The sequence below is a fragment of the Mobula hypostoma genome, chromosome 8 (assembly GCF_963921235.1).
Source record: "Mobula hypostoma chromosome 8, sMobHyp1.1, whole genome shotgun sequence".
Lineage (NCBI taxonomy): Eukaryota > Metazoa > Chordata > Chondrichthyes > Myliobatiformes > Myliobatidae > Mobula > Mobula hypostoma.
In genome coordinates this window covers 107,825,926-107,970,104 of record NC_086104.1, presented here as the reverse complement: position 1 = coordinate 107,970,104, position 144,179 = coordinate 107,825,926, and the positions used below count along the sequence as shown (strand labels likewise).

At 44.3% G+C, this 144,179-nt stretch overlaps 2 protein-coding genes across 2 annotated transcripts; both read right to left on the bottom strand.

Annotated features, from left to right (window-relative positions):
* Window positions 1-51,791: 51,791 nt before the first annotated feature.
* On the bottom strand, window positions 51,792-104,842 carry rsph3 (radial spoke head 3). Its single transcript, XM_063055182.1, has 8 exons — window positions 104,529-104,842; window positions 95,154-95,238; window positions 80,376-80,517; window positions 71,453-71,598; window positions 68,656-68,859; window positions 67,105-67,267; window positions 62,538-62,624; window positions 51,792-54,759 (listed from the first exon to the last, which is right to left on the bottom strand). Exons 1-8 carry the CDS (start codon window positions 104,627-104,629, stop codon window positions 54,656-54,658), a joined length of 1,032 nt encoding a protein of 343 aa, XP_062911252.1. The 5' UTR covers window positions 104,630-104,842; the 3' UTR covers window positions 51,792-54,655.
* Window positions 104,843-111,768: 6,926 nt separating this feature from the next.
* Window positions 111,769-120,305, bottom strand: tagapb (T cell activation RhoGTPase activating protein b). The gene is made up of 11 exons (XM_063055181.1): window positions 120,193-120,305; window positions 119,574-119,656; window positions 118,435-118,512; window positions 118,024-118,084; window positions 117,039-117,176; window positions 116,722-116,882; window positions 115,974-116,135; window positions 115,736-115,845; window positions 114,830-115,019; window positions 114,546-114,660; window positions 111,769-113,377 (listed from the first exon to the last, which is right to left on the bottom strand). Exons 2-11 carry the CDS (start codon window positions 119,598-119,600, stop codon window positions 112,023-112,025), a joined length of 2,397 nt encoding a protein of 798 aa, XP_062911251.1. The 5' UTR covers window positions 119,601-119,656; window positions 120,193-120,305; the 3' UTR covers window positions 111,769-112,022.
* Between the last annotated feature and the right edge of the window lie 23,874 nt (window positions 120,306-144,179).

Here is a 144,179-nt window from a genome sequence, read left to right as displayed (position 1 = left end):
GTGATCTCATCATTACACTAAATAATGCATGCAAACCCCTACCTTTTAGAATTCAATTGCCCGAACCACAAAAGAGTTCCATTAGGGTTTCTTAATTATCAGAGTATACTTTGTTTTATTTTTCCTCTCCAAGTGGATAATTATAAATTTCCCTGTGTTATCTACGAATGCCTCCTTCACCTCTCTACCTGCCTTTCTGTCATCGCTATACCTGGCCTTCATCGCCTCGATCCATTTTTCATCTCACTGTAGAGTTTCTCTGTTTTCAGCGGAGACTCGGCCTACATGCCTACATGCCAATGGCTGTACTGGCTGAAGTGCCTTGGGAAGTGACTTGGAGGGAAGGAATCCACAAGGTTTCAGGCAAAGATCAGGGAGATGAGATTTGTTAGATCACGGTACTCATAGCGGTCCGGTACCCCACAAGATTCACATTTAATGCTTCAAACCTTTGAGAGGTACTTAAACAGAATATTGTGACTCAGTCAGGAGTGTATCACTTGTATTGGGTTGTTTCCTAAGATGAAGTTTGAATATAAAAGGGATTTTATCTTTATGATTCATGGAAATGTGATTACACCTTAAAATATGAGAAGGTCCTCTGGCCAAAGCGTCGACTGTTTGTTCATTTCCATAGGTGCTACCTGATCTGCTGAGTTCCTCCATAAGTTTGTGTGTGTTGCTTTGAATTTCCAGCATCTGCAGGATTTCTTGTGTTTACCTTAAAATATAACTGCTATAGAGAAAGAGGGAATATTTTAGATTAATAATTTTTCTTCTTCCACTAACACTACCTGACTTACTGAATCTTTTCAGCATTTCCTGCCTTCCCAGCATCTGCAGTGGTTTATATAATATACAGTAGATAGTTAAGTGTTGGAGACACAGCAGGGATGGTGGGGAACAGTACTGCAGCCCACTGGGTTAGTACATTCAGTGATCCCTCATCCCACCAACCAGTAGCCCAGACCCTCAGCTCCAAAGACAAGCAGCCTCTCTCTCTCTCTTTCTCTCTCTCTCTCTCTCTCTCTCACACACACACACACACACACACACACACACACACACACACAAACACACACACACACACACACACACACACACACACACACACACACACACATACATGCTTTGGTGCTTTGAAGAAGGCAGAAGCAGGAGCAGAACAGTATTTCAATGTTCTGAATGCAGTCACTGCCTCTCCTTTTGTCAAGGGATCCGGATATCTCGCCACCAGATGCTGCTACCTGTGTTTATGTACGAATGGTTCTGTCATCAAAGCCTAAGGCAGCCATTAATCTATGGCAATCTTTCTTTCAGCTTCTTCATCAGAGACACTGAAATCTCCCCAGTAAATAACAACACCCAGCTTCTGTGTGAATTGAGACAACAGCACCTGGAGTGAAATCCTCTGGTGATTGTTTCCTGGAAAAGTTCTCAACGGGGAGGAAATATTAGCAGTTCCTTTAAAACAATCCATGAATAGAAGCTATAAACAGTTGAGGCTTATTTTTAAACGAGTGTAGCTCCTATCTGACAAATGGGCTCAATACTTGATACTTGTCAGTAGACCATGCTTTATGAAATAAATCAACTTCTTTTCCTAACATCCCTGCCTGGAACAGTGTTAACTTATCCAACAATATGCAAAAAGTAATTATTTAATCCACTTCAATGTTCAAAGTCCAAAGTAAAGTTTGAACATTGATCATGTGGATAGTCAGAGGCTTTCTCCCAGGGCTGAAATGGCTAGCACGAGAGGACACAGGTTTAAGGTGCTGGGGAGTAGGTACAGAGGAGATGTCGGGAAAGTTTTTTACACAAAGAGTGGTGAGTGCGTGGAAGGGGCTGCCGGCGACGGTGGTGGAGGTGGATACGATAAGGTCTTTTAAGAGACTCCTGGATAGGTTCATGGAATTTAGAAAAATAGAGGGCTATGGGTAACCCTAGGTAATTTCTAAAATAAGTACATATTCGGCACAGCACTGTGGGCCAAAGAGCCTGTACTGTGCTGTAGGTTTCCTCTGTTTCTAAGGTCGTTTCAAAGTGTGTGTATGTTGCCATACCACTGCCTTGAGATTCATTTTCTTGCAGGTATTTACAGGTGAGACACACTGGTTGTGTCGGCTGCATAAATCTAGGGAATACAATCTCTGGCCCCGCCAAACGTGTGAGATTGAGGTGTGAGCCCACGCTCAACCCGCTGTGTGTGTGGGTGCGGAGTGGTTTGTTACCCTGTTACAAACCAGTACCACGAAATAACAGGCAGGACACCACATACAAATAAACCATTTTGCTTTATAGCTCTTAATTTGACTAAAAGGTTAGTAAAGAAAAAGCAGAAAAAAGAAAAGGGCCCACTTTAATGACTCAGTCTAATGTGCACAAGTTGGAGCTCACGGTTTCCCCTTCACCGATCCTCCTTCGATCTCCTCGGGCTTTGTCGAACCATGGCCCCGCTCCGGGTTGAGTCCTACAACCTCTTCTCTCCAGCGTCTTCTTCCTTCATCTCCCACCGAAGCGAAGACCCCGCTCACAAGCTGGTGTCAGGCACACAACACGAAAAACACACTTCCTTCATTGGTCGGCTCACATTCCAAAACACCTGTTATCTCTAACCATAACCCAAACACTGGTCTACAGAAAGATCATGATGTTAGCAGCAAAGCCTTTCCCAGCGTGTTTAAAGAAATACAATAGAATTTGTACAAGAAAATATACATAAAGACTGACAACAACCAATGTACAAAAGGAGACAAACTGTGCAATTAAAAATTAATACTGAGAACATGAGCTGTAAAGAGCCCTTGAACGTGAGTCTGTAGGTTGTGGAATCAGTGAGTGAAATTGATGATCGAAGGGTAATAACTGTTCCTGACCTTGGTGCTATGGGACCTAAGGCTTCTGTACCTCCTTCCCGACGGCAGCAGTGAGAAGAGAACATGGCCTGGATGGGGGTGGTGGGGATCTTTGATGATAGATGTTGCTTTCTTGTGCTTCATAGAAACATAGAAACACAGAAACATAGAAACCCTACAGCATGATACAGGCCCTTCGGCCCACAAAGCTGTGCCGAACATGTCCCTACATTAGAACTACCTAGACTTTTTCCATAGCCCTCTATTTTAATAAGCTCCATGTGGCCATCCAGGAGTCTCTTAAAAGACCCTATTGTATCCACCTCCACCACCGTCGCCGGCAACCCATTCCACGCACTCACCACTCTCTGCGTGAAATACTTACCCCTGACATCTCCTCTGTACCTACTTCCAAGCACCTTAAAACTGTGCCCTCTCGTGCTAGCCATTTCAGCCCTGGGGAAAAGCCTCTGACTATCCACACGATCAATGTCTCTCATTATCTTATAAACCTTTATCAAGTCACCTCTCATCCTCCGTCGCTAAAAGGGGAAAAGGCCGAGCTCACTCAACCTATTCTCAGAAGGCATGCTCCCCAATCCAGGCAACATCCTTGTAAATCTCCTCTGCACCCTTTCTATAGTTTCCACATCCTTCCTATAGTGAGGTGACCAGATCTGAGCACAGTACTCGAAGTGGGGTCTGAGTAGGGTCCTATATAGCTGCAACATTACCTCTCAGCTCGTAAACTCAATCCCACGGTTGATGAAGGCCAATGCACTGTATGCCATCTTAACCACAGAGTCAACCTGCGCAGCAGCTTTGAGTGTCCTATGGACTCGGACCCCAAGATCCCTCTGATCCTCCACACTGCCAAGAGTCTTACCATTGATGCTATATTCTGCCATCATATTTGACCTACCAAAATGAACCAGCTCACACTTATCTGGGTTGAACTCCATCTGCCACTTCTCAGCCCAGTTTTGCATCCTATCAATGTCCAGCTGTAACCTCTGACAGCCCTCCACACTATCCACAACACCCCCAACCTTTGTGTCATCAGCAAATTTACTAACTCATCCCTCTACTTCCTCATCCAGGTATATTTATAAAAATCACAAAGAGTAGGCGTCTCAGGACAGATCCCTGAGGCACACCACTGGTCACTGGCCTCCATGCAGAATATGACTCCTCTACTACCACTCTTTGCCTTCTGTGGGCAAGCCAGTTCTGGATCCACAAAGCAATGTCCCCTTGGATTCCATGCCTCCTTACTTTCTTAATAAGCCTTGCATGGGGTACCTTGTAAAATGCCTTGCTGAAATCCATCTACACTACATCTACTGCTCTACCTTCATCAATGTATTTAGTCACATCCTCAAAAAATTCAATCAGGCTCGTAAGGCACGACCTGCCTTTGACAAAGCCATGCTGACTATTCCTACTCATATTATGCCTCTCCAAATATTCATAAATCCTGCCTCTCAGGATCTTCTCCATCAACTTACCAACCACTGAAGTAAGACTCACTAGCCTAAAGCTTCCTGGGCTATCTCTACTCCCTTTCTTGAATAAGGGAACAACATCCGCAACCCTCTAATCCTCCAGAACCTCTCCCTTCCTCATTGATGATGCAAATATCATTGCCAGAGGCTCAGCAATCTCCTCCCTTGCTTCCCACAGTAGCCTGGGGTAAATCCCATCCGGTCCCGGTGACTTATCCAACTTGATGCTTTCCAAAAGGTCCAGCACATCCTTTTTCTTAATATCTACATTCTCAAGATTTTCAGTCCACTGCAAGCCATCCCTACAATCACCAAGATCCTTTTCCGTAGTGAATACTGAAGCAAAGTATTCCTTAAGTACCTCTGCTATTTCCTCCGGTTCCATACACACTTTTCTATTGTTACACTTGATTGGTCCTATTCTCTCATGTCTTATCCTCTTGCTCTTCACATACTTGTAGAATGCCTTGGGGTTTTCCTTAATCCTGTCTGCCAAGACCTTCTTATGGCCCCTTCTGACTCTCCTAATTTTATTCTTAAGCTCCTTCCTGCTAGCCTTATAATTTTCTAGATTCATATCATTACCTAGTTTTTTGAACCTTTCGTAAGCTCTTCTTTTCTTCTTGATTAGATTTACAACAGCCTTTGTGCACCACAGATCTTGTACCCTACCATCATTTCCCTGTCTCATTGGAACATACGTACTCAGAACCCCACACAACATTTCTTCTGTACGTTTCCCTGAGAACATCTCTTTCTAATTTATGCTTCCAAGTTCCTGCCTGATAGCCTCGTAGTTCCCCTTACTCCAATTAAATGTTTCCCTAACTTGTCTGTTCCTATCTTTCTCCAATGCTATGGTAAAGGAGATAGAATTGTGATCACTATTTCCAAAATGCTCTCCTACTGAGAAACCTGACACCTGATCAGTTTCATTTCCCAGTACCAAATCAAGTACAGCCTCTCCTCTTTTAAGCTTATCTACATATTGTATTAAGAAACCTACCTGAACACACCTAACAAACTCCACCCCATCTAAACCCCTCACTGTAGGGAGATGCCAATCAATATTTGCGAAATTAAAATCTCCCACTACAACAATCCTGCTATTATTACATCCTTCCAGAATCTGTCTCCCTATCTGCTCCTTGATGTCCCTGTTACTATTTATTTGGCCTCTGCCTTGCTGGAATTGAAATGGTCTTTCCCCTCTACACCCAGCTATTAGAATACACAGTTGTCTCTGCCAGATCAATATTCTTTGCAGATATTACATCTGCTAGGCCACTTTGATCATTGGCCAACACTTCTGTATCAAATGGACTGTAAGTGTGGGACTGGACACATAACTCACTTCCTGACACCCAGGGGCCTTTCTCACAATCTAGGAGGCACCAGTCAAGAATCTGAAGGATTACTCTCCACTTCCCCGCAGGAGTGCAGCTCGTACCACGCACAAAAAAATCAGCACCATCCAGGAGAAAGCAGCTTACTCCATTGGCACCTCATTTAGACCTTCACTCTCTGCACTGCCAGCGCACAGTGGCTGGAGTGTGTACCCTGTACAAAGATGGTGCATTTACTGGCCTGCATCTCCCAAACACATCTCCTCAAATAGCAAGCAGGTGCAGGGGGACAGCACCGTGTTCAGCTTCCCTTCCAGCTCAGTGGAACCCTCCCCTACAGCCCTGTGGGGGCACCTGCACCAGAAGGACCATAGTGGTTAAAGAAGGAGGTTAGACGCAATCTTCTTGAGGACAGTGAGGACTGGCTTTACTAGTGACATTCAGATCATGAAAATGAATTACCTTCTTACCTCATCCAATGACCCTATCATGTTGCTCAGGCACCATCTACCTTTAACCAACTCTCCTTCGAAAGTGCAAGGATCTTAATGTCAATGATACTGTCCGATATGCCCCTTCCACCGATGTCCAGCTGTACCCAACGGATCACTTGATGAAGGGCCCAGGTGTTCCCCCGCTGTCTTGTTCAAAGTTTCTCTCTTAGCATTCACCAATCAATAAGAACACATGTGGGTTCCGCCTACATGCATAACTTGAGTTCTCAGGTAGAAACATATACCAAATAACACCATAAAAAAAATTTGCCTAACTGGCTGCATCACCACCTGGTATGGAGGGAGGGAGAGGGGAGGGAAATAAGCTGCAGAGACTTGGAAACTGTCAGTTCCATCATGGCCGCTAGCCTCCGGAGTATCCGGAACCTCTTCAAGGAGCGATGCATCAAAAAGGCGGTATCCATCATTCAGGACCCCCATCACCCGGGACATGCCCTCTTGCCATTGCTACTGTCAGGGAGAAGGTACAGAAGCCTGAAGCCACACACTCAGTGGTCAGGAACAGCTTCCTCCCCTCTGCCATCAGATTTCTGAATGGACACTGAACCCGTGAGCACTACTTGCCTTCCTCTTTTTGCACCACTTGTTCAATTTAACTTTTTTAATGTATATACTTCTCCTGTTATTTAAATGCTTTTAATTATTATGTATAGCAATGCTGCGTAACAACAAATTTCATGACATATGCCAGTGATATTCAGCCTGATGTTGATTCATTGAAAACAGAGCTCTTAGGGCTACCCCTAGATCAGGAGTTCCCAATGCTTTTTATGCCGAGGACTAATACCATTAGGCAAAGGATCTGTGGACCCCACATTGGGATTCCTTGCCATAGGTCATCAGTTTATAAACTTTACCAAAAAGAAAACCAACACATTGATTTTTAAGTGAAGGTGTAATCTTCCTGAGGCTCTTTGAAACAATTCATCTGTGTTTCCTACATTCAAAGCAATTTGAAATTGCTGTTTCTTTTTAATAGGGTACACAGTGGCCTTACAGCTATAAAAACTGGATTTTTCATTGGGAAGAGAGGTGGCAGATTAAGTGACGATGGTAAATTGTTGATTGGCCCAGTTACAGGGAGGAACCAGTTAATCAGGTCGGGTATGGATCTTTCGACGTACAGCGTAAGGGCAGAAGGCACTTTCTCACACTTCCAACTCCCAGTCCAGGCATCTTTCAAAGGCAAGGACTCTGCACGAGCCTGATCTTTCCTCAGGGCATATGGCGACCTCCTGACCACAGATTGATAGAATTCATGTGGAAGTGCGCAGCTCACAACTGGAAAACGTTTGCAGCTGCTAAGCCAGAGCAATGACCGTACAACACTATACGATTTAAGGACTGAAAGAACATATGATCCACTACATGTAGAACTAAAGCCCAGAGTTGCTGCAGATTGACACTACATGCTTAGTAATATTTAGATCACTAAATTCTCAACACCAATCACTCACTCACTTACAGATGTAGGATATTCCAGTTTAAGTCGTCTTCCCTATTTCACACAAACCCAAAAAGGAACTTGAGGACTTGATTATTATTAAAATAATAATTAAAAACTATTATTCAAAGTAAACTAGATACCAAAACATCTCCTATCCAACTTTGCCATATTGTGTTTTGTTTTGCTGTCTATGGAAAATTAGAAATAAAAGTGCTATAACGTTAAGAGTCCAGCCCTGTAGCTCAGAAGGGTAGGGAAAGGAAGAGGAGGGCAGTAGTAATAGGGGACTCGATAGTAAGGGTGTCAGATAGGCGATTCTGTGGACGCAGTCGAGAGATCCGGATGGTAACTTGCCTCCCTGGTGCCAGGGTCTGGTCCTGCTTGTGGCCATCGAACGTGCAGCCCCTCCCGTGGAGGGTCAGACACCCTGAGCCAAATAGACTGGTCCTGGACTTATTTTCCATCTGGCATAGTTTGCATTTTGTTGGGGTTTTTTTGTATTGCTATATTTACGCTCTATTCTTGGTTGGTGCGGCTGTAACGAAACCAAATTTCCCTCAGGATTAATAAAGTATATCTATCTATCTATCTATCTATTTCTGATCGCGTCCAAGATATCCTGAAGTGGGAGGGTGAGGAGCCAGAGGTCGTGGTACATATAGGTACCAATGACATAGGTAGGAAAAGGGAAGAGGTCCTGAAAGGAGAATATAGGGAGTTAGGAAGGGAGTTGAGAAAAAAGACTGCGAAGGTAGTAATCTCAGGATTACTGCCTGTGCCACGCGACAGTGAGAGTAGGAATGCGATGAGGTGGAGGATAAATGCGTGGCTGAGGGATTGGAGCAGGGAGCAGGGATTCAAGCTTTTGGATCATTGGGACCTCTTTTGGCGCGGGTGACCTGTACAAAAAGGACGGGTTACACTTGAATCCTAGGGGGACCAATATCCTGGCGGGGAGATTTGCAAGGGCTACTGAGGTGACTTTAAACTAGAATGGTTGCGGGGGTGGGAATCAAATTAATGAGACTAGGAGAGAGGAGGTTAGTTCACAACAGGGGGATGGGAACAAGTGCAGAGAGACAGAGGGGTGTAAAGTGAGCGTAGAAGCAAAAAGTAGTAAGGTGAAAAGTAAAAGTGGCAGGCCGACAAATCCAGGGCAAGCATTAAAAAGGGCCACTTTTCAACATAATTGTATAAGGGCTAAGAGTGTTGTAAAAGAGCGCCTGAAGGCTTTGTGTGTCAATGCAAGGAGCATTCGTAACAAGGTGGATGAATTGAAAGTGCAGATTGTTATTAATGAATATGATATAGTTGGGATCACAGAGACATGGCTCCAGGGTGACCAGGGATGGGAGCTCAGCATTCAGGGATATTCAATATTCAGGAGGAATAGACATGAAAGAAAAGGAGGTGGGGTAGCATTGCTGGTTAGAGAGGAGATTAACGCAATAGAAAGGAAGGACATTAGCCGGGAGGATGTGGAATTGATATGGGTAGAGCTGCATAATACTAAGGGGCAGAAAACGCTGGTGGGAGTTGTGTACAGGCCACCTAACAGTAGTAGTGAGGTTGGGGATGGCATTAAACAGGAAATTAGAAATGCGTGCAGTAAAGGAACAGCAGTTATAATGGGTGACTTCAATCTACATATAGATTGGGTGAACCAAATTGGTAAGGGTGCTGAGGAAGAGGATTTCTTGGAATGTATGCGGGATGGTTTTTTGAACCAACATGTCGAGGAACCAACTAGAGAGCAGGCCATTCTAGACTGGGTATTGAGCAATGAGGAAGGGTTAATTAGCAATCTTGTCGTGAGAGGCCTCTTGGGTAAGAGTGACCAAATATGGTGGAATTCTTCATTAAGATGGAGAGTGATATAGTTAATTCAGAAACAAAGGTTCTGAACTTAAAGAAAGGTAACTTTGAAGGTATGAGACGTGAATTAGCTAAGATAGACTGGCAAAGGATACTTAAAGGGTTGACGGTGGATATGCAATGGCAAGCATTTAAAGATCGCATGGATGAACTACAACAATTGTTCATCCCAGTTTGGCAAATGAATAAACCAGGGAAGGTAGTGCACCCGTGACTGACAAGGGAAATTAGGGATAGTATCAATTCCAAAGAAGAAACATAAAAATTAGCCAGAAAAAGTGGCTCACCTGAGGACTGGGAGAAATTCAGAGTCCAGCAGAGGAGGACAGAGGGCTTAATTAGGAAAGGGAAAAAAGATTATGAGAGAAAACCAGCAGGGAACATAAAAACTGACTGTAAAAGTTTTTATACATATAGAAACATAGAAACATAGAAAATAGGTGCAGGAGTAGGCCATTCGGCCCTTCGAGCCTGCACCGCCATTTATTATGATCATGGCTGATCCTCCAACTCAGAACCCTGCCCCAGCCTTCCCTCCATACCCCCTGACCCCTGTAGCCACAAGGGCCATATCTAACTCCCTATTAAATATAGCCAATGAACTGGCCTCAACTGTTTCCTGTGGCAGAGAATTCCACAGATTCACCACTCTCTGTGTGAAGAAGTTTTTCCTAATCTCGGTCCTAAAAGGCTTCCCCTCTATCCTCAAACTGTGGCCACTCATTCTGGACTTCCCCAACATCGGGAACAATCTTCCTGCATCTAGCCTGTCCAATCCCTTTAGGATCTTATATGTTTCAATCAGATCCCCCCTCAATCTTCTAAATTCCAACGAGTACAAGCCCAGTTCATCCAGTCTTTCTTCATATGAAAGTCCTGCCATCCCAGGAATCAATCTGGTGAACCTTTTTTGTACTCCCTCTATGGCAAGGGTGTCTTTCCTCAGATTAGGGGACCAAAACTGCACACAATACTCCAGGTGTGGTCTCACCAAGGCCTTGTACAACTGCAGTAGTACCTCCCTGCTCCTGTACTGAAATCCTCTCGCTATAAATGCCAGCATACCATTCGCCTTTTTCACCGCCTGCTGTACCTGCATGCCCACTTTCAAGGACTGGTGTATAATGACACCCAAGTCTCGTTGCATCTCCCCTTTTCCTAATCGGCCACCATTCAGATAATAATCTGTTTTCCTATTTTTGCCACCAAAGTGGATAACTTCACATTTATCCACATTAAATTGCATCTGCCATGAATTTGCCCACTCACCCAACCTATCCAAGTCACGCTGCATCCTCTTAGCATCCTCCTCACAGCTAACACTGCCACCCAGCTTCGTGTCATCCGCAAACTTGGAGATGCTGCATATAATTCCCTCATCCAAGTCATTAATATATATTGTAAACAACTGGGGTCCCAGCACTGAGCCTTGCGGTACCCCACTAGTCACTGCCTGCCATTCTGAAAAGGTCCCGTTTATTCCCACTCTTTGCTTCCTGTCTGCTAACCAATTCTCCACCCACACCAATACCTTACCCCCAATACCGTGTGCTTTAAGTTTGCACACTAATCTCCTGTGTGGGACCTTGTCAAAACCCTTTTGAAAATCCAAATATACCACATCCACTGGTTCTTCCCTATCCACTCTACTAGTTACATCCTCAAAAAATTCTATGAGATTCGTCAGACATGATTTTCCTTTCACAAATCCATGCTGACTTTGTCCGATCATTTCACCGCTTTCCAAATGTGCTGTTATCACATCCTTGATAACTGACTCTAGCAGTTTCCCCACCACCGACGTTAGGCTAACCGGTCTATAATTCCCCGGTTTCTCTCTCCCTCCTTTTTTAAAAAGTGGAGTTACATTAGCCACCCTCCAATCCTCAGGAACTAGTCCAGAATCTAACGAGTTTTGAAAAATTATCACTAATGCATCCACCATTTCTTGGGCTACTTCCTTAAGCACTCTAGGATGCAGACCATCTGGCCCTGGGGATTTATCTGCCTTTAATTCCTTCAATTTACCTAACACCACTTCCCTACTAACATGTATTTCGCTCAGTTCCTCCATCCCACTGGACCCTCTGACCCCTACTATTTCTGGAAGATTATTTATGTCCTCCTTAGTGAGGACAGAACCAAAGTAATTATTCAATTGGTCTGCCATGTCCTTGCTCCCCATAATCAATTCACCTGTTTCTGTCTGCAGGGGACCTACATTTGTCTTTACCAGTCTTTTCCTTTTTACATATCTATAAAAGCTTTTACAGTCCGTTTTTATGTTCCCTGCCAGTTTTCTCTCATAATCTTTTTTTCCCTTCCTAATTAAGCCCTTTGTCCTCCTCTGCTGAACTCTGAATTTCTCCCAGTCCTCAGGTGAGCCACTTTCTCTGGCTAATTTGTATGCTTCTTCTTTGGAATTGATACTATCCCTAATTTCTCTTGTCAGCCACGGGTGCACCACCTTCCTTGATTTATTCTTTTGCCAAACTGGGATGAACAATTGTTGTAGTTCATCCATGCAACCTTTAAATGCTTACCATTGCATATCCACCGTCAATCCTTTAAGTGTCATTTGCCAGTCTATCTTAGCTGATTCACGTCTCATACCTTCAAAGTTACCCCTCTTCAAGTTCAGAACCTTTGTTTCTGAATTAACTATGTCACTCTCCATCTTAATGAAGAATTCCACCATATTATGGTCACTCTTACCCAAGGGGCCTCTCATGACAAGATCGCTAATTAACCCTTCCTCATTGCTCAAAACCCAGTCCAGAATAGCCTGCTCTCTAGTTGGTTCCTCGACATGTTGGTTCAAAAAACCATCCCGCATACATTCCAAGAAATTCTCTTCCTCAGCACCTTTACCAATTTGGTTCACCCAATCTACATGTAGATTGAAGTCACCCATTATAACTGCTGTTCCTTTATTGCACACATTTCTAATTTCCTGTTTAATACCATCTCCGACCTCAGTACTACTGTTAGGTGGCCTGTACACAACTCCCACCAGCGTCTTCTGCCCCTTAGTGTTACGCAGCTCTACCCATATCGATTCCACATCTTCCGGGCTTATGTCCTTCCTTTCTGTTGCGTTAATCTCTCCTTTAACCAGCAACGCCACCCCACCTCCCCTTCCTTCATGTCTATCCCTCCTGAATATTGAATATCCCTGAACGTTGAGCTCCCATCCCTGGTCACCCTGGAGCCATGTCTCTGTGATCCCAACTATATCGTAATCATTAATAACAATCTGCACTTTCAATTCATCCACCTTATTACGAATGCTCCTTGCATTGACACACAAAGCCTTCAGGCGCTCTTTTACAACTCTCTTAGCCCTTATACAATTATGCTGAAAAGTGGCCCTTTTTATTGCTTGCCCTGGATTTGTCGGCCTTCCACTTTTACTTTTCTCCTTTGTACTTTTTGCTTCTACCCTCACTTTACACCCCTCTGTCTCTCTGCACTGGTTCCCATCCTCCTGTTGTGAACTAACCTCCTCACGCCTAGCCTCTTTAATTTGATTCCCACCCCCCAACCATTCTAGTTTAAAGTCACCTCAGTGGCCCCCGCTAATCTCCCTGCCAGGATATTGGTCCCCCTAGGATTGAAGTGTAACCCGTCCTTTTTGTACAGGTCACGCCTGCGCCAAAAGAGGTCCCAATGATCCAAAAACTTGAATCCCTGCCCCCTGCTCCAATCCCTCAGCCACGCATTTATCCTCCACCTCATCGCATTCCTACTCTCACTGTGAAAGGAAAAAGATTGGTTAAGACAAATGCAGGTCCCTTACAGTCAGAAACAGGTGAATTGATCATAAGGAACAAGGACATGGCAGACCAATTGAATAACTACTTTGGTTCTGTCTTCACTAAGGAGGACATAAATAATCTTCCGGAAATAGTAGGGGACAGAGGGTCTAGTGAGATGGAGGGACTGAGGGAAATACATGTTAGTAGGGAAGTGGTGTTAGGTAAATTGAAGGGATTAAAGGCAGATAAATCCCCAGGGACAGATGGTCTGCATCCCAGAGTGCTTAAGGAAGTAGCCCAAGAAATAGTGGATGCATTAGTGATAATTTTTCAAAACTCTTTAGATTCTGGATTAGTTCCTGAAGATTGGAGGGTGGCTAATGTAACGCCGCTTTTTAAAAAAGGAGGGAGAGAGAAACCGGGGAATTATAGACTGGTTAGCCTAACATCGGTGGTGGGGAAAATGCTAGAGTCAGTTATCAAAGATGTGATAACAGCACATTTGGAAAGCGGTGAAATCATCGGACAAAGTCAGCATGGATTTGTGAAAGGAAAATCATGTCTGACGAATCTCATAGAATTTTTTGAGGATGTAACTAGTAGAGTGGATAGGGAAGAACCAGTGGATGTGGTATATTTGGATTTTCAAAAGGCTTTTGACAAGGTTCCACACAGGAGATTGGTGTGCAAACTTAAAGCACACGGTATTTGGGGTATGATATTGATGTGGATAGAGAACTGGTTGGCAGACAGGAAGCAGAGAGTGGGAATAAATGGGACCTTTTCAGAATGGCAGGCAGTGACTAGTGGGGTACCGCAAGGCTCAGTGCTGGGACCCCAGTTGTTTACAATATATATTAATGTCTTGGATGAGGGAATTAAATGCAGCATCTCCAAGTTTGTGGATGACACGAAGCTGGGCGGCAGTGTTAGCTGTGAGGAGGATGCTAAGAGGATGCAGGGTGACTTGGATAGGTTAGGTGAGTGGGCAAATTCATGGCAGATACAATTTAATGTGGATAAATGTGAGGTTATCCATTTTGGTGGCAAGAACAGGAAAACAGAGTTTTACCTGAATGGTTGCTGATTAGGAAAAGGGGAGGTGCAACGAGACCTGGGTGTCATTATACACCAGTCATTGAAAGTGGGCATGCAGGTACAGCAGGCGGTGAAAAAGGCGAATGGTATGCTGGCATTCATAGCAAGAGGATTCGAGTACAGGAGCAGGGAGGTACTACTGCAGTTGTACAAGGCCTTGGTGAGACCACACCTGGAGTATTGTGTGCAGTTTTGGTCCCCTAATCTGAGGAAAGACATCCTTTCCATAGGGGGAGTACAAAGAAGGTTCACCAGATTGATTCCTGGGATGGCAGGACTTTCATATGATGAAAGACTGGTTTGACTAGGTTTATACTCATTGGAATTTAGAAGATTGAGGGGGGATCTTATTGAAACATATAAAATCCTAAAGGGATTGGACAGGCTAGATGCAGGAAGATTGTTCCCGATGTTGGGGAAGTCCAGAACGAGGGGTCACAGTTTGAGGATAAAGGGGAAGCCTTTTAGGACCGAGATTAGGAAAAACTTCTTCACACAGAGAGTGGTGAATCTGTGGAATTCTCTGCCACAGGAAACAGTTGAGGCCAGTTCATTGGCGATATTTAAGAGGGAGTTAGATATGGCCCTTGTGGTTAAAGGGATTAGGGGGTAGGAGAGAAGGCAGGTACAGGGTTCTGAGTTGGATGATCAGCCATGATCATACTGAATGGCGGTGGAGACTCGAAGGGCCGAATGGCCTACTCCTGCACCTATTTTCTATGTTTCTATGTTAACACTGTATATACAGAGCTAATTTTAAACAAATACGTCAAAGAACAGAATTGAGAACTTGTGTGGTATTGTGGGATTATATTTTGTAGCTGGGGGTGGTAATAGGGACAAATTCCCACTACCTACTAAATGCTCCCAAAGGTGTGCACTTCAAATAGCCTCTGACAACCATGTCCGGCTCCTGGCCTTGGCCTTCACGTGTGGCTTAGCTACTAAGCCCAGCGGAACCAATTCTACTGGCAGGAGAAGGGGCAAAGGCGGGTTACTGGCACCTTAAAACCAGTCGCTTCGGGCAGATTCGGCTCATCAGCCGTGGTTGGCAGCTCATCTAGGAGAAGGAAAACTCCGATCTCAAACCTCAGCAGCTTAGGGGTTAATCCCACTCATGGGGAAGGCTTCGGGAGTAAACCGCGAGGGAAAAATCCAGATCTGGAGTCCCTGAGGCAGCCCTACATTGAATTCGACGCTGACTGGCACCAAACTGTATCGGTCTCTGCCGTTCCTTTGGGTTCATTAGATGCATGGAGGTGGTGGAGCTTGTACATGGGCAACAGCTTCCTCTCCATATCGCACTGCTCAGGCTGGTGTCTGGACTGCTGGGACACCGTGGTCAATGAAGGTCTCAGAGACTCAGGTTTCATACCTTTCAGATGGGCTTCGGTTAAACTAAAGGAATTTTCCATTTCATCTGATTATCAGTCTAAACTTTTACCCATTGTTCACATTTATTTGCAATATTAATATGCAAAGTACAGTACTATGCAAAACTCTCAAGCATATATATAAATATACCAAGGGTGCTTCTACTTACACTGTACTGCTGCCGTAAAAAACAACAAATTTCATGAGGTATGTGAGTGATGACAAACTTGATTCTGATCTGGGTCTCTATTGTGGACTGAGAGTGGGGAAGGGGGCAGGGAGAGGGGAATCATGGTTGGGAAAAGGGGAAGGGAGAGGAAGGGAGTGGGAAACACCAGAGAGACTTTCTGCAATGATCAATAAACCAATTGTTTGTCTTCAGATGACCTTGCCTGGTGACTCAGGGCTGTGAGTGTCTGCACCTGCTACCCCCTCCCTCGGCATTTCTTCTCTGCCACATGTCCCACACCCCTCCCCTAGCACTCCACCCTCACCATTCCCAACATCCTCTGCTCCTGCCAGATTTGGGTCTGGAGTAGCTAGCAAGGGGAGCATTGCACCGACATTTGAATGACACAGGCTGAAGCTGGAGTGAGCAATACAACTGAAGCAGCCAGCACCACCTGTGTGTCAGAGTATCAGTTGCCAGACTGCCCGCTTGCTTCCTCACACCTCAGTAGAATGGAAGCACTTACAACTGGCAGTGATACCCCAGCACGTATTTTGTGAGAGCAGCCAAAGACAAATTCCTCTCCCTTGACCTTACAGTTACAGAGGAAACAGAACAAAAGGGAGTTAAATGTTCAAATAGGTTGTAACTGAATATGGAATGGAAAAGTAACCCTTTGTAGTAATTATTAAGCATGTCACTGAGCATTGATATCAAAATTCAGTCATCTCTGATGTTGGCCTTGTGACCTTTATTTTATTCTCTTCTAACCTTTATAACTTTAATTTTACCTTTCTTCCGATTGTTCCGCTATTCAATAATTGACACGGCTTCTTTCCTTCTTTCAGCTCTCATGCTTGGAGATGGGAAAGTTTTAAATAATTTTTTATTGATTAGCTGAACAAGCAGTCAGTTAATGAAAAGCACAGTCACACCACAAATCCTGCTCCAACCCAACAGCTAATCAACGCTCAAAATAAATTTATTACCAAAGTACCGATATGTCGGCACATACAGCTCCGAGATCCACTTTCTTCTGGGCATTCACAGTAAAAACAAGAAACATAATAGGATCTATGAAAGGCTGCTCACAATAGGACAGACAAACAACTGGTGTGCAAAAGACCATAAACTTATGCAAATACAAAATGATAAAAAGAAATCATTATAATAATAACAAACATTATTATTTAAGGACATTGAACCCTTGGACACTACCTCTCTTTTTTTAATATATAGTATTTCTGCTTTTTGCACAATTTTTAATCTATTCAAAGTATGTATACTGTAAATGTTCTTTATTATTATTATTTTATTTTTTTTTCTTCTATATTATGTATTGCATTCAACTGCAGCTGCTAAGTTAACAAATTTCACATCACATGCCGGTGATAATAAACCCAATTCTGAAATAAATAACAGTAACTTTCGAGAACATGAGATGAGGAGACCATGATGTGAGTCCATAGGTTGAGGGAACAGTTCGGTGATGGGCGAGTGAAATTATCTACTCTTGATCGGGAGCCTGATGGCTGAGGTGTAATAACTGTTCCTGAACCTGGTGGTGTGGCTCCTGATGGTTGAGGGGTAATAACCTGGTGTGGGACCTGATGGTTGAGGGGTAATAACCTGGTATGGGTCCTGATGGTTGAGGGGTAATGACCTGCTGGTGTGGGTCCTGATGGTTGAGGGGTAATGATCTGGTGTGGGACCTGATGGTTGAGGGGTAATAACCTGGTATGGGTCCTGATGGTTGAGGGGTAATAACCTGCTGGTGTGGGTCCTGATGGTTGAGGGGTAATAACCTGCTGGTGTGGGTCCTGATGGTTGAGGGGTAATGACCTGGTGTGGGACCCGATGGTTGAAGGGTAATAACTTGCAAGTGTCAGTCCTGATGGTTGAGGGGTAATGACCCAGTGTGGGTCCTGATGGTTGAGGGGTAATGACCTGCTGGTGAGGCTCCTGATTGTTGACGGGTAATATCCTGGTGTAGGTCCTCATGGTTGAAGGGTAAAGACCTACTGGTGTGGGTCCTGATGATTGAGGGGTAATGACCTGTTGGAGTCAGTCCTAATGGTTGAGGGGTAATAACCTGCTGGTGTCAGTCCTGATGGTTGAGGGGTAATGACCTGCTGGTGTGGCTCCTGATGGTTGAGTGGTAATGACCTGCTGGTGTCAGTCCTGATGGTTGAGGGGTAATAACCGGCTGGTGTCAGTCCTGATGGTTGAGGGGTCATGACCTGCTGGTGTCAGTCCTGATGGTTGAGGGGTAATAACCTGCTGGTGTGGGTCCTGATGGTTGAGGGGTAATAACCTGCTGGTGTGGGTCCTGATGGTTGAGGGGTAATGACCTGGTGTGGGACCCGATGGTTGAAGGGTAATAACTTGCTAGTGTCAGTCCTGATGGTTGAGGGGTAATGACCCAGTGTGGGTCCTGATGGTTGAGGGGTAATGACCTGCTGGTGTGGGTCCTGATGGTTGAGGGGTAATAAACTGCTGGTGTGGGTCCTGATGGTTGAGGGGTAATGACCTGGTGTGGGACCTGATGGTTGAGGGGTAATGACCTGCTGGCGTGGCTCCTGATGGTTGAGGGTTATTAACCTGCCGGAGTCAGTCCTGATGGTTGAAGGTAATGTCCTGCTGGTGTGGGTCCTGATGGTTGAGGGGTAATGACCCGGTGGTGTGGGTTCTGATGGTTGAGGGGTAAATACCGTCTGGTGTGGGTCCTGATGGTTTAGGGGTAATAACCTGGTGTGGGTCCTGATGGTTGAGGGGTAATGACCTGCTGGTGTCAGTCCTGATGGTTGAGGGGTAATAACCTGCTGGTGTCAGTCCTGATGGTTGAGGGGTAATGATCTGCCAGCTTGGCTCCTGATGGTTGAGGGGTAATAACATGGTGTGGGTTCTGATGGTTGAGAGGTAATGACCTGGTGTGAGTCCTGATGGTTGAGGGGTAATAACCTGGTATGGACCTGATGGTTGAGGGGTAATGACCTGCTGGTGTGGCTCCTGATGGTCGACGGTTAATAACCTGGTGTGGTTCCTGATGGTTGAGGGGTAATGAACTGCTGGTGTCAGTTCTGATGGTTGAGGGGTAATGACCTGCAGGTGTCAGTCCTGATGGTTGAGGGGTAATGATCTGCTAGCTTGGCTCCTGATGGTTTGGAGGCAATGACCTGCTGGTGTCAGTCCTGATGGTTGAGGGGCAATGACCTGCTGGTGTCAGTCCTAATGGTTGAGGGGTAATAACCTGCTGGTGTCAGTCCTGATTGTTAAGGGGTAATGACCTGCTGGTGTCAGTACTGATGGTTGAGGGGTAATAACCTGCTGGTGTCAGTCCTGATTGTTGAGGGGTAATGACCTGCTGGTTTCAGTCCTGATGGTTGAGGGGTAATGACCTGCTGGTGTCAGTCCTGATTGTTGGGGGATAATGACCTGTGGTATCAGTCCTTATGGTTGACGGGTAATAACCTGCTGGTGTGGGTTCTAATGGTTGAGGGGTAATGACCTGGTGTGGGACCTGATGGTTGAGAAGTAATGACCTGGTGTGGGATCTGATGGTTGAGGGGTAATAACCTACTGGTGTGTGTCCTGATGGTTTGGGGGAAATGACCTGCTGGTGTCAGTCCTGATGGTTGAGGAGTAATGACCTGCTGGTGTCAGTCCTGATGGTTGAAGGGTAATAACCTGCTGGTGTTAGTCCTGATGGTTGAGGTGTAATGACCTGCTGGTGTCAGTCCTGATTGTTGAGGGGTAATGACCTGCTAGTGTGAGTCCTGATGGCTGAGGGGTAATAACCTGGTGTGGGATCTGATGGTTGAGGGGTAATAACCTACTGGTGTGTGTCCTGATGGTTTGGGGGAAATGACCTGCTGGTGTCAGTCCTGATGGTTGAGGAGTAATGACCTGCTGGTGTCAGTCCTGATGGTTGAAAGGTAATAACCTGCTGGTGTTAGTCCTGATGGTTGAGGTGTAATGACCTGCTGGTGTCAGTCCTGATTGTTGAGGGGTAATAACCTGCTAGTGTGAGTCCTGATGGTTGAGGGGTAATAACCTGGTGTGGGTCCTGATGGTTGAGGGGTAATAACCTGCTGGTGTCAGTCCTGATGGTTGAGGGGTAATGACCTGCTAGTGTGAGTCCTGATGGTTGAGGGGTAATGACCTGGTGTGGGACCTGATGGTTGAGGGGTTATGACCTGCTGGTGTGGTTTCTGATGGTTCAGGGGTAACAACATGGTATGGGTCCTGATGGTTGAGGGGTAATGACCTGCTGGTGTGGGTCCTGATGGTTTGGTGGCAATGACCTGCTGGTGTCAGTCCCGATGGTTGAGGGGTAATAACTTGCTGGTGTCAGTCCTGATGGTTGAGGGGTAATGACCTGCTGGTGTCAGTCCTGATCGTTGAGGGGAAATGACCTGCTGGTGTGGGCCCTGATTGTTGAGGGGTAATAACCTGCTGGTGTCAGTCCTGATGGTTGAGGGGTAATGACCTGCTGGTGTCAGTCCTGATGGTTGAGGGGTAATGAACTGCTGGTGTGGGTCCTGATGGTTGAGAGGTAATAACCTGGTGTAGGTCCTGATGGTTGAGGGGTAATAACCTGGTGTGGGTCCTGATGGTTGAGGGGTAATGACCTGCTGGTGTGGGTCCTGATGGTTGAGGGGAAATGACCTGGTGTGGGTCCTGATGGTTGAGCGGTAACGACCTGCTGGTGTGGCTCCTGATGGTTGAGGAGAAATGACCTGCTGGTGTCAGTCCTGATGGTTGAGGAGTAATGACCTGCTGGTGTGGGTCCTAATGGTTGGGGGTTAATGACCTGCTGTGGGAACTGATGGTTGAGGTGTAATGACCTGGTGTGGGACCTGACGGTTGAGGGGTAATGACCTGCTAGTGTGGCTCCAGATGGCTGAGGGGTAATAACCTGGTGTGGGTCCTGATGGTTGAGGGGTAATGACCTGGTGTGGGTCCTGATGGTTGAGGGGTAATAACCTACTGGTGTCAGTCCTGATGGATCAGGGGTAAAGTCCTGCTGGTGTGGGTCCTGATGGTGAAGGGGTAATGACCTGGTGGTGTGGGTCCTGATGGTTGAGGGCTAATGCCCTGTGGTGTGGGTCCTGCTGGTTGAGGGGTAATGTCTTCTGGTGTGGGTACTGAAGGTTGAGGGGTAATAACCTGGTGTGGGTCCTGATGGTTGAGGGGTAATGACCTTCTGGTGTCAGTCCTGATGGTTCAGGGGTAATGACCTGCTGTGGGACCTGATGGTTGAGCGGTAATAACCTGCTGGTGTCAGTCCTGATGGTTGAGGGGTAATGACCTGCTGGTGTCAGTCCTGATGGTTGAGGGGTAATGGCCTGCTGGTGTTGGTCCTGATGGTTGAGAGGTAATAACCTGGTGTAGGTCCTGATGATTGAGGGGTAATAACCTGGTGTGGGTCCTCATGGTTGAGTGGTAATAACCTGCTGTGGGTCCTGATGGTTGAGGGGTAATGACCTGATGTGGGTCCTGATGGTTGAGGGGTAATGACCTGCTGGTGTCAGTCCTGATGGTTGAGGTATAATGACCTGCTGGTGTGGGTCCTGATGGTTGAGAGGTAATAACATGGTTTAGGTCCTGATGGTTGAGGGGTAATAACCTGGTGTGGGTCCTGATGGTTGAGTGGAAATAACCTGGTGTGGGTCCTGATGGTTGAGGGGTAATGACCTGCTGGTGTGGGTCCTGATGGTTGAGGGGTAATGACCTGGTGTGGGTCCTGATGTTGAGGGGTAATAACCTACTGGTCTCAGTTCTGATGGTCAAGGGGTAATGACCTGCTGGTGTGGGTCCTGATGTTGAGGGGTAATAACCTACTGGTCTCAGTCCGGATGGTCAAGGGGTAATGACCTGGTGGTGTGGGTCCTGATGTTTGAGGGCTAATGACCTGATGGTGTGGGTCCTGATGTTTGAGGGCTAATGACCTGGTGGTGTGGGTCCTGATGTTTGAGGGCTAATGACCTGATGGTGTGGGTCCTGATGGTCAAGGGGTAATGACCTGGTGGTGTGGGTCCTGATGTTTGAGGGCTAATGACCTGATGGTGTGGGTCCTGATGGTTGAGGGGTAATGACCTGGTGTGGGTCCCGATGCTTGAGGGGGAATGACCTGGTGTGGCTTCTGATGGTTGAGGGGTAATAACCTACTGGTGTCAGTCCTGATGGCTGAGGGCTACTGACCTGCTGGTGTGGGTCCTGATGGTTGAGGGGTAATAACCTGGTGTGGGTCCTGATGGGTGAGGGGTAATGACCTTCTGGTGTCAGTCCTGATGGTTGAGGGGTAATAACCTGCTGGTGTGGGTCCTGATGGTTGAGGGTTAATGACCTGGTGTGGGGCCTGATGGTTGAGGGGTACTGACCTGCTGGTGTGGGTCCTGATGGTTGAGGGGTAATAACCTGGTGTGGGTCCTGATGGGTGAGGGGTAATGACCTTCTGGTGTCAGTCCTGATGGTTGAGGGGTAATAACCTGCTGGTGTGGGTCCTGATGGTTGAGGGGTAATGACATGGTGTGGTTCCTGATGGTTGAGGGTTAATGACCTGGTGTGGGACCTGATGGTTGAGGGGTAATGACCTGCTAGTGACGCTACTGATGGTTGAGGGGTAACAAACTGGTGTGTGTCCTGATGGTTGAGGGGTAATAACCTGCTGGTGTCAGTCCTGATGGTTGAGGGGTAATGACCTGCTGGTGTGGATCCTGATGGTTGAGAGGTAATAACCTGGTGTAGGTCCTGATGGTTGAGGGGTAATAACCTGGTGTGGGTCCTGATGGTTGAGGGGTAATGACCTGGTGTGGGTCCTGATGTTTGAGGGGCAATGACCTGCTGGTGTGGGTCCTGATGGTTGAGGGGTAATGACCTGGTGTGGATCCTGATGGTTGAGGGGTAATGACCTGGTGTGGGTCCTGATGGGTGAGCGGTAATGACCTTCTGGTGTCAGTCCTGATGGTTGAGGGGTAATAACCTGCTGGTGTGGGTCCTGATGGTTGAGGGTTAATGACCTGGTGTGGGGCCTGATGGTTGAGGGGTAATGACCTGCTGTGGGACCTGATGTTTGAGGGGTAATAACCTGCTGGTGTCAGTTCTGATGGTTGAGGTGTAATGACCTGGTGTGTGACCTGATGGTTGAGGGGTACTGACCTGCTGGAGTCAGTCCTGATGGTTGAGGGGTAATGACCTGCTGGTGTGGATCCTGATGGTTGAGAGGTAATAACCTGGTGTAGGTCCTGATGGTTGAGGGGTAATAACCTGGTGTGGGTCCTGATGGTTGAGGGGTAATGACCTGGTGTGGATCCTGATGGTTGAGGGGTAATGACCTGGTGTGGATCCTGATGGTTCAGGGGTAAAAACCTGGTGTGGGACCTGATGGTTGAGGGGTAATGACCTGCTGGTGAGGCTCCTGATTGTTGACGGGTAATAACCTGGTGTAGGTCCTCATGGTTGAGGGGTAATGACCTACTGGTGTGGGTCCTGATGATTGAGGGGTAATGACCTGTTGGAGTCAGTCCTAACGGTTGAGGGGTAGTAACCTGCTGGTGTCAGTCCTGATGGTTGAGGGGTAATGACCTGCTGGTGTGGCTCCTGATGGTTGAGGGGTAATGACCTGCTGGTGTCAGTCCTGATGGTTGAGTGGTAATGACCTGCTGGTGTCAGTCCTGATGGTTGAGGGGTAATAACTGGCTGGTGTCAGTCCTGATGGTTGAGGGGTCATGACCTGCTGGTGTCAGTCCTGATGGTTGAGGGGTAATAATCTGCTGGTGTGGGTCCTGATGGTTGAGGGGTAATAACCTGCTGGTGTGGGTCCTGATGGTTGAGGGGTAATGACCTGGTGTGGGACCCGATGGTTGAAGGGTAATAACTTGCTAGTGTCAGTCCTGATGGTTGAGGGGTAATGACCCAGTGTGGGTCCTGATGGTTGAGGGGTAATGACCTGCTGGTGTGGGTCCTGATGGTTGAGGGGTAATAAACTGCTGGTGTGGGTCCTGATGGTTGAGGGGTAATGACCTGGTGTGGGACCTGATGGTTGAGGGGTAATGACCTGCTGGCGTGGCTCCTGATGGTTGAGGGTTATTAACCTGCCGGAGTCAGTCCTGATGGTTGAAGGTAATGTCCTGCTGGTGTGGGTCCTGATGGTTGAGGGGTAATGACCCGGTGGTGTGGGTTCTGATGGTTGAGGGGTAAATACCGTCTGGTGTGGGTCCTGATGGTTTAAGGGTAATAACCTGGTGAGGGTCCTGATGGTTGAGGGGTAATGACCTGCTGGTGTCAGTCCTGATGGTTGAGGGGTAATAACCTGCTGGTGTCAGTCCTGATGGTTGAGGGGTAATGACCTGCAGGTGTCAGTCCTGATGGTTGAGGGGTAATGATCTGCCAGCTTGGCTCCTGATGGTTGAGGGGTAATAACATGGTGTGGGTTCTGATGGTTGAGAGGTAATGACCTGGAGTGGGTCCTGATGGTTGAGGGGTAATAACCTGGTATGGACCTGATGGTTGAGGGGTAATGACCTGCTGCTGTGGCTCCTGATGGTTGACGGTTAATAACCTGGTGTGGTTCCTGATGGTTGAGGGGTAATGACCTGCAGGTGTCAGTCCTGATGGTTGAGGGGTAATGATCTGCTAGCTTGGCTCCTGATGGTTTGGGGGCAATGACCTGCTGGTGTCAGTCCTGATGGTTGAGGGGTAATGACCTGCTGGTGTCAGTCCTGATGGTTGAGGGGTAATAACCTGCTGGTGTCAGTCCTGATTGTTGAGGGGTAATGACCTGCTGGTGTCAGTACTGATGGTTGAGGGGTAATAACCTGCTGGTGTCAGTCCTGATTGTTGAGGGGTAATGACCTGCTGGTTTCAGTCCTGATGGTTGAGGGGTAATGACCTGCTGGTGTCAGTCCTGATGGTTGAGGGGTAATAACCTGTTGGTGTCAGTCCTGATTGTTGGGGGATAATGACCTGTGGTATCAGTCCTTATGGTTGACGGGTAATTACCTGCTGGTGTGGGTCCTAATGGTTGAGGGGTAATGACCTGGTGTGGGACCTGATGGTTGAGAAGTAATGACCTGGTGTGGGATCTGATGGTTGAGGGGTAATAACCTACTGGTGTGTGTCCTGATGGTTTGGGGGAAATGACCTGCTGGTGTCAGTCCTGATGGTTGAGGAGTAATGACGTGCTGGTGTCAGTCCTGATGGTTGAAGGGTAATGACCTGCTGGTGTCAGTCCTGATTGTTGAGGGGTAATGACCTGCTCGTGTGAGTCCTGATGGCTGAGGGGTAATAACCTGGTGTGGGATCTGATGGTTGAGGGGTAATAACCTACTGGTGTGTGTCCTGATGGTTTGGGGGAAATGACCTGCTGGTGTCAGTCCTGATGGTTGAGGAGTAATGACCTGCTGGTGTCAGTCCTGATGGTTGAACGGTAATAACCTGCTGGTGTTAGTCCTGATGGTTGAGGGGTAATAACCTGGTGTGGGTCCTGATGGTTGAGGGGTAATAACCTGCTAGTGTGAGTCCTGATGGTTGAGGGGTAATAACATGGTGTGGGTCCTGATGGTTGAGGGGTAATAACCTGCTGGTGTCAGTCCTGATGGTTGAGGGGTAATGACCTGCTAGTGTGAGTCCTGATGGTTGAGGGGTAATGACCTGGTGTGGGACCTGATAGTTGAGGGGTTATGACCTGCTGGTGTGGTTTCTGATGGTTCAGGGGTAACAACGTGGTATGGGTTCTGATCGTTGAGGGGTAATGACCTGCTGGTGTGGGTCCTGATGGTTGAGGGGTAATAACCTGGTGTGGGTCCTGATGGTTGAGGGGTAATGACCTGCTGGTGTGGGTCCTGATGGTTTGGGGGCAATGACCTGCTGGTGTCAGTCCCGATGGTTGAGGGGTAATAACTTGCTGGTGTCAGTCCTGATGGTTGAAGGGTAATGACCTGCTGGTGTCAGTCCTGATCGTTGAGGGGAAATGACCTGCTGGTGTGGGCCCTGATTGTTGAGGGGTAATAACCTGCTGGTGTCAGTCCTGATGGTTGAGGGGTAATGACCTGCTGGTGTCAGTCCTGATGGTTGAGGGGTAATGACCTGCTGGTGTGTGTCCTGATGGTTGAAGGGTAATGACCTGCTGGTGTCAGTCCTGATCGTTGAGGGGAAATGACCTGCTGGTGTGGGCCCTGATTGTTGAGGGGTAATAACCTGCTGGTGTCAGTCCTGATGGTTGAGGGGTAATAACCTACTGGTGTCAGTCCTGATGGTTGAGGGGTAATAACCTGCTGGTGTCAGTCCTGATGGTTGAGGGGTAATAACCTGCTGGTGTGGGTCCTGATGGTTGAGGCGTAATAACCTGGTGTGGGGCCTGATGGTTGAGGGGTAATGACCTGCTGGTGTCAGTTCTGATGGTTGAGGTGTAATGACCTGGTGTGTGACCTGATGGTTGAGGGGTAATAACCTGCTGGTGTCAGTCCTGATGGTTGAGGGGTAATAACCTACTGGTTCAGTCCTGATGGTTGAGGGGTAATAACCTACTGGTGTCAGTCCTGATGGTTGAGGGGTAATAACCTGCTGGTGTGGGTCCTGATGGTTGAGGGGTAATGACCTGGTGTGGGTCCTGATGGTTGAGGGGTAATGACCTGGTGTGGGACCTGATGGTTGAGGGGTAATGTCCTGCTGGTGTGGGTCCTGATGGTTGAGGGGTAATGACCTGGTGTGGGTCCTGATGGTTGAGGGGTAATGACCTGGTGTGGGTCCTGATGGTTGAGGGGTAATGACCTGCTGTGGGACCTGATGTTTGAGGCGTAATAACCTGGTGTGTGTCCTGATGGTTGAGGGGTAATAACCTGCTGGTGTCAGTTCTGATGGTTGAGGGGTAATGACCTGGTGTGGGTCCTGATGGTTGAGGCGTAATAACCTGGTGTGGGGCCTGATGGTTGAGGGGTAATGACCTGCTGTGGGACCTGATGTTTGAGGCGTAATAACCTGGTGTGTGTCCTGATGGTTGAGGGGTAATAACCTGCTGGTGTCAGTTCTGATGGTTGAGGTGTAATGACCTGGTGTGTGTCCTGATGGTTGAGGGGTACTGACCTGCTGGTGTGGGTCCTGATGGTTGAGGGGTAATAACCTGCTGGTGTGGGTCCTGATGGTTGAGGGGTAATGACCTGCTGGTGTCAGTCCTGGTGGTTGAGGGGTAATAACCTGCTGGTGTGGGTCCTGATGGTTGAGGGGTAATGACCTGGTGTGGGACCTGATGGTTGAGGGGTAATAACCTGGTGTGGGTGTTGATGGTTGAGGGGTAATAACCTTCTGGTTTCAGTCCTGATGGCTGAGGGTAATGTCCTGCTGGTGTGGGTCCTGATGGTTGAGGGGTAATAACTTGGTATAGATCCTGATGGTTGAGGGGTAATAACCTGGTGTGGGTCCTGATGGTTGAGGGGTAATAACCTTGTAAGGGACCTGATGTTTGAGGGGTAATGACCAGGTGTGGTTCATGATGGTTGAGGGGTAATGACCTGCCGGTGTGTGTCCTGATGGCTTGGGGGCAATGACCTGCTGGTGTCAGTCCTGATGGTTGAGGGGTAATGACCTGCTGGTGTCAGTCCTGATGGTTGAGGGGTAATGACCCGCTGATATGGGTCCTGATGGTTGAGAGGTTATAAACTGGTGTAAGTCCTGATGGTTGACGGGTAATAACCTGGTGTGGGTCCTGATTGTTGAGGGGTAATACCCTGGTGTGAGTCCTGATGTTTGAGGGGTAATAACCTGGTGTGGGTCCTGATGGTTGAGGGGTAAACACCTGCTGGTGTCAGTCCTGATGGTTGACGGGTAATGACATGGTATGGGACCTGATGGTTGAGAGGTAATGACCTACTTGTGTGTCTCCTGATGGTTGAGGGGTAATGACCTGGTGTTGGTCCTGATGGTTGAGGGGTAATGACCTGCTGTTGTCAGTCCTGTTGGTTGAGGGGTAATAACCTGCTGGTGTCAGTCCTGATGGATGAGGGGTTATGACCTACTGGTTTCAGTCCTGATCGTTGAGGGGAAATGACCTGCTGGTGTGGGCCCTGATGGTTGAGGAGTAATGACCTACTGGTGTCACTTCTGATGGTTGAGGGGTAATAACCTGGTGTGGGTCCTGATGGTTGAGGAGTAATGACCTGCTGGTGTCAGCTCTGATGGTTGAAGAGTAATAACCTCGGGTGTGGGTCCTAATGATTCAGGGATAATGACCTGGTGTGGGACCTGATGGTTGAGGGGTAATGACCTGCTGGTGTCAGTCCTGATGGTTGTGGGTAATGTCCTGCTGGTGTGGGTCCTCCTGGTTGAGGGGTATTGACCTGGTGGTGTGGGTCCTGATGGTTGAGGGCTAATGACCTGCTGGTTTGGATCCTGATGGTTGAGTGGTAATGACCTGGTGTGGGTCCTGATGGTTCAGGGGTAAAACCTGGTGTGGGACCTGGTGGTTGAGGGGTAATGACCTGCTGGTGTGGGTTCTGATGGTTGAGGGGTAATGACATGCCGGTGTGGCTCCTGATGGTTGAGGGGTAATACCCTGGTGTGGGGCCTGATGGTTGAGGGGTAATGACCTGCTGGTGTCAGTCCTGATGGTTGAGGGGTAATGACCTGCTGGTGTGGTTCCTGATGGTTGAGGGGTAACAACTTGGTGTGGGTCCTGATGGTTGACGGGTAATGACCTGCTGGTGTGGGTCCTGATGGTTTGGGGGCAATGAACTTCTGGTGTCAGTCCTAATGGTTGAGGGGTAATGACCTGCTGTTGTCAGTCCTGTTGGTTGAGGGGTAATAACCTGCTGGTGTCAGTCCTGATGGATGAGGGGTTATGACCTACTGGTGTCAGTACTGATCGTTGAGGGGAAATGACCTGCTGGTGTGGGCCCTGATGGTTGAGGAGTAATGACCTACTGGTGACACTTCTGATGGTTGAGGGGTAATAACCTGGTGTGGGTCCTGATGGTTGAGGAGTAATGACCTGCTGGTGTCAGTTCTGATGGTTGAAGGGTAATAACCTCGGGTGTGGGTCCTAATGGTTCAGGGATAATGACCTGGTGTGGGACCTGATGGTTGAGGGGTAATGACCTGCTGGTGTCAGTCCTGATGGTTGTGGGTAATGTCCTGCTGGTGTGGGTCCTCCTGGTTGAGGGGTATTGACCTGGTGGTGTGGGTCCTGATGGTTGAGGGCTAATGACCTGCTGGTTTGGATCCTGATGGTTGAGTGGTAATGACCTGGTGTGGGTCCTGATGGTTCAGGGGTAAAACCTGGTGTGGGACCTGGTGGTTGAGGGGTAATGACCTGCTGGTGTGGGTACTGATGGTTGAGGGGTAATGACCTGGTGTGGGACGTGATGGTTGAGGGGTAATGACCTGGTGTGTGACCTGATGGTTGATGGGTAATTACCTGCTGGTGTCAGTCCTGATGGTTGAGGGGTAATGACCTGGTGTGGGACCTGATGGTTGAGGGGTAATGACCTGGTGTGGGACCTGATGGTTGAGGGGTAATGACCTGCTGGTGTGGTTCCTGATGGTTGAGGGTTAATGACCTGGTGTGGGACCTGATGGTTGAGGGGTAATGACCTGGTGTGGGACCTGATGGTTGAGGGGTAATGACCTGCTGGTGTCAGTCCTGATAGTTGAGAGGTAATAACCTTGTGTAGGTCCTGATGGTTGAGGGGTAATAACCTGGTGTGGGTTTGATGGTTGAGGGGTAATAACCTGCTGGTGTGGCTCCTGATGGCTGAGGGGTAATAACCTGGTGTGGACCTGATGGTTGAGGGGTAATGACCTGCTGGTGTGGGTCCTAATGGTTGAGGGGTAACAACCTGGTGTGGGTCCTGATGGTTGAGGGGTAATGACCTTCTGGTGTGGCTCCTGATGGTTGAGGGGTAATGACCTGCTGGTGTCAGTCCTGATGGTTGAGGTGTAATGACCTGCTGGTGTCAGTCCTGATGGTTGAGAGGTAATAACCTTGTGTAGGTCCTGATGGTTGAAGGGTAATAACCTGGTGTGGGTCCTGATGGTTGAGGGGTAATAACCTGCTGGTGTGGCTCCTGATGGCTGAGGGGTAATAACCTGGTGTGGACCTGATGGTTGAGGGGTAATGACCTGCTGGTGTGGGTCCTGATGGTTGAGGGGTAATGACCTGCTGGTGTGGCTCCTGATGGTTGAGGGGTAATGACCTGCTGGTGTCAGTCCTGATGGTTGAGGTGTAATGACCTGCTGGTGTCAGTCCTGATGGTTGAGGGGTAATAACCTGCTGGTGTCAGTCCTGATGGTTGAGGGGTAATTACCTGCTGGTGTCAGTCCTGATGGTTGAGGGGTAATAACCTGGTGTAGGTCCTGATGGTTGAGGGGTAATAACCTGGTGTGGGTCCTGATGGTTGAGGGGTAATAACCTGGTGTGGGTCCTGATGGTTGAGGGGTAATAACCTGCTGTGGATCCTGATGTTGAGGGGTAATAACCTACTGGTCTCAGTCCGGATGGTCAAGGGGTAATGACCTGGTGGTGTGGGTCCTGATGGTTGAGGGGTAATGACCTGTTGGTGTGGGTCCTGATGATTGAGGGGTAATGACCTGGTGTGGATCCTGATGTTTGAGGAGTAATGACCTGGTGTGGGTCTTAATGGTTGAGGGGTAATAACCTGGTGTGGGTCCTGATGGTTGAGGAGTAATGACCTGCTGGTGTCACTTCTGATGGTTGAAGGGTAATAACCTCTGGTGTGGGTCCTAATGGTTCAGGGATAATGACCTGGTGTGGGACCTGATGGTTGAGGGGTAATGACCTGGTGTGGGACCTGATGGTTGAGGGGTAATGACTTGCTGGTGTAGCTCCTGATGGGTGAGGGGTAATAACCTGGTGTAGGTCCTGATGGTTGAGGGGTAATAACCTGGTGTAGGTCCTGATGGTTGAGGGGTAATAACCTGGTGTGGGTCCTGATGGTTGAGGGGTAATGACCTGGTGTGGGTCTTGATGGTTGAGGTGTAATGACCTGGTGTGGGTCCTGATGGTTGAGGGGTAATAACCTGGTGTAGGTCCTGATGGTTGAGGGGTAATAACCTGGTGTGGGTCCTGATGGTTGACGGGTAATAACCTGGTGTAGGTCCTGATAGTTGAGGGGTAATGACCTGGTGTGGGTCCTGATGGTTGAGGGGTAATATCCTGGTGTGGGTCCTGATGGTTGAGGGTTAATAAACTGGTGTGGCTCCTGATGGTTGAGGGGTAATGACCTGGTGTGGGTCCTGATGGTTGAGGGTTAATAACCTGGTGTGGCTCCTGATGGTGCTGTCTCTTCTTCTCGATGGCAGTATTGTGATGAAAGCATAACCTGGATGGTGGGGGTCTTTGATGATGGGTGTTGCTTTCCTGTGGCAGTGCTATGTGTAGAGTGCTCAGTGTTGGGGAGGGCTTCACCCATAGTGAACTGAGCCGTATCCATGACTTTTGCAGGGTTGTCCGTTCAAGATTATTGGTGTTTCCATACCAGACTGTGATGCAACCAATAAATATACTCTCCACCATACATCTATAAAAGTTTGTCAAAGTTTTAGATGACACGCTGATCTTTGCAAACCTCTAAGAAAGTAGAGATGATGCCATGCGCCTTTTGTAATGCCCCCAATGTAGATCTTCTGAAATTATAACACCGATCCACCCCTGATCCCCAAATGAGAACAGCTTCATGGACCTCCGGTTTTCGTCTCCTGAAGTCCCATAGTTTCCTCCCATGGTGGTTTTATCAGTCCGCTGGATTTGGGTCTCTGCAAAACCAGGAAGGACTGCATACTGACAAACCCCAGTACAACAATAGTGTTCAAGAATTAACAAAGAACTGAAATACTCAATTGTAACTTTCTGCTTCAAACATCACTGACAGAGCGGTAACTAACTGCTGGTCATTGACACACAGCACAGAAACAGGCTCTGGGATGAAACCAGAGTAAACATGGAAAACCCACACAATCACAGGGAGAACAAGAAAACTCTACACAAACAGCATCACAGTGAGAACAGGCAAACCTTACACAGGGACCATCACAGGGAGAACAGGCAAACTCTACACAGGGACCATCACAGAGAGAACAGGCAAACCTTACACAGGGACCATCACAGGGAGAACAGGCAAACCTTACACAGGGACCATCACAGGGAGAACAGTCAAACTCTACACAGGGACCATCACAGGGAGAATAGGCAAACCTTACACAGGGACCATCACAGGGAGAACAGGCAAACCTTACACAGGGACCATCACAGGGAGAACAGGCAAACTCTACACAGAATCACAGGGAGAACAGGCACACTCTACACAGACAGCATCACAGGGAGAACAGGCAAACTCTACACAGAATCACAGGGAGAACAGGCACACTCTACACAGACAGCATCACAGGGAGAACAGGCAAACTCTACACAGAATCACAGGGAGAACAGGCACACTCTACACAGACAGCATCACAGGGAGAACAGGCAAACTCTACACAAACAGCAACATGGGGAGAACAGGCAAACTCTACACAGACAGCATCACAGTGAGAACAGGCAAACCTTACACAGGGACCATCACAGGGAGAACAGGCACACTCTACACAGGGATCATCACACAGAGAACAGGCAAACTCTACACAGGGACCATCACAGGGAGAACAGGCACACTCTACACAGACAGCATCACAGTGAGAACAGGCAAACCTTACACAGGGACCATCACAGGGAGAACAGGCAAACTCTACACAGGGACCATCACAGGGAGAACAGGCAAACTCTACACAGGGACCATCACAGGGAGAACAGGCAAACCTTACACAGGGACCATCACAGGGAGAACAGGAAAACTCTACACAGGGACCATCACAGGGAGAATAGGCAAACCTTACACAGGGACCATCACAGGGAGAACAGGCAAACTCTACACAGAATCACAGGGAGAACAGGCACACTCTACACAGACAGCATCACAGGGAGAACAGGCAAACTCTACACAGACAGCATCACAGTGAGAACAGGCAAACTCTACACAAACAGCAACACAGGGAGAACAGGCAAACTCTACACAGACAGCATCACAGTGAGAACAGGCAAACCTTACACAGGGACCATCACAGGGAGAACAGGCACACTCTACACAGGGACCATCACAGGGAGAACAGGCAAACCTTACACAGGGACCATCACAGGGAGAACAGGCAAACTCTACACAGGGACCATCACAGGGAGAATAGGCAAACCTTACACAGGGACCATCACAGGGAGAACAGGCAAACCTTACACAGGGACCATCACAGGGAGAACAGGCACACTCTACACAGACAGCATAACAGGGAGAACAGGCAAACTCTACACAGACAGCATAACAGGGAGAACAGGCAAACTCTACACAGAATCACAGGGAGAACAGGCACACTCTACACAGACAGCATCACAGGGAGAACAGGCAAACTCTACACAGAATCACAGGGAGAACAGGCACACTCTACACAGACAGCATCACAGGGAGAACAGGCAAACTCTACACAAACAGCAACACAGGGAGAACAGGCACACTCTACACAGACAGCATCACAGGGAGAACAGGCAAACTCTACACAAACAGCAACACAGGGAGAACAGGCACACTCTACACAGACAGCATCACAGTGAGAACAGGCAAACCTTACACAGGGACCATCACAGGGAGAACAGGCAAACTCTGCACAGGGACCATCACAGGGAGAACAGGCAAACTCTACACAGGGACCATCACAGGGAGAACAGGCAAACCTTACACAGGGACCATCACAGGGAGAACAGGCAAACTCTACACAGGGACCATCACAGGGAGAATAGGCAAACCTTACACAGGGACCATCACAGGGAGAACAGGCAAACTCTACACAGAATCACAGGGAGAACAGGCACACTCTACACAGACAGCATCACAGGGAGAACAGGCAAACTCTACACAAACAGCAACACAGGGAGAACAGGCAAACTCTACACAGACAGCATCACAGTGAAAACAGGCAAACCTTACACAGGGACCATCACAGGGAGAACAGGCACACTCTACACAGGGATCATCACACAGAGAACAGGCAAACTCTACACAGGGACCATCACAGGGAGAACAGGCACACTCTACACAGACAGCATCACAGTGAGAACAGGCAAACCTTACACAGGGACCATCACAGGGAGAACAGGCAAACTCTACACAGGGACCATCACACAGAGAACAGGCAAACTCTACACAGGGACCATCACAGGGAGAACAGGCACACTCTACACAAACAGCATCACAGGGAGAACAGGCAAACTCTACACAGACAGCAACACAGGGAGAACAGGCAAACTCTACACAGACAGCAACACAGGGAGAACAAGCAAACTCTACATGGGGCCATCCTGGGGAGAACAGGCAAACCCTACGCAGAGAGCATCCCAGGGAGAACAGGCAAGCTGTACACAGACAGCATCATAGGTCATGAGACGGCCTGCCCATTCCAGAAGTCTACAATAACTTATGGAATGTCAGTTTTCAATTGTCTGAGATGCAGTTCAAGGTCTTTTGCTTACTAACAAGGACATGTGGTGATGCTGTTTGATACAGTTTATGGTATTTACACTCTTTCCACGCCCTTGCCTGCAGTGGATGATGTCATTTGCCAGAAGTTCAGATAGGCGGAAGGAGTTAAATCTAATCACCAAGCACTGATTCAGCAGGGTTTCACCTTGCAGTTGCCACCCAGAATGTAAAACAGGAGCTGTGTGCAGCAATTTGAGGGAATATTTTTAATAAGTCAGCAGTACATAGTCACATAGTAAGAAAGGTTTTCATGAACTTAAAATAGCAATTCCAGTTGAAGTTTATTTCCAGTTTGTTAATCGTGGAAAATAGAATTTGATCTACTGCAGTGGATAAGGTCACTTTTGGCAAACTTACCTGCAAGCAGGTGAAATATGAGAGGTAACCAAAGGAATTGCTCCGTTTGGCTGCTGTGTCTGGAAAACCCCACCACAAAGTAACTGTGTAAAAGTATTTTACTTGCACCTTGCACTGAGCTCCTTACCAAACAGTGGGAGACAAAATTTGCTTCCTCTCCTTTTCCCTGTAGTTGAAAAGGTATTTTAATCTCTTGGTTTTCAATCAATGGAGATCAGTGGCCAATTCATCTGCAAAGCAGGTATGTGAGCACACAGACCTGGCCTGTGATACTGCTTTGAAGATCTTTCTCAGAGAGGGGCTTGTGGTAGCTCACACAATATGGGGATCCATTTTCTTTCAGTCCAATCTAAGAAAAGTGTGTGCTCTGGGTGCAGCAGTGATCTATGATCAAATTCAGCCCTGTAGGAGACATTTTTTCTTGCCAGGTTTCTGTAGGTATCTAGCTGTGTCAATTAACTTTACTTGGGTTCAGCCTAAGCAATTTAGATCATACAAGCTGAAAATGAATTAATAACGATGAAAATATTTTTAATGCTCTTCTGCTGAGTAACCTCACTAAATGATTAACACTATCAAAAATACATAACCATCTGTTTACTGGTGTTGTTGAAATGGAAACAGAAACTACAATAGTGCATTCAGAACAACAGGCAATATATGGCAGGAGAAACAGAGTTAACCATTCGTCAAAGTCAGGTAAAAAGAGAGAACAAGTTAGTTTTCAGTTTCAGTGAGGGTGGGGAGGGCCAGATGAGGGAATGACAATGATGCAGCCAAACTTGAGTTGCTGTATTGAAGCTGTCTGTGGAGCCGTAGATCGCAGCGAGAGTTGGAGACTGTTCCTTGTGGACTATACGCATCAGTTTTAAAAAGCCAGTGGGGCCTGTCAGGACTTTCTAGGGAGTGGGGGATTGCTTGGATTATTAGTAACGTAGCAAGGGTTAATAAAAACCCTTTAAGCAGAGTGGCCATTGTTAGAGTGAGAACAGGCAAAGGCTCAGGGTTCTGAGTCATTTGGAATCATTTTTTGATGGTAAAACTTAAGCTTGAGAAGTTAAAGCTGAAGATATAACAAGCTCAGTGAGAAGAGGCTGAATGCGTGATCTAGGTGAGTGCAAAACTCAAAGGATTCACAGAGAAGGTAGAGGTAAGAACAGGTAAGCTTTTACAGTTGTCTGTAAACCCATAGTCCTTAATTCAGTGTAGTCAGGATGGTGGTTAAGGTGGGTAGAATGCTCCTCCTGTGAGATGCGGGATTTCAGAGTATCTCACGGTCTCCCTGACTACATCTGCAAGAAGTGCACCCAGCTTCAGCTCCCGACTAACCACATCAAGGAACTGGAACTGGAGGTTAATGCACACAGCACCATCCAGGAGGATTAAAACCTCGTAGATGGAACTTTTACTGAGTGTAGGCTTCAGATAGTACATGGGTCCCCAACCTTTGTCGCACTGCGGACCGGTTTCGTATTGACAATATTCTTGTGGACTGGCCGACCGGGGGGGTGGGGGGGTGAGGGTGGTAGGGTTGCCAACGAACAAGAGTAGCAGTCAAATACGTTGGGTTTACCTCGAGAAAGACTACAATGACCATGAAGCCTTGCGCAGGCACCAGTGCACATGCGTGATTTGCGTATGCGTGTACGCGCCAATTTTTTTCCTCAAATCGTTTTTGGCGATTCTGTTCGGGGGGTGGGGGAGGATGTTAATCACAAACGCAATACTGCGCAATACTGTATAGGTGATAAGTGGCTAATACACTCAATTTTGTTTCTAAAAGGGTTTATCTAACAAATTTAATATTAAACACACAGTGCATATTTTCTTCGCATGAATATAGCGATAAGACAATTATCAGGGGAGCTTGAAGTAAGTGTTGAACGAACTTCCAGTAGAAGTGGTAGAGGCAGGTTCGATATTATCATTTAAAGAAAAATTGGATAGGTATATGGACAGGAAAGGAATGGAGGGTTATGGGCTGAGTGCAGGTCGATGGGACTAGGTGAGAGTAGCGTTCAGCATGGACTAGAGGGGCAGAGCTGGCCTGTTTCTGTGCTGTAATTGTTATATGGTTATATAAGTCACTTATAAGTCTATAGCATCATAAAATTTTAAGTAACATTTGGATATTAAACACACAGCACATATTTTCCCCGTATGAACGTATAAAATCATTGCAACACACCAATATCGCTGAATCAGTGGGAGCCCTGGGCTTATTTTCCTGCAACGAGATGGTCCTATTGAGGGGTGATGGGAGACAGCGATACTTGAAGGGGGTTCCTTATGTCCTGTCTATTCTGCAATTTAGTTTTCGTTGCATTCATCGCAGAGATATGTTGGAAATGGAAGCAACGTTTTCAGTGCTTTTGTGACTATCTCAGGATATTTAGCCTTGACTTTGATCCAGAATGCCGGCAGAGATGTTATGTCAAATATGCTTTTCAGCCCGCTGTCATTTGCAAGCTCGAGGAGTTGATCTCCTTCCCGCGCTGACATGGATGACGCACCCGTAATGACCTCACGTGTGTTCAAGCTCAACAATGGGCGTGACAGGGAATGAGGAAAGGTGCAGCTGACTCCTATCGTTTCCTCGCGGCCCGGTAGCACATGCTTTGCAGCCCAGCAGTTGGGGACCGCTGAGATAGTAGATTGGTGACCACCAGGAGGAGTAGGGAGGCCCATGTGACCATCCCCTCAGCAGCAAGTACACCCCTTTTGATACTGCACAGCAGCCACAGCCAGGCCGGTGAGACTGTGGCCGGCTCTGGGCCTCAGCAGAGAAGGCTAAATCAGGCAGAGTGACAGTGATAGGAGACTCGACAGTTCAGCGGACAGGCAGGAGATTCTGTGGCTGCGAAAGAGAAGCCAGGTAGGAAGGGGAAGAGTACCTTCACGCTGAGTATAGGGAGTAAGAAAACAGGTTGAAGAGCAGGACCTCGAAGGTAGTAATCTCTGGATTACTTCCAGTGCCACGTGCTGGACAGGGCGGGAGTAGGATGATCGTACCAATGACCGTGAGGCTGAGGAACTGGCACAGGGGGCAAGGTTACAGGTTCTTGGATCATTGGATCCTCTTCTGGGGCAACAGTGACCTGTACAAGACCGACAGGTCGCACAGCAGCTGGAGGGGAACCAATATTCCGGCCAGACGGTTAGCCAGCGCTGCTCAGATAGTTGGCAGGGGGTTTGGAACCAGATCACCAGGTCAGAAAGTGGAGGATGGAGAGGAAAGTAGATCTCAGGGCCAGTAAAAGCAAGCAGGAGCAAGGTGATGGACATGATGGCATGGATAATTTGAACAGGAGCTGTGTTCAACAATTTGAGGGAATATTTTTAATAAATGAGCAGTACATAATCACATATTAAGAAGGCTTTTCATGAACTTAAAATAGCAATTCCATTTGAAGTTTATTACCTGCTTGTTAATCGTGGAAAGTAGAATTTGACCCTAAGGCATTTTTAGCAAATATTCTGCCAAGCAGGTGAAATATGAGAGGTAACCAAAGGAATTGTTCCATTTGGCTGCTGTGTCTGGAAAACCCCACCACAAAGTAATCGTATTTAAAACACTTTACTTATGCCTTGCACTGAGCTCCTGGCCTCAACAGCAGGAGACAAACCTTGCTCTCCTCTCCTTTTCTCTCTAGTTGAAAAGGTATTTTAATCGATGTTCAATCAGTGGAGATTCATCTACAAAGCAGGGATGTGAACACACAGACCAGGCTGTTATACTGCTTGAAGATCTTACTTAGAGAGGGGCTTGTGATAGCTCACACAATGTAAGGATTAGTGTCTAAGGATTTATTGCTAGGAGTATTATAGGTAACAAAAGAACATAAGAAACAGGAGCAGGAGTAAACCATCCGGCCCATCGAGCCTGCCCCACCATTCAATAAGATCATGGCTGATCTGACCATGGACTCATCTCCACCCACCTGCCTTTTCCCCCTAACCCTTAATTCCTCTACTATGCAAAACTCTACCCAACCTTGTCTTAAATATATTTACTGAGGTAGCCCCCACTGCTTCACTGGGTAGAGAATTCCATAGATTCACCACTCTCTGGGAAAAGTAGTTCCTCCTCATCTCCATCCTAACTCTACTCCTCTGAATCTTGAGGCTATGTCCCCTCGTTCTAATCTCACCTATCAATGGAAACAACTTCCCTGCCTCTATCTTATAATTTTATATGTCTCTATAAGATCTCCTCTCATTCTTCTGAATTCCAGCGAGTACAGCCCCAGGTGACTCAAACTCTCCTCATCGTCTAACCCCCTCATCTCTGCAATCAACCTGGTGAACCTCCTCTGCACTGCCTCCAGAGCCAGTATGTCCTTCCTCAAGTAAGGAGACCAGAACTGCTCACAGTACTCCAGGTGTGGCCTCACCAGTACCCTGTACAGTTGCAGCATAACCTCCCTGCTCTTAAATTCACTCCCTCTCGCAATGAAGGTCAACATTCCATTTGTCTTCTCGATAGCCTGTTGCACCTGCAAACCAACCTTTTGTGATTCATGCACAAACACTCCCAAGTCCCTCTGCACAGCAGTATGCTGCAATTTTTTTACCATTCAAATAATAATCTGATCTTCCATTTTCCTTCCTATGTGGATGACCTCACATTTACTAACATTGTACTCCATCTGCCAGACCCTTGCCCACTCACTTAACCTATCTATATCCCTCTGCAGACTCTCCGTATCTTCTGAACAATTTTCTTTTCCACTCAATTTAGTGTCATCAGCAAACTTAGATACACTACGCTTGGTCCCCTCTTCCAGATCGTTAACGTATGTCGTGAACAGTTGCAGGCTATCACCAACCCTGCAGCACACCACTCTCCACTGATTGCCAGAGTAACACCCATGTATCCCAATTCTCTGATATTAGTTAACCAATCCTCTAACCATGCTAGTACATCACCCCCAACTCTATGCATCCTTATCTTATGGATGTCTTTTATGTGGCACCTTATCGAACGTCTTCTTGAAGTCCAAGTAAATAATATCTATCTGTTCCCCTCTATCTACTGTGCTTGTTATATCCTCAAAGAGCTCCAATAAGTTTGTCAAACAGGACCTGCCTTTGCTGAATCCATGCTGTGTCTGCCTGGTGGATCCATTTCTTTCCAGATGACTTGCTATCTCTTCTTTAATGACAGCTTCAAACATTTTCCCAACTACAGATATTAAACTAACTGGCCTATAGTTACCTGCCTTTTGCCTACATCCTTTTTAGAACAGTGGGATGACATTCACCTTCTTCCAGTCCACCAGGACCTATCCAGAGTCCAGAGAATTGTGGTAAATAATCACCTTGGTGTCTACTATAACCTTTGCTATTTCTTTGAAGTACCCTGGGATGTATTCCATCAGGACCAGGGGACTTATCTATCTTTAGGTCCACAAGTTTGCTCAGCACTACCTCTTTCGTGATTGTTATTGTATCAAGGTCCTCACCTCCATCACATCCATATCATCTCTCTTTGACATGCTCGATGTGTCGCCACTGTAAAGAGTGACATGATATAGTCATTCAGAGCCTTGGCCATTTCCTCATTACCCAATTTCAATTCCCCCTCCTCGTCCTCCAAAGGACCTACGTTCACTTTGGCCACCCTTTTCCACTTTATATTATTATAAAAACTTTTACTATCCATTGATGTGACGAACTTAGAGCATGGATCAGTACATGATGGCCATTACAGAAACTTGGTTGACAGAGGGAAAGGAATGGATGCTTAACGTCCCAGGGTTTCAATGTTTTAGAAATGATAAAGAAGGAGGCAAAATGGGAGGTGTGGAGTTGCAACACTAATCAGAGAGAATATCACAAAGGACAAAATGGAGGACTCGTCCACTGAGTCTATATGGGTAGAACCCAAAAACAGGAAGGGTGCAATCACATTGATAAGATTGTACTATAGACCCCCCCCCATAGCCACCCCCAATACACAGGCTGATTAAGAAAAGGTGTAAAAACAATAGGATTGTTGTCATAGGGGACTTTAGCTTCCCTGATATAAACTGGAACCTTCTGAGTGCAAGTGGTTTAGATGGAGCAGAATTTGTAAGGAGCATGCAGTCAGAAGGAAGGACACGGATGGCAAGGTAAGAGAACCTTGGATGTCGAGACAGGTGATGAATTTAGTCAAGAAGAAAAAGGAAAAGTATGTAAGCCTTAGGAATCTAGAATCAAATAGAGCCACTGAAGATTATAAAGAAGCCAGAAAAGAATTCAAGAAGGGAATTAGGAAATCCAAGGAGGGCCATGAAAAGTAATTGGCAATTAGGGTTAAAGACATTCTATACCGTCATCAAGAGCAAGAGGATAACTAGGGAGAGGGTGGGACCACTCAAGAATAAAGGAGGCAACATTTGCTTGGATGTGGAGGATGTGGGTGAGGTCTTTAATGAATACTTTACATCAGTATTCAGGAGGAGGTGGAATATAGGGAGATCAGTGATGGGCGTATTAATATGCTGGGGTATTTTGAGGTAAAGGAGGAGGTAGTGTTGGGCCTCTTAAAGAGCATTAAGATGGAAACGTCCCCAGGGCCTGATGGAATATAGCCCAGATTATTGACAAAGGCAAGAGAAGAGATTGCTGGGACCTTGATCAATATTTTCATATTCTCTCTAGCCACAGGTGAGGTCCCAGAGGTGCAGCAAGTAGCTCAAATTCCATTATTCAAGAAGGGGATCAGGGATAATCCTGGAAACTAGAGGCTGCTGAGTTTCACATCAGTGGTTGGGAAATTATTAGGGATAGGATCTATGAGCATTTGGAAAACTATGGCTTAATTCGGGAGAACCAGCATGGCTTTGTGCAGGGGAAGTGGTGTCTTACTAACAACTGAGCTTTTTGATGAGATGACGAGGGTGACTGCTGAAGGTAGAGCTGTGGATTTTGTTTACATGTATTTTAGTAAGGTGCTTGACATGGGAGACTCATCCAGAAGATTAAGGTGCATGGGCTCTATGGATAATTGGCCATTTCAATTCAGATCTGGCTTGACCATAGAAGACAGAGGGTAGTGGTTGAAGGGACTTATTTTAGCTGGAGGTCTGTGATTAGTGGTATTCTGCTGGGGTCTATACTGGGACCTCTGCTGTTTGTGATGTATATAAATGTCCTGTATGAAAATGTAAGTGGGTCGGTTAGTTAAGTCTGTAGATAATAAGAAGATTGGTAGTGTTGTGGATAGGGTAGAAGAATTGCAAAGAATACAGCAGATACAGATCAGTTGCAGATACGGGCAGAGAAATAGGAGATGAAACTTAACCTGGCCAAATGTGAAGTGTTGCACCTTGGCAGATCAAATGTAAAGAGACAGTACACTGTTAAAGGCAAGACCCTTAACAGTGTTGATGAACAGTGAGATCTTGGAGTCCAAACTTGTAAGTCCCTGAAAGTAGCTACTCAGGTTAAAAGGGTGGTTAAACAAGCGGTGGAACAGCAAGGCTTGCGGCAGCTGAAAAGGATTATATTAATAAACCTTCTGTAGCCAAGTTACAGAATATCACAGTCCTATGCTGTACACTAAACTCTTGACTTACACAAGCAGCCAAAAGAAAATTGACATTTGCTAAACAATGATTGTTTGAACATGGTGAAAAACCAGGTGGGTATTTGGCCTATTTAGCTAGAAAGAAAAATGCCTGTCAGACTATTGCTTCAATTAGGGATGGGACAGGAGCCCTCACTAGTAATTCTAAAATGATTAATGTTGTGTTTAAGAATTTTTATTCTAAATCGTATCAATCTGAGCAATGTAATGATGCAGCGGTCCCCAACCACCAGGCTGCGGACCGGTGCTGGGCTGCAAAGCATGCGCTACCGGGCCGCGAGGAAACAGTATGATTTGGTGATAGGAGTCAGCTGCACCTTTCCTCATTCCCTGTCACGCCCATTGTTGAGCTTGAACACACGCGAGGTCATTACCCGCGCGTCATCCATGTCAGCGTGGGAAGGAGATCAACTCCTCGAGCTTGCAAATGACGGCGGGCTGAAAAGCATATTTGACATAACATCTCTGCCGGCATTCTGGATCAAAGTCAAGGCTAAATATCCTGAGATAGCCACGAAAGCACTGAAAACGTTGCTTCCATTTCCAACATATCTCTGCAATGAATGCAACGAAAACTAAATTGCGGAACAGACTGGACATAAGGAACCTCCTTCGAGTATCGCTGTCTCCCATCACCCCGCGATAGGACTGTCTTGTTGCAGGGAAACAAGCCCAGGGCTCCCCCTGATTCAGCGATATTGGTGTGTTGCAATGATTTTATACGTTCATACGGGGAAAATATGTGCTGTGTGTTTAATATCCAAACGTTACTTAAAATGTTATGATGCTATTGACTTTTAAGTGACTTATATAACCATATAACAATTACAGCATGGAAACAGGCCATCTCTGCCCTTCTAGTCCGTGCTGAACGCTACTCTCACCTAGTCTCACTGACCTGCACTCAGCCCATAACCCTCCATTCCTTTCCTGTCCATACACCTATCCAATTTTTCTTTAAATGATAATACCGAACCTGCCTCTACCACTTCTAATGGAAGTTCGTTCAACACTTACTTCAAGCTCCCCTGATAATTGACTTATCACTATATTCATGCGAGGAAAATATGCGCTGTGTGTTTAATATTAAATTCGTTAGATAAACCCTTTTAGAAACAAAATTGAGTGTATTAGCCACTTATCACCTATACAGTATTGCGCAGTATTGCGTTTGTGATTAACATCCTCCCCCACCCCCCTGGACAGAATCGCCAAAAACGATTTGTAGAAAAAAATTGGTGCGTACACGCATACGCAAATCACGCATGTGCACTGGTGCCCGCGCAAGGCTTCATGGTCATTGTAGTCTTTCTCGGGGTAAACCCAACGTATTTGACTGCTACTCTTGTTCGTTGGCAACCCTACCACCCCCACCACCCCCACCCCCCCGCCGGTCGGCTGGTCCGCAAGAATATTGTCAATACGAAACCGGTCCGCAGTGTGAAAAAGGTTGGGGACCCCTGTAATGATGGACAATCTAGGATGGAGTCCTTTTTCAGGAATTTAGATCTCCCAGGCATTTCTTCTGAACAAGAGTCCCTCCTCAATGCTCCGTTATCTATACATGAGGTACAGGAAGCTGTGAGACAGCTCCAAAGTGGGAAGGCCCCTGGTCCTGATGGACTCACTAGTGAATTCTATAAAGAGTTCACAGGGTTATTATCAGAGCCTATGCTAAACATGTTCAATCTTGTATTTAATTGTGGTTTCCTCCCACCATCATTGAGAGAGGAAAGAGCCCTGAAGTTTGTGCTTCCTACAGGCCTACTTCATTGTTAAATGTTGACTTTAAAATCTTATCTAAAACCTTAGCGTTGCGATTAGCAACTGTGTTACCTTTTCTCATAAAAAAGGATCAAACAGGTTTTGTAAAAGGCCGTAGATCAGCTAACAATATCAGAAGATTACTTAATGTGATTCATTTAAAATTTGAAATTCAAGGTACCCAGTGCCAGGATATTTCCATTACATTTGTTACGACACACTCCAGCAGGTTTCACACTACTGGTATTAGGCAAACCATTCTGTTTTCCTTCTCACTCTTTCGTTAAGTAATGGGATTGCATTTGCTCCTCTCCAATCTGCAGGGACAGCTCTGTCACTTGCAGAGTTTTGGAAGATCAACTCTGCTGCATCCACTGCCTCATTAATACTCTGGATGCAAACATCAGGCCTGGGGACCAGCACAGATTTCCTTTGACTCCTCCTTCACTCTAACATTTCTGAGAAATTACGTATCTTGGCAGGATGTCCACTCCTCGGGAGAGTAGCAGCAGTACTGAGTTTCCTCCAGTTGTGACAATTTCTCTTGCTGCGGACTCATGAACACTCAGGTCTTTAGAAATACTTTTGCAGCCTTTTCTAGCTTCATGCATCTCTACAATTCTTCTTCTAAGGTCCTCTGAAAGTTGTTTTGATCGAGGCATTGTGCACATAAACAGATCTTTCTTAAGTGACATACATCAAAGTTGCTGGTGAACGCAGCAGGCCAAGCAGCATCTATAGGAAGAGGTGCAGTCGACGTTTCAGGCCGAGACCCTTCGTCAGGACTAACTGAAGGAAGAGTGAGTAAGGGATTAAGTGTCTTTCTTAAGTGTCTTTTTTATAGGGCACACACCTCCAAACTCAGTTCATTGACTGGAACAGCTGACCCCGAATAGCTTTTGTGGAAGGCATTGCCCCAGAGGTTCACATACTTTTTCCAACAAATAAATGTTATATTGGATCATTTTTCTCAATAAATAAATGAACAAGTATAATGTGTTATGTTATTTATTTAATTGGGCTCTTGTTATCTAGTTTTAGAACTTGCATGAAGATCTGATCACATTTTATGCAGAAACAGAGAAAATTCTACAGGGTTCACAAACTTTCTCGCACCACTGAGTATAGACATTAATTCAATAAGTATTGCAAAAGGAGAGGGGGAAGAAAGTGAGGTAGTGTACACGGGTTTATTGTCCATTCAGAAATGCGATGGCAGGAGGGGAAGAAGCTGTTCCTGAAGTGTTGAGTGTGTGCCTTCAGACTCCTGTGCCTCCTCCTTGGTGGTAGCAATGAGAAGAGGGCATGTCCTGGGTGATAGGGTCCTTAATGATGGATGCTGCCCTTTTGAGGCATCACTCCTTGAAGATGTCCTTGATGGAGATACCCATTACTTAACGAAAGAGTGAGAAGGAAAACAGAATGGTTTGCCTAATACCAGTAGTGTGAAACCTGCTGGAGTGTGTCGTAACAAATGTAATGGAAATATCCTGGCACTGGGTACCTTGAATTTCAAATTTTAAATGAATCACATTAAGTAATCTTCTGATATTGTTAGCTGATCTACGGCCTTTTACAAAACCTGTTTGATCCTTTTTTATGAGAAAAGGTAACACAGTTGCTAATCGCAACGCTAAGGTTTTAGATAAGATTTTAAAGTCAACATTTAACAATGAAGTAGGCCTGTAGGAAGCACAAACTTCAGGGCTCTTTCCTCTCTCAATGATGGAGCTGGCTGAGTTTACAACTTCCTGCAGCTTTTTCCGATCCTGTGCAGCGGCCCCTCCGTTCCAGGGGGTGATGCACCCAGTTGGAATTCAGCGGAAGGTAGCACCTACAACAGCATTGAGTTGAGGCTTCCGGGATTTTGATCAGTAGGTCAAATGAGGAAACAGCAACATATATTAAAGGCAAAATAATGTGTAGTATGGAAGGGAGGTTGGGGTTGATAGCTATCGCTTGCTTGGTGTCCTTATAGTGATAGGGGTTGTAAGTTTAGGAGGTGTTGTTTGAGTATCTCTCAGACTCACAACCCCATCATTAAGGGGCATGACTGCTTGGTACACATAGTAATGGAGGGACGCAATATTCATGTAATTTTCCTCAAATGTATAAGTAGGACTTCTTATGGGACAGACAGTACTTGGGGAATGTTATAGAAGGGGCTGGTTCACTGGAAAGTATGATTCTATACAATTACATCATTTCTGTTGCTCAATTAAATCCCTGGGAGCTCCTTTCAACTTACCTGGAAAATTGTGAGGAAGGTTGTGGTGAAGCTGGGTGGGGAGTGAAATGTGTCTTTTTTATATCCAGATCCAATGGCTAGGTATCATTCTAGCTTTGATTCCAAATTAGTTTACTGAACATGCACTTGGGCCACGTTATCAGGTACACCTGCTTGTTAATGCAAATATCTAATCAGCCAATCATGTGGCAGCAACTCAATGCATAAAAGCATGCAGATGTGGTCAAGAGGTTCAGTTGTTGTTCAGACCAAACATCAGAGTGGGAAAGAAATGTGACCTAAGTGACTTTGAGCATCGAATGATTGTTGGTGCCAGATGGGGTGGTTTGAGTATCTCAGAAACTGCTGATCACCTGGGATTCTCACACACAAATGTCTCTAGAGATTACAGAAAATGGTGTGGAAAACAAAAAAAACATCCAGTGTGCGACAGTTCTGTGAGCAAAAATGCTCTGTTAATGAAAGAGGTCGGAGGAGAATGGCCAGACTAGTTCAAGCTGACGGACAGGCCACAGCAACTCAAATAACAGTGGTGTGCAGAAGGGCATCCCGAACAGACAAAACTTCAAACCTTGAATTGGATGGGCTACAGTAGCAGAAGTCCAGAACGGACATCCAGGAGCTACTTTATTAGGTAGAGGAGGTACCTAATAAAGTGGCCACTGACTGTAAGTGGCTGGGCTATCAAAACTGCACCCTATAGATCCTTAGCCTAGGTCACTGTATTACTCCTATAACTCTGATGACTTGTTATGATGTAACGTTTTAGATTAACAGCATGAAGCTGTCACTGGTAAGGCAAGTAGATGTTGTTCATTCCTAATTGCGCTGGTGAGGAAGATAGCAAACCACCTACTCAACCACAGCGGTCCTTCTGGTAAAGATGCTATTGGGGAGGGAGTTCCAGGATGTAAATTTAGCAATTTAATGATGGTGTACATTGTATGCCATATTCCTCTAAAAACATAGGGGAACACTTGGGGCATGCATACGAGTCACATCAACTGCATCTTCCTACATTCCACTGCAGCCTAGTCCCTCACCTGTCATTAACTCTGGAGGGTGCTTTCCCTGCACCTGTTGCCGTCCTCCTTGGCAGCAAAAATCCCAGGCTTAGGAGGTGCTGTTAGAGTCATCTAGCACACTCAGTCTTGAAGATCAGAGTGCTTATCTAAGCACAGAGGCTCAGCAGAGGTTCAACTCAGGAAGTACAACCTGCCTCAGGAGCTGCTGATTCAATTCTATTCAGGAATAATCTGTTCGTCCATCACTGTGGGTTTGGATCAGCTACCAAACAAGACAAGAATAGACTCCAAAGAACCGTCAGGGCTGCAGGAAGGATTACTGGTGTGAAGCTGCCCTCGATCCAGGACTTATATACATCTAGAGTCAGGAAGCGAGCAAGCAGCATCATTGTAGACCCATCACACCCTGGACATCACCTGTTCCAACTCCTTCCTTCTGGTAGGCACTTTAGATCACTGTATGCCAGGACAAATAGATACAAGAACAGTTTCTTTCCGTATGCCATCAGTCTTATGAACACTTGAATTTTAGTCTATTATAAACCAAATCCACCTGTACATACACAGGTATACCTCTTTGTATATAGTTCACGATTATTTGCACTATTGTTTTGTTTGCTTTTTGATTCTGTACAGCGAGAGCTCAGGGAAACCGGCATCAAATTCCCTGTATGTGTCCACATACTTGGCGATAATAAAGGATTCTGATTCTGAGCTGAAGGCAGTGAGGGAGATCTTAACTGGATTGTTTGCATCTGTATTTACTCGGGAGATAGACGCAGAGTATATAGAGGTGAGGCAAAACAGTAGTGAGGTCATGAACCATATACAGATTACAGAGGAAATGGTGCTTGCTATCCTGAGGCAAATTAGGATGGATAAATTCCCAGGGCCTGTGAATAGTGGCAGACCACAGACATCAGTGCTGGTTCAGTTGTTGTTTGTCATCTATATCAGTGATCTGTATGATAATATGGTAAATTGGATCAGTGACACCAAGGTTGGGGCCATAGTGGATAACGAGGAATGATATCAAAGTTTGCTGTGGGATCTGGACCAACTGGAAAAATGGGCTGAAAAATGGCAGATGTAATTTAATGCTGATAAGTTTGAGGTGTCGCACTTTGGGAGGACAAACCAAGGTAGGACCTGCACAGTGAGCGGTAGGGCACTGAAGAGTACATAGAACGGAGGGATGTGGGAATACAGGTCCATCATTCCTTGGAAGTGTCGTCACAGATAGATAGGGTTGTAAGGAGAGCTTTTGGTACATTGACCTTCATATATCAAAGTACTGAGAACAGGAGTTGGGATGTTATGTTAACGTTGTACAAGATGCTGGTGAGGCCTAATCTGGAGTGTTGCGTGCAGTTCAGGAACGGGAAGAATAGCAATATCATTGAAAGAGTGCAGAGAAAGGGCACAAGATTTTTGCCAGGAGGTGAGGACATGAGTTATAGGGAAAGGTTGAACAGTTTAGGACTATTCCCTAGACCATAGGAGAATGAAAGGAGGTTTGACAGAGGATTACAAAATTATGATGGGTAAATGGAAGCTGGCTTTTTCCACCGAGTTTGGGTGAGACTAGAACTAGAGGTCATGGGTTAAGGATGAAAGATGAGATGTTTAAGGGGAATATGAGGGGGATCTTCTTCACTCAAGAGGGTGGTGAGAGTGTGGAAGGAGCTGCCAGTGGAAGTGGTGGATGCAGGTTCAATTTCAACATTTAAGAGAAATTTGGATAGGTTCATGGATGGGAGGGTATGGAGGGCTATGGTTTGGGTGCAGTTGATGGAACTAGGCCAAGTAATAGTTCAGTATGGCCTATGTGGGTCAAAAGACCTGTTTCTGTGCTGGAGTGTTCTTTGACTTTATGACACAGTTTAGAGATGGTACACACTGCAGTCACTGTGTGCTGATGCTAAAGGGAATGGACGTTCGTGTCAGTGGAAGGTACAATAAATCATAATGTCTTGTCCTGGTAGGCAATGCTCTTCCCAAGTGTTGTCAGAACCACAGTCACGCAGGCTAAAACCTACTCCATGCTTGTAGATGGTGGAAAGTCCAAATGGTGTCAGGAAGTGAGTTTCTTACCTCAGGATACCCAGTCTCTGACCTGGATTTGTAGCCACGTGGCTGGTTCAGTTGAATTTCTGTGTTTTAGCAACTGTATTGCCATTTAAATGTAACGGTAGGTGAGGACTTTCTCTTGTTGAAGATGCCTGGCACTTTTCCACACCCCATACCGGAATGTTTCCTGTACCCTCCTGTAAACAGATACATGTTGCTTCATTTGCAGAGGAGTTGTGAATGGAATTAATCGTTGAGCAATTAAGAGCAAATATCCACATCTAATTTGATATTGGAAGGAAGTTCATTGATGAAGTGGCTGAAAATGGTTGGGCCTGGAACACCACCCCGAGGCATTCCTACAAGTGATGTCCAAGGGCTGGGATAATTGACCTTCAACTGATAAAACCCCTTTGAGAAATGACTCTAATCATTACTGTCTTCCCCTTGATACCCACTGACTTCAGTTTGACCATAGCTCTTTGAAGCCACACTTGCCGAGCTGCTGCCTCTCTGTAAAGGCCAGTCACTTCCCTTACCACTGGAATTTTAACTAATTGGTTCTTAATTGGACCCGGGCTGTGATGGGGTCTCTAGCTGTGGTACCAGAAAACCCAAATTTGGCTTTGGTGAACAGTTATTGCCAGGTTATGCTGCTTGATGCACGGGCAAAAGCCCCTTCCTTCTCTTTGCTGATTAGGTTGTAATTTGCCAGATTTGTTCTGTTTTTTTATAAAATGGACATAGCTGAGGAATTTTCCAGTGGTCACAGTGATGCCAGTGTTGCAAATGTACTGGGAAAGCTTGGCTAGAGGCACGATTAGTTTTAGAGTGCAGGTCTTCAGCTCCACAGTCAAGATGTGTCATTCCATAGCCCTTCCTGTATCCAGAGCTCTGAGCTCTTTCCTGACACTGAATTAGCTGAAAGCTGCCTTCTGTTATGATGTGCATCCCAGAAGTAAGGATGGGTCACCTACTGAACGTGACCAACAGTGCTTCAGCCTTTACTTTAGCATTCACTTGCTGGACTCTGAGGATGGACATGCAGGTATAATTGCAACATCTAAGAGGCATATGGATAGGTATGTGGAGGGGGAAGGGTCAGGAAGGTTATGTGCCAAATGCAGGCGACCGGGACTAGCAGGGAGGATGCTATGGTCCGTGCAGACCAGTTGGGCCATAAGGCCTGTTTCCATGCTCTATTACTCTATGACTCTATGTTCTGGGAGTCTCTGGTTATGACTGAAGCATCACCCCTGGTTGAGAGACCATTTAGCTCTACCTATTACAGGCTGATCTTTTGGAGTTTGACACGCATGCGATTCTGTGTCGCAATTCCACAGACCTGGTTCTCATTTCTACTTGTACCCGGTACTGCTCCCAGCATGTCCTTCTGCACCCCTCATTGAACCAAGACTGGTTCTGAAGGTAAGGTGAGGGATGTACTGGCTTACAAGGTTACAGGTCAAGGTGGTGGACACGTCCATTGCTGGTGCTCCACAACACCTCATAGATGCTCAGTTTTGTGCTGGCATTTTAGGATGGACGATAAACGCTGGCTTGTTAGCGTGACTGTAGTGCCACACAACAGAAGGGAGGTGTCCCTACAATGACTGTGCAGTGGTCCTTCTACTGTGGGTAGAAACACTGGTTGCAGGTAGAGGGGTGAGGATGAGGTCAAGTAGATTTAACCCCTTTGTTGGTTCATTGGATACCTGTTGCAGACCCAGTCCAGCAGCAACCACCACCTCGGTCTATGGTGGTGCTCCCAAGTCAGTGCTGGTGATGGACATCAAAGATTTACACCCAGAGTAACCCTTTCACCTTGTTACTTTCATTGATTCTTTCAAATGTTCATTAATATGGAGGAACAGCAAGTCATTCGCTTCTGACAGATGGTGCTAGTCAGAAAGTGGTTTATTATGTCTGATCGATGCCATGAATCTTGATGTGATCCAGAGACAATGCTGAGGACTCCAAGAGCTACTCCCTCCTGCCTGTCTAAAACGTGTGTAACGTTCCGTTATATTGGCTCGTGTATGTCTGGGGGAAATCCAGCCCAGCACCCACCTCAACACTCCCCACAGGGTTGGTGGCCACCCGAATCAATCACAACATCAATCATCAGCCAGCACACCCAGTAAATTTTAACAAATACACTTTATAGATATTACTAATTCTATGACATTAATATACATTTGATACAGAGAGGAAAGTAATGAAAAAAAGGCGCCAACACTTATCAAAGTCCAAAGTCCAAGTTCTTCGCGCGCTACCGTTGGAGCTCAATTCGACTTCAGACGACCACCCGAATTCCATCGGCTCACGGCTCGGGACCACCCTTAGTGATCGACCGGAGCCTCTCCGCACATCCGCGGTCCTCCTCGTCTCTCCTCCGACTCCCCGCCAAAACTCAGTCCACAGTCATATCATACAGCATGGTATCCGAAAACAAAACGATACATAACCACCCATTGGCTAATAGGGAAAGGAAGAGGATGGCAGCAGTGATAGGAGACTCTATAGTTAGGGTGCCAGACAGGCGATTCTGTGGACGCAGGAAAGAAACACGGATGGTAGTTTGCCCCCCAGGTGCCAGGGTCCAGGATGTTTCTGATCGCGTCCATGACATGTTGAGCGAAGGAGAACAGCCAGAGTTTGTGGTACATATTGGTATCAACGACATAGGTAGGAAAAGGGAGGAGGTCCTGAAAACAGTCTACAGGGAGTTAGGAAGGAAGTTGAGAAGCAGGACCACAAAATTAGTAATCTCAGGATTACTACCTGTGCCACGTGACAGTGAGTATAGGAATAGAATGAGGTGGAGGATAAATGTGTGGCTGAGGGATTGGAGCCGGTGACAGGGATTCAGATTTCTGGATCATCGGGACCTCTTTTGGGGCAGGCGTGACCTGTACAAAAAGGACGGGTTGCACTTGAATCCCAGGGGGACCAATATCCTGGCGAGGAGGTTTGCAAAGGCTATTGGAGAGAGTTTAAACTAGAATTGCTGGAGGCTGGGAACCGAACTGAAGAGGCGGAGGAAGAGGCAGTTGGCTCACAAATAGAGAAAGCTTGGAGACAGTGCGAGAGGGAAGATAGGCAGGTGATAGAGAAGGGACGCACTCAGACCGATGGTTTGAGATCTGTCTATTCTAATGCAAGGAGAGATCTGACACCTGGTCAGGTGTCAGATCTCTCAGTGGGAGAGCATTTTGGAGATAGTGATCACAATTCTATCTCCTTTACCATAGCTTTGTAGAGGGATAGGAACAGACAAGATAGGAACAAAGTGTTTGAGCTTAGAGTGTGGATCAGTACTTGGAGCTATGATGTTTCAGAAAGGACAGGGAGGGAGGCAAAGAGGTGGGAGCATGACACTGTTGATCAGAGATAGTGTCACGGCTGCAGAAAAGTAGGAAGTCATGGAGGGGTTGTCCGCAAAGTCTCTGTGGGTGGAAGTTAGGAACAGGAAGGGGTCAATAACTCTACTATGTGTTTTTTATAGACCACCCAATAGTGACAGGGACATCAAGGAGCACATAGGGAGACAGATTCTAGAAAGGTGCAATAATAACAGGGTTGTTGTGGCAGGAGATTTTAGTTTACCAAATATCGATTGGCATGTCCCTAGAGACAGGGGTTTAGATGGGGTGGAGTTTGTTGGGTGTGTTCATGAAGGCTTCTTGACACAATATGTAGATAAGCCTATAAGAGGAGAGGCTGTACTTGATCTGGTATTGGGAAATAAACCTGGTCAGGTGTCAGATCTCTCAGTGGGAGAGCATTTTGGAGATAGTGATCACAATTCTATCTCCTTTACCATAGCTTTGTAGAGGGATAGGAACAGACAAGATAGGAAAGTGTTTAATTGGAGTAAGGGGAAATATGAGACTATCAGGCAGGAACTTGGAAGCATAAATTGGAAACAGATGTTCTCAGGGAAACATAAAAAAGAAATGTGGCAAATGTTCAGGGGATATTTGTGTGGTGTTCTGCATAGTATGTTCCAGTGAGACAGGGAAAGGATGGTAGGGTACAGGAACTGTGGTGTACAAAGGCTGTTGTAAATCTAGTCATGAAGGAAAAAGCTTACGAAAGGTTCAAAAAACTAGGTAATGATAGAAATCTAGAAGATTATAAGGCTAGCAGGAAGGAGCTTTAGAATGAAATTAGGAGAGCCAGAAGCGGCCATGAGTAGGCCTTGGCGGACAGGATTAAGGAAAACTCCAAGGCATTCTACAAGTATGTGAAGAGCAAGAGGATGAGACGTGAGAGAATAGGACCAATCAAGTGTGACAGTGGAAAAGTGTGTATGGAACTGGAGGAGACAGCAGAGGTACTTAATGAATACTTTGCTTCAGTATTCACTACGGAAAAAGATCTTGGCGATTGTAGGGATGACTTACAGCAGACTGAAAAACTTGAGCATGTAGATATTAAGGAAGGAGATGTGCTGGAGCTTTTGGAAAACATCAAGTTGGATAAGTCTCTGGGATCAGATGAGATGTACCTCAGGCTACTGTGGGAGGTGAAGGAAGAGATTGCTGAGCCTCTGGCGATGATCTTTGCATCATCAACAGAGATGGGAGAGGTTCTGGAGGATTAGAGGGTTGCAGATGTTGTTCCCTTATTCAAGAAAAAAAGTAGAGATAGCCCAGGAAGTTATAGACCAGTGAGTCTTACTTCAGTGGTTGTTAAGTTTTTTATCTAGAGAGTGGTGAGTGCGTGGAATGGGCTGCCGGCGACAGTGGTGGAGACAGATACGATAGGGTCTTTTAAGAGACTCCTGGAAAGGTACATGGAACTTAGAAAAATAGAGGGCTATGGGTAACCCTAGGTAATTTCTGAGGTAAGGCCATGTTCAGCACAGCTTTGTGGACCGAAAGACCTGTATTGTGCTGTAGGTTTTCTATTTTTCTATGTAACCCTGCTCTTGTTCTCTTGTTATCTGAAGTTTGCTTAAACTAAAACACTTTTAATTAATAAGGAAGAAAACTGAATGAAGGAATATGAGGCAAAAATATAGTAATTATTTAATTTAATCATAGATTTATGGTTTATTAATCAAAAAGAACTGTTTAATAAACAGAAAATCTCAAATTTCTGTCATTCCTTCATTACCAAATATGTCCCTTGTCCCACTAGTTTCCGTGTGTCTGAACAACTGGTTTCTATTTCTTGCTACATCACGAAGAAGTACTGCAAAGCAAGAGACAAACGCTTAGTTAGTAATTGACTTTTCTCCAGAAAAACTGAACTCTGCCACGACTGTTTCAAGGTATGGGAACACTAAGGCACAGTGGCCTAGTGGTTAGCGTAATGCTGTTACACTGACAGCAACCTGGGAATGATTCCACCACGGTCTGTAAGGAGTTTGCATGATTTCCCGTGGATGTCTGGGTTTCCTCTGGATGCTCGGTTTCCTCCCACGTTCCAATTGGTCACACGGGTGTGATTGGGCGGCATGAGCTCATTGGGATGGAAGAGCCTGTTACTGTACTGTATCTCAAATAAATGAATAAAAATCAAAAGTAAGTCCCTTCTTAAGTACTGGAGAAGGATTATGCACATCTAAAAAGTGCATTGTTGCAAGGTCTATTGGTTTCTATTGACTTTTTTATTAATCAAAGAGGCTATAAGAAAACATCAGCAGGCAACATAAAAGGGAATGTCAAAAATGTTCATAAATAGATACATAATTAAAACGATGTGAAGTCACTTAAGGCTGTGGAGACTGACATAAGAGTGGATATCAGTTGAGTTAGGATGTAGAGGTGTTGATAAAAGCAAGTGGCAGCAAACATTTCAGTTCACTCAAGTTACCAGCAAAGAGAATGCACCCTACAGTCTGAGCAGAGCAGACATCAAGGACTGGAGTGTGGTTGAGAGCACAGTGAGGGTATTGGAGTGTTTCGGGTTACAGGACATAGTACAGCAGTACTGCTGTGGGGTTTTTGGAATGATGTTGCGGAACATGATGTACCCGGGGTAGTCAAGGGTTTAAAGGCAGTAGCAATGTGGTCCGTGGGACTGGTGAGAAGACCTGCAATTGGATGGTGGTTACTGAAAGGGAAGTGATTCAGGGATGAGGAAGGCTAGGGTTGAGAGGGTCAGGGGACGGTTGAGGCGTATGGTGGGAAGGAAGAAGTAGGCAATGAGAAAAAGCACCAGTGCCTCAGGCCACACACATGAACTTATGTCTCTTGACAGAAAATTCCAAGGGTTCGCTGGTTCTCGGCATCCCTGCCAAGGGAAACATAATTCTTGTACCTACCTTGAAAAGCCACAGAAGGATTTTGTATGTTTCAATGAGATCACATCTCATTGCTCTAAAGTTAATAGAGTACAAGTCCAGTCAGGTTAATGTACTCTCATAAGGCTAACTAGCCAACCCAGGAATCAATCTGGTAATGTTTTATTGTATTCCCTCTCTTACAAATATATCCTTCCCTTGGTAGGCAAACAAAAAGACCTGTACACACTGCAGTTTCACAAGGGCTCTAAGTAATGGAATCAAGATACCTCTATCATTGAATTCCAATTTTCTTCCAATAGATCACTTGCCTTCCTGATTGCTTGCTGTACTACCTGATTACCTGTTAACTCTCAAAGATCCGGGTACAAAGTCACCCAGGCCTCTCTGAACACCAACACCTTTCAATCTCTCATCAGTTAAAAAGTACTCAAGTCCTTCTATTTTTTCTACGTAGGTGGATTATTTCACATTTTACCACATTATATTCCATTATATGTGTGACTGCACATTGACTTAACCTACTTATAGCCCCTGAAACCTCACAGAATTCATATCAAATTAGAGCACAGAAACAGGCCTTCTGGCCCAGCTACATGCCAAACTATTAATCTGCTTAGTCCCTTAGACTGTAGCCCTCCATACCTCTCTCAGCTGATGACCATGATTGTTCTTGGCAAATTTGTCTGTAGAAGTGGTTTGTCATTGCCTTCTTCTGGGCAGTGTCTTTACAAGATGGGTGATGTCATTATCTATACTCTTCAGAGACTGTCTGCCTGGTGTCTGTGGTTGCACAACCAAGAATTGTGGTATGCACCAGCTGCTCATACGACCATTCACCACCTGCAACCATGGCTTCACATGACCCTGATTGGGAGGGCTAAGCAAGTACAACACCTTGCCAAAGGGTGACCTGCAGGATAGCGGAGGGTAGGAGAGCTCCTCACCTCCTTTGGTAAAGATGTATTTCCACCCATTCATGTTCCTATCCAAATTTCTCTTAAATGTTGAAATCAAACCCACTTCCACCACTTCTGCTGGTAACTCGTTCCACACTCTCAGCACGCTCTGAGTGAAGAAATTCCCCCTCATGTTCCCCTTAAACATTTCACTTTTCACCCTTAACCCATGGCATCTAGTTCTAGTCTCACCCAACCTCAGTGGAAAAAGCCTGCTTGCATTTACCCTATCTACACCCTTCATAATTTTGTATACCTATGTCAAATCCCCCCTCATTCACCTACGCTCTAGGACAGAAGGTCATAACCTATTTAACCTTTCCCTATAACTCATGTCCTTAAGTCCCGGTAACATTCTTGTAATTTTTCTCTGCACTTTTTCAACACCTTTCCTGTAGGTCAGTGACTAGTGCCGAATACAATATCCAAATTAGACCTCACCAACGTCTTATACAACTTCATATAACATCCCAACTCCTGTGCACATTGTTTTGATTTTGGAGGCCAATGTGCCAAAAGCTCTCTTTATGACTATATCTATCTGTGGTGCCATTGTCAAGGAAGTACGGATCTGTATTCCCAGATCCCTCTGTTCTACTGTACTCCTCAGTGCCCAACCGCTCATTGTGTAAGTCAAAGTTCCCGATAATTTTATTCACTGCTCTGAGCAGGAAATTTTTACAAGGCCTGTAGCACTTTAATTTTTTTTTCTAATATGCATACTATGAATATTGACTAAACATCATTGGTGTTCAGCAGACCAGTGGTTTATTAACCATGAGCTGCCGACTTCCATTCTGTGTTTATTGTTACAATCTGTAACAGTGTTGTAATTGAAACTCTGGCCACGTACGTACAGTGAAGCTCTAAAATGTTTCAAAGTAAAGGTTGTGGTACTTTATTAATTAGAAAATTCATGGATTTTTTAACACCTAATTAATTACAGGGTACTTCACAATTATATTACCATAGATTTCAAAATTATTAATCATTATTTTAGAATTATATTAACATTATATGAAAAAAATTCCAGCTACGCGGCAACAAATGCTATGTGTGCAGGAGCATTTCAATTACTGTGTACACCTGCACAGCTTAGAGGGAACAGTGGTGCAAGTCCTACTCTGGTTTGTCCTTCCAAAGTATAAACAATGTCTCACACTTGTGTTAAATTCCATCTACCATTTTTCAGCCCATTTCTGTAGCTGGTCCAGATGCTATAGCAAGCTTTGATAGCCTTCCTCATTGTCCACTACACTCACAATCTTGGTGTCATCCACAAAGTTACTGATCCAGTTTACCACATTAGGTTCCAGATTGTTGATATATATGACAAACAACAATGGACCCATCATTGTACACCACTAGTTACAGGACTCTAGTCCAAGAAGCAAGTATCTACTACCAATCTCTGGCTTCTCCAACAAAACCAATGTCTAATCTAATTTACTACCTCATCCTGAATGCCAAACGACTTAATTTTCTTGTCTAATCTCCCACGCGGGACCTTGTTGAAGGCTTTCCAGACTCTAAAAAAAATCCTGCTCTCTGTCTTCTATCTGCTAACCACTACTCAACCCATGTCAGTTTATTATGCTGAAACCATAAGCACCAATTTTATTTAATGAAATGGTACCTTGTGAAAGGCCTTCTGAAAGTCCAAAATTAAATTCTGTATGCAAGAATGACAGAGGGATAAGCCAGATAACTATGGGTGAGTCAGTATTACATTAGCAGTAAGGAAACTATTACAAAAAAAATGGAAAATACAGCATTTATCGTCACTTGGAAGAGCAGGGATTGATTAGGGATAGTCAATATGGCTTGGTTTATGGGAAAGACTGTTTAACAAACTTAATTGAATTTTTGAGGTAATCAGGCATATTGATGAGGAGGATAAGGTAGATGTTGTCTCCATGGACTGAGGTAAGACATTTGATATGGTCCGGCATGGTAGAATGGAGCTCATTGGATCCAAAGCAGGCTGTCAAAGTGGATCCAAAATTGGCTTGGTAAAAAGGGTGGGGTGTGGTGGTGGAGTGCCGCTTTCTGAATGGATCTCTATGACCAGTGGCGTACAACAGAGATCAGCGCTGGGCCATTCTGATGTTTGTGATATACTGTATATTAATGAGTTAGTTATCAATGTTGGAGGTATGATTAGTAAGATTGCAAATTATATGAAAACTGATAGGATTGTAGATAGCAAAGAAAATTGTCCAAGGCTACAGCATGATATAGATCAGCTGGAGAATTGGACGGAGCAGTGGCAGATGGAATTTAATCAAGACACAAGTGAGGTAATTATAGGACATAGGCAACAAATGGTAGGATCCAGAGGAATGTTGATGAACAGAGGGAAAGTGGCAGTGTAGGTGATGAGGTAGTGAGAAAGCATGTGGAAGTCTTGTTTTCATTGACTAAGGCACAAAGTTGAGATGTTATGCACTCCAACTTTATAATAACTTTATAATTTTAAAAAATTTGAAGAAATGAGAAAGGATCTAAAAAGCATGGATTGGGATAGGTTGTTCTCTGTCAAGGAAGTGATCGGTAGGTGGGAAGCCTTCAAAGGAGAAATTTTGAGAGTGCAGAATTTGTATGTTCCTGTCAGGATTAAAGGCAAAGTGAATAGGAATAAGGAACCTTGGTTCTCAAGGGATATTGCAACTCTGATAAAGAAGAAGAGGGAGTTGTATGACATGTATAGGAAGCAGGGAGTAAATAAGGTGCTTGAGAAGTATAAGAAGTGCAAGAAAATACTTAAGAAAGAAATCAGGAGGGCTAAAGGAAGACATGAGGCTGCCTTGGCAGTCAAAGTGAAGGATAATCCAAAGAGCTTTTACAGGTATATTAAGAGCAAAAGGATTGTAAGGGATAAAATTGGTCCCCTTGAAGATCAGAGTGGTCGGCTATGTGCGGAACCAAAGGAAACGGGGGAGATCTTAAATAGGTTTTTTGCGTCTGTATTTACTAAGGAAACTGGCATGAAGTCTATGGAATTAAGGGAAACAAGTAGTGAGATCATGGAAACTGTACAGATTGAAAAGGAGGAGGTCCTTGCTGTCTTGAGGAAAATTAAAGTGGATAAATCCCCGGGACCTGACAGAGTGTTCCCTCGGACCTTGAAGGAGACTAGTGTTGAAATTGCAGGGGCCCTGGCAGAAATATTTAAAATGTCGCTGTCTACAGGTGAGGTGCCGGAGGATTGGAGAGTGGCTCATGTTGTTCCGTTGTTTAAAAAAGGATCGAAAAGTAATCTGGGAAATTATAGGCCAGTAAGTTTAACGTCGGTAGTAGGTAAGTTATTGGAGGGAGTACTAAGAGACAGAATCTACAAGCATTTGGATAGACAGGGACTTATTAGGGAGAGTCAACATGGCTTTGTGCATGGTAGGTCATGTTTGTCCAATCTATTGGAGTTTTTCGAGGAGGTTACCAGGAAAGTGGGTGAAGGGAAGGCAGTGGATATTGTCTACATGGACTTCAGTAAGGCCCTTGACAAGGTCCCGCATGGGAGGTTAGTTAGGAAAATTCAGTTGCTAGGTATACATGGAGAGGTGGTGAATTGGATTAGACATTGGCTCAATGGAAGAAGCCAAAGCGTGGTAGTAGAGAATTGCTTTTCTGAATGGAGGCCTGTGACTAGTGGTGTGCCACAGGGATCAGTGCTGGGTCCATTGTTATTTGTCATCTATATCAGTGATCTGGATGATAATGTGATAAATTGGATCAGCAAATTTGCTGATGATACAAAGATTGGAGGAGTAGTAGACAGTGAGGAAAGTTTTCAGAGCCTGCAGAGGGACTTGGACCAGCTGGAAAAATAAGCTGAAAAATGGCAGATGGAGTTTAATACAGACAAGTGTGAGGTATTGCACGTTGGAAGGACAAACCAAGGTAGAACATACAGGGTTAATGGTAAGGCACTGAGGAGTGCAGTGGAACAGAGGGATCTGGGAATACAGATACAAAATTCCCTAAAAGTGGCGTCACAGGTAGATAGGGTTGTAAAGAGAGCTTTTGGTACATTGGCCTTTATTAATCAAAGTATTGAGTATAAGAGCTGGAATGTTATGATAGGTTGTATAAGGCATTGGTGAGGCCGAATCTGGAGTATTGTGTTCAGTTTTGGTCACCAAATTACAGGAAGGATATAAATAAGGTTGAAAGAGTGCAGAGAAGGTTTACAAGGATGTTGTCGGGACTTGAGAAACTCAGTTACAGAGAAAGGTTGAATAGGTTAGGACTTTATTCCCTGGAGCGTAGAAGAATGAGGGGAGATTTGATAGAGGTATATAAGATTATGATGGGTATAGATAGAGTGAATGCAAGCAGGCTTTTTCCACTGAGGCAAGGGGAGAAAAAAACCAGAGGACATGGGTTAAGGGTGAGGGGGGAAAAGTTTAAAGGGAACATTGGGGGGCTTCTTCACACAGAGAGTGGTGGGAGTATGGAATGAGCTGCCAGACGAGGTGGTAAATGCGGGTTCTTTTTTAACATTTAAGAATAAATTGGACAGATACATGGATGGGAGGTGTATGGAGGGATATGGTCCGTGTGCAGGTCAGTGGGACTAGGCAGAAAATGGTTCGGCACAGCCAAGAAGGGCCAAAAGGCCTGTTTCTGTGCTGTAGTTTCTATGGTTCTAACTTGAAGTATTGTGTGCAATTCAGATCATCTCATATACGAAGGATATGATTGCGTTGGGGAAAGTTCAGAGGAGATTCACCAAGATTTACCTAGATTGGAGCATTGCAGTTGTAAGAGGAAATTCGATGGACTCAGTTTATTTTCCATGGAGCAGAGGAGGATGAGGGGTGACCCAATCAAATTATGAGAGGATAGATAATACATTGTGTAGTAATAATCTTTTTCCTGTGTTGGAAGTGTCTAAGAGGGCATAGGCTTACGGTGTGCGAACATACAACATTTGGCCTATTGAGCCTGCTCTGCCATTCAATAAGATCATAGCTGAGTTGCCTTAGTCCCAGCTCCACCTACTTCCCTTTCCCCGTAACCCCTACATCTCAAACTGTGCCCTAAATATATGTAGTGAGGGACGAGGCTCAGATGTGACCTGAGAGGATTTTTTTTCACTGGTGGTTGGAGTCTGGAACACCTTGCATGAAGACATGTTCATTTTTGTTCTGTATAAGCAATTGATTCACCAACCATGTTACAAATGCTGTGTACGCTCAGATAAAGAGCCGTCAGTTTTGGCTTTGTACTATTTTCCCTGCTCTAGCTGTAAATGGAGGGGCAATGCAATAACTATGAAAGATTTTTATATCAGAATCAAAATCATATTTAATATCACTGGCATATATATATTAATTAGCTAAATTAAGTAGTACAAAACTATTTTTAAAGTAGTGAGGTGCTGTTCATGGGTTCAATGTGCATTCACTGTTCTTTCCTAGCAGCCTTTAGATTTTATTGCTCACTTTGCTGTACTGTATTACTCATTGCCTCTTCCTCTTTAATTTTCCAAATTTCCAATCACCAGAAACCATCAATTAAACCCTTCCCACTTAGGTTAAGTCCATATCCATTGCCCCAGTTATTAAATTTGCTGGAGAATTGGTTCCTTCCAAATGCAAATGAAGCCTAAATTAATAGAACAGCTCCCTCTTTTCCAAAGTGGTGTTAGTGCCCCAAGAACCTTTAGCTTCTACACCAAGTCCCTTTTGATTACTTTTGCCATGTACCAACTTGCTCATGGTATTATAATTCCAAGGAATTGTTATAGACCAGGTACTTACTGTCCAACATTGTCCTTCCCAAAATTTTCTTGTCCATCGTTTTCTTTACCTCTCCCATCAGCCAGGGCAGGAATACGTTCTCCACATCTAATAAAATGAACAGTTATGTGAAACTCCAGTTTGTTAGAAAATAAAGGAGCAAGCCTTGGAAATTAAGAAAATACTTAATAATTTAAAACAGTTATTTACTAAAATACACAAATACCAACAAATCAGCATGGTTGTGTTGGTTACTTTCCACCCAAGTAAAAATCTGGATGACTTCCTTCTCAAAGTTTAGCCTGACAGTGTCATGAGTTGCAAGAAGCGAATGAATTGAAAAAGGCAGATCTTTCTGTGCCACTTTTGATCTTAAGGCGTTAAATGCTCCACGTCCATCCTTCTCTCCCATGTTAGTGAAGGATGTCATAACTCACAAGCAGATGGTGATGAATACAAATTAAAAGTTTCACTGAGACACAGGAGACTGCAGATGTTGGAATCTGGAGAAAATGGAAAAAGCTAGTGGACCTCAGCAACTCAGACAGCATCTATCAAGGACAGTAATTGGACAGTCAATGTTTTAGGTTGAAGCCCTACATTTGGACTGGTGAATCATCTGGGCCATCCAGCTAAAGGGTCTTGACCTGAAACGTTGACTATCTGTCTATCCATTTCCCTCCATAGTTTCTGCTCGATTCACTGAGTTCCTCCAAGATGTCACTGTCAATATACTGTACCCTAATGACTGGGGAAGAGGAGTGGTAATCGAGGATTATTTTCAGTTTTAGGAATGCAGGTAAGAGCACAAAGGTATTTCTTCTTTCATTCTATATATTAAAAGAAAATGCTGGACATGGAAGGATTTGAGCATCTTCATTCAAAACTCTTCTATGAAAACCTGAAGAACCTGTTTGTACTAGTGCAGTGTGAAGAAAAATATAAGTCATCCCTGTATGTAGCAACATTACTTTTAAGTGATCTAATTTAGTGCACAAAGTGAGCAGAATGGATGGTCTTGTGACCATTTTCCAGTGATTTGCTTTTAATATTGTTGTTCTAGTAACTACAAGAGTCACTTTGATCAATCAGCAGCACAAAATTGTGCCTAATGGCACCAAATAACTATTCATTTCTACAAATGGGAATGGACTCCTAAACAGAAAAGATTATAACTTTCTCAATGTTAAGGGACTTGATGAATTACAGTCCTTTTCATTATTTGTAAAAGTGATTTCAAATTCAAGTGAAAATAGAAGCTAGGCAAAGTGGGGTTAACCACATCTTCTCTTGAAATTCAAGAAAACTACAAATACTGGAAAATCTGAAACAGAAACAGAAAGTGCTAGAAAAACTCAGCGTCCCAAATAGCATCCATAGAATGAGAAACAGCTAGCATTTGGGATTCGCGAATGTACATCAGAAAATGCGATCTCTTGTTTTGCTGAACACAGTAAAACTCTGATAATCTGCTACCCACTTGTTCAAAAATCCTGTGGCTCAGAATCTGGCTCACAAAACTGTATGGGCTGTGCTACCCTGGTTCCCACATTCCCAGCCAAATCACTAGGACCCTAGTTCCCACACTCCTGTGCGATATACTGGGACTCCATTGGCAAAGTCCCTTTTAAACTGACCAGGTCCTTTTTGCTGTGATCCCTTTAAACTTACTTGGGAAGTTAAGGAAATACTTGTGAAATACTAGGTAGAAAAAATGTTTATATATTAACAGGAATAACATTAATTAGACCAGAAAATCTGCTAAACCGCCATCAAGTTTCTAAACATGCCAGATTGTCAAATTTACTATACTTTATGAGAACATGCACTGTTATGACACAAAGCCACACACAGATTGGTCCTTGGTTCAAAGATCTTCACCAATATCACAGAAGTGTTACAATTAGTCTCCAAACTTGGAATTAAAAGCAAATGAAGAAATTAATCAATTATTCAGTTACCAGTTCATCAGAAAATCCCAAGCATTTAAATTCACAGGTGAACAATGGTGGGGTGCTTAGTGTCCTCTTAGGTATTGGAACTCAATGTGATGGCCACATTATGGAAGTGACCCACTTAGAGCAGGGATTGCCAACTTTTTTATATCCTGTATTAAGCAAGGGGTCTGTGGAGCCCAGGTTGGGAACCTCTGTCTCAGGGTGAAATTCAACAGTGTAATGGAGAGGGTGCGAGTGCATAGGTGCTGGTTGGGGTACCTATACATCCCAGCAAGACTCAAGAAGAGCAAGCAATTTTAGCTAGGCGTACAGGAGAGCTCTTTGGATCTAGGCAAATATACATACATATGTAGAATAGTACAAGCTTTGTGGCTTTTGATGCTGTGGCAACCCTTTTTGCCTACTCTAAAATCAATTTAACCCTTCCCTCCCACATAGCACTCCATTTTTCGTTCACCCATATGGTTGTCTATGAGTCTCTTAAATGCCCACCTCTACCACCAGCCTAGCAGCGCATTCCATGCACCAAAAACCCTATGTGAAAAACTACCTCCAACATCCTCCTCATACTTTCCTCTAATCAACTTAAAATTATGTTCTATTTTATCAGTCATTTCCATTTTTAGAAAAAGACCCTGTCTATCCACCATATCAATGCCTCGTTTCATTTTACATATGCTTATCAAGTCACCTCTCATCCTCCTTTGCTTCAAGGAGAAAAACACTAGCTCGCACAACCTTTCCTCATAAGGCATGCTCTCTAATTCAGGCGCCATGTTGGTAAATCTCCTCTGCACCCTCTCCCAAGCTTTCACAATCTTCCTATAATGAGACAACCAGAACTAAACACAATATTCCAAGTTTTATAGAGCTGCAACATTACCTCACTGCTCTTGAACTCAATCTCCCGACTAATGAAGGCCAACACATCACATGCCTTCTTAACCACCCTAACAACTGTGCGGCAACTTTGAGGGATATATAGATGTGGATGCTAAGATCCTCCTGATCCTCCACGCCATTAACAATGTATTCTGCCTTCAAAGTTCCACCTTTCCTGTATTGAACACTATCTGCCACTTTCCAACCCAGCTCTGCATCTTGTCTGTCCTTTTGTAACAACACTAAACACAACATCACCAATCTTCATGTCATCTACAAACTTACACCTCCTCATCCAAGTCATTGATAAAAATCACAAAGAGCAGGGCTCCAGAACAGATCCCTGTGGAATACCACTGGTCACCAACCTCCAGGCAAAATAAGCATCATCTACAATCACTCTGTCTTCTGAAGTCAATTCTGAATCCACACAGCTAAGTTTCCTTGGATCCCATACCTCCTGACTTGCTGAATGAGTCTACTACAAGGAACCATATCAAACATATTACTAAAATCCATATACACCACATCAACTACTCTATCTTCATCAACTTGTTTTGTTATTTCTTCAAATAATTCAGTCAGGCTGCTGAGGTATGACCTGCCCCTCACAAAGCGTTGCTGACTATCTCTAATCAGACTTTGCTTCTCCAAATGCTTGAAAATTATTTCTCTAAGAATCCTCTCAAACAGTTTGTCTACCACTGATGTGAGATTCAATGGTCTATAAATCCTAGGATTGTACCTATTACTTTTTTTTAAACAAAGGAATAAGATTTGCCACCCTCCAATCTTCTGGTACCACTCCTGTGGCCAGATCATCACCAAAGGAGCATCAATCTCTTCTGATATGGTGATGATTAATTGTCTACTACGGACATTCAGATTTGTAATTCATACACTTAAAGAGCAGGGATGAGGATCTTTTTAAATTAAATGTAATCATTTTAATGGAAACAACGATGGATGCAAGGATGCAAACACTGAAACATCAAAGGTATACAAGCGAGAATCTTAAAGTCTCATTGTATAGTGACTTGGGGTGGAACTTTTAAGCAACACACACAGAATGCTGGAGAAACTCAGGAGCCGGGCAGAATCTATGGAAATAAGCACAGGCGACGTTTTGGGTCAAGACCCTTCAGCAGGACTGGAGGAAAAAAGATGAGGAGTAGATTTAAATGGTGGGGAGCGCCCATCTTTTAAATCTACTCATCTTTTTTTTCTCTAGTCCTACCAAAGGGCCGTGGCTCAAAACATACATCGTACTTTTTTTTTGTGTGTGTTCCTTGGATTTCCAGCATCTGCAGATTTTCTCTTGTTTGTGATTGAACTTTTAATCCCATTTTGGACACAGTAGGAAGTTGCTTTGGAGGGAGAAAGTGGACTGTTTGTGACAAGGAATGATTAGTGGGATACCATAGACTAGCAATGAGAAATAAGGAATGAGCAATAATCATTAATGGAAGAAAATGTTTATACCTCAGGGAGAATGTTGGCTTGATATTGAGTAGGCAGTACAGAACGTTACAGGCGGCTCCAGAGGCCAAGTCAAGGCACAGTTTGATAGATTCTTGATTAATCAGAGCGTGAATTTATGATCTTATGGTCTGAATGCAGAATATACAGGAGAGCCAAGAGCAATGGTATAAGCAAAAATGCTCAGAGCATGAAGTGAATTCTGAAGCACTGACTAAATCTATTTATTGCCAAGATATACGTAACTGTAAAATATAATCAAGACAAACCTCTCTCCACAGGGTCATAAAAGTAGCCATTATTGCGAAGTGTACTGAAGACGGCAGGAATTAGATCAGCCAAATAATTTTGGGCAAATGCACGTGCTGCAATCTTGTCTGAAGTTTCTTTCTCTTTCTTCAACACTTCTTGCTGCTGTAACATGCGGCGTTTCTGCAAAGTACCACAATAGACACCAGTTTCATTGTAAAAGTTCTAATACGGGATATAGACCAAAGGGAGTGACATTTGTCAGGATTATTTGAGATTTTACAAACATTTTGCGAACCCTAGTGGCATAACACTGAGAGCTTTGCCAGGAACATTCATCGTCGTGAGACCATGATTGCCTGCATCATAATGACACAGCATATAACACTGAGTGACATCATTATGTTGGGGCACAGATTTATATCAAAATTCCTTGATAGTGGGTGAAACACAGAAAATAATTACTTCCTGAAAGGGAGAGAAAACAAACCAGGAGTAAGTTTTTCACATTCTGAGCATCAACTTGGAGTGTCAACAGATAAACAACATCAGCAGGAACATACTTCAAGGCATTGCACCTTGAATGACCCTTGGTAGAGGGGAGGGTTGTGCCCATAATGAAGCTGGTTAAGTCTATAGTCCTCTGCAGTCTCTTGCAATCATGTACATCTCAGCCTTCATACTAGGCTTTGATACAACCAGTCAGATGCTCTCTCCTGTACATCAAATTTGTAAGAGTTTTTGGTGACATACCAGATCTCCTCAAATTCTTAAATGAATTTGTTAGTAGAACTGCTGGCATGCCTTCTTTGTGATTGCATTGATGTGTTGGGACCAGGATAGATCCTCCGAGATGTTGATGCCCAGGATCTTGAAGCTGCTTACCCTTGTCACCATTAACGCCTCAATGACAACTGGTGTGTTCTCCCAACTTCCTCTCCATGAATTCCTTGGTCTTGTGGACACTGATTGTGAGGTTGTCTTGTGACACCACTCAACCAGCTGATCTCCCTCACTCCTTGTTGCCATATGAGATTCTACCAACAACATTAGTGTTGATGATAAATTTATAGATGGCAGTTGAGCCCTCCTTTAGGTGTGCCTGTTGACAATGTGGTTAAGGCAACCACACGTGATACCAGCCTTAATTAGTCAGAGCACTGAATACAAGAGTAGGGACGTATTTCTCAAACTTTATTAAACATTAGTCAGATCACAGCTAGAGTACTGTGTATAGTTCGGGTCACCATACTACAGGAAGAATGTGATAGCACAGGAGGGTTGCAGAGGAGATCCACCAAGATATTACCTGAAAAGAAGCTTTTGACTTATGAGTAGAGACAAGTGAGGCTGGCTCTGTTCTTCCTGGAAAGGAGGGAGTTAAGAGGGACATGACTGAGGTATGTAAAATTGTGTGGGTTATAGATAAAGTAGACTGCAGGAAACGTTTCTCCATATTTGAGGATATAAAACTAAAAGACATAAATTTAGAACAAGAGGCAACAGAACTAAAGAACTAAAAGAACTAAAGGGGATCTTCTTCATCCAGTCTTCACCTGAAGTGACCCTACCTTTTCCTCCCTGTAACGTCTCTCCCTTTCTTCCATGCGCTGTACTTCTGCAAGCTCTGCATTGCGAACCTCCTCAAAGTCACGTTGGAGAACACGTAGATTCATCAACTCTTCCTCTTCCAAAACCTCCAGAAGGGCTTGTTCAATGGTTTTCCCCACCAGCACTTCCAGCATTGGTTTCACTTCAATGTCAAAGTCAAAGAGCTGCAAAAAGAAGAGACTTCAATCAGCAGCAGTTAATGCAACATAACTGGTGCCACTTCTTGCCCTTGTGTGAAGCTCACCAATTTTATCAACTTCACTAACCGAATTCCACCTTCCCCTCAGATTCACTTGGTCCATCTTTCTTGGATACCTGTCTCCCTTTTCTTTTTCTCTCTCTCTGTTTCCACCTGAGGAAACAGATTATCCACCAACATCTGCTACAAACCCTCCATTACTTCAACTGTAGCTTCTCCCACTCCGTCACTTGCAAGAATACCATTCCCTTTTCTCAGTTTCTCTGTCTCTCATGATGAGGCCTTCTGACCAAGACATCTGAGCTGTCTTCCTTTCTCAGAAAACAGATGAGTAGGTTATCAACAGGTGCACCTCAAATGCCATCTATAAATTTGCCCATGACACCACTGCTGATAGACTCTCAGTTGGCAACAAAGAGGATACAAGAGTGAGAGAGACCAGCTAGTTGAGTGGGGTCAAGACAACAACCTCACACTTAATGTCCTCAAGACCAAGGAACTGATTGTGGATTGTGGACGGGGAAGTGGCAGAGTCGAATTTGCTCTGATTAAGGGTCTCTGACCTATAACACTAACTGTATTCAACATAGCACTGAACATGCCATTCGGCTCACTGTGTTGTGCCGACCTTGATGATGATTCATATAAAATGTCCTCCTGCTGTTTATCATCCCTATCCCTCCATTCCATTCATATTCATATGTAAAAGCCTATTAAACTCCACCAAACTGCTTGATAGTACTACTTACGATCTACCAGTCTTAGTTGTCCCTTGTCAAACGAGAAAATAACATTGGCTAAACAAGAGTTGAGCTCAAAGATCAGGGATGGGGATCAGTGGTTACATGATTTTTAAGATAAGGAAGGAAATGCTGGCTAAATCTTGCATTTCCAGGATAAATGGGAAATCATTGGCTGGAATCAACTCTTCTGGGGACAACACACAGAATCGTCCTTCTGTCAACTGGGAACAACCGGTATGATCCACCAGTCCCACTGTAAGCTATGTACACACCTATCCCACAATAAACTACGTACACAGCTGTCCCACTATAAACTACGTACATATCTGTCCCACTATAAACTATGTACACACCTGTCCCACTGTAAACTACGTACATCCCTGTCCCACTATAAACTATGTACACACCTGTCCCACTGTAAGCTATGTACATGCTTGTACTGCTGTAAACTGGGAACAGATGGCTTAATCCACCTGTCCCACTGTAAACTACGTACACACCTATCCCACTGTAAACTACGTACACACCTGCCCCATTGTAAACTGGGAACAGTTGACCTGATCCCAACACCCACAGAACTACGGGAAAAGAGCAGTTAGGGACATTTGAGTAAATGCTGTATATTATTTTGAGGTAATTAAATGCATTGCTGAAATGAAACCAGAAAATGCTGCAAATGCACAGCAGGTCAGACAGCATTTGTTCCGGCGAAATAGTCAATATCACAGGTTAATGATCTTCATTAGAACTGGGAAAGGTGAAAAAACAAACAGGTCTCAAATTGAAGCGAATGGTGGATTATAGGGTGGAGACCAGGTGAATCCAGCTGATGCAAATATTGTTGGTGCTGTCTAAGAGAAGATGATGAACTGCTGCTGCTCACAGTTGATTTGTCTGCTGTGGAGGTGCAAATAGAGGGAGACGATAGAAATATATTACTGAACAAAGCTGAAAATAGATCTATGAAAATAAATAGGCTTGCTGACTACAGCGGGGTTTACCCCATGTTCTTATTCCAGGAAATAACGACCATCATCACTCACAATGCCTCTGAATTTAAATGTTCATGTTTGTCGCTGTGAACCTACAAGTAGAAAGTATGGAGCTTCAAAGACCACTATCATGTTTGAAGTGTGTGCTTCAATACCTAGTTGGCTTGTATTGCTATTACTACTGAGTTGGCTATCCTGATTAATGACTTTTCCTTTAAAGATGGAACTAACAGTTCTTTGCCAGCCAAGATGACAAATTTTTAAAAGGAAAATCAGAAATGTAGCAATGAAGTTGGACAATCAGGGCTTGTAAAGCTGTTTGTGGTCTTCTGTTAAAGTTATTTACCAGTTAGCATCTGAAGCTACACAATCCTGCTCATCTGTAGTTTTTTACAGCAGACATGGTGAGAATATAGTGTGGTGGAGCATTTCCACTAAGTCTGAGAAACCAGAAGCCCCATGGTGGACAAACACTTTGGCAGTTACAAGATGATAAACTGACAATTTGAAGCTTGAGCAGACAGGAAAGAAATCATCAGTTATTATTGCTATACTTTAGATTTGGACTGATTTTGTCAAAGCAAATTATTTACGACCATATCGGGGTGATAATCTTAAAAACATTTTCACTTACACTCCAACACTCATGCCAGATCTCCACTTGTTAAACAATTTTAACATGATTTCCACCTTCACACTTAGTTAACAATTTACTTCGTAAAAGACAAAACTTATTTATAAACACCAACTGGTGCAGTACACTAACTGACCAACACTAAACCACATGTGCAAACATACACTCTCCATACTATGTATAATATACCTCTCCATCTTCGATCTGTGTGGCCACATCCTTGCCTGATTTTCCAGGGATAAAAAGGGGTGTTGAGGGTTTATCCAAAAATGCATCTGTTTGAGTATCAACATCGACTTCTTCTATTCGGTCGCTGAGTTCTTCCAAGTACAATTCTAATCAGTATAGACATAAAAATTTACCTTAAATCTTTTATAAATGTTAATATTGTTGCAAGCTTAGTATTCATATCAGGGCCTGTCTCATCACATCAGTTTTTTCATTCTCCCATGTAAATATTACTTAATTATCAATTCATGATTGTGGTTATAACAGGCATCAGAAATGAACCTATCCATGACTTTGACCAACATCAACATGTATACACATTTAGGAGCTATTGGAAAGCTTGCATGCTGTCTTTTCAAGACTAGACTACTGGTTGTGGTCGTTCTGTTGATGTTACAACACTGAATCAGATCACTACAAGCAGGGGGTTGAAGCTCAAATCTGTTTACAAACACCAGATTAAAACAAGCAACACACATCAAAGTTGCTGGTGAACGCAGCAGGCCAAGCAGCATCTGTAGGAAGAGGTGCAGTCGATGTTTCAGGCCGAAACCCTTCGTCGACACCAAGATTAAAACAAGTGGAGTTTCTGAGCATGTGAAAGAAAATAGCTGCAAAAGGCATAAGTAAATAAGGAGATGGGGAATTGGATGGATGGGATTGTTCTGAAGTAAATTATGGATAAAAGATTTATTTCGAGAACCACTTCGTCCTCAGTAATTTTAAGTTAGCTGATTTGTCCTTATGTGTGGGACCCATCCCAGAAATGGAAGGGCCAAGTGAGGTGGAGGGAGAAAAAAGAACTCCTAATGATGCATCAGTAACTCCCACTGACAAACTTTTCAGTCAATGTACCACAAGGTTTGTTACAATACCCTCATGAATATCAGAAATAAGAACATAAGAAACAGAGCAGGAGTGGGCCATCTGACACTCTGAGCTTGCTCCACCATTTATCAAGATCATGGCTGATCTTCTACCTCAGCACCTTTTTCCAGCTCTATCCCCATGTCCCTAATTCCCTTAATATCTGGAAATCTATCGGTCTGCTTTGAATGGACTCAATGACTGAGCCTCCATATTCCAAACATTAATCACACTCAGTTATGATCAAGGTTCCAAAATTCCCAAATTGTCTCCCAGACCACAGACAACTCAGTCAGGGGAAGCGTCCTCCTCCCCCAATCTGGCCTGTTGAGCCTATAGCTATTTCTCAACTTTTGATAAGATCTCCTTTTATTCTTCAAACAATAAGTAATACAAACCCAATCTTTTCAGACCCTCCTATTATGGCAAATTTGGCATCCTGTGCCCACTCTCATGAATATGTACTGCACTGCCACTATAGCAAGTACATTTGTTCTTGAGCAGGGCGACATAAACTGTACCAGTACTTCAGGTGTAGTGAAAGAACAGGAAACAGTACAGCACAGTACAGGCCCTTTGGCCCTTGTTGTGTCAACCTTTTAACCCACTCGAAGATCAATCTAACCCTTTCCTCCTATATAGCCCTCCATTCCTTATGTGCCTATCTAAGAGTCTCTTAAATGTTCTTAATGTATCTACCTCTACCACCATCCCTGACAGAGTGTTACACGTACCACCACTCTGTGTAAAAAAACCTTACCTCTGACATCTCCCCTATATATTCCTCCAATCACCTTAAAATGATGTCCCTCATATTAGTCATTTTCACCATGTGAAAAAGTCTCTGATTGCCCATTCTATGCCTCTTATCATCTTGTACACATCTATCAAGTCACCTCTCATCCTCCTTTGCTCCATGGAGAAAAGACCAAGCTTTTTCAACCTATCCTCATTAGAAATGCTCTCTAGTCCAGGCAACATCCTGATAAATCTCTTCTGCTTCCTGTAATGAGGAGACAAGAACTGAACATAACATTCCAAGTGTGGTCTAATGAGGGTTTTAAAGAACTGTAATATTACTTCACAGCTCTTGAACTCAATCCCCTGACTAATGAAGGCCAACACTCCATATGCCTTCTTAACAACCCTATCAGCCTGCACAGCTGCTTGGAGGGATCTATGTTTATGGACACCAAGTTCCCTCTGTTCCTCCATAGTTCTAAGAATTCTGCAATTAACCCTGTATTTTGCCTTTAAACTTGACCTTCCAAAGTGAATGACTTCACACCTTTCCGGTTAAACTCCATCTGCCACTTCTCAGCCCAGTTCTGCGCCCTGTCAATATCCTGTTGTAACCTATGACAACCTTCTACTCTTTCCACAATTTCACCTACCTTTGTGTCATCTGCAAATTTACTAACCCACACTTCCACTCCCTCACCCAAGTCATATATAAAATTCAAAAAGACCAGGGATCCCAGAACAGATCACTGGTCACCAATCTCCAGGCAGAATATGCCCCATCTACAGTCACATGCTGCTTTCTATGAGCAAGCCAATTCTGTATTCACACAGTCAGGTTTTTCTGGATCCCATGACTCCTGACTTTCTGACTGAGCTTACCATGGGGAGCCTCATCAAACACCTAACTAAAATCAATATACAACACATCCACTGTCTGCCTTCACCAATGTACATTGTCACATCTTCGAAGAACTTGTGGAATTTGTTGCCATATGCAGCTGTGGAGGTCAGGTCACTGAGTGTATTTAAGGCAGAGATTGATAGGTTCTTGATTTGACATGGCATCAAAGGTTACAGGGAGAAGGCCAGGTACTGGGGTTGAGGAGGATATAAAAAAGGATCAGCCATGATTGAATGGCGGAGCAGACTGGATGGGCCACATGGCCTAATTCTGCTCCTGTGTCTTATGGTCTATGGAATTCATCAGACTTGTGAGGCATGACCTGCTCTTCACAAAGCCATGCTGACTATCCCTAATCAGACTATACTTCTCTAAATTCTCATAAATCCTGTCTCTATGAATCTTCTCCAATAATTTTCCCACCACTGAAGTAACACTCACTGGTCTACAATTCTCAGGGTTATCCCTTTATTCTTGAATAAAGGAATAACATTTGCCACCTATAATCATCCTGTGGTCAATAAGGACGCAAAGATCATCGCCAAAGGTGAAGTAATCTCTTCCCTTGCTTCCCGTAGTAACCTGTGGTATATCCCATCCAGCCCTGGGACTTAACTATCCCAAAGCTTTTCAAAAATTCCACAACATTCTCTTTCTTAACATCGACATGTTCTAGCATATCAGCCTGTTTTAAGCTGTTCTCACGAACATCAAGGTCCCCCTCACCGGTAAATACTGAAGCAAAATATTCATTAAAGCCCTACCCCTGTCTCCTCTGACTCCCGACACAGGTTTCCTCATCTATCACTGATCTACCCTCACTCTAGTCATCTCCAATACTTCACATACGTGTAGAATGCAATGAGGTTTTCCTTAATCCTACTCAACAACAACTTCTGATGCCCCCTTCTAGCTCTCCTAAACCCATTCTTCAGCTCCTTCCTGGCTACCTTGCAACTCCCAAGACCCCATCTGGTGCTTGCTTCCTAAACCTTATTAAGCTTCTTTCTTCCTCTTGACTAGATGCTCCACATCTCTCTTCAACCATGGTTCCTTTGCCCTACCATTCTTTCCTTGCCTCAATAGGACAAACCTATCCAGAAAAATATGCAAGTGATCCCTAAACAACCTCCACATTTCCATTGTGTATTTCCATGAGTACATCTGTTCCCAATTCATGTTCTCCAAATAGCATCATAATTCCCCCCCTCAAACTTTCCCAAACTGCAGGCTCCTATCCCTCTCCGAGGCAATGGAGTTGTAGTCCCCGTCCCAGAAATGCTCTCCCACGAGAGATCTGAAACTTATCCAGGTTCATTCCCTAGTACTGTACCAGATCCAGTATGGCCTCTCCTCGAGATGACTTGAGGAGTTCCTATATTGTTGCTATATAGTTCCTCTATTGTGTCAGGAATCTTTCCTGGACACATGTAACAAATTCTGCCTCATCTGAACCTTTTGCACTAAGGAAATGCCAATCAATCTTAGGGAAGTTGATATGCACGACAACAACCCTATTATTTTTGCACCTTCTGAAAATCTGCCTCCTGATCTGTTCCCCAGTGTTTCTCGTGCTATTGGAGGTGGGGGGCGGGGAGGGGGTGGTGGTCAATAGAAAGCTCCCAATCGACTGAGTGCTCCCTCCCTGTTTCTGACTTCCACGACGTCCTCCCTTTCTGCGGCTGTGATACTACCCCTGATCAGCAATGCCACTCCTCCACCTCTTTTACCTCCCTCCCTGTCCCTTTTGAAACATCAAAACACCAGAACATTCGGCAGCCATTTCTGCTCTTGTGACAGCCATGTTTTTGTAATAGCCACAATATCATAGCTCCATGCTCTAAGTTCATCGCCCTTGTTCCTGGTATTTCCTGCTTTAAAATAGACCTACTTCAAACAATCATTCTAACTACAATTTTGCCCTATCAACTGCCTGTCTTCCTCACAGTCTCTATAAACACTGCATCTATCTGTATACCACCTGTGCCATCCCCTGACCTAACACTCTGGTTTCCATCCTCCTGTCAAACTAGTTTAAACCATTCCCAACAGCTCTAGCCAATCAAAGATATTAATCCCCTCAAGTTCAATTGTAGCCCACCTTTTTGTACAGGTCATGCCTTCCCCAGAAAAGCCCCCAATGATCCACAAATCTGAAATCCTGGCCCCTGCACTAATTTCTCAGCCACACATTCACCTGCCTATTCTTACCCTTTCAGCATCCTCCCTGGTTCCCTAATTTCTCTCTTCAGGACTTCATCCCTTTTCCTACCTGTTACCATTGGTACCTATATGTATCATGACTTCTGGCTGCTCACCGTTCCTCTTTAAAACGATGTGGATCAGATCTGAGTCACCCCTGACCCTGGCACTGGGACGCAACATACCACCTGGGTGTCTCTTTCACACCTGCAAAATTTCCTGTCTGTTCCCCTGACTATTGAATCCCCTATCACCACTGCACTCCTCTTCTCCTCCCGGCTCTTTGAGCATCAAACCACAGTCAGTGTCAGAGACCCCGTTCCTACGGCTTTCCACTGGTAGCTTGCTCCACCCCCCACCAACAGTATCCAAAGCAGTATACTTGTTATCAAGGGGAACGATACACTCTGCAGTGTCTGTTTTCTCCCTTTCACTCACCTAACAATCACCCAGCTGCCTACCTCCTGCATCTTAGAGGTGACTACCTGTCTGTAGCTCCTATCTATTGCCTCCTCATTCTCCCTAATGAGCTGCAGTCCATCCAGCTGCAATTCCAGTTCCCCAACGTGATCTCTAAGGAGCTGCAGCTGAGTGTACTTCATGCAGATGTCTCCTGGAACTCCTACATCTGACATGAAGAACACACATCTGACCCTGAACCCATTCTCACTACACTAGTTAGGCCTAATAGACAAAGAAAGAAAGTGAAACTAAACAGTATCTTACCGTAACTTTCACCTCTCCTTGCCAAAGCCTCTTTGGTCCTACCATATACAATAAGACTTCCTTACTCCCTGTCATTACCACTTAATTGCCAGTTGCATATTTATGTTCACCTTCACTACTCAGTGACTTACCATTTAGCAAATGTTGTTTTCCTATTTTGTGTAGCAAAGTGAATGACCTCACCTTTTTCAACATTCTATCATATCCACTGTGTTCTTGCTCACCCAGTCAATTTATAACTGAAGCTTTCATAGTCACGATCCTGCCAGTTTACAACTATAAGCAAACATAGAAATATGACTGTCACCTTCCACAGCTAAATCATTGATACAAGATTGTGGGTATCTGGATTGCAAGCATTATCCCACTGGTATGTCACCAGTGATATGTTGTCTAAGAGTGATTTGTTTATTCTTGCTTTCTGTCTGACAACCAATTCTCAGTCCATGTCAGTACATTCCCCAAGTTCTCGATGTTCCCTCCTGCACAGGAACTTCTGAGAAACCAAATGCACCAGCTCCACTGATATTCCCTTATCCATTCTATTACTTGTATCTTCAGAGAACTCCAGAAAATAAGTCAAACACGATATACCTTTCATAAATCAATGCTGACTCTGCTCAGTCCTAGTATTCTGTTCATCACACTCTACCATTACAAGATAGAGTCATTGAGTAATACAGCATGGAAACAGGCCCTGAGCAGCACCTCATCTATGTCATCCAAAGTGCCCACCTGAGCAAGTTCTAATGGCCCACGTCTCTCTAAACCTTTCCCATCCATGTGTCTGTCCAAATGTTTTATAAATTTTGTAATTCTACTCAAACTTGCCCCCAGGTTCCCTTTAAATCTTTCTCATCCTGTCCTAAATCTAGCCTTCAGGTTTTAGACTCCCCTAGCCTGGGAAAAAGACTGACCATCCACCTTATCTATGTTCTGCATGGTCTTCCTTCACCCTTCAGCCTCCTATACTCCAGAGAAAACAGTCCCAGCCTACCCAGTCTCTCCTAATAACTCAAGTCCTCCAGTCCTGGCAACATTCTTGCGAATCTTTTCTACATCCTCTGTAGTTTAATCACATCCTTCCTATAGCTAGGCAAACAGAACTACACACAATGCTCCAAGTGCCAGCTCACTGATATCTAGTACAGCTGTAACATGATGTCCTAACTCTCTTGCTGAGTCCTCTACTACTGGAGGCAACCATGCCAAATGCTTTCTTCACTACCCTCTTTACTGTGTTACCACTTGGGGGAACAATGCATTTGTACTCACAAATCTCTCTGTCCTACCATTAGCTGCACATGACCTGCCCAGGCTTAACTACCCCCAAAAAATGTTCACGATACATTAAAGCATTTTCCCTACCACTGATGATAGACTAAAAGGTCAGTAGTTCCCTGTTTTCTCTACCTTTCCTTTCTTAAAAAGCTGTGTTATGTTTGCTACACTCCAATTTACAAAATTCAGAGTTTAGGAACAATTCCAGAATCTGTATAACTTTAGAAGGCAATGACTAAAGCATCCACTATATCTACAATCACCTCCTTCAAAACTCTGGGATATAGATCATCAGTTCCCTGGGACTTATCAGCCTTCAAGCTCACCCACTTCTCTAGTACCAATGTTTGACTAACAGGTCCTTCAGTTCCTCATTTTCACCAGATCTTTCATTTTCTTATATATCCAGCAGATTTTGTGTAGTTTCTTCCATGAAGGCAGACACAAAGTAATTGATGTATTTGGCTTGCATATTAAGTTAGAATCTATAGAAGCACAGAAGGAGGAAGCGGAATAATAGAGGAAGTGGACACAGTGGATTTGGAGATCCAGTGATAGAAATCAGTTAATACCGCACCATGATATTTTTCCAGATCTGAAAATAGTGCTTCATATTACAAAATTCCAATATTAATGAATAAGCAGTATAGTCACTACAGATGCTGCTCACAAAATGCATCGATAGTTTAAGTTGCTTACCTGTTGTAATTGGTGAATGTGACACTAAATGGTGGTGCAGCACCTATTCCATGGTTCATGCACACTGTACCAGCTCACCTGATCCAGGATCAGCACAACAATATTTCACATTTACCACATTCCCCGATTCCACTCGCTTTTCCACACTTCCGAAACCAAGCTTTGCCAAAGTTAGCTTTGGTTCCCAACTCACTGAAATTGACCTCCCTAGCTTTGCTGGTCATCTGAACCTTCCTTCGCTGTCTCTAAGCCTGATTCCAGGATTCCAACTCACAAATCCTCTTAAAATTCAAAACATTCTCTCAAATATTCATGAATTCAGAAATCTCTCCCCAGTGCTTTCAAATCCACCAGAGGCCTCAAATGATGGACATGATCGGAAGTTCCATGCTGTGCTACTCTATGACTTTTATCCTGAGATCTACCTCTACTTCTCTAATGCTCTTGCGCTTTTCCTTCAACCATTCTGGTTCTAAAACCCCCTGATGCTTTTGAAACTGCAGATTTGCTACTTCTCTTGTAAGACTACCAATTCACAATTAGCTTGGAAATTCTGGTGGTGTCCTTAACAGGAAATCAGAATTTAGAATGATTCTTCTTCCTTCTGTTGTAAGGCTAAAATATCAGGATAAAACAGAGAAATTGTAGTGTCTCTTAAATATTGCTGCTGGACCTGTTTTCACCACTTCCCTAGGCAACTGTGTTAAATAAATTGCCTCGCAAATCACTAACTTTTTCCCTCTCACCTTTAAGCCAATGCTCCCTAGTATTTCACATGTCTACGCTAGGATAAAGACTCTATCTACTCTAACTATGGCTCTCATAATTTCATCAACTTATATCAGGTCCCTCTTCAGCCCCCAACAGTCCAGAGAAAACAGTCTAAGTTTGTCCAACTAGATCTGACAGGATTTTATCGGTTTCAATGAGATTTCCTCTCATTCTTCAGTACACTAGAGAACATGGCTCTAAGTCACTCATCTCTATTCATGTCAGGCCTGACATCCCAGAGTGTCCTTCCTTATCAACTGAGGAGACCAAAACTCCAGGCTACCAAGATCCTCTTACAATGAAGGCCATCAGACCATTTGACTTCCTAGTTGCTTGCTGCACAGGAGCACTTGTGGTTAGTGGCTGGTGTACAGTGAAATCCAAGTCTTGTTGCATCTACTCTTTTTTTCAGTCTGCCCCAAAAACCAAAGAGGTTAACTGAAGCTGCCCAATCACCCAACTTTTCCAGATTATATGGCAATGTATTCATCTCGCTCACAGCTGACATCCTTCCCCCTTTCCCCAACAGGCTAGGATGACAAACACACTGTGTAAACCTTTGAAAATACCAAAGGGTAAACAATCAGGAAACCTATTAAGAAAGTAAAAGCTGTACTTCAAATCATTCTGAATGAAATTAGAAGCAGTTGCCCAGAACAGTGAGAACAGATACTGTGTTGAATGAATCCCTACCTGTTTGTACCTCGGTGTGTATCCTGCCCTCTATAGGTAGTGGAGTTGTGGCTCGCAGCTGAGCTTTGGCTCGTCTCCTGGCAACAGCCCTCCTCTGCATTTCTTGCTGTCGCTGGATCTCAATAGGGTCAGGCTGGGCTGTCTATTGGTTTGGTAAGATGTGAAAAGTACATGTTTTATAGGTGCTTGTTCTTTTCGAAAAGAAACATACCATTAAAATACACATTAAAGGAAGCTCAGTGATACTGAACACATCTACGAGCTTGAAAAGCTTTCATCAAACTACTGCATTATCCAACCACTCTCTGTTTGATATTATAGTCATTTTTTTGCATTTGCCTCAAATTGTGCTTTACCCTTAATTCACAAACCTAAAGACTTGCATCAGGAACACTTTTCATTGCAACTATAACCAAGTCACATCAGCCTTTTACAATCTTCAATGGTCACTCAATAAAGCAAAACGTGCACAAATATGCAGAAATGAAATAGCGCAGCTTAAAGGTACAACAGTTCATGCTGCTCACAGCTGCAGTCTCCCAACTCCAGGGAAGAAAAGCAGAAAATATGGGAAACACTTCAGTGGGAAAGGAAACAAAAACAACATTCAGGTCCCCGACCCTATGGAACTGGGATGAAGCTAAAATAGAGAACCTGCAGAGGTGGTGGTGGGAAAGGAAAAGTGGCTACCTCCAGTAATAAAGGGGCCACTCAGTGTATGTTTATGAACTTCTGCTGCTGTAGCCCCTCCAATTCAAGGTTCGATGTGTTGTGTATTCAGAGATGCTCTTCTGCACAATACTGTTGTAACTTGTGGTTATTTGAGCTGCTGTTTCCTTCCTGTCAGCCTGACCATTCTCCTCTGACCTCTTTCATTAGCAAGGCACTTTTCCCACAGAACTGCCGCTCACTGGATTTTTTTTTCTCTTGCATCATTCTCTTTAAATTCTACAAATTGTTGTGCATGAAAATCCCAGGAAATCAGCAGTTTCTGAGAAACTCAAACCACCCTGTCTGGTACCAACGATCGTTCCACAGTCAAAGTCATTTCTTCCCTATTCTGATGTTTGGTCTGAACAAACGAAACTCTTGACCATTCTGATGCTTTCTTGCGGAAGAAGGTGGGGTGGGGGAAAGTCGTTGCTTTGCTGCTGCTTGTGCATGGGAGGGGAGAGTGGGGGGGCTTTGGGGTTCTAACTTTTTAACTGTCACTCATTCTTTGGGGCACTCTTCTGTTTTTGTGGACGTCTACAAAGAAAAAGAACTTCAGGATGTATATTGTATACACTTCTCTGATATTAAACTATGTCTACATGCTTTTATGCATCGAGTTGCATAAAGTTGAGTAGTTGAGTAGAGGGGAAAGCATGACCCCAGAAGGCATATCAAGGCTTTTTGGTCAACACTTTATTAAAGACTAGAAAGCAGGCCATCTTTCTCCCTCTCATTTACTATAGCCTAACTCACAGAACATATCTTATAGTCCTGCAAGATGAAACACAAAGCTGCATAGTCAGCCTCTCACCATCTGAACCCATCTCAGCTTATCTCATTCAATCACAGAAACTGTCTGATTCATCTTTCCTGCCACCTTCTCAGTAATTGCCATTTTATCTTTCCTTCCTCGAGCTACATAGGCTCTTCAGAGTGATACATTGGTGTGCTTCTCTCTCCACAGCTGCTGAGTATTCCCAGCAATTCTTGCTTTTATTCCATGTTTCCAGGATTCAGTTATTTTTTGTTTGATTTTAACTGTGCTGGAGATTTGGGTCTGGTACAGATTGTGTGCAATTTGCACATTCTTCCTGTAAACCCCTGAGTTGCTACTCCTTCCCACCACCATCCCAAGGGCTCCATTCTTCCCAGTTCCCAGAGACATGCTAGAAAGTTAAATGGTCACTGTACATCACCACTTGGTGTAGGTAAATAGCAAAAAAGATTAAAGGGATTTCTAGGGTATGTAAGTGATTAGTTGCTGAGGGAAAAGGAGATTGATGAGATTGGTATGCCAGAAGCCAGCACAGCTTGATGGACTGAACAGACTCCTTCTATGCAATAATAAGATTAAGCACTGATAGTCCAAATAATATCTGCTAATACTTGCACTCTATGTGGATTTTCTCCCACTGTAATTTTGGCTTCATATCCTTCTTAGATTCATTGTTATAAAGCACAGAAACAGACCCTTCAGCCCAATACACCATGCTGACTAAGTTGTGTACATTAGCTAGTTCCATTTGAATATGTTTGGCCTTTAAACCTTTCCCACCCGCATATCTGTCCAAATATCTTTTAAATGCTGCAACATCAGGGTTCCCAACCTGGGATCCTTGGACTCCTTGCTTAGTGGTATTTGTTCATGGCCAAAAAAATTTTGAGGGCCCCTACTCTAACAGCTCGTTCCATATACCCGGCACCAAATACATCACAATTGCCTACTTCGCCCTTGTATAAGCAAACAAAACATACAGAAAGTACCAGATGGGCTCAACGCCTTTCATGCACACTTTAAAAGGGAGAATAAAACTACACCTGTGTGAATCCCCACAGCATCTGGTGACCCTGTAATCTCTTTCTCAGAAGCCAACATCAGAACATCTTTCAAGAGGGTGAACCCTCGCAAGGCGTCAAGCTCTAATGGTGTACCTGGTAGGGCACTGAAAACGTGTGCTAACCAACTGGCAAAAGTGGTCAAGGATATCGTCAATGTGTCACTACTGCAATTGGAGGTTCCCACCTGCTTCAAAAGGGCGATAATCATACCTGTACTCAAGAAGACCAGGATGAGCTGCCCCAAGGACTATTGCCCAGTGGCACCCACAGCTACTACGGTGAAGTGCTTTAAGAGGTTGGTCATGGCCAGAATCAACTCCTGTCTCAGCATGACCTGTGCCTGTTGCAATTTGCCTACCACCACAATACGTCAACAATGCATGCAATCTCACTAGCTCTCCACAGTCTTGAACCACCTGGACAATAGTAATACCTACATTAGGCTACTGTTTATTGAGTACAGCTCAGTGTTCAACACAATCATTCCCTCAGTTCTTATCAAGAAGCTCCAAATCTGGGTCTCTGTACCTCTTTCTGCAACTGGATCCTTGACTTCTTCAGCAGGAGACCACAGTCTGTGCAGATCAGAAATAGCATCAACTCCTTAATGACAATCAACACTGGTGCACCTCAAGGATGTATACTTAGCCTAGTGCTCTACTCTCTCTACACTCACCATTGTGTGGATAGGCACAGCTCAAACACCATCTATAAATTTGCTGACGACACAACTATTATTGGCAGAACTTCAGATGGTGATGTGGAGGCGCACAGGAGCGAGGTAGATCAGCTGGTTGAGTGGTGTCATGGCAACAACCTTGCACTCAATGTCAATAAGATCAAGAAAATGATTGGAGAAAGTTGAGGGAACACATACCAGTCCTCTCTGAGGGATCAGAAGTGGAAAGGGTGAACATTTTCAAGTTCCTGAGCGTCAACATCTCTGAGGATCTACACTGAGCCCAAAAGTATAAAGTATAAAGTATATTGGCACGATTTCAAAGAAGGTAATATTTCTTAGGAATTTGATGAAAATTGATATGTCACCAAAACGCTTGCAAGTTTCTACATATGTACCGTGGAGAACATTCTAACTGGTTGCATTACTGTCTAGTACGGAGGGGCCACTGCACAGAATCAGAAAAAGCTACAGAAAGTTGTAAACTCAGACAGCTCCATCATTGGCACTAGCCTTCCCAGCATCCAGAACACCTTCAAAAGGAGATGCCTCAAAATAGCACTATCCATCATTAAGGACCCCATCACCCAGGACATGCCCTCTTCTCATCGCTACCATCAAGGAGGAGATACAGGAGCCTAAGGACTTGCACTCGTCATTTCAGAAACAGCTTTTTCCCCTTCTCTATCAGATTTCTGAATGGACAATGAAGTTATGCACACTACCTTAGCACTTCTTCCCTCTCCTTTCACGCTAATTATTTAATTTAATTTTCTTTTTTTATATAGATCTTAGGTGCTAAGTTAAGGACAGGACCTTGAGGGTTGAGATTTCAGAATTGCTACCCATGTCACAAGCTAGTGACACTAGACTAGGAAGATTATACAATTAAATACATGGCTAAGGAGTTGGTGTAGGAGACGGGGCGTAAAATTTTTAGATCATTGGCTCTCTTCCAGGAAAGGTGGGACCTGTACAGATGGGATGGCTTGCACCTGAACTGGAGGGGGACTAATAACCTAATGGGAAGGTTTGTTAATGCTGCCCGGTGGAGTTTAAACTAGAGTTGCAGGGGGATGAGAACCATAGTGCCAGGGTACAGATAGTGGAGAGGTTGTAGAGGCAAATGTTGGTAAGACCTCAGAAAAAGTTAGGAATCAAAAAGTTGAGCATGATGCGACTAGTGTCCTGAGATGCCTATATTTCAATGCAAGAAGTATTGTAGGAAAGGTGGATAATACTGCTGAAGATGAAGTAGTTGGTTTACAAACAGAGGAGAGACTATTGATGGGGCAAAATTGCAGTTAACAGGATGAGTTGCGACATAAAAGGCGGACAAAATCAAAAAGGGTGAATACGGGATTGAAGGTGTTATATTTGAATGCACAAAGCACATGGAATAAAGTAGATGAACTTGCAGCACAGTTGCACATTGGAAGGTATGATGTTGTAGGCATGGCTGAAAGATTATAGATGGGAGCTTAATATCCAAGGGTACACATTGTTCCGAAAGGACAGGCAGGAAGGCAGAGTTGCTCTGTTGGTAAAAAAATTAAATCAAGTCATTAGAAAGAGGCGATATAGAGTTATAAGGGGTTGAATCATTGTGGTTAGAGCTAAGGAACTGGAAGGGTAAGAATACCCTGCTGGGAGCTCGATACAGACCCCAAACAGTACTAAGGGTGTGCCCTACAAGTTACAATAGGAGATAGAAAATGCATGCCAAATGGCAATGTTACAATAGACATGGGGGAGATCAATATGTAGATAAATTGGGAAAATCAGGTTGGTGCTGGATTCCAGGAGGGGAAATTTCTAGAGTGCCCATGATGGCTTTTTAGAACAGATGGTGGTTGAGCCCACTAAGGGATCAGCTATTCTGGACTGGGTGTTGTGCAATGAACCAGAATTGATTAGAAACCTTAAGGTAAAAGAACCCTTAGGAGCAAGTGATCATAATATGACCGAATTCACCCTTAAATTTGAGAAGCTAGAGTCAGATGTATCAGTATTACTGTGGAGTAAAGGGAAGTAAAGAAGCATGAGAGAGGAGTTGGCCAGAATTGATTGGAAAAGAACACTGGCAGGGATGATGGCAGAGCAGCAATAGCTGGAATTTCTGTAAACAATTCGGAAGGCACAGGGTATATACATTCCAAAGAGGAAGAAGTATTCTAAAGGAAAGATGACACAACTGTGGCTAACAAGAGAAGTCAAAGCCAACATAAAAGCCAAAGAGAGGGCATATATTAGAGGGATTGGGAAGCTTTTAAAAATCAACAGAAGACAACTGAAAAAGTCATTCAGAAGGTAAAGATGGAAATCAAAAGCTAGCTAGCCAATAATATTAAAGAGGATACCAAAAGTTTCCTCAGATACATAAAGTGTAAAAGAGACTGCTGGAAAACGATGCTGGAGAGATAGTAATGAGGGACAAGGAAATGGGGGGCAAATTGAATAGGTATTTTGCATCTGTCTTCACTGTGGAAGACACTAGCAGTATGGTGGAAGTTCCAGGTGTCAGGCATCATGAAGTGTGTGAAGTTACCATAACATGAGAGAAGGTTCTTGAGAAACTGAAAAGTCTGAAAGTAGATAAGTCACCTGGACCAGATGGTGTACACTTCAGAATTCAAAAGAGATGGCTGAAGAGATCATAGAGGCATTAGGAATGACCTTTCAAGAATCACTAGATTCTGGAAGACTGAAAAATTGCAGATTCACTCCATTCTTCAGGAAGTGAGAGAGACAGAAGAAAGGAAACTATAGGCCAGTTAGTCTGACTTCTCTCAGTGGTTGGAAAGATGTTAGAGTCAATTATCAAGGATGACATCTCAGGGTACTTAGCAGCACATAATAAAATAGGCTGTACTCAGCATGGATTCCTCAAGGGAAGATCTTGCCTGACAAATTTGTTGCAACCCTTGGAAGAAATAACAAGCAGAATAAACAAAGGAGAATTGGTTAATGTTGTGCACTTGGATCTTCAGAAGGTCTTTGACAAGTGCCACACATGAGACTGCTTAACAAGCTATGACCCCATGGTATTACAGGAAAGATTCTAGCATGGATAAAGTAGTGGCTGACTGGCAGGAGGCAAAGAGTGGAAATAAAGGTAGCCTTTTCTGGCTGGCTGCCGGTGACTAGTGGTGTTCCACAGGGGTCTGTGTTGGGATCGATTCTTTTTACGTTATTTGTCAATGATCTGGATAATAGAATTGATGGCTTTGTTGAAAAGATTGCAGATGACATGAAGATAGGTGGAGGGGCAGGTAGATTTGAGGAAGTAGAGAGGCTACAGAAAGACTTAAGTTACGAGAATGGGCAAAGAAATGGCAGATGGAATACAGTATCGGGAAGTGTAAGGTCATGCATTTTGGTAGAAGAAATGAAAGGGTTGACTATTTTCTAAATGGAAAGAAAATACAAAAATACTGAGGTGCAAAAGGACTTGGGAGTCCATGTGCAGGACTCCCTAAAGGTTAATTTTCAGGTTGAGTCTCTGGTGAGGAAGCCAAATGCAATGATAGCATTCATTTCAAGAGGACTAGAATATAAAAGCAAGGACATAATGTTAAGACATTTGAAAGAACTGGTGAGAGGCCTCACTTGGAGTATTGTGAGCAGTTTGCGGCCCCTATCTTAGAAAGGATGTGCTGCAACTGGAGACGGTACAAAGGAGGTTCACGAAAGTGATTCCAGGATTGAATGAATAATATACGAAGAGCATCTGATGGCTCTGGGCCTGTATTCACTAGAATTCAAAAGAATGAGGGATGACCTCATTGAAACCAATCGACCTTGAAACAGTGGATGTGATGAAGATGTTTCCTTTGGTTGGAGTGTCTAAGACCAGAGGGCACAGCCTCAGAATAGACGGGTGTCATTTAAACATGGAGATGAGGAGGAATTTCTTTAGCCAGAGAGTGGTGATTCTTTGCTACAGGCAGCTGTGGAGGCCAAGTCTTTATGTATATTTAAGGTAGAGGTTAGATTGTGGCTGAGAGTAAAATTGGATCAGCCATGATGAAATGGCAGAGCAGACTCGATGGGCCAAATGGCCCAATTCTGCTCCTATATCTTATGGTCTTATTATAATTTATAGTTTATTATGTATTGCAATGTACTGTTGCCATAAAACAACAGATTTCACAATATACACCAGTGATATTAAACCTGATTCCGATATTCCAACATTCTTACTTTTTATTTGATGTTTCTATAACATCCATTTTCTTATATCCATATTCAAAAACTGTCTGTTCCCAAACATGGTCAACCAAAATGCTAATTTTTAAAAATCATTTTTATCTCTTTCCCTCTGGAAATTAAGCCTAGAGCTTTGCATTCTGTCATTCCTTCAGTAACTTACGTTATTCACAGACAGTTTTATGCCTCTATCCGATTTAATTTCATTCTTTCCCATGAATAAGTGAGTAGAATTGAATTTTACTTCGCTGCTTATGTATCCACACTTTAAGTATGTTTACTACTTCGCTGCTTTCCTCTTCAACTATATCTTCAATGTAGTATCAGCTCAATGACCTCCAGTTCTTGAGCTTTATCACTCATGTGTAGGAGCCCAAAGCACCTACAATACACAGATTAAAGTTTTTAACATTATGAGAGGCATGGATCGAGTAGGCAGATGGTATCTTTTACCCAGGGTCAAAATGTCAAATACTAAAGAGTGTGCACTTAAAGTGAGGAGAGGGAAGTTCAAAGAAAATGTGGAGGGCAAGTTTTTTTCACACAGAGACTGCTGAGTTGCTGGAATGTGTTGTCAGGGGTGGTTGTGGAAGCAAATACAACAGAGACATTCAAAAGTGTTTTAGGTAGGTTGATGAATATGCAGAGAATGGAGGAATATACATTGGTATAATCTAGAATACTATTGAAGGTTCAAAGTTCAAACACTGCAAGTCCAGTTCACAGGTTCAATGGCAGGGGAGCTTTGTGGCCTCAGCTGTTGCATGCACAAGGCTCTTATGCCATGGGATCGTCTGTTGCAGCCACCCAGGGAAGAAGGCACTGAAGCTGGTGTGAAAGAGAGCTGGAGACCATGCTGGGTTGGGGGCTGGCCCTTCCACTGGTGGGAGACAAGTTGGACTGCATTCATCTGCAGCTGCACCAGTGTGTGATAAGGACTACTGCACCATTAATCTTCAGGCCATGAGATACAGGGTGTTGCACTACATATATTTTTTGTGACTATTATCCTTTTCTGTTATTGCTGTATGTGCTGTGTGTGACTGTTGGTACTGTGTTTTGCATCTTATCCCCAGAGGTGCTTTGTTTGGCCGTATTCGTATGTATGATTGAATGACAATTAAACTTGAACTTGAATACAGACATTGTGTAGACAGAAGGGATTAACTTGGTTTTGCATTTAATTAGTTCAGCACATCATCATGGACTGAAGGGCCTGATCGTGTGCTACATCAATCTATAATCTACATACTGAAAATGGTGGTAAAGGCTTTCAGTACACTGCCCTCTATCACGAGATTACAAGTTCAGACATTATATTGTAACTGTACAAGTCATTGTTGAGGCTGCACTGGGTACTGTGTACAGTTTTGGTTACCCTGTTATAGGAAAGACATGACTAAACTGGAAAGGATGCCAAAGATTGACAAGGATATTGCCAGGTCCAGAGGGCCTGAGTTATAGAGTTGGTCAGGTTAGGTCTTTATTCCTTGGAACAGAGGAGAATTAGGGAAGAACCTATAAAAGTGCTTAAAATTATAAGGTGAATCTAACAGTCTTTTCCAGGGTAGGGGAGTCCACAACTAGATTTTGTTTGAGTGGGGAAAGATTTAAAAGGGAACTGAGGGGCAACTTATTTTTGCAGAGGGTGTTGAATATGAAATGAGCAGCCAAAGTGGTTGAGACAGGTATAATAGAAGTGTTTAAGAAGCAGTTGGATAGGTATATGGGGATGGGCCAAACACAGGAAATTGGGACTAGCTGGGTTGGCATCATGGCCTCCATAGACTGGGTGGGCTGAAGGATCTTTATCTGTGCTGTAATCCTCTATAACACTATGACTCTATGGCTCTACTGCTTTCTGACAAATAAACCTCAATCAACTTTTTTGTTCTTTGGTGGTATTCTTCAAATCTCTTCTGTTCCTGGTCCAGATGAGCTCAATATCTTCTATGCTCGATTTGACCACCAGAACAGAGAGGAACCATTGTGCACCCCCATGTCTCCCTTTGGTGTCAGTGTCTGAGGATGACATGAGAGCTGATATCAAGAGAGTGAATCCAAGGAAAGCATCCAGTCTGGACGGAGTACCAGGCCGAGTACTGAAGACCTGTGCCACCAACTGGCTGGTGTATTCACAGATATCTTCAATCTCTCGCTCTGGCAGTGTGTGGTACCCACCTGCTTCAAGCAGGCTTCAGTCGTATGAGCGCCCAAGAAGAACATGGTAACCTGTCTAAATGACCTTCGCCCAGTGGCACTTACATCCATAGTGATAAAGTGTTCTGAAGGGCTGGTGTTGAAGCATATCTGCTCCTGTCTGAGTGGCAACCTGGATCCACTCCAATTCACCTAGCGAAGCAACAGGTTTATGGCAGATGCTATCTCGTTGGCTCTTCACACAACTCTAGAACATCTGGACAGCAAAGACATATACATCAGGATGCTCCTTATTGATTACAGCTCTGTATTTAACACCATCATCTCCTCAACAATAATCAGTAAGCTCCAAGACCTGGGCCTCAATACATCCTTGTGCAATTAGATCTGGGATTTCCTTACTTGTAGACACCAGTCAGTCAGTTTGAATTGGCAAAAATATCTCCTCCTCAATCTTCATCAGCACAGGAGTATTGCAGGGATGTTTACTTAGCCCCCTGCTCCATCTGCTTTACATCTATGTTGAGTAAGTACAGCTCCAACACCATATACAAGTTTGCTGATGACACCACTGTTGTGGGCTGTATCAAAGGGGGTAATGAATCAGCATACAGGAGGGAGATTGAAAATTTGGCTGAGTGGTGTAATAACAACAACCTCTCACTCAATGTCAATAAAACCAAGATCTGATAGTAGACTCTAAGAGAGGGAAACCAGGAGGGAGGTCCATGAGCCAGTAATCATCAGAGGATCAGAGGTGGAGAGGGTCAGTAACTTTAAATTCCTGGGTGTCACAATCTCAGAGGACCTATTCTGGACCCATCATATAAATATAATTGTGAAGAAAGCGCGACAATGCCTCTACATCCTCAGGAGTATGAAGAGAATCAACATGTCATTAAAAACCTTAGCAAATTTCTATAGATGTATGGTGGAATGTGTGACTATGCATTATAGCCTGGTATGGGAACACCAATGCATTTCAGTGGGAAGGCAGTGGATTTGACTTAGTATATCACAGGTAAAATCCTCCCAACCAATGAGTATATCTACATGAAACATTGCTACGAAAAGCAGCATCCATCATCAAAGATCCTCACCACCCAGACCATGCTCTTTTCTCACTGCTGCCATCAGGTAGAAGGTACAGGAGCCTCAGGACTTGCACTACCAGGTTCAAAAACAGTTATTACTCCTCAACCAACAGGTTCTTGAACAAAAGGGGATAACTAAACTCATTTATCTTGTTTGTTCATACTCATTATTTATTGCTATTTATTTATATCTGCATTTGCGCACTTTGTTTACAGTTCCTGATGTTTACAATTTACAGATACTGCTTACAGTTACTGTTCTAATTTGCTAAGATCTACTGTTCAAATTTGCTAAATATGCCCGCAGAGTAAATATGTCATGTTGTAAGTGGTGACACATATGTACTCTGATAATAAATTTTACTTTGAATTCAATTCAGAAAGTGCATCTGCTGTATTTGTTACATGCCTCCTGAGTATCTCATCAATGGTCCTGAATTTGTCTTACCACAATTATACTGATTTGCATACACACCTCAATAGGTTAATTAAATATACCCAACAGTTTACAAATCAGAACTTTTTTAATAAATTATATTCTCCAACTCTAATTGTTTTTATTATCTGATCTTTTAATACAGATTCTGAATCATATCAGTTACTGATGCTTATCTAATTGTCTTCTTTTTTAAGATAGGAATTGTATGATTTTGTTTATGTCCCCCAGCATTATTCTGCTTTTTTATACAATGTTTATATTCTCTGTTTTGACACAACGAGAGGAGCCATAGTTTGTAAGTACATTCCATATTTCCTTTTGCTCCACTTTAATTTTGTTGTTCTTGATTCCTGTGCTTGAAAGTTCCTGTTATGTTTTTCACCAAAATCTATGACAGAACACCCTGCCTCAATGTCCCTGCATTTCCCTGCAGTCAGACTTTCATATCCCAAATCTTCTGAGCTATTTATGCACTGACAGAATATTTACTGTTTTATTTTACATGTTCATACTCTCAATTGCTAAACTCACAATACTGCATTTCTTACTGTTTCTGTGGTTTCTGTTTCAAATATATCTTACCTTCATCTTTTTAGCTATTCATTCCCGATTAGTTTATCAGCTCTAGTGAAACTTCTTCCTCCAAGCAGATTTCTCTTTTAAACACTGCCCACTGTTGTTCTGCCTTTTTGTTAACATTCTCCCCCACAGTTTAAAAGATGGGAGAAAATCTCATCCTATCTTAAATGCTTATATCTGTGTTCTGGTTTTAAACATGTCTTTAAACTGTAGAGATTCTTATTTGGAATTACCTGTACTTAGCTGTGAGTAGAATTTTTGATTCAGTCTGTGCACCACCAGTATAGGAAAATTGATCTGGTTAAGGTTTTAACTTTCCTAATATTGAATGGCATCTCCGTAGGTGGGGTGGAGTTTGTTAGGTGTGTTCAGGAAGGTTTCCTGACACAATATATAGATAAGCCAACTTGAGGGGAGGCTGTACTTGATCTGGTATTGGGAAATGAACCTGGTCAGATCTCTCAGTGGGAGAGCATTTTGGAGGTAGTGACTACAACTCTTACCTCCTTCATCATAGTGCTGGAGAAGGATAGGAGCAGACAATTTGGGAAAACATTTAACTGGGGTAGGGGGAAATACGATGGTATTAGGCAGGAACTTGGGAGCATAAATTGGGAGCGGGTGTTCTCAGGGAAATGCATGGCAGAAATGTAGCAAATGTTAGTGGAATATTTACATGGAGTTCTGCATAGATATGTTCCATTGAGGCAGGGAAAGGATGGTAGGGTTAAAGAACCATGGTGTACAAAGGATGTAGAAAATCTAGTTAAGAAGAAAAGAAAGCTTTATGAAAGGTTCAAGAAACTAGGTACTGTTAGACTTCTAGAAAATTACAAGGTTTCTAGGAAGGAGCTTAAGAATAGAATTAGGAGGGCCAGAAGGGGACATGAGAAGGTCTTGGTGAGCAGGATTAAGGAAAACTCCAAGGCATTCTACAAGTATGTAAAGAGCAAGAGGATGAGCCATGTGAGAGTAGGACCAATCAGGTGTGATAGTGGAAATGTGTGCATGGAGTCAGAGGAGGTCATTAATGAATACTTTGCTTCAGTATTCACCAGGGAAAGAGACCTTGGTAATTGTGGGGATGACTTACAGCAGACTGAAATGCTCGAGCATATAGACATTAAGAAAGAGGATGTATTGGAGCTTTTGAAAAGCATTAAGTTAGATAAGTCACTGGGACTGGATGAGATATACCCCAGGCTACTGGGGGAAGCGAGGGAGGAGATTGCTGAGCCTCTTGCGATGATCTTTGCGTCATCAATAGGGACAAGAGAAGTACTGGAAGATTGGAGGGTTGCAAATGTTGTTTCCAAAAGGAGTACAGATAACTCAGGAAATTATAGTCCAGTGAGTCTTACTTCGGTGGTAGGCAAGTAATTGGAGAAGATCCTGAGAGGCAGGATTTATGAGCATTTGGAGAGACATAATCTGATTAGGGATAGTCAGCATGGCTTTGTCAAGAGCAGGTCGTGCCTTACAAGCCTGATTGAATTCTTTGAGGAAGTAACAAAACACATTGATGAAGGTAGAGCCGTGGATGTAGTGTATATAGATTTAGGCAAGGATCCTTCAGAAAGTAAGGAGGTATGGGATCCAAGGAGACATTGCTTTGTGGATCCAGAATTGGCTTGCCCGCAGAAGGCAAAGGGCGGTGGTAGATGGGTCATATTCTACATAGAGGTCGATGACCAGTGGTGTTCCGCAGGGATCTGTTCTGGGACCCTACTTCTTTGTGATTTTTATAAATGACCTGGATGAAGAAGTAGAAGGGTAGATTAGTAAGTTTGCTGATGGCACAAAGGTTGAGGGTGTTGTGGATAGTCTGGAGGGTTGTCAGAGGTTATAGCAGGATATAGATAGGATGCAGAATTGGGATGAGAAGTGGCAGATAGAGATCAACCCAGATAAGTGTGAAGTGGTTCATTTTGGTAGGTCAAATTTGAAGACAGAATATAATATTAATGGGTAAGACTTCTGGCAATGTGGAGGATCTGAGAGATTTTGGGGTCTGTCTCCATAGGACACTCAAAGCTGCTGTGCAGGTTGACAGGGTTGTTAAGAAGGCGTATGGTGTGTTGGCAATTCATTAACTATGGGATTGAGTTCAAGGCCGTGAGGTAATGTTACAGCTATATAAGACCTTGGACAGACCCCACTTGGAGTACTGTGTTCAGCTCTGGCCACCTCACCACAGGAAGGATGTGGATACTAGCGAGAATGTAGAGGAGACTTACAAGGATGTTGCCTGGATTGGAGGGCGTAACTTATGAGAATAGGTTGAGTAAACTTGGCCTTTTCTCCTTGGAGTGACAGAAGATGAAAAGTGACCTGATAGAAGTATACAAGATAATGAGAGGTATTGATCATGTGGATAGCCAGAGGCTTTTTCCCAGGGCTGGAATGGCTAACATGAGGAGGCATAGTTTTAAGGTGCTTCGAAACAGGTATTGAGGGGATGTCAGGGGTAAGTTTTTCACACAGAGAGTGGTGGGTGCATTGAATGCACTGCGGCGGCGGTGGTGGAGGAAGTGGATACAAGAGCCTCTTAGATAGGTACATGGAGCTTAGAAAAATAGAGGGTTATGTGCTAGGGAAATTCTAAGCAGTTTCTACAGTAGGTTACAATGTGGGCCAAAGCGCACATAGAAATCTACGTTCTATGTATGTTCAATTTGTGGGCACGTGGCCACATGGTTAAGGCATTGGACTAGCGACCTGAAGGTCGTGAGTTCGAGCCCCAGCCGAGGGAATGTGTTGTGTCCTTGAGGAAGGCATTTAATCATACATTGCTCTGCGACGACACTGGTGCCAAGCTGTATGGGTCCTAATGCCCTTCCCTTAGACAACATTGGTGTCGTGGAGAGGGGAGACTTGCAGCATGGGCAACTGCTGGTCTTCCATACAACCTTGCCCAGGCCTGCGCCCTGGAGAGTGAAGACTTTCCAGGCACAGATCCATGGTCTCGCAAGACTAACAGATGCCTTAAATGTATGTTCAATTTAATTAAAAATTGACTACTATAATCCTGACTAACAAGCTGGAATCATGCTATATATACTTACCAAAGGGAATGTGTGCTGTGCATATGTGTTTCCTCGCACCACCCTTCTGTCGTACATGATATTTCCATAATATGCTGTTGTACATCTCAAAAATAAAAGAATAAGTTAGTATGCACTTGTATTATCATGTATTTGCTTAATCAATGCTCAGAATATGTTCTAAACAAAAAGTGCATGAGGGAAACAATTACAGCGGCACAAAAGGCCACAGGGTTATAATAAACCAAGACACAAGGATGACGAGGGAGAATTTCACACCGTGCTGGCAAAGCCAGCACAGATTTACATTAGTGGCATTAGAGGGACACAAAGTACTCGATCAAAGTTTCAATGGCAAGAGGTCGAAGACAATCAATTTCAGACTAAGACATGACTTTTGTAAAAGGACAGCAGCTATACTTTATTAGGAGTTTGAAGAGATTTGACATGTCAACAAATACACTCAAACACTTCTATAGTTGTACCATGGAGAGCATTCTGACAGGCTGCGTCACTGTCTGGTATGGGGGGGGGGGGGCGGTGCGATGGTTACTGCACGGGACCAGAAGAACCTGAAGAGGGTTGTAAATCTAGTCGGCTCCATCTTGGGTACCAGCCTACAACGTACCCAGGACATCTTTAGGGAGCGGTGTCTCAGAAAGGCAGCGTTCATTATTAAGGACCTCCAACACCCAGGACATGTCCTTTACCATCAGGAAGGAGGTACAGAAGCCTGAAGGCACACACTCAGCGATTCAGGAACAGCTTCTTCCCCTCTGCCATCCAATTCCTAAATGGACATTGAACCCTTGGACACTACCTCCCTTTTTTTATATACAGTATTTCTGTTTTTTGCACGTTTTTAATCTAGTCAATATATGTATACTGCCATTGATATTTATTATTTTTTAAATTTAATTTATTATTATTATTTATTTTTCTCTTCTATATTATGTATTGCATTGAACGGCTGCTGCTGCTAAGTTAACAAATTTCACGTCACATGCCAGTGATAATAAAACTGATTCTGATTCTGATTTGGATTTCACAATAAGCTCAACAGCTCCAGCTATAAGCTGAACCACAACGATGAGAACTGGGGACAAAAACAGTGTAAAAATAGCTTCTACCTCAACCATAAGAGTGTGACCAGGATATAGCCTAAAACCAAACAAAGTAGAAAGACAAGGAGTGGAGAGTCAAAGGAAATAGTAGCATGAGGATGGGTCAAAACAGGAATGGTAATGTAACAGTCAGCTTAACATTACTACAGTGCCAGTGATCTGGGTTCAATTCCACCGCTATCTGCAAGTACGTTCTCCCATGACCACGTGGGTTTCCTCCGGGTGCTCCTGTTTCCTCCCACATTCCAAAGATGTACAGGGTAGTAGGTTAATGGTTATAGGGGTAAAATTGGTGAGTGCAGACTCAACCGGAAGGGGCTGTTACTGTGCTCCATCTCTAAATAAAATAGCATTTCACACATACCCAGGACAGGAGAATTGCACGGCATTGATATGTGGTAAAATTGTGAATGAATATGCCACGACCATCACCAACTCCATCAACACTGCATGCATAATGATGTGCCATTGAGAACATAGCAAGTTTTTCCAAACCAGAAAGCCTGGATGAAACAGGATTCAGTCTGCTGAGGGCTGATCTGCGGCATTCAAGACAAACACCCAGAAGCCTACAAGAAGTCCAGGCTCAACCTGTGGAAGATCATCGCGTGAGTGAAAAGCCAATTCCAGGTGAAGATAGAGACACAATTGGATGAACCGCAGCTGTGGCAGGTTTCATGCCATTACTTCTTATATGGTGAAACGATGCTTCCCTCTCCAATGAGCTCAACACCTCTTATGCACACTTTGAAAGGGAGAATAACACTACACCTGTGCAAATCCTCATAACATTTGACAACCCTATGATCTCTGTGTCAGAGGCTGACATTACAACATCCTTCAAAAGGGTGAAGTCAGATAATGGTACCCCAGTGATGTACCTGGCAGGGCACTGTGCTCACCAACTGACAGGAGTGTTCAACCTCTCACTGCTGCAGTCAGAGGTTCCTACCTACTTAATTAGGGCAGCAATTATACCAGTGCCAAAGAGGAGCGCAGTGAGCTGCCACGACAACAATTGCCCGGTAGCACTCACTCATACATACTGTGATGAAGTGCTTTGAAAGGTCTAATCGAGGACCTGGACCCACTGTGATTTGCCTACCAGCACATCAGGTCTACAGCAGATGCGATCTCACTGGCTCCCCACTGAGCTTTGAAGCACCTAGACAACAGCAAAATGCATGTACTGTATATTGATTAATTGCTGTATATTGATTAAAGCTCAGTTCTCAACACCATTAACCCTTCTGTACTAATCATCAAAACCTGAGCCTCTGTACTTCCCTCAACAAACGGATCCTTGACTTCCATATTGGGAGACCACAGTCAGCACAGATCAGTAATAACCTTTCCTCCTCGCTGGCAATCAATGCAGATACACATCAGGATGAGTGCTTAGCCCACTGCTATACTCTCTACACTCATAACCTTGTGGTTAGGTACAGCTCAACTGCCATCTATAAATTTAATGATGACACCATTGGTGTTGGAAGAATCTTAGATGGTAATAGGGAGGTGTACACCAGAGAAAGAGTCTATGTCTAATGTCTAACTAACCCAAGTTAACCAGTATCCTTCTCCATTTAGCTACTAGTCCAACCCACTTGTTTCTTCTTTCTTATATCTTTCTTAAATCTCTTGTTTCTTCTTCCTTATACCATTTCTGTTACATCACCCTTCTTGGGTGCTTTGTAGATAACTCACTCACTACCACGAACCCTAACCCAGTATTACATAACTCATTTCACCATTCTCTCAAAGATCTAATTCCCAGCTGATAAACAGTTGCCAACTTTCATCCTGACCAACGTTCCAACAAGATGTAATGCTAGCAGCTCATGTTCTCAAACTCTTTCCCTTCTTATTCACCTCGCCCACATCCGATGCTGCAGACTCCAGCAGTGGTTCAACAATCATCCTTCTTCTCACCCAAAACCCTTGCCTATTTCTCTCTAGAATGTACATTTGCTTGCAAACAAGTCCCTTTCCATCCATGCCAACACTGTGGATCATTGCATCAACGTGATAGATTTAAAGGATACTTGGCTTCTAATGCTGATACCTCAGCTTTAATGAAGCTTACTTCAAGCTATCCCTTCTATCACCTTCCCCACCTAATCTGCCATATGGCTAGAATGGTATTTTTTCACTAAATTTTCTCGTATTTGTTTCACCCTCCTAATTGAAAACCACCTTCGCTGTCAGCCACCGAACCATCATGATAAATTTTTGATCTAACATACCCACTAGCTGTGCTCTCCTGGCTTGCTACCATCGATCTTGCACAACCTTGAGATTGTCCAAAATTCTACAACTGGCCATTGGGGGAACATCCATTGTTGGAGTGGGCCAGGGTTAGAGTGGGAGAATTTGGCTCAACAGGCTTCAGCAAGAACAGGTGAAGGCTAAGGGTGCTGAGTCATTTGGAATCATTTGTTTGATTGTAGAACTTAAGCTTGAGAAGTTAGAGCCAAAGGTATAACAAGCTCAGTGAGAAGAGGCTGGACGAGTGACACAGGTGAGTGCAAAACTCAATGGTTTCAGAGAGAAGATACAAATAAGAACTGGTAAGATTTTTTTATGTTGCCTTGTCTGTAAATCCAAGTCCTTAACACAGTGTAGGCTGGATGGTATTTAAGGAAGTAGAATGCTCCTCCTGTGAGATGTGGGATTTCAGGGTACCTCACAGTCTCCCTGATGACTACATCTGCAAGAAGTGCACCCAACTTCAGCTCTTGACTGACAAGGTCAAGAAACTGAAGATGGAACTGGATGTACTTAGGACCAACCGGGATGCTGAAAACCTCAAAAATGAAACTGTTACTGAGATGGTCACACCCAGAGTGCAAGCTTCAAATAGTAGATGGGTGACCAGAAGAAGTAAAGAGAGTAGACAGTCTGTGCAGGGTTCCTCTGTGGTCATTCCCCTCAGCAACAAGTACACCACCTTTTGAATACTGCTGGGGGGAGGGGAGGGTGACATACCAGGCCACAGTAGCAGCAGCCAGGCCAGTGGGGCTGTGGCCAGCTCTGCAGCTCAGTAGGAAAGGGTAAAATCAGGCTGGGTGATAGTGATCGGAGACTCGTTAATTAGGGGGATATACAGGAAGTCCTGCTAGGGTACTGGATGTCTCATAGCAGCTGCAGAATATTCTCAAGGGGGAGGGTGAGCTGCCAGAGATTGTGGTGCGCCTTGCCACCAATGACATAGGTAAAAAGGGAGTAGGGACCCTGCGTAGTAAGTATAGCGAGACAGGAAAGGGGCTGAAGAGCAGGACCTCTAGGGTAGTAATCTCTGGATTACTGGTGCCACTTATGAGTCAGGGCAGGAAAAGGATAATAGTACAGACGGATGAGTGGCTGAGGAACTAGTGCAGGGGGCAGGGTTTCTTGGATCATTGGAACCTCTTCTGGGGCAGGTGTGACCTGTACAAGACCGACAGGTTGCAACTAAACTGGAGGGGAACCAATATCCAGGCTGGGAGATTCGCTAGTGCTACTCAAAATGGTTCAAACTAGCTTACACCACCCCGAGTAGCACTAATGAACGGGGTGGGAAACAGAGCACTAGGTCAGAAGTGGAGGGATGGAGAGGAAGGTAGATGTCAGGGCCAGTAAGAACAGGCAGGAATAAAGTAATAGATACAATGTGTTGGACAGTTTGAAGTTTTAACACTAGGAGTATTATGGGTAAAGGTGATGAACTTAAGAGTATAGATCAGTACATGGAACAATGATGTTGTGGTCATTACAAAGATTTGGTTGAGAGAGGGACAGGAATATGCTTAATGTTCCAATGTTTAGATTTTTCAGAAAAGATAGAGAGGGTGGTAAAAGAGTAGGGCTGGGGGGAGTTGCACCACTAATCAGGGACATAAAGGAGAGCTTGTTCACTGTCTACATGGGTAGAAGTCAAAAATAGGAAGAGTGCATGCACTGTGATGACCACCACCCCCTCCCAAAAGCCAATGGGACACTGCGGGACAGATATACAGGCAGATTAAGGGAAGGCGTAAAGACAGTGGGGTTGTTGTCATGGGGGACTTTAACTTTCCTCAAATAAACTGGGACATTCTTAATGCAAGAGGTTTAGATGGGGCAGGATTTGTTAGGTGTATCCATGAGGTATTCTTAACTTAATATATAGATAGTCTAACAAAGGAGGTGTTGAACAGGACCTGGTGTTGAGTAATGAGTCTGGCCAGGTGACTGACCTTGTAATGGGTACAGTGACCACAGCTTCTTCAGTTTTGAGATAGCTATAGTCAAGGATAAGCATGGACCTTGTGAGAGCATATTAAATTGGAGCAGGGCAAATTACAATAGCATTAGGCAGGAACTAGGGAGAGTTAATTGGGAAAAGCCGTTTTGGACAAGTCCACATCTGACATGTGGAAGCTTTTTAACGAACGCATAGAGTACAGGACAGGTATGTTCCAGTCAGAAGAAAGAACAACAACACAAAAACCTTGGATGTTGAGTGAGGTGATGAATTTAGACAAGAAGAAGGAAAAGTGATCACCTGCTGAGTTCCCCCAGCATTTTGTTTGTATTGAAAAGAAAAAGTGTGTAAATTTTAGGAAGCTAGAATCAAACAGAGCCCTTGAGAGTTATAAAGAAGCCAGAAAAGGACTCAAGAAGGGAATTAGGAAAGCCAGGAGAGGCCTTAGCAAGTTAAGATTAAAGAGAATCCCAAGGCATTCTAGGCATACAGTAAGAGCAAGAGGATAACTGGGGAGAAGGTGGAACCACTCAAGGATAAGGGAGAGGGGAACAGCTGCTCCGATGTGGAACATGTGCATAAGGTCCTTAATAAGCAGTTTAAATCACTATTTACCAAGGAGAAGGGCGTGGAGTATAGGGAGATCAGTGATGAGTGTATTAATATGCTAGGGCATTTTGAGGTAAAGGAGGAGGTAGTGTTGGGCCTCTTAAAGAGCATTAAGGTTGTTAAATACTCATGACCTGATGGGATATGCCCCAGGTTATTGACAAAAATAAGAGATTTCTGGAGCCTTGACCAATATCTTCATACCCTCTCTAGCCACAGGCAAGGTCCCAGAGGAGTGGTAAGTAGCTAATGTTGTTCCATTACTCAAAAGGGAAGGAGGGATAATCCTGGAAACTGGTGAGTCTCACGTCAGTGGTAGGGAAATTCTTAGGGAGAGGATTTATGAACATTTGGAAAACCATGGCCTAATTAGGGAGAGCCAGCATGGTTTTGTGCAGGGCAAGTGGTGTCTTATGAACTTGTTTGTGTTTTTTGACAAGAAGACATGGCTGACTGATGAAGGTACAGTTGTGGATGTTGTTTACATGTATTTTAGTAAGGCATTTGACAAGGTCCGTCATGGAAGGCCTATCCAGAAGATTAAGATACATGAGATCCATGATAAATTAGCAGTTTGGATTCAGAACTGGCTTGCCCAAAGAAGAAAGGGGGTAGTGTTCGAAGGGACATACTCCAGTTAGAGGTCTGTGATTAGTGGTGTTACACAGGGATCTCTACTGTTGTTCTCTGCTGTTTGTGATGTATGTAAATGATCTGGATGAAAATGTAAATGGGTAAGTTTGCAGATGATACAAACATTGGTGGTGTTGTAGATAGCATAGAAGGCTGGCAAAGAATACAGTGGGATATAGGTCATTTACAGATATGGGTGGAGAAATGGTAAACAGAGTTTAACCCAGCTATATACGAAGTGTTGCAACTTGGTAGATCAAATGTTATGAGACAGTACACTGTTAAATGCAAGATCCTTAACAGTGTTGATGAGCAGAGTGATCTTGGGGTCCAAGTTCACAGCTCTCTGAAAATTACTATGCAGGTTGATAGGGCAGTCAATAAGATATATGGCATACTTGCCTTTATTAATCGAGGCACTGAGTTCAAATGGCAGGAAGTTATGTTGCAGCTTAATAAAACTCTAGTTGGGCTGCATCTGGAGGATTGCACACAGTTCTGGTTGCCCTATTATAGGAAGGATGCTGAGGCTTTGGAGAGGGTGCAGAAGAGGTTTATCGGAATGCTGCCTAGTTTAGAGCGCCTGTGCTATAACAAGAGGTTGGACTTGGGTTGTTTTCTCTGTTGCAATGGAGGCTGACGGGAGATCTGATAAAGGTTTATAAAATTTTGAGAGGCAAAGATGAGAGTAGACAGGGAGTATCTGCTTCCCGGAATGGAAACATCTAATACCAGAGCGCATGCACTTAAGGTCAGAAAGGGCAATTTCAAAGGAGGTATGAGAGGCAAGTTTTTTTTTTACAGAGAGTGGTGGTGAGGGTGATGGTAGAGGCAGATGCATTAGGGATTTTAAGAGACATTTAGACAGGCAGATCAATGTGAGGAACATAGAAGGATCTGGACATTGTTAGGCAGAAGGGATTCATTTAGATGTCTATCTGATTACTAATTTAATTGCTTCAGCACTACATTGGGGCCAAAGACTCTGTTCCTTTGCTGTTCTATTTTATGTTCTAAGTTCACACCAATACTATTCACCATTTGTGCGTGCTTATCTATGCTGACTTTTGATCCACTAACCTATGATCCAGTTTTTAATTTCTCACCCACCTCCTCCTTCCTTCCACTTTGAATTACAGGCAGGCACCCTGACCTGAACATAGGTGGACCCAAATCTATGTTCGATCTATGTTGAGATAGACTGGGCTGAGAAGTCGCAGATGGAGTTCAACCCAGATAAATGTGAAGTGGTTCATTTTGGTAGGTCAAATACAATGTCAGAATATAGTATTAATGGTAAGACTCTTGGCAGTGTGGGAGATCAGAGGGATCTTGGGCTCCAAGTCCATAGGATGCTCAAAGCAGCTGCGCAGGTTGACTCTGTGATTAAGGCGGCGTACGGTGTATTGGCCTTCATCAATCATGGAATTGAATTTAGGAGCCGAAAGGTAATGTTGCAGCTATATAGGACCCTGGTCAGCCCCCACTTGGAGTACTGTGCTCAGTTCTGGTCGCCTCTCTACAGGAAGGATGTGGAAGTTGTAGAAAGGGTGCAGAGGAGATTTACAAGGATGTTGCCTGGATTGGGGAGCATGCCTAATGAGAATAGGTTGAGTGAACTCAGCCTTTTCTCCTTGGAGTGATGGAGGATGAGTGGTGACCTGATAGAGGTGTATAAGATGATGAGAGGCAATGATTGTGTGGATAGTCGGCGGGTTTTTCCCAGGGCTGAAATGGTTGCCACAAGAGGATGCAGGTTTAAAGTGCTGGGGAGTAGGTACAGAGGAGATGTCAGGGGTAAGTTTTTCACTCAGAGTGGTGAGTGTGTGGAATGGGCTGCCAACCACGGCAGTGGAAGCGGATACGATAGGGTCTTTTAAGAGACTTTTGGATAGGTACATGGAGCTTAGAAAAATAGAGGGCTATTGGTAAGCCTAGTAATTTCTAAGGTAGGGACATGTTCGGCACAACTTTCTGGGCCGAAGGGCCTGTATTGTGCTGTAGGTTGTCTATGTTTTTATGTTCTCAGCACATACTTGTGTGATACTATGCCATGCTGACCTGAGACAGTACTTCATCCAGATTCCTCCAACTCTGAGTCAGCCTGGGCTGAAAACTGGGCACTTGGTGAGGGGGTGGGAGAGAGAGAGAGAGAGAGAGAGAGAGAGAGAGAGAGAGAGAGACAGACAAGGGGCCTGCAAGCCTGTGAGAATTATTTTGGGGTATCAAAGGGAAGACATGATACTCAAGCAAGGGATTTAGACTGGAATGTTGCCTTGCTGTGACAAGTGCAGCCCCGGGTGTTGGCTTCTAGTTTACCTTGGCATCACAGTCAGGCAGCAGCATCCATCCTCCTGGAGCAACATTTGCAAGCCAGGACATCAGTATGGTGTCCAAGGGTATTAAAAGACCCCAGGTCAGCCAGTGGGAAAGCCAAAGGGCTCAGTCTGGGATTGGCCCGGGCAGGCTAGGGAACAGAACAGACCTCTGGTTGGGGCGACAGATTAACCCAATGCTCCAGCAACTCTGCCTGGGGTATAGGAGTTTACCGTGCACCAGTAAAGGGGAAACTGAGGGATCCAATCTGGCACTGGCCAGTCCTCACCCCTTGACGAACACTTAGCCAGATGAGCCTAGGCTGTGAGGTCTAACTGCTACATCTCCCACACTGCATGGCAGAGACCGCCCGATGCTGCCAGCCCTGCACACACACGCAACCCCGCCGTGACATAGCTTGCAGACGGCGATGTCCATCACGGCGGCCCACCACCACCACCAGTTCCTTCCTTCCCTCCGCCCACTCACTGCTCCTCCTGCCGGTATTTCTTCCTCCCCTGCAGGGCCCGGGGGCGGCTGGAGAAGGTGTACGTGCCGCCGCCATCCCGCTGCGCTAACACGGTCGCCATGTCGCGGGGCCGCCGCTGACTGCCGTCCGGCTCCAATGCTTGGAAACCGCCACTCGCCTCGTGTCCTGGCAACCGTTGCCAATGCCAACCCTTGCGTTACTTCCGTCAGTCGAGCGGACGCGAGTTGCCGGCCTTGTATCAGCATTAGGGTGGGGCACGTCAATGTTGTGCCTACCGGAGTGTGGGGCGTGCGGAGAGTAAGAGGCTCTGCAGATGCTGGAAATCCACAGTAACACACAAAACGCCCTCAGGAGGTCAGGCGGCATCTCTAGAGAGGAATAAACAGTCGATATTTTGGGCTGAGAGCTTTCATCGGGACTGGAAAGGAAGGGGGATGGCAAGCTAGAATGTATGGCCAGGCATCGTTCCCTCAGTGATTCCCTTCTCCCTCCTCACTAATCTCCCTCCTGGCACTTAACCCTGGGAGTGGAAGCATTACACCTTCATCTCCGTTGAGGGCCCCAAACAGACCAGGTGAGGCAACGTTTCACCTGCCAATCTGTTGGTGCCCTCATCTGCAATGCAGCTTCCTCTTTATTGGTAAATTGGGGGACCACTTTGTTCAGCACCTTCACTCCATCCACAAAAGGAGGATTTCCTGGTGGCCAAAGATTTCAATTCCAATCCCCATGCCCTTTCTGATACATCACTGCATGGACTCCTCTGGTGCCCCTCTCAGGCTGGAGGAGCAACACTTCATATTCTGTCTGGAGAGCCTCCAGCTTAATGGCATGAACATAGATTTCTGCGTAATTTTTCCCCTTCCCTCTTCCCTCTTCTTCAGTTCCTCATTCTGGCTCCTCTCTTATCTCTTCTCACCTGCATATTACCTCTGCTCGGTGCCCCTCCTCCTTTCCTTTCTCCCATGGTCGACTGTTCTCTCCTATCATATTCATTCTCCTCCAGCCCTTTACATTTTCTACCTATCACCCCTCCCAGCTTCTTACTCTGACCTCCCCCCACCCACCCGGTCTCACTGATCACCTTCCCCACCCCCCACCTTCTTATTCGGACGTCCTCCCCCTTTCCTTCCGGTCCTGATGAAAGGTCTCACCCTGAAACCTGTTTGTTCATTTCCACAGATGCTGCCTGCTGAGTTCCTCCAGCATCCAGTATGTTGTCCTGCATCTTACCAATGCCCAAGTAAAGCAGGGTGAGCTGCCTCAATGACTACCACCCAGTTGCACTCGTATCTACTGTGAAGAAGTGCTTTGAGAGGTTGGTCATGGCCACAGTCACCTTCTGGCTAATCAAGGACCTGGACCTGTTGCCACTGGACTCGCCACAATAGGTGAGTGCAAACTCCTTGGCCCTCCACGTAATACCTACATCAGGCTGCTGCTTATTGACTGCAGCTCAGCATTCAACACCATCGGACCCTCAGTACTAATCCACAAGCTCCAAAACCTGGGCCCCTGTACCTCCCTCTGCAACTGGATCCTTGACTTCCCGATCGGGAAACCACAACCAGTATGGATCAGAAATAACATCTCTTTCTCACTGACAACCAACACTGGCGCACCTCAGGGATGCGTGTTTAGCCCACTGCCCTGCTGTTCTCTCTCTTCACCATGGGGATGCGTGTTTAGCCCACTGCCCTGCTGTTCTCTCTCTTCACCACGGGGATGCGTGTTTAGCCCACTGCCCTGCTGTTCTCTCTCTTCACCTCGGGGATGTGTGTTTAGCCCACTGCCCTGCTGTTCTCTCTCTTCACCTCAGGGATGCGTGTTTAGCCCACTGCCCTGCTGTTCTCTCTCTTCAGCCTTGGCTCTGTGGCTTGCCACAGCTCAGTAAATTGGCCGATGACACAACTATTGTTGGCAGAGTTTCAGATGGTGGCAAGGAGGTGTATAGGAGTGAGATAGATCAGCTGAATGAGTGGTGTCAATGTATGTAAGACCAAGGAATCGATTGTGGATTTAAGGAAGATGAAGTCGAAAGATCACAGACCAGTCCTCATCAAGCAATGAACAGTTTCATGTTTCTGGATTTCAACATCTCCGAGGATCTATCCAGGATTCAACATATTGATACAATTTCAAAGAAGGCATGACAGCAGTTATATTTCATCAGGAGTTTGAGGATCGAGAACATTTGCAGAAAGTTGCAAATTCAGCTAGCTCATCATGGGCACTAGCCTCCTCAGCATCGAGGACATTTTCAAAAGGCAATGCCTCAAAAAGGTGGCATCCATCATTAAGGACCCTCCATTACCCAGGCCATGCCCTCAAGAAACACAGTCAATGCTTTAGAAACAACTTCTTGTGCTCCGCCATTAGGATTCTGAATGGACTATGAACCCACGTACACTACCTCAATATTTCTTTTTGCAGTACTTATTGCATTTGACTATTAAATCTATTTCTTATTGTAATTTATGTATTGCAATATATTACCGCTGCAGAACAACAAATAACACAGCATATGCCAGTGATATTAAACCCAATATTGATTCTAATTCTGAGAGCAGTTCATTTCACGAGCTCCCAACAACCCTATAAATCTCTGGAGAATGTTAAGTCATAGTCCACTTGCCTTGACGGGTGGACCTATGATCTGAAAATGTAAAATTAAGTTCACCCTCCCAAAGTCTCTGTGGCTGTACCTCCACCATAAAGACTGACTCCACAGCATCTTCTCGAAGATGATTTGCCAGTTAATTCCATGTCTTGTTGTTACAACCCTTGCTGTATCTAATTTCTGTAAGATATAGGTTCTTTGTCTTCCCACTGTGGTCATTTTTTTTTTGAATGAACTTCCTAAGGTTGCATTTGTCATTTTGTTCTATTCCAATTAGAAATATTCCATATTAACTTTCTCCAAGTGATTTGCTATTTCACCTCTCCCTCAGATCAAAATACATCAAAATCCGGGTTTTCCTCGCAACTCTCCCTAAAGATCAGTCCTGTGACTTATTTCTCCATCTCCTTCATTACTTCAATATGAAGAACATTCCAGTTAGGAACAGGAGTAGACATTGTAGTTCTAAGATGCAATGCCACCATCCATCAAGGTCATGGCTGCTCATAGCTGTATTTTTCTGCACCATTTTTTAAAATTCGTTAAATATGCAAAAACTTAGCAGTATCGGTCTTAAGTGAATTCACCTGCCCCTCAGTGAAGACATTTTTCCTTGTCTCAATCCTCAGTATTCTGAGAATCTAAACCCCAATTCTAGACTACAGAGCCAAGTAAAACATCTAGCCTATTCAACACAAGAAGAATTTTGTAAGTTTCAATAATATCACCTCCAATGCAAAACTCTGATGAATATTGATGTCATCTTCTCAATCTCTGCTCAGTTGGCCAACCCACCAGTGTAGCAACCAGGTTAGTCAATCATCCATTATAGCAAGAATGCCCTTTTTAGATGAGAAGACCAATCTGTACCCATTACTCTAGGTGCATTCTCACACGTTCTATTTAAATGCAATAAGACCTCTTTGCTCTTTTACTCAAATCTTTTCCAGTAAAAGCCAGCACACCATTTATCCTCAAAAATGCTTTCTTCATCTGAGACTTGTGTACAAGCTCGCTCAAGTCCCTTTGAGCATCAGCATTTTCTCAAACTAGACTATTAAAAATATTCCTCTTCTTCGTTCACGAAAGTGTTTTTTTTTCTACGTTGTAATCAATCTCCTATGCTCTCATCCATTTACTTAGCTTGTCTATGTTCTCTTGATATTTCTCTACACTTACAATCCCACCTAGTTTTATATCACTGGCAAATTAGAAAATATGATATTTGATCCATTCAGCCAAATTGTTGTCTAATTTGTGACTAGCAAGGGCCCAAGCATAGATTCTACATGTCACAACCTGCCTCTCTGAGAAAGAATAGAAGACACTTTTCTCTTTGTTAATAAGTTCTCAGTCCATGTCAGTACAGTACCCTCAGCTTCGTGTACTATAAACTCGTTGACTTAACTTCTAAAAGCCTCAAGAAAACGTATGTACATTGTGGTTCCCTTTATCTATTCTAATAGTCACATTCTCAAAGAGATTAAGCAGATTAGTCAAGCTTTATTTTCCTTTGATACATTGATGTTGTCTCTGTTCAATTCTATAATACTTTTCAAGGTATTCTGTTTAAACAACCTTCATTATAGATTTTAATATTTTCCCCACAACTGATATTGCACTAACAGGTTGGTGGTTCTGTTTTCTTTCTCCTTCCTTCTTAAACAGCACAGTCACATTTACAACCTCCCAATCCATAGATCCACCCAACTTGAGAAGACAATAAGCAGAACATCCACTATCTCCATGGCCATTTGTGTCCAAACTATAGGACGTAAATCATCAGGACTTTGAGATGTATCAGTTTCCATCTCAGCAGTTCAATAGTATGCTATTGTTTACACTGATTTACTTTTGTTCCTCAGTCTCACTAGGTCCTTAGTTCTCGAGTACATCTGGCTGATTTTATATATTCTTCCTTGAAGACAGGCAGAAAGCAGTTGTGAAATTTCTCATTTTCCACTATAACTTCTCTCATCTGGTTTTAAGGAAGCCCTTCGCAACCTGATAAAGGGTCTTGGCCTGAAACATCGACTGTTTATTCCTTTTCATTGAAGTTGCCTGACCTGCTGAGCTCCTCTAGCATTTTGTGTGTGAGTTACAAATGTGAGAAATTCTGCGGATGCTGGAAATCCAGGGCAACACACACAAAATGCTGGAGGAACTCAGCAGGTCAAGCAGCATCTATGGAAATGAATAAACAGTCAACATTTTGGGCCGAGACCCTTCTTCAGGACTGGAAAGGAAGGGGGAAGGTAGCAGAATAAAAAGGTGGGGGGAGGGGAAGGAGGACAGCTGTACTCTGGATCTTCAGAATCATTTGTGTTTACTATTATCTTTGGCAACTTAAATGTCTTCCTTCAATTAAATCTTTCAGAGGTGTACTCCTCCTCACAGCTCATACAGAATTGGACGCTAAAGTTTTAGTTAAATATTCAACATTCTCTTGACCTTATGGCCAAAAAGTTGTTCTTCTGAAATTAACATAGAACAGTACAGCACAGTACAGGCTCTTCGACCCACATTGTTGTGCCGACCCTCAAACCCTGCCTCCCATATAACCCCCCACCTTAAATTCCTCCATATACCTGTCTAGTAGTGAATTTCAGGCTGCTTTCAACTCCATGCTTCTATCTATCAATGCTGTTTTGAGTGGGGTGTAAGTGGTGTCCAGGGAGGGTCACACCTCTGTTGAAGGGGCATGTCGTGTCCATTCCGGGGCATTTCACTCACCTTTGGTCTCCACTCAGCTCTCACTGGTAGCTGTTTGCATGGGACAGCAGCCACATCCCGGTACTCCGCTTCGGCAGGCGGGTGAGAGTAGCCGCCGGCCTCGTACCCCGGTGAGACAGGGGCATGCACGTCCTAGCGACTGAGCTGATGACATCTACAGTGAGATCCAATGCCCAGGAAGGCAGTACTGCAATGCTCTGTGCAGAGCAAAGAGCACGACAAGGCATAGAAGACATCATAGTCATCCACTGCAACCAAGGGAGATCTGCGGTTTCAGCACTTGTTTATAGCACTGGACCTGGACCTCTGAGGTCAAGAGAGTGGAACTGCCCCAGTACAATGGATTTTCCACTTTAAAAACTCCCCCACATGGGTTTCCTCTCATTGTCAGGCACCACAGACAACCACCATTATTTTAAAAGTGTAGGTGGCACCTACATTTCCATGCAGCATGTAATGTACCTTCTGTACTTAAACTAAATTTCATAAATTACCATATAAAGCATAAAGTAAGCACTCCCAGGAGTGGAAGTAATATATTAGCATACATAGAAAATAACTTTATTTGACATGGTACAACTCAGAGTGCACAAAAGTAAGACTGCCTTGCTCTGATGTTGAGAACAGAGCTGGAAAAGTATATGCCCCATGTCTCTTAACTTAAAAATGATCTGACTAGGAGATGGATTGATCAATTTGCTAAATTGATTACTATTTTGGAAGTAATGTGTAAGATTGATAAATGCTCGCTAGTCTGAAAAAATGAGGAGGAGAGGGGTTCCTACTGACATTAAAAATCTGAGAGTGATTTGCAGGACGGGCACTTCTCCAGGCTGAAAAGTCTAAAGTCAAGGAGCATCATCTCAGCTATTTGGGATCAACATAAGGAGAAACTTCCTGATGTAAATAACACCATAAGATATAGGAGCAGAATTAGGCCATTTGGCCCTTTGAGTCTGCTCCACCATTTCATCATGGCTGATCCAATTTCTCTTTTGATCCCGGTCTCCTGCCTTCTCTCTCCCGGTATCCCTTCATGCCCTGACTAATCAAGAACCTGTTGACCTCTGCCTTAAATATACCCAATGATTCGGCCACAACAACTGCCTGTTGCCACAAATTCCACTGATGGTTTAAACTCTGAAATTATCTGCCCTAGATGGCTCTGGGTGCTAATTCATTGCTGTTTATATTGTGTCCCACAGAAGGACAGATTCACTGGAGGTAGGGCTACAGTGGTATAGAGATGAGAATTCCCAGGCATTGACTTCAGACCCAATGAACTCTCATGATATCAGCATGAGCAAGTTAAACTCATCCTGATAACTACTATATCATCCATCCTGAACTGATGACTCAGCATCCCTACTTGTTGAAGAAAACTCAGGAGAAGTACTGAAAGTAGCAAAGGTGTAAAAAGTACTTGTGTGCCCATCACCAAGAGCAATTTCTTAGCACCACGAGTGACCCAGCTGACTGAGTTTGGAAGTTTTACCAGATTGGGTCTGTGGCAAGTAGTGAATGAACTGCCACTCAATGGTTCAAAAAGATGACTCACCATCCCCTTTTAAAGGGCAATTAGGAATGAGCAATCAGAGTTGGCCTTGGCTGCAATTCCTACACCCCAAAGAGTGAATAAGTGAACAGGAACTGCTTAGATTTGTTTCCTCAAAGGAATCTATCAAGGATTGTTGGCAGAGTTTGCCTGCTCTGTATATTTGTGACGTGTATGAACAAACATGCACTAACATCTTTGCTAACTTAACACTCTGCACATAAGTGTACAAGCACCTGGAATTCAAGCCATATTTACAAACAAGAGCGCAGGCAAGAGCCCAGTGAGCTATTCAGAGAGACTCCGAGATCATGTTATTCTGTGGTGGCTGTTTATTCCATTAGACTAAATACATTGATAACAGAAGAGCATCATAATGTCAACAACTGAGACAGTCCAAATGATAGACCTTGACCCAAAATGCCTATTTCCCTCCACAGATGCAGCATGGCCCTGTGAGTTCATCCTGGAGCTTGTGCATTGTTCCAGATCCCAGCATCAGAAGTACTTTGTGTCTCTGGCTTTTTAGACTGTTCTAGTGAGATTCCTCAATATTAATCATATGGAATATAGTTCATGCAAATATTATACATAAGACTCTTTAGCATATTGCAACTCTTTGAAGGCGTCAAAGGCTTGAGTGGACCACAGTTTATGTTTGCTCCTGCCTGCAGATTCAGACATAGCTCTCCCTCTGTACTGGTGTGCTCTTTCACATCTTGTGAGAGGCAAAATGTTCTCAGAGCAAATGTGCAGAACTGTGCATTGATTAGCAGCTGTGGTTGGTTTATCACAAGAATCAAGATCAGTCTGATTTTGATGCGAATCCTGGAGCATCTCCTCTGTTAATGAACAATGTCTGACTTTCTGTTCGGCGACTGATCGGCAACCAGCTCTCATCTGTTCTTTCAGCTGGACCTGCCTTCTCAAGTTTTGCACTGTCATTTCATTCATTGAAGCAATAGGTGGACTGTTTTCTTCAATAGCTTCAGAATAAGAAGGTGGGCTGCAACGCCTTCTACTGTCCACCCGTTGAAATACTTCATCAGCAGACAAGATACGAGTCCTGGACCTGGCATTGTTATTGTCATCAACTTGGTCCTCGTGGACAGTCTGACAGGTTGGCAGGTTTTCTCTCAGAGTGTTTTCCTTGTAAGACTCTGGGTTTGTAAGTGTCCTTGATGGCCCCCAGCTGTAAGTCTTCCTTACGGGGTTCTTAGCTTTCTCTTTTGCACTCTTTGCACAGCTGTTTGGATCTTGCATCGAAATGGTTTGAAGTTTTGTTGTATGGTCTGAAAAGATGTCATTCTCCTGACTGGTACAGACAGGGGAAACAAGTGGAGAATTGATAAAGACTGAGCACTCTGACATGTTTGAACATGAGCTGGCTAATGATGAAACTGACGAAGCCTTTGAGGAGGAGGCTGTGGAAAGTTCAGAGTGTGAGCTAGCATTAAAGTTGCTAGGCCTCCTGCTGCTAATCTCACATTTTGTAAAGCTTTCGTCTGACACCTGCTTTCTTGTTAGCTGGTGAGTAAAGTCCAGGACAAATGGAAATGAGCAACCATCATGACTCCTTGCAACTAATTCCTGCTGTCTGATATTCTTAGGGTTAAAGGTGACACCTAATATCGGTTCAGAGCTGCGCCTGTTTACTCTCAAGTTTAGCTCTCCAGGTGGACAAGTTGTCACCTTGGGACTAACCGATACTCTGCTATTACCATCTATTGATTCATTGCTGCAAGATGTTGTGGTACCAACTCCAGCCTTGATGTCTGTTTGACAGCTCTGCTTTCTCGCCAACCTCAGCCCTTCATGGCTCCTGGATAATGGATAACAGCTGGAGTTTGCTCTTCGCCTCTTTTCATTCTCTCCCTCTTTCCAGTCATCCTGGTCAGTGCTGTCATAGGCAGAGTCATTTTGGAGAGAAGATGACGTGTCTGTAAATAAAATGATAAACACTTCAGTCACAGTTCCAAAACTGCTCTGATCGATCACCTCAAAAGCCACAGCCCCTACCGGGGATACTGAGAGACTGCCCAACAGGATGAAAACTCCAGTGATATTTTATGGATTAACGTGGTTACCTACCACCATCTTTTGTTTTCAATACTACCATGACTGTTCATTCACCATAAGTGTGCAACCAAAAGGTCACATTTACAACACTTGAGATCTCCTGGCAACGTTTCTCAGTAGTAATCTGATTGGTGGGTGGCAGGATGGAGATACGGCTCTACCAAGGAGGTATAAGACTCTCCTTCTCTCTGCTAGCCTGCAGGTCACCCTTGGGCAAGGTGTAGCACTTGCTAAGCCCCCTGATTGTATGAGCAGCCGGTGCCTATCACAAATCCTGGTTTTGTGACCACTGACAGCAGGCAGGCAATCTCTGAAGAGTATCGATAATGGCTGGGGTCACCCATCTTGTAAAGACACTGCCTAGAAGAAGGCAATGGCAAACCACTTCTGGAGGACAGTTTGCCAAGAGCAATCATGGTCACGGAAAGACCATAATGGACCACGTCACACAACACGGCATGTATCAAATGAATGAACGAATAAATCTGATTGAGTCTTCATCATGGAAGTAACATTGCTTCAGTAATACAGGAAAACTAACTTCCCTTGTATGCATAATATATCAGCCTGAAGCACTGGGTAACACTTGCTTCTCAGTTTAATACTCAAACCCAAGCTATGAGTATCAAGACATTCTATCTACCCTGACTGTGCCTCCTTTAAACTTGTATTCATATGATATATGATCACGAGTTCAGAAATCCTTCCTCAATCTTGGGGCGTACAATCTAGTCTAATATTTGAGTAGACATGCCATGATGTGAAAAAGAAGTGAGATGCTGAACAAGTGTGGATGTCTGAATGTGAATGTAAAAGTTCTCTCAGCACCAACCAATGGCAGACGTTTATCAATTAGGAAGCAAAATACTATTTTTTTCTTTGTGTAATGTATTACTGTTAAGGCTTGTTTAATACACATTAGTGACTATCCTTGATTTAAAGCAGTGTTTGAAAAGTGCTTTCTGATGTCCTGAAGTGTATAAATGCAAGTCATTTTTAAAATAGGATGCATAAGCATGTACTACGTACCAAAGTTATCAATGCTTTCTGGTTGTCTCCTTGCTGGTTCGCCCAGAATTGTAGGTATCTCATCACCAAATATTTGGCAACAGTTCTCGATCAGAAACTGCATCAGACCCACAACCTGAAATGAAAATGGATTTGCTCACTTCAGAGTCAATATTCAGAATAAATGGCCAATATTTAAGGCCCTCCAATTCCCCTTCTCAGTAACCTCAAGAGTTCTTAATGCCAACACAACAGCTCTTCTGGAGACAAACTGACCAGGTCAGTAGCAGGTAACAAATATTTACCTTTGCAGTTACTTCTTTCTGTAATTCATCAGGTGGAGGTTTGCTGGTCCAGAGCATATTAGGCCCAATGCAAACAGCCAGATTGTAGGCATCCATCTTGTTCACCTCAGAATGCTTATTGATGTGGTACAGCATACAAAACACAGAGCGAAGTAAGAGGCAGTTGTGCCTTGGAAGTTTGTCCAGAAGCCTAGTAGAAATAAAAGGGTGTTCCCAAACATTAGCTATGGTTTGAAGTCTTCTTTTCTCAATTCAACACTTCTTCCAAGACACTGAAGTTCTCCATACATTGTTTGGGAAATCCTAGCTGTAGACTTTGAGATGCTTTGAACAAGATCACCTCAATGACAATTTTAAGAATATCTGGTATTTCATGAAAAAAGTGAGTAGAAAAGTGAGAATCTATTTATTTGTAAAGCTAGTTAACATGCAGAATGGCTTTATCTGCTGTGTGTTTGTAACTTGATTATTTACGTATGTTACATGTAGCTGTTCGTGCTGATAATATTTTAAATTCTGGCTAATGTTTTGGTGTTTGTCTTTGCAGGCTCGAAACTATGCTGGTTTACAACATGTGGTTGTGTAGCAGTCTATATATTATCAAGGCCGATAATTTTTCTAACCTATCTCTTCAATCTGTATTCCATTTCAAGCCACGATTTCACTTGGTGCCAATCAGTTAGGCAATTATTAAAATCTGAAGCATTATAGTTATTGTAAGGATGTGTTGCACCCGAGATTTTGAACACGTTTTCGACTTTGAGTTGAGATGCATTTTGCCATCACATCACATCCCTGCCCCCTACCCTCGGCAAGAACATAAAGAACAATCATGGTTCCTGAACAACCGACGGAAGGTGAGCAAGTCAGAATACCCGAGGTGATCTCACACGTCAGGATACTCACTGTCTGATTTTTGTAACTCTTTCTTCAGGGGACTTTTCCTCCATGGCCACCATCCAGCTGTCATACAGCTCAGTCACCAACACGCTGTCTGGGATTCTCCGTAGGAAATCCTGCATTTCATACATTTAGAATTACCCATTGAGGCCACAGGTGTGGAAAAAAATAACTCAATTAATTTGCCCAGTTATGCCCTGACTTACAATCCCTCTTTAGAGCACTGAATTTCAATTTATTCTACCTTGAAGATAGCAGCCAACTGGATGACAGGCTCCTCTTCCAAGGCCACTTCTCTTCTTGTATTTAATTTTCCAATGAGTTCCTTGCAGGCCTTTAAATTTGCTGACTTGCGAAATATTCCGACTGTTGAGGGTCCTTTCTGGAACAGGACCATCAACATCTCCTAGAGAAAACAAAGCACAAGGAGAAAGGTTAACTACTACAATAAATAGCTAACTTGGAAAATAGGTTTTGATGTGTGATTGGTGAATGTCATATTAATCTCTAAAATTTTATTTGCACTTTGGAGAAAAGTGATTCTTTGAAACAATTCCACTAATGTCTTTCTGTAAACCTAAAAGGAGCTATATGTGTTTACACACTATTACCATTACCTTTAATATGTCAGTTTAATTTGTCTACTGGACCGTTTCAAGTGACTATACATCCAGAGTGTGAGTCAGGTTAGGTCTTTAGTAGGCTGGGCTTCAGCACTTTGTATTAGATCGGAAGAGATCGCAACAGTCCACTGATGTGTATTTAATATTTAAGTACTATTTAAGTAAAATTGTTTGATTAAGCATTCTTGTTCATTTAAATAATTCATTATGGGTTAAATGTATAAATACGTGGGCTACATACATCATCAGGCAATCACGTATGCCCCTCACTTAAAGTAAACACAAAGTAAGACCTGCATTCCCAGACCCCCGTGTCTTCCCTTGAATTGGTTTAAAGTTTTGAAGTTACAAAACATAACATCCACTTACAAGGATTGGTTTGGCGAGAATGTCATGATGATCACAGATGTCTTTAAGAGGTCGATCAAAGAGGCCATCATTCCGAGAAGAGGTGGATTCGCTTCCCGAGTTTTTGTGGAAAGGCCATGATACCTTTGTTTTGCTCTTCTTGCTATGCTTCAATCTGGCATCTATTTCAAATGGGAATAAAAGATGAAAATCCTTTGTAGCTGTCCGTGAATGAAATATAACAGAAAAGATACAATCTTATCCATTAAAATGTTGAATTCAAAAGCAATTAATTTTATTCCAACCCGCATGAGAACAAAGGCTTTATCTCACTTTACCTTGCGACTGTTGGACTTGAGAGAAGGATTTCTCTGATGGTTTCAAAGGCTTTCTCTCCATGCTGCCCGACGATAGATCACACTTTGCCTGTTCTTTGTGCACTTGTCTTGTCTTGATGCCACATGTGTTCTCTTGACCTAAAAGTGCAAAATGTGAGGTTAGAATGTATGCCACAACCTAAAAGAGCAAGTTTCTTTTTTTAATATTTCCTCCAGCCCGCTTCTGCATTTTGAAATAATCTGTGGTACAATCTACTTAGCTGGTGCACAGTTTAACACATGTCAATCTGAACATCAAGGCAGCATTTCTAAGAAACAGAATCTACTGATAAGCTAATTTTGTCTAATTGTCATTGTTCCTTAAGACAGAAACTGAAAAATAACAAAAAAAAATCCAAATGAAAGATTTTTCATTATAAATTGCACACTGGATCAGTTCCTATTTGAAATGGGAGTGTGCATTATTTGAACCAAGAAGCTGATTTTACACAGTCGATTAATCTTTCATCTAAAGGGGGATCTTGACCACAGTCCCAGACATCTGAACATGTGAAAGTAAAAGGGGAAAAAATAGATATGAAATTAAGTGCAGAAAATACATGTGAAAGCACATGCAAAAAAGTTCATGGGGAAAGTACATAGGGAAGTGATTGGGGAAAGTACAGCCCCCAGGTTAAAAAAAGGATAAAGTATTTCCATAGTTCTCCTTTGTAAAATCCGAATGGCAAGTGGACTAACAGAAACTCTGGTGTACACTGCTATGTACTATTAGGAAAAAGCATCACTCCTCTGCAGGCTTGTTTGCAACCAGTCTCTAAAGCCAGTAGTCAAATAACCACCTTCACTGATAGATATAAAAAAAATGTTGTTTTCTAATATGATGCCAGTTAGCATAAAGGAGTGGTTGACCAAGTGTCTGAGTCTCAGCAAAACAACCGGCTGGCACACGTGGCGGGAGAATGTGCAGGTTTATTTTCAAACTCACCAATCAGGGAAGACAAGTCACTGCTGTTTGACAACATCAGTTGGAGGTTCTGGGCATCTCCCTAACAATACAAAGCAGGTGCAGTCAGACACTAGTCATAGTCATAGTCATACTTTATTGATCCCAGGGGAACTTGGTTAATCACTATCACACTCAGAGGTACAATGGACAGTTTAATGCTAACTCCAATGACTACTTGTATTTACATTGGCTCATCTCAATTTCACATATCAACATTTAAAAAACATAATCAAAACAATGAAATCTAAAATTATACAGTTACATGCCTTTAATGTTGCTCCACCCCACTGCAAACAGTAATCATGTAGACTTTTATTTAATCAACTATCATCACAGGCAAATGTATGTGTAACAAGACCACTGCAAGATATTTACTCCAGGGGTACCCACCTGCTCTGCTGGCTCCTGTGGTAGTGTCTTCACCACCTCACCAGGTGGTTCCATATTGGTTACGGTTAGTGTTTTAGACTGTCAAAACAGAAGTATTTTTGTCATGACTAAGTGTGCATTCAAACACCTCTAAAAATCCAGAAATTACAAAATAGCAAGCAGAAATTTTCACTTTCATTTCCACCCCCTCAGACCTCCCTTCTGACCTTACAGCTGGCTTTGCTTTATGCAGGAAGCTCTTCATGGCCCACAGCTTGTGCTAACCCCAGAAATAACACGAAAATGGGATAACCTCATCAATTTCTACTTGTTCAGATCAATTGTTAGTGGTCCATATATAATCACAGGAACACATGCACAATGTTGCTTATATAAACTATCATACTTCTATACATATACACACATGCACAGACTTAATACTCAATTAAATCTCCAATTTACAAATCAATATAACTCTCACATTCTTATGGAAGACTATTGACCTTAAATTAACTATTTCTCTTTCTACAGATGTTGCTTCACCTGCTGATTACCCCTAGAACTTCCTTTATTTTAGTTCAGATGTAAGCCTCTCCCATCTGCATAGATCATGATATAATAACCCCCATTTACACAACTTCCCTCATATTCATACAGTTATACCCCTAATATCCCCATGCTGTCATGCAGATATACACTGCAATGGCTAACTCAATGTAAATACACACATACACACTCAATTTCTGTCCTTTGACTCAGAAATGATACTGGGGAAGAGCATTTTTAAATCTCAGATGTTGCACAATGGATTTATTTGGCTCACTTAATAAATGTTACTCATTTCAAAGTCATTTCACATTGGCTTACTTAGAAAAATGCAGCCCCTGATAGCCATTGGTTTTGTTACATGAAAGGAGACTGTGTTATTTTAAAGCCTAAGAGATAAGTGGATTATCTTTCAGATGGGCCACTGGGTTTTACTTTTTCCCGTTCCATTATCACAGTGTGCGACGCTTCTATATGCTTATACAAAACCATTTGTACAATAGTTGTCAATAGAGCATATTACATTTACAGTTTGATAATTCAGTGCCTAAGGCTGAAAATCGGTCTGATTCAACACAACAATCAGCTGATATTAAAACAAAAATCCAGCTTACCAGAGCAGAGTTACTTAAAACCTTCATTAATTCAATCCGTAAGGTAAAGTTAGGCCCTGGTTTTCTCTAGTTTCTTGAGTTGCCTAAAGACAAGAAATGAAAAGCCGTTACTGAAAATCCCCCTGGGTTTACTTTCAGTCCAAATGATGACACACAAGAATAAAAGCCAGTCCTATGCACACGATCCAAATCCTTTACATTATCTACACTCAGGCTACCTCACACCCTCACCACAATGAGAGTACACTGCAGTGAGATTACTAATCTAAAGGACCAGTGGGTTCAAGGATAAACTAGCTCCTGCTGGTGACTTGCTAACCACTTGGACACGATCACATTATCAAGTTCAAGTTAAGTCAAGGGATTTTTAGAGTGGAAAGTTGCAAAGAGGCAGGTGGGTCTGGGGAGAGGTTCCCAGAGGACAGAGAGCTTGACAGGGAATTAAAGAGCAAATTAAACAGGGGAATGTGGCAAAGATCTCAGAATGTTATGTGACCTCAGGATTATAAGGTCATCTGAAGGCAGGCAAGACTGCCAGAATTAGCCAGTGTTCTTGATTTTAACTGTAGTAATTTATCAAATCCTGACGTAGCAGGTGACTGAATAAAAGTATGCTTACCTGTGGAGATTATTGTGCCACAGTATCTTTACTTGAGGTAAACTCCAGGTGAAGCAAGCACCATCACTGTACAGCTACAAATCCAGCGGACAGAGAATCTGTTCACATGTCCGATACCACACACTCTATATAAAGGGGCCGTAGGCAGGTGGAAATACTGTACTCAGAACGGAAATTACATCACGGCATGTTGCTCTAGTCTGGAGCTGAAAGTGAACTTCCTCCTTCCAAATAAGGCCAGCAGCCTGTGGTAGTCTCCCTTATGATGACTGGAAAAAGTGAGATGTAATGGTACTGTACACTTGACAGCAAGTTATTATTAACCAGTAAACCAATAAAAAAGTAACTACAGAGAGAGAAGTGGCAGGGGGGACTTAGTGGCTTGTACTGTCTGGTGGTTCAGTAAGACTGGCTGGGAATTTCTGAAAGCCTTCCCCTTACTTCACTCTTGAAACTTGAGCAGGAGTTCCCTGAAGAAGTGGGAATAGCCCCTGTTGCATTATTTGCAAAATAAAGTGGTTGTGATTTTAACACAGGTGCTCTAACATAGTTATTTGTGAGTGCAAACCCCATTAAGAGAGCTACAAAAACAGTTGCCAATTTTGTATATTTCTGAAAAGTAACCAAGGGAGAAACCTAGTAGCTAAACTTTCAACAGAATATAACACTTTATTAAAGTAAACTTGATATTATCTAACATCTGGGTTTAACTGTACAGATTATTAAAAGAATTGAGTTAAGGAACATCTTAAAAGAGGAATTAAAAGTTTCAACGAAACTGGTTCAGGCATGGAGTTCCAGTGTGTTGGTAAACAGTTGAAATCTAACACTTCCACTCAATTTAATCTGCATATGACTCTCGACACCATCTTAAACCACAGAATGTTTGGCTTTCTGGTTGGATGGTTGCTATGGGAACTAGTAGATGCCGAGGTTGGGGTGGCATCGAGATGTGCAGCTGGACACTAATGGGGAAGAGCCCTATCATCGATGATGTCAGCCCTACAAAAGGGAGTGGATTCAGCCCAGTACATCACGGGTAAAGCCCTCCCAACCATTGAGCACAACTACATGAAACGCTGTCGAAGGAAAGCAGCATCAATCATCAGAAATCCTCACCACCCAGGCCATACCCTTTTGCTGCTGCCATCAGGTAGAAGGTCCAAGAGCCTCAGGACTTGCACCACCAGGTTCAAGAACAGTTACTACCCCTCAACCATCAGGCTCTTGAACAAAAGCGGATAACTACACTCATTTGCCCATCCATTGAGATGGTCCCACAACCAATTTAAGGACTCTTTATTTTGTTATTTCATGTTATTATTTATTGCTATTTATTTTCACAGTCTGTTGCCTTCTGCACTCTGGTTGATCTTTAATTGATGCTGTCATAGTTACTATTCTATAGATTTGCTGAGTATGCCTGCAGCAAAATGAACCTCTGGGCTGTATGTGGTGACATAGATGTGCTTTGATAATAACATTGAATTTTGAAGTTTGTCAGCTGCCAGATGTGTGCATCACTGACTGTGCAAGCCTGGTTTTGGAACTGGTCCCAAGTGATGGAGCTGATGTCACTCCAAAGCATGCAAGGAGAGCCAAGTGTTCAGCAGCTGAAAGGATACCTGCACCTTGCCACCCGCATGCCCCGAACCCCACCTCAAATGCATAGTCAGATCCTTACCAGACACTTGCCGATGTAGCTCCATGGTTGCAGTGTATCAAACCTCCGTGTTAGGCCTTTAGAAGTTTAGGAGTGTTGTTTCTGGAGTTTGTGTTGACTTCAAAGACACTGACCAAGACATTGGGGCCTTCAGCAGTGTCCAGTCACTCCTACGTTGATGCTTCAGTAGCCAGTGGTGATAAAATGTCACAGGAAGCAAGAGAGAACTCTTGGAATGGCATGGCATAGCAGGAGAGGGAAGAGGAAAAGAGCGATTCTCCTACCCTAGTCTATACTGAATACAGATCAATAAGTCATAAACACAAGGAGGTGTGCAGATGCTAAATATCCAAAGCAACACACAAAATGCTGGAGGAACTCAGCAGGTCAGGCAGCATCTATGGAAATGAATAAACAGTCGACGTTTCGGGCCGAGACCCTTCTTCAGGACTGGAAAGGATGTGGGGAGACAGCAGAATAAAAAGGTGGGAGGGGGAGGGAAAGGAGGATAGCTAGAAGGTGCCAGGTGGGTTGGAAAGGTAAAAATAGCCACGATCCAATCATCTTGATATTCGATTCCCACGAGAAACCGGGGAGAGCTGTTCAGCAGGAAAAGCCGGACTGCAGGATTCTGGTGCACAACTCGAGGTAGCCAGAGTAAATTGCCATGAGCCCCCCCCCCCACCCCCGAACCATGGCATCCTCAGCCATGATAGCAACTGCAGCACCCAGTCATGTTCTGGCAGCTCCTTGTGTCACCATGGAGGCTGATGGCTCCTGACCTGCACTAATAGTTACAGACGTTGAGTCTCATTCAGTTCTGAAAGGATAGGACAAAGACACTGGGGACTGTCATGCAGCAATAAATGCACCTTCTTGACTTTGGTAGGCTGCCCCAGCAAGGTCCTCATCTGTGCCAACTGCGAGAGTGCGCCTTGCCCTCCGGGCCCTGACTGCACGGGCTACAGACGTACGCAGATAGACCACGTGCAGATTCAACCAGTTACAAGGCACCAAACAGCCTGTGTGACACTTTCCTGACCAGTTTGTAATTAGAGTAGAAGGGCAGGTGGTGTGGCGAGGGTCGAGGAGAAAGCAGGAGGTGCATGGTTACACTGTCTGAAGCTTGTAAAGCAGGAAAGCGTGTGGGATTGGAAGTGTGATATGTGAAGGAGGATTGAGCGGCTGAGAGCTCCACTCATGGTTTTAAACTGGTTGTTGGTCACTGCCTCAGTCATCGCCATTGGAGTTACGTGCAGACCCACCTCCTTCCTGGGGGCTGGCTTGACGTGTTTGCACCGACCCCGCACCAGTCAGACAGAGGGATATCTGCTGTTGGTGGGTGTTTGCGCAATGATGTGCTGCTAGCAGTGTGAGACGTGGGCGTGATTCTTGCAAAGTCTAGCGTGGAGCAAAGCATCTGAATGTCAGAGGCACGAGTCTGATTGACAGACGTCAATGTTAAAAAGGTAACTGCACACACAGAGAGCTTTTAAGTCCTTGCTGACATTCTGCAAAACCAAAGTAATTCTTTCCACTCCTCTGCTCATTTCTCATGGTCCTGTTCTTTATTTCTTGCCATGCACTGTATTCCAGACACTAATATAATCTATACACACACATTGGTGAAACACAATGTAAATTGGGGGGCTGCTTTGTCAAGCCCCTCCTCTCCATCCTCCAAAAGCAGAATTTCCCAGTGGCCAATCATTTTAAATCTTATCTCCATTTCCATTCTGACATGGCCTCTTTTGCCATGATAAGGCCACTCTCTACAGGGGAGCAACATCTCATATTCAACTGGACCTGCATCTTGGTATTTTTTTGCACTACCTTACTTTCCATTTTTCTATTTATGATTTATAATCTAAATTTTTAATATTTACTATCGATTTGTAATCCAGGGAGCAAGAAGCGCAGAATCAAATATCGCTGTGATGATTGTACATTCTAGTATCAATTGTTTGGCGACAATAAAGTATAAAGTATTCCATATTCCACCTCATAAGCCTCCAACCCGATGGCATGAGTACTGTATTAATGTCTCCTTCCAGTAAAAAATGTTTTCCTTCCTTCCCCCTTCCCTCTTCTTCTATTTCCCACTCTGGCCTCTTACCCGTTCTCGCCAGGATTAGGGAAGATATCACTCCCATACTAGCTACTCTGCATTGGCTTCCTGGGTCTTTTAAGATTGATCCTGAAGTGCTCGTACTTGTTTTTAAAGCTCGTAATTGCTTAGAGTACAGCACAGAATCGTTTTCATTTTGTAATCCTGCTCGAGCTCTCAGGTCTTCTTCCGAATTTAAAGAATCTCTCTCAAAGGATAATTGGCAGGTCAGCTTTTCCGAACGACACTCCTAAACTATAATGGATAAAGACTCAGTTGACACTTTCAAACACCAGCTCAAGAACTTTTTATTCAACCTTGCTTTTAAGTAACATCTTTCTGTCTTCTATCTTCATGTTTTTTTTATTTTTCATATTTGTAGTTTTTCCCCACTGTAAAGCACTTTGAACTATGTCATCTGTATGAAAAGTACTCTAGAAATAAAATTATTAAATAATTATTTTAGAAAATATCTCTCCATATAAAATCATGATTTCTCCTAAGCAACACACACAAAACACAGGTTAGGCGGCACCGATAGAAATGAATAACAATCGATGTTTCCAGCTGAGACCCTTCATCAGGACTGGAAAGGAATTCAGAAAAAGCCGGAATAAGAACAGTGAGGGGGAGGGGGGAGAAGTGCAAGCTGGCAGGTGATAGGTGGAGCCAGGTGGGGGGAGGGGGAGGAGTGCAGGCTGGCAGGTGATAGGTGGAGCCAGGTGGGGGGAAGGGGGAGGAGTGCAGGCTGGCAGGTGATAGGTGGAGCCAGGCGGGGGGAAGGGGGAGGAGTGCAGGCTGGCAGGTGATAGGTGGAGCCAGGTGGGGGGAAGGGGGAGGAGTGCAGGCTGGCAGGTGATAGGTGGAGCCAGGTGGGGGGAAGGGGGAGGAGTGCAGGCTGGCAGGTGATAGGTGGAGCCAGGTGGGGGGAAGGGGGAGGAGTGCAGGCTGGCAGGTGATAGGTGGAGCCAGGTGGGGGGAAGGGGGAGGAGTGCAGGCTGGCAGGTGATAGGTGGAGCCAGGTGGGGGGAAGGGGGAGGAGTGCAGGCTGGCAGGTGATAGGTGGAGCCAGGCGGGGGGAAGGGGGAGGAGTGCAGGCTGGCAGGTGATAGGTGGAGCCAGGCGGGGGGAAGGGGGAGGAGTGCAGGCTGGCAGGTGATAGGTGGAGCCAGGTGGGGGGAAGGGGGAGGAGTGCAGGCTGGCAGGTGATAGGTGGAGCCAGGTGGGGGGAAGGGGGAGGAGTGCAGGCTGGCAGGTGATAGGTGGAGCCAGGTGGGGGGAAGGGGGAGGAGTGCAGGCTGGCAGGTGATAGGTGGAGCCAGGTGGAGGGTGGAGGGGGGATGATTGTGGTATGTTGTAACTGGGTTACCTGTCTGGACACATCCCTCTGCTGACCACCCATGTGGCTCCTCCCACAGATCCCTGAATAAAGGCGATTTCGCCCTGATCCTCCCCCTCAGACCAGGGGCAGACACTCAGCATGGAGGTCACGTCTTACTGCGAATAAAAACCTTTCAGTATTTACCCTACTTCACGTCTTTTGGAATGATTGAAGGTGCTGGCCGGTGATTTGTGTCATTAAGATCATTCTGATCCATGAATTTTGCTGACAATATGGAGTGATTCTGACTTATTCTAATTTTCCTTTCTATTACTTTTGGAATCACTCAATGCAAACAAAGTGGCTGATTGTACTTGTCATAATCTAAACTGAACAGTTAACGGTCTTGGTCACAAGTGCTTTTCTGGGAAGCAACCTGCCAATTTTTATCAACATTAACTTTCAGTTTCTATCCATGAAACTACCCTTGACAACAATTACAGTTTCTTGGTTTTGCACTCAGTCACAAGCCTTCAGATTTCCTAAACTGATCATGATTTTTATTGCTGCAATACTTCCTTCTGCATTGGCAGCGTGCCTGTCGTATGATTAGCTAGCAACTTCAGAGATCCCCATTTAGTTCTCACCACATTGTTCCTATAATCTGCAACTAATTTCTTGAAAAATTGTAAACATCCAATGTAGGACTACAGAGGGAGAGAGCCCTTTGTGTCACGTGCACACACATTGATCTTATCCACTTTCTTCTTCCTCCCCTCCCCCCACCTTCTTACTCTGACTTCTCATCTTCCGGTCCTGATGAAGGGTCTCGGCCTAAAACATCGACTGTTTACCCTTTTCCAAAGATGCTGCCCGTCTGGCTGGGTTCCTCCAGCTGTATGCGTGCATTGCTCGGATTTCCAGCATCTGCGCATGTTCTTGTGGTTCAGCCACTTTCTTCTATGCTGCTGAATATTTACTTTCTTCAGTTCTTTGTTTAATTAAAAAAAGGTCCAGGCAGATTTGATATTTCCAAAAGCTCCCGCAGGAGCTTACTGTGCCAGTGAGCGGAAGTGGGAACTCTGCTACTCATTTACCAGTCTATGGAATCTTTGCCACACAACAGTCATCGGATCCCTTCCGCACCTGACCCACGAGTACCACCTCATCATTCACTTCTCCTGCGCTAGTTATTTCATTTCTGCAATTTCCAGTACTTTTATACCTTTGCACAGTACTGTTGTGTCAAAGCAACAGATTTCACATCGGTGATAATAATTCTGATTCTGATCAAACTTTCCGCAAGTTATTTCATGGCTGTTGAAATTTCTTTTTATTTCAAATATATATTTTATTCAACAAGACAAATATTTAGTACGTTCATATTGTCACTGAATCAACACATACTCCTACAAAGCATCAGGGCTATCCCCCTTCAGTGTTTGGGAGGCCATGACACAGGGCCCTCAGTGTCGGGTGGTGGGAGAGCCCGACACCCCGCTCCTTCCCCATGTGGTGACTGTACAGCAACCTCAGCATGTCCCCCAGTGTGGACGAGTCCAAGCCACAATTTCCCAGTCAGCAGCATTCGCTTGTGGACACATCATCCAATGGAAGGGTAAGAAATATTAGACCGACCAGAACAATCTCCCAGCAGTAGTCCAATGTTGCCTTTGTATGCATTGCCATGTTGAGCTGAAAGCAGTGAAACTAATACTCAGAAACTTTGTGTAACGGCCTCTGCCCCAACCGACTCCCATTGCCTAGGGTGAACAGCCGTCCACCCCGCCAAACAGTGCAAATGCTTTGGTGAGGCACCCAATGATCGGCCATGACACAAATATCAAACAATATACCACGTGCAAGTAAAGAATTATACCTTATAGCAAATTTTGGTGATGGGTTAGTAGAAACAACTAAAAGAAAAGGCGCCATATAAGTAACTTATCAGTCTTGTGCACATAATATTTTAATACGTTGGAGCTCACGCCTCTGATTCCATCCACAACGTCCTTCCGAGACTCCGGCCACCCTCTGAACCCCCAAGGTTCGGTGTCTGCCGCTCGGGAGCTGCTGTCTGTTCCCCACAAGTCCATCCTCTCCGCTCACCTCCCGGAAGAGCCCACACTCCTCAACTCAGCACACATATACAAGTTAACATAACATGACTTTCATTGGCTAGCAAATGAATACAATTTCCATTATCTCCCTGCATAACCCAAACATCGCAGTTACAGAGAACCCCTTGCTCAGCAGTTAACATTACAAGAAGCCATTTTGGTAATAAGCGATTAACAGCTAACAGTCCAGCTAATATTACTGAGAACCCTACACTTGTTTTGATGATGATGATCAAATGATAATTATTTGTCTGTACACCTGAATATTCCCCAGAGTCTAGTGCCATGTCACCTAACAACACTCAGAGAGTGCACCTTTCCTGCTGCGGTGTGCCCGAGAGAGGGTTTGAATCGTCAGCCCTTAACTCGGGCAAAGCCTGGCAAAGATTTGGGGTGTCACTAAAGACTGCTGCAAGTTTCTGTAGAAGTACCCTGCAGGGAATTCTGGCTGGATGTGTCACAGCCTACATGGAGGCTCCAATGCACAGACTGCAAGGGGCTGCAGAGATTTGTAGATTCAGCAGCTTCATCATGGGCACAATCGTCCCCTCCACTGAGGACATCTTCAAGAAGGTAGCATCCACCGTCAAGTGTCCTCAGCTCCAGGGACTTGCCCTCCTCTTGTTACTACCATTGTAGATGTGTACAGGAATCTGAAGATCCACATTCAGCAAATTAGAACAGCATTTTCCTAATTATACTCTCTTCCTTTTTGCATGTTTCTCGTTTGCTCTGCTTCCCCAAGATGTCCTTGATGGCTGGACGGGATGTACTGGTGACGGATGGGGCTGACTCTCTCTTGTCAGTGGAGTCTCCATACCAGGTTTGATGCTCTCCACTGTACGTCTGTAGCAATGGTGTCATTTATTCTTTGTACTGTACTGCTGGTGCAAAACAACAAATATCCCATCAAATCAATCAACGCTAATAAACCTGATTCTGATCGTGACCAGTGATGCAGTATGGGGGAGATTGCACCAAGCCCTGGAATTTTTCTATGCCTGCAGCAACGAAAGAAAAACACAAAATGACCACAAAATGACCACAATGGTACTTGGGTGTACTGAGAGTATTTACTCACTTAACCCTGCAGAGCTTGTATGACAGTCTCTCCTCACCACCAAATGACATCTTGTTATCACCAAGACTCAAAAGAAAAAAAAAGCCCCTAGATTTTGTTTTGAGTAACCCTCCACGGGAAGCTCCACGGGAAGCCATGAACCAAACTTCACTGATGAGTACAAAGTGAAGGGTGAAGAGTTCAGTTTGCTTGAAGTGAACTTAGTATGCAGTGGGGAGGGGGATTTATTTATTCAGTAAGATGGCATTGCTTCTGTTTATTCACCAGAAAACACTTACTAAAAATGTTATTGAGATCCAGCATGGAATAGGTCCTTCTAGACCTTTGAGCTGCACTGCTCAGCAATCTCTGATTTAACCCCTGCCTAATCACAGGACAATTTACAATGACCAGTTAACTTACCAACTGGTACATCTTTGGACTGTGGGAGGAAACCCATGCAGTCAGAGGGAGAGCACGCAGACTCCTTTCAGACGGCAACGGGAATTGAACCCAGTTGCTGGTACTGTAGAGCGTTGTGCTAGGAAAGTTACAGGGTGATAATTCCACCAGCGGTGGGGGGGGGGGGTGTACAGGAGTGAGACAGACTGGCTGTTTGAGTGGTGTCACAGCAATAACCTCCCTCCCAACGTCAGTAAGACATAAAACTAATTGTGGACTGCAGGAAGGGGAAGTCAAGGGAACCCACACCAGTTCTCACTCAGGGAGCAGCAGTGGACAGGGTGAGCAGTTTCAAGTTCCTGGGTGCCGCCATCTCTGAAGATCTGTCTTGAAGTGATTATGAAGAAGGCATGCCAGCAGAGTCTGAGGAGACTTGCTGTGACACCCAAAACTCTGGCAAATTTTAACAAAAGTACCATGCAGAGAATTCTAACTGGTGTAATCGCCATCTGGCGAAGAGGGGCTAATGCAGAAGACTGGAAAACATTGCAGAGGGTTGCAAACCCAGCCATCTGCATCATGGGCACTAACTTCCCTGGCATTGAGGACAACCTCAAAAGGCAATGCCTCAAAAAGATGACAGCCATCGTTAAGGATCCCTACCACCCAAGACATGCCCTCTTCTCATTATTTCCATCAGCGAGGAGGTACAGAAGCCTGAAGACACACACTCAATGTTTTAGGAACAGCTTCCTTGCCTCCCTCATGTATATTTAAACCATAAGACCATAAGATATAGGAGCAGAATTAGGCCATTTGGCCCATCATGTCTGCTCCACCATCTCAAAATGACCAATCCAATGTTCCTCTCAGCCCCAATCACCTGCCTTCTCCCCATATCCCTTCCTGCCCTAATAAATCAAGAATCTATCAACCTCTGTCTGAAATAGACGTAAAAACTTGGCCTCCGCAGTTACTTATGGCGAAGAATCCCACGTATTCACCACTCTCTGGCTAAAGAGTTCCAAAAGGATGCCCCTCTATCCTGAGGTTGTGTTCTCTGGCCTTAGAGTCTCCCACCATAGGATGCTCCTCAAGGTCTGTCACCCTTTGATAGGATTCAATGAGGTCACCGTCTTTCTTCTGATTTCTAGTGAATACAGGCCCAGAGCCATCAAACGCTCTTCATATTCAAGCCATTCAAACCTGGAATCATTTTTGTGAACCTTCTTTGAACTCTCTCCAGTCTTAGCACATCCTTTCTAAGATAAGGGGACCAGACCCACTCAGAATACTCTAGATGAGGCCTCACCAGAGTTTTATAAAGTCTCAATATTACATCCTTGATTTTATATTCTAGTCCTCTTGAAATGATTGCTACCATAGCATTTGTATTGCTCACCAGAGACTCAACCTGCAAATTAATCTTTAGGGAATCCTGCACATGGACTCCCAAGTCCCTTTGCACCTCAGTTTCTTTGTATTTTCTTTCCATTTAGAAAATAGTCAACCATTTCATTTCTTCTACCAAAGTGCATGACCATACACTCCCCAACTCTATATTTCATCTGCCATTTCTTTGTCCATTCTCATAATCTGTCTTTGTCTCTCTGTAGCCTCCCTACTTCCTCAAAACTACCTGCCAATTCACCTATCTTCATATCATCTGCAAACTTTCCAACAAAGCTATCAATTTCATCATCCAAATCATTGACACATAAAGTAAAAAGAATCGATCCCAACACAGACCCCTGTGGAACACCACTAGTCACCAACAGCCAGCCAGAAAAGGCTCCCTTCATTCACACTCTTTGCCTCCTGCAAATCAGCCACTGCTTTATCCATGCCAGAATCTTTCCTGTAATACCATGGGCTAGTAGCTTGTTAAGCAGCCTCATGTGTGGCACTTGTCAAAGACCTTCTGAAAATCCAAGTGCACAACATCAACCGATTCTCCTTTGTCTGTCCTGCTTGTTATTTCTTCAAAGAATTCCAACAGATTTGTCAGGCAAGACCCTAAGACCTCATCCTTAAGAATCATCTCCAACATCTTCCTAACCACTGAGGTCAGACTAACTGGCCTATAGCTTCCTTTCTTCTGTCTCCCTCCCTTCTTGAAGAGTGGAGTGACATTTGCAATTTTTCAGTCTTCCAAATCCATTCCAGAATCTAGTAATTCTTGAAAAATCATTAATAATGCCTCCAGAATCACTTCAGCTACCTCTATCAGAGCTCTGGGGTGTACACCATCTGGTTCAGGTGACTTATTTACATTCAGGTGTCGAGTCAGGAACAATCACGCCATGACCCTATTAATCCGAAAGGAGACCAATCCTGACATTACGCGCCAGACCAAGTGATCCAGTGGGTGGTGAAAGGATAAACCCTCGGCCCACCAGAAATCATGAAAACCGTTAGCCACAACATCGAAGGCTTCAGCCACAGTAAAGCAGAAATCCTGGCAAACTTAAAACCGGACATCTTGTACATACAAGAAACTCATAGGCTGAACAACCAACCCTATGTGCCAGGAATGCACTTGGCTATTGACACCCCTAGCCAAACTTATGGAAGTGCAATCTTTGTTAAAGAGAAATCTATAGTAATGAGCACAGCCAACATCCAAGCTGGCTCAATGGAACTTCTGAAAGTTGAAACAAAACACATAAATATCATCTCGGTCTACAAACCCCCTAATGAACCATTCATGTGGCCACCTAACCTAGATCTCCAGGACAAAATGTATCTCATTATTGGTGACTTTAATAGCCATAGCACCAACTGGGGATATGAAGATAATGATGCAAATGGAGAAGAAGTTGTATCATGGGCTCTAAACAACAGCCTTGAGCTACTATACGAGTCAAAGGACACCCCTACCTTCACAAGTGCCAGATGGAGAAAAGGATACAATCCAGACCTTGCCTTTGTTACCTCGGCAAGCTCCAACCTCTTCACATGAACAGTCCTCCAACATATACCTAAATCCCAACATTGTCCAGTCCAGGTAGAATCCCTTCCAGTTCTGAGACCTCTACCATCAAAGTACCTACCAAGATTTAACCTGAGAAAAGCGAATTGGACATTTTTCGATACCATACCACCAGAACCTGATTATTATGATGAATTTGTCCGACTAATCTGGAAAGTAGCACAGCAGAACATACCTAGAGGCTGCAGAACGAAATATATTTAGGGATTGACTAGTGATATCAAGCAAGGTTATGATGAGTATGTCAACTTATATGACCAAGACCTGTTTGGTCAAGACACAGTTGAAATGGGAGAGTCAGTTCTGTCCCTTCTGAGCCAAGAGAGGCAACAGCGTTGGCAGGAACTGACAGAAAACACAGACATGACCAAGAACAGTAAGAAGGCATGGGCAACTGTTCAGAAACTCAATTCAGGCAATAGACCACCACAGAGAATTGCTGCCGTAGCACCCAATGAGGTTGCCCACCAACTGATACTAAATGGTTGACCAAATAACAAGGAACGGAGGTAAAAGAAAAAGCAACATCAGGAGATGGAGTCAGCTCTCTCAAATGGGAAAAACAACTTCCCACCTCTCACCCTAGAAGAATTAAAGGATGAAGTATCACGGCTAAAATCCAACAAAGCTGCTGGCATAGATGGGATTCTTAATGAATTCCTTAAACATCTTGGACCTAAAGCACTCCACTGACTTCTGTCCCTTTTTAACTGTTGCCTAAGATCATTAAAGATACCTAAAAAGTGGACAAGAGCCAAAGTTGTTGCTCTCCTAAAACCCAATAAAGACCCCAATATTCCTAAAAACTACAGACTGATTTCCTTGCTCTGCACCCTCTATACACTCTACGAGAGACTCATACTGAAAAGAATATCCCCCTTAGTCGAAGATCTTCTAACACCAGACCAAGCCGGGTTCAGGCCAGGCCGCTCTTGCTGTGGTCAAGTCCTGACCTTAACCCAGTATATTGAGGACGGCTTTGAAATGCGACAAATTACAGGGGCAGTATTCGTTGACTTAACAGCAGCATACGACACTGTGAATCACAGAGGTCTTCTACTGAAATTATTTAAAATGTTAAAGAATTAAACCACAGTCAAAGTTATAAGAAGCCTCCTAGAAAATCGTAGATTTTATGTAGAAATGAATGGAATTTAGAGTAGGTGGCGTCCATAAAAGAACGGACTACCATAGGGATTAGTCCTGGCACCTCTACTATTTAATGTTTATACAAACAACCAACCAACCTTTCCTAACACATGCAGCTTTATCTCTGCAGACGACCTATGCATAGCAACACAAGCTAACTCCTTCCGAGAAGTTGAAGTGCGACTTACAGCAGTCCTCGAAGCAATGAAGCAGTATTATGAAAAATGGTCTCTGAACCTAAATCCGTCAAAAACTCAAGTGTGTGCATTCCACCTGAGGAATCGAGAAGCAGCTCGGAAACTCAAGATCTTCTGGTGTGGGAAGGAGCTCGAACACCATCCGACTCCAATTTACCCGGGCGTGGCACTGGATAGGACGCTCTCATTTGCCACCCACATCCAAAAGCTCCAAGGGAAAGCTGGCTCTCGCAGTTCTCTCTTGAAAAAATTAGCAGGCACGAAATTGGGAGCTAATGCTCACACACTTTGATCAACTGCCCTAGCACTCTGCTATGCACCTACAGAATACTGTGCACCTGTGTGGGGCAGATCAGCCCACGTGAAGAAAATAGACCGGTTGCTTAACGAAGCCTGCCGAATAATCACGGGCACACTGCGCTCCACACCCACTAGCATCATTTACAGACTTGAGATCTGAAGACACACTGCAACAAAAGTTGAAAAAGGTAAACAGAACTCGGATCTGCGGCACCCACTACATTATTATGTGCCAGTTTCCAACCGCTCAAAATTGAGGAAAAACTTTGCTACAGCGGAGGAACTACCACACGGAACATCCCCCCAAACATACAGGATTGACCTCTGGCAACAAACAGAAGCCAGAACCCCACCAAACGATACAGTGCAAGACCCCACAGAAATGTTGCCAGACGGGGCACTGCTTGACAGACGGAAGTGGTGCGCTCTCAACAGAGCGAGAGCGGGAGTTTGTAGGACGGGAGACAATATGGTGAAGTGGGGTTTAAAGACCAGTGAATCCTGTGAGTGTGGTGAAAGGGTGCAGAACATTGAACACGTTCTGCGCAACTGCCTACTCTCACCTGATTTAGCTGACACTAACCTGCTCAACATCAACCAAACAACACTAGAGTGGCTGGCTGTCTGGTGTGACAAGCTATGATGATGATCTGCATGCAGACCTTTCAGTTTTCCAAGAACCTTCCTTAGTAAGAGCAACTTCACACACTTCATACCCCCGACACCTGGAATTTCCACCATACTGCTAGTGTCTTCCACACTGAAGACTGATACAAAATACTTAGTCAGTTCATCTGCTATTTCCTTGTTCTCCCATTATTACCCCTTTAGCATCATTTTCAAGAGGTCCGATATCCACTCCCACCTCTCTTTTAAACTTTATGTACCCGAAGATGATTTTGGTATCCTCTTTAGTATTATTGGCTAGCTTACTTCTGTATTCTATCTTTACCTTCTTAATGACTTTTTTAGTTGCCTTCTGCTGGTTTTTAAAAGCTTCTGAATCCTCTAACCTTCCACTAATTTTTGTTCTGTTATATGCCCTCTCTTTGGCTTTTATGCTGGCTTTGACTTCCATTGTCATTTCTCTTGACATTGTGTCATCTTTCCTTTAGAATACTTCTTCCTCTTTGGGACATATGTATCTCCTGTGCCTTCCGAATTGCTTCCAGAAATTCCAGGCATCGCTGCTCTGCCATCATCCCTGCCAGTGTTCTTTTCCAATCAAATCAGGCCAGCTCCTCTCTCATGCCTCTGTAATTCCCTCTACTCCACTGTGAAACTGATACATCTGACTCTAGCTTCTCCTCAAATTTCAGGGTGAATTCGGTCATATTATGATCACTTGCTCCTAAGGGTTCTTTTACCTTAAGCTCTCTAATCAGTTCTGGTTCCTTGCACAGTACTCAATCCAGAACAGCCGATCCTCTAAGTGGGCTCAACCATGAGGTGTTTGAAAAAGCCATCTGGTTGGCACTCTAGCAATTCCTCCTGCTCAAATCCAGCAGCAACCTGATTTTCCCAATCTCCCTGCGTATTGATGTCCCCCATCACTATTGTAACATTGCCCTTTTGGCATACATTTTCTATCTCCCACTGTAATTAGTAAGCCACATCCTGACTGTTGTTGGGGGCCTGTATACAACTCCCATCAGGGTCTTTTTACCCTTGCAGTTCTGTAGCTCTATTCAAACAATATTTCGACTGTAATTTATAGTATATTTTATGTTTTGCACTTTACTGCAGCCAGAAGATGACAAATTTCACAACATATATCTGTAATAAATAATATGATTTTGATTCTGAAATATCCTGCAGAGAAGCTGTTAGATCTCAATAAACAAAGTAGGCAAACTCCAGATTGACTAATGGGAAATAATGAGTGAAAACAAGATTTACAAGAAGAGGCTGCTTGATTTGTTAATCTTAGTTGGCAGTCCCCAAATTCGTATTCATTTTGTTCCTTGGAAATGATGTCATGATTAGTCACTGGTCATCTTATCAGGAGTGACCTTTCTTGTTAATAGTGAATTGACTAACTTGTGTAGCAGTGCACATGACTTTACACACACACACACACATATTGAAACATGCTTCTTAGCAATATGAACCAAACAACATGAACTAAGTTCTAATGTGATTTTTAGTTCTCTGATGTACTTTCTCTTGCCCATTCGCACCCCAGTTAAGGAGGAAGGCAGGCAGGCTTCTGACTCATTCAACTTGTCAGTTTTCAAGAACTTAAGAATTTTGCTAATATTTTGGTTTGTAGCTATTTGGGTATTTTCTGTAGTTAAATGTGTCAGTACCTTATGAAAGTGTTGTTTTTTAGCTGCTCTCCACAGCTTGCGGCAGCCTTGCTATTTCTTTTAGCATTTTGTCTGTTTTCTCACGAGGCCGAGTTGCTCGCTCGACGCTCAACCCCGCACAGATGGAAGGCGGGCAAGGAGCCGGCCGGATTAAACCCGGGACTACTCTCCTTGAAGTCCAGTGCAGATGCCACTACACTACCGGCTGGCGTTCAGTAAGGGTCTTAGACACTTTTCAGAATACAATCTGTATCAGAGATTTGGTGCAAGAGACCAGACAACATATTTCCATGTTTGCTGATGATACTAAACTGTGTGGGAACGTAAGTACAGAGGGTAAAATGGCAAGCTTAAGTGAAGGAGCATGAACAAATATTGTGGAAAACTATGGGATCAAAGTAAATTTATTATCAAAATACATATATGTCACCATATACAGCCCTGAGATTCATTTTCTTACAGGCGTACTCAATAAACCCAAAATAGAATAATAGCCATAATAGAAGCAATGACAGACTGCACCAACTGGGTGTTCAACCAGTGTGCAAAAGAGAAGAAATAGTGCAAATACAAAAAGAAAGAAATAATAATGATTAACATGAAAACAATAAACATCAAGAACATGAGATGGAAGAGTCCTTGAAAGTCAGTCTATTAGTTGTGCAAACATTTCAATGATGAGGCAAGTGAAGTTGAGTGAAGTTACCCCGTTGGTTCAATAGCCTGATGGTTAAGGGGTAATAACAGTTCCTGAGCCTGGAGTGCTGTCGCAGGAAAGCAGCATCCATCATCAAGGACCCCCACCATCCAGGACATGCTCTCTTCTCGCTGCTGCCATCAACCTCCTTGGTACAGAAAAGCAGAATATATGTTAAAAGGCAATATCAATATTAAAAAGGAACTGATGTGCTACTAACAAGCCACTGAAAAATGACACACAGGGGCAGCAAGCCATTAGTAAGGTAAGTAATATTGTACAGGGGCTTGAGGAGACTGGACTTGAAGATTTGAGCACAGATTTGCTTTCCTTACATAAGGAACGATGAACTTGCCATAGAGGGAGTGTGGTGAAGATTCACAGATTGGTTCCAGAGATGGCAGGCTTGAGAAGACAAGACCAGAGTTTAGGAGAATGAAAAAACGATCTGAGTGAAAGTTGTTATACGACTTGACAGACAGGTGGCTAGGATATTTCCTCTAGCTGAGCAATCTGGGACCAAGGGTCTCAGTCTCAGAATAAGGCATAATACGTTATTCACTGAAGGTGAAAAGAAGTTTCCTTGAACCTCTGGAATCCTCTGCGCTGGAGAGATGTGGAAGTTTATTTTCTGTTGAAAATGGGGGTTGGTTGAATTCTGAATTTGCAGAGAATCAAGGTTGTGGAGGTTGTGCAAAACGGTAGAGCTGAGCTAGGAGATTAACCATGAATGCTGGTACAGTCCTGAAGCTCCATTCCCATTGACTGGTACGCAGAAACATCATGGCTTCAAAGCCGGGTCTTGTGCTGCCACCTTTTTAATCACAGCTTTGAGTTCCAATTTGCTTCTAAGTACAATCAAAATTTGCAAGTACGCATATTCAGTGAGTCACTACATGGCAAAGTGGCGAGCGTGCTAGTTTGTGCTTTGTCCGTGCCCAGCAGAAGTCTGGAGTCGTTGGTCAGTAAGTTGTTGTCCTCGTGAAGTGCAGACTCAGTGCTGGGGAAGCGCAGTGGGTGCATCGGCCACATTGGTGCGTGCTGATCACATACAGAATGGAGAAGATGGCGGCAGCAAACAACAGGACCAGAGGCGACGTCGTCCACACAGTTAATGAAACTACTTCTTTCAGATGACATTCTGCTACTATTGGACCCGGTGATTTACATTTCGATGGTGCGTTGAGCGATCTGGAGCTTTCCTGTCTCGGAGGGCGTTCGGTGAGGTTTCGAGCGAAGTGCACGGCCTAGAAGCCGAGAAGCCCGGTGACAGGGCGTGAGCCCATGACTGATTTAATTTCTCGCTAATCTCACTGATTAAAACATTGAGAAAGATTGAAATCAACGAGGGCAAAAGCAGGAGGCGAGTGGGTGTTCAGCGCCGTCCGCATGAGTTTGACGGGGTTTCTCTCTCTCCTGCTCACTCGTTGCTCCCAGAGGAAGGTGCCTGCGTGTGACTGGTCTCTCTCGCCCTCTTGCTCGACGATGCTGAAGGATGGTGCTAAGGGCCTGGGTCTTGGGCAAGGCTGAATGGATGTTGTTTGTGGATCGGACTCTGCGGTTCATGTTATGATGCGTTTCTGGTTTCTGCTTACTTCTTTTTTATTGCTATTTTGTGAGATTTTGAACGGGGCAGACTGGCTCTGTGGCCGGAAGTCAACGCATGACACAGCGCTAAACCAGACTGAACTGAACTAAACTGAATATTCCTAGACTGGGTCAATGGCTGTGATTTGAGGTTTTATAAGACCATAGGATGTAGGAGCAGAATTAGGCCATTCGGCCCATTGAGCCTATTCTGCCATTTCATCATGGCTGATCCAATTTTCCTTTCAGACCAATCGCTTGCCTTCTCCCCATATCCCTTCATGCTCTGACCAATCAAGAATTTATCAGCCTCTACCTTAAATATACATAAAGACTTGATCTATTCAGCTGCCACAAAGAATTCCACAGATTCACCACTCTCTGGCTACAGAAATACCTCCTTATCTCCATTCTAAACGGACGCCCCACTATTCTGAGGTTGTGTCCTCTGATCTTAGACTCTCCTACCAGAGGAAACGTCCTCTCCACATCGACTTTATCAAGGCCTTTCACTATTTGATAGGTCTCAATGAGGTCACACCTCATTCTTCTGAATTCTAGTGAATACAGGCCCAGAGCCATCAAACACTCTTCATATGACAAGCCATTTAATCCTGGAGTCATTTTCGTGAACCTCCTTTAAACCTTCTCCAGTTTCAGCACATCCTTTCTAAGGTAAGTGGTCCAAAACTGCTCACAATACTCCAAGTGAGGCCTCACCAGTGCTTTATGAAGCCTCAACATTACATCCTTGCTTTTATATTCTAGTCCTCTTGAAACGAATGCAATCTTTGCATTTGCCTTCCTCACCACCTGCAAATTAATCTTTAGGGAATCCTGCACAAGGACTCCCAAGTCCCTTAGGGCTCATTTTCCCATGTATTTTGTGTTTTTCGCTGGTTTTTTGCTGCTTGCGTAATTTGTTCCTTTTGATTGCATGCTGAGTGTTTGAGGCTATCTGTGAACAGATTCCATGGTGCGTCATGGCTGTCTGTGGGAAGACAAATCTCAGGGTTGTACTCTACATTACATGCTTAGATAATAAATGTACTATGAACAGGTAGCCATGTATCAAGGGCCATCTCCCACCATACCCAAATTGCTGGATGAGTGACGGAGTGACACAGCACAGTAACAAGCACTTCAGCTCACCGAACCACGCCAACCATCACCCACCCATTTCCATTAAACATACGCAATCCCAGTTTTTAATCTGCTCTCCACGTTCCATAGGAGGAGGCCATGAGTAGAAGAGTTGGGAAATCATGCTGCAGTTCCACAAAACATCTGGAGTTGTGGACTGTTCTGGCTGCCCACACTACAGGAGGGGTGAGAGAACATAGAGAGATGGAGTAATAAGGAGAGATTGGATGGGCTGACTTTACTCTCACCAGGATGTAGGAGGCTGAGGAGTGACCTTATAGAGGCTTATATAATGATGAGATGTTGGTATAGTATATAATGATGAGATGATGAGATGTTGGTATAGTATATAATGATGAGATGATGAGATGTTGGTATAGTATATAATGATGAGATGATGAGATGTTGGTATAGTATATAATGATGAGATGATGAGATGTTGGTATAGTATATAATGATGAGATGATGAGATGTTGGTATAGTATATAATGATGAGATGATGAGATGTTGGTATAGTATATAATGATGAGATGATGAGATGTTGGTATAGTATATAATGATGAGATGATGAGATGTTGGTATAGTATATGACCAAAAGACCATAGCACATAGGGGCAGAATTAGGCCATTCAGCCCATCGAGTTTGCTCCGCCATTCCATCATGGCTGATGCATTTCCCTCTCTGCTCCATTCTCTTGCCTTCTCCGCGTAACATTTCACACCCTGACATATCAAGGATCTAGCAACCCCCACCGTAAGTAAACTCGACGGCTCGGCCTGCACAGTTGCCTGTGGCAACAAACGCCACAGATCCTCCACCCTCTGGCTACAGAAATTCCTCCTCATCTGTGCTCTGAGTAGGAGTCCCTCTATTCTGAGGCTGCGCCCTCTGGTCTCAGACACCCCCACTATAGGGAAAATCGTCTCCACATCCACTCTCTCTAGGCGTTTCAATGTTCAATAGGTTTCGGTGAGATTGCTCCCTCATTCTTCTAAGCTCCAGTGAGCGCTAGCCCAGAGACATCAATTTGAAAAGCCTTTCAATCCCAGAATCATTTCATATAGAACCTTTCCCCGAGACAGCGAAGTCTAAAACTAGACAGCACAGCTGGTGGCGGGGGGGGGGCGGGGGCGGTGTGTAGCAATTTAAAGGAGATCTGAGGATAAGTATTTCTGCTCAGGATCATGAATATCTGCAAAAGGATGCCAGAGAAGTGAGAGTTGGAGATATAATGACAACATTTAAAAGGCTCTTGGACAGGTACTTGGTGAGAAAAGGTGTAGAGGATAGGGGGCAAATATGGGCAAAGGGAATTGGCATAAAATGGGCATCACAGTTGTATATAAGAGGTGGGATTTAAGGGCCCAATTTGTCATCTATTCATCACTCATAGTGGTTCAATAACCCACCATTGGTCTTTGGGATGCGGGATGAAAGCTGAGCACCTGATGGAAATCCCGACATCACAGAATGGGACTGGAAACTCCATACTGGAGACAGCTGGGTGAGGAAGTGGCTCTGGCCCAGTGTTCCACCCACAAGTAATGCACAGCGGTGTGGCTGGGACCTCCTCTGTCCCATAGCACATGCAGACCTGCTGAAGTTCTGGAAGTTCTGTTGGGTCTTCCACAGCAATGGCAGGAAGAAGAATGGGGTGTGTGTGTGAGAGTGAGTGTGTGTGTGTGTGTGTGAGAGTGAGTGTGTGTGTGTGTGAGAGTGAGTGTGTGTGTGTGTGTGTGAGAGTGTGGGTGTGTGTGTGTGTGTGTGTGTGTGAGAGTGTGTGTGTGAGAGTGAGTGTGTGTGTGTGTGTGTGTGTGAGAGTGTGGGTGTGAGAGTGAGTGTGTGTGTGTGAGAGTGAGTGAGTGTGTGTGTGTGTGTGAGAGTGTGTGTGTGTGTGTGTGTGTGGTTGGTGTATTTGTGTGTGGTGTGTGTGTGTGTGTGTGTGTGTGTGTGTGTGTGTGAGAGTGAGTGTGTGTGTGTGTGGTGTGAGTGTGTGTGTGTGTGTGTGTGTGTGTGTGAGTGTGTGTGTGTGTGTGTGTGTGTGTGTGTGTGTGTGTGTGGTTGGTGTATTTGTGTGTGTGTGTGTGTGTGTGAGAGTGTGGGTGTGTGTGTGTGGTGTGAGTGTGTGTGTGTGTGTGTGGTTGGTGTATTTGTGTGTGTGTGGTGTGTGTGTGTGTGTGTGTGGTTGGTGTATTTGTGTGTGTGTGTGTGGTGTGAGTGTGTGTGTGTGTGTGTGTGTGTGTGTGTGTGGTTGGTGTATTTGTGTGTGTGGGTGTGTGTGTGTGTGTGTGTGTGTATAGGTGGTTGGTGTGTCTGTCTGTCTCGGGGGCGGGGGTGGAGTGCGATGGTGAGCCCTCTGGTGTTCTCTATTCCTTCATTACTTACAGGACATGGCCACCAATAGTAAGGCTGCTAATTATGTCATGTCCCGATTTGCTCTGATGTTGCGTGAGTGACAAGCACGGTCTTTTCAGAAGGTAACTAACAAGTGTCTGGCTTGCCCCAAGGTCATACAACAGTCAGACTGGATAAGGCTGGCAGATTTCCTGTCCCAAAGCAGCACCAGTTTCTCAAGATCCATGCAGGCTGGAATATCTTCCCGCATCTGCCTGCTGACCGGGGCTGTCAAATAAAGAAGATCTAAGTCTCTCTTCTGGACCATGTGCAGAGAGCAGCAAACAACATGGGCACAGTTCAATGTCTGGTGGCCTTTCCGCCTGGTCATATACTGGAGCCAGGTGGTTTTAAAGCTCCATTAACTCTCCTGGAATCACAAGCTAGCCCTGTTAGTGGAAACACACCCTGCCTTTGTAATGGTGAGGCTGGGGCCATTCCTTACTCTGGCAGTTGGATACTACATAGCCCCAGATCTTCCCTACCCACATCAGGCCTCTGTGCAGCTGGAAAGGGGCAAGTGCTCTCCATTTTGCCCGATCGCCTTACTCCATCCAGGTCTCCAGGAGGGAATGGAGCACTGCGACAATGAGAGCTATGTAACCACTGAGAATAGAGACAAAAGCAAGCTTCAGTTGCCTGATCGGTAGGGGTGCAGTTAGGCCTCCCTGCGACCCCTGTCCTGAAGACGCTCTTACCGTGAAGTCATGTGGAGGAAGTGGTGACAGAGACAGAGATACGAGGCCCTGTGTGGCACCCAGTGGTGGAGGTCTGAGCTTTAAAACCACCTGGCTCCAGTATATGACCAGGCAGAAAGGCCACCAGACGTTGAACTGTGCCCATGTTGTTTGCTGCTCTCTGCACACGGTCCAGAAGAAAGACTTAGATCTTCTTTATTCGACAGCCCCGGTCAGCAGGCAGACGCGGGAAGATATTGCAGACTGCGTGGATCTTGAGACACTGGCGCTGAATTGGCCTGATAGAGATAGAGCTGGAAATTGTTTGTAACTAGGTATGTGCATTCAAAGTATGTCGGCAGTAAGGGGGAAAACAAGAATGGTTGCTTTCACAAAACCTTCGCTTTGAAATAGGAGACTCTAGATTCTTCAGCAACACTCAATGAAGTCAACGTTTCCAGAACTAAGCAGTTGGCTTGATTGTCAATTTGAACAAGCCTCCCATCTACAATCCACAAACATCATTGCTCTGCCGAGACCTCTCTGAGTACGTGGAAAACCCGATTCCTCATCTACATGGTAGGACAAGGACAGCAGTCCAGGGTCCATCCTACCCAGATGTTCCCTCCCAACATCACTCTGGCGGAAATATCCGCATAGTTCTTACTTGCCACAGGGTCAAAATCTTTAAACTCCCTTCCTTCTTCACTACTGTTCACAGATTCAACCCAGCATTTCACAACTTTACTTTCATAAGACCATAAGCCATAGGAGCAGAATAAGGCCATTCGGCCCATTGAATCTGCTCCGCCATGCTGTTATGGCTGATTTATTATCTTCTCAATCCCATCCTCCTGCCTGCTCTCCGTAACTAATCAAGAACCTAGCAACCTCTGCTTTAAATATACCCAATGACTTGACCTCTCCACCTGTCTGTGGCAATGAATTCCACAGATTCACCACCCTCAGGCTAAAGATATTCCTCCTCATCAGTGTTCTAAAGGGACATTCTCTAGTCCGAGGCTGTGCCCTTTGGTCCTAGACTCCCCCACTGCAGGAAACACCCTCTCCGTATCCACTCTGTCTAAGCCTTTCAATATTCGATAGGTTTCAATGAGATCCCTCATCATTCTTCTAAACTCCAGCGAGTACAGACCCAAAGCCATCCTCATGTGTTAACCCTTTCATCCCCAGGATAATTTTCGTGAGCCTCCTCAGGACCCTCTCCAAACCCATGAACCCTTGTGAAGTCCAGTCTATTCTATACCTTTGCCTGCCTATCACCCCAGTTCAGTGGCCTCCTCATGACAACTGGGACTGAGTGAGCACAGCAGACGTGGAGGAGGTGCCTGAAGGACCAGCAAATCTGTGCCAGGAAGGGCCGAGTCTGAGCTGCACTGTCTCACCACAAGAGGAACATAGATGTTCTACCAGCCTTTTAACCTACTCTAAAATCAATCTAATCCATTCCTCCGTTTTTCTATCATCCATGTGTCTATCTAAGAGTTTCATATATGTATGTGCCTGTACCACCACCCACAGATCCACCTCTCACCATGTAGAGAATTTACCTCTGACTTCCCTGCTATACTTTCCTCCAAATCAGCTTAAAATGATGCCTCTTGTATCAGCAAATGGATTGTACTGAGGGGAAGTTTGTTAATGATCCAGGATCCAGAGCCTGTATTGCAGAGGTCTGAACACATGACAGCACTTCACATATTGTGTGCCCTTCTGCTGCTCTGCAACATTACTCACTCGACCCTGCAATGTGGGCAGTTGGGCAAGTGAAGCCACTTCTGTGCCACTGGAAAGAATGGATTCCAGGCTGTGTGTAAAGATTGGATCACATGTTCATCTTATCAGCT

Excerpts from the sequence above, each read along its gene's own strand:
- rsph3 (XM_063055182.1), bottom strand. The coding sequence starts at position 104,629 with ATGGCGACCGTGTTAGCGCAGCGGGATGGCGGCGGCACGTACACCTTC. Across the intron at positions 71,599-80,375 it reads ACACACCGAGGTACAAACAG|AATTGTACTTGGAAGAACTC; the intron begins GTAGGGATTCAT and ends TATACTGATTAG. Across the intron at positions 62,625-67,104 it reads TTATGACCCTGTGGAGAGAG|ATGTGGAGAACGTATTCCTG; the intron begins GTTTGTCTTGAT and ends TCATTTTATTAG.
- tagapb (XM_063055181.1), bottom strand. The coding sequence starts at position 119,600 with ATGAAGGTTTTAAGTAACTCTGCTCTG. Across the intron at positions 118,085-118,434 it reads CACAGGAGCCAGCAGAGCAG|GGAGATGCCCAGAACCTCCA; the intron begins GTGGGTACCCCT and ends TTGTATTGTTAG. Across the intron at positions 117,177-118,023 it reads TGACTTGTCTTCCCTGATTG|GTCAAGAGAACACATGTGGC; the intron begins GTGAGTTTGAAA and ends TTGCACTTTTAG.